The sequence below is a fragment of the Prunus avium genome, chromosome 2 (assembly GCF_965620075.1).
Source record: "Prunus avium chromosome 2, drPruAviu1.hap1.1, whole genome shotgun sequence".
Classification (NCBI taxonomy): Eukaryota; Viridiplantae; Streptophyta; class Magnoliopsida; order Rosales; family Rosaceae; genus Prunus; species Prunus avium.
Window position 1 is genome coordinate 3,478,184 of NC_142285.1, and position 144,179 is coordinate 3,622,362.

At 37.0% G+C, this 144,179-nt stretch overlaps 7 protein-coding genes, 3 long non-coding RNA genes and 1 other non-coding gene across 15 annotated transcripts; 7 read left to right on the plus strand and 4 right to left on the minus strand.

Annotated features, from left to right (window-relative positions):
* The first annotated feature begins 8,942 nt into the window (after positions 1–8,942).
* LOC110756142 (uncharacterized) lies at positions 8,943–19,081 on the plus strand. Of its 2 annotated transcripts, XR_015833666.1 has the most exons (3): positions 8,986–9,406; positions 15,186–16,803; positions 16,889–19,081. It is a non-coding gene; the product is annotated as an uncharacterized LOC110756142 (long non-coding RNA). The 2 variants fall into 2 exon arrangements; XR_015833667.1 differs by lacking the exons at positions 15,186–16,803; positions 16,889–19,081 and adding an exon at positions 10,050–10,631 and having other exon boundaries at positions 8,943–9,406.
* CKX6 (cytokinin oxidase/dehydrogenase 6) lies at positions 15,527–18,025 on the minus strand. The gene is made up of 5 exons (XM_021957534.2): positions 17,410–18,025; positions 16,881–17,008; positions 16,522–16,782; positions 16,124–16,386; positions 15,527–16,040 (listed from the first exon to the last, which is right to left on the minus strand). The coding sequence occupies exons 1-5, from the start codon at positions 18,023–18,025 to the stop codon at positions 15,719–15,721; spliced, it is 1,590 nt and encodes a 529-aa protein (XP_021813226.1). The 3' UTR covers positions 15,527–15,718.
* Positions 19,082–27,989: 8,908 nt separating the features above from the next.
* Positions 27,990–30,929, minus strand: IQD11 (IQ-domain 11). 3 transcript variants are annotated; one of them, XM_088247757.1, is made up of 7 exons: positions 30,707–30,929; positions 30,448–30,516; positions 30,187–30,302; positions 29,751–30,101; positions 29,160–29,378; positions 28,834–28,965; positions 27,990–28,740 (listed from the first exon to the last, which is right to left on the minus strand). In XM_088247757.1, exons 3-7 carry the CDS (start codon positions 30,256–30,258, stop codon positions 28,138–28,140), a joined length of 1,377 nt encoding a protein of 458 aa, XP_088103883.1. In that variant the 5' UTR covers positions 30,259–30,302; positions 30,448–30,516; positions 30,707–30,929; the 3' UTR covers positions 27,990–28,137. The 3 variants fall into 3 exon arrangements, with proteins under 3 accessions (XP_088103883.1, XP_088103881.1, XP_088103882.1); XM_088247755.1 differs by having other exon boundaries at positions 29,751–30,104; positions 30,707–30,927; XM_088247756.1 differs by having other exon boundaries at positions 29,751–30,104; positions 30,448–30,519; positions 30,707–30,927.
* A 6,185-nt stretch (positions 30,930–37,114) lies between these two features.
* LOC148296267 (protein FAR-RED IMPAIRED RESPONSE 1-like) lies at positions 37,115–37,858 on the plus strand. The gene has a single exon (XM_088248162.1). It carries the CDS (start codon positions 37,115–37,117, stop codon positions 37,856–37,858), a length of 744 nt encoding a protein of 247 aa, XP_088104288.1.
* Positions 37,859–46,683: 8,825 nt separating this feature from the next.
* LOC148296268 (uncharacterized) lies at positions 46,684–47,074 on the plus strand. The gene is made up of 2 exons (XR_015833488.1): positions 46,684–46,767; positions 46,848–47,074. It is a non-coding gene; the product is annotated as an uncharacterized LOC148296268 (long non-coding RNA).
* Positions 47,075–53,313: 6,239 nt separating this feature from the next.
* Positions 53,314–53,420, plus strand: LOC148296269 (small nucleolar RNA R71). The gene has a single exon (XR_015834234.1). It is a non-coding gene; the product is annotated as a small nucleolar RNA R71 (small nucleolar RNA).
* Positions 53,421–63,327: 9,907 nt separating this feature from the next.
* LOC110757544 (uncharacterized) lies at positions 63,328–66,511 on the minus strand. Its single transcript, XM_088248203.1, has 4 exons — positions 65,998–66,511; positions 64,309–65,104; positions 64,040–64,201; positions 63,328–63,955 (listed from the first exon to the last, which is right to left on the minus strand). The coding sequence occupies exons 2-4, from the start codon at positions 65,095–65,097 to the stop codon at positions 63,467–63,469; spliced, it is 1,440 nt and encodes a 479-aa protein (XP_088104329.1). The 5' UTR covers positions 65,098–65,104; positions 65,998–66,511; the 3' UTR covers positions 63,328–63,466.
* Positions 66,512–66,757: 246 nt separating this feature from the next.
* On the plus strand, positions 66,758–69,549 carry LOC110756147 (uncharacterized). Its single transcript, XM_021957540.2, has 2 exons — positions 66,758–66,960; positions 68,150–69,549. Exons 1-2 carry the CDS (start codon positions 66,858–66,860, stop codon positions 69,202–69,204), a joined length of 1,158 nt encoding a protein of 385 aa, XP_021813232.2. The 5' UTR covers positions 66,758–66,857; the 3' UTR covers positions 69,205–69,549.
* A 2,968-nt stretch (positions 69,550–72,517) lies between these two features.
* LOC110756134 (uncharacterized) lies at positions 72,518–72,964 on the plus strand. The gene is made up of 2 exons (XR_015834134.1): positions 72,518–72,690; positions 72,784–72,964. It is a non-coding gene; the product is annotated as an uncharacterized LOC110756134 (long non-coding RNA).
* A 7,968-nt stretch (positions 72,965–80,932) lies between these two features.
* Positions 80,933–83,818, plus strand: LOC110765030 (pentatricopeptide repeat-containing protein At4g20740). Of its 2 annotated transcripts, none has more exons than XR_002527967.2 (2): positions 80,933–83,403; positions 83,509–83,818. XR_002527967.2 is itself a non-coding variant. In XM_021968081.2 (2 exons), the coding sequence occupies exon 1, from the start codon at positions 81,094–81,096 to the stop codon at positions 83,254–83,256; it is 2,163 nt and encodes a 720-aa protein (XP_021823773.2). In that variant the 5' UTR covers positions 80,934–81,093; the 3' UTR covers positions 83,257–83,272; positions 83,509–83,818. The 2 variants fall into 2 exon arrangements, 1 of the variants encoding a protein (XP_021823773.2); XM_021968081.2 differs by having other exon boundaries at positions 80,934–83,272.
* Positions 83,819–84,172: 354 nt separating this feature from the next.
* LOC110765031 (uncharacterized) lies at positions 84,173–86,223 on the minus strand. The gene is made up of 2 exons (XM_021968082.2): positions 85,900–86,223; positions 84,173–84,692 (listed from the first exon to the last, which is right to left on the minus strand). The coding sequence occupies exons 1-2, from the start codon at positions 86,170–86,172 to the stop codon at positions 84,579–84,581; spliced, it is 387 nt and encodes a 128-aa protein (XP_021823774.1). The 5' UTR covers positions 86,173–86,223; the 3' UTR covers positions 84,173–84,578.
* Positions 86,224–144,179: the final 57,956 nt, after the last annotated feature.

A 144,179-nucleotide genomic window follows, 5' to 3' on the forward strand; every position in this document is an offset into this window, starting at 1 on the left:
CGACGAAGTTTTCGTCAAGCTGCTGGAAATCTGCTAAAGCCACTCATCCTCTCTCTCTCTCTCTCTCTCTCTCTCTCTCTCTCTCTCTCTCTCAAAAAGCTTCATCCCAAGTCTGAAACACCCATCTTCTCAAGCTAAGTTAAAACCATAGTCATTACCTTTTTGGTAAGAAAACGCAGACATCGCAAGCTCTTCGTCTAACTGTCGAAAAAACCCAAAATCTCAAGCCTTAATCCCTTTTTCATGCTCATTTTCTCTTAGCTCCCACGCCACAAGCCTCTCATGCCAAGCCTAGTAGTATCTTAATTTACCAAAGCAAACTCTCATGCCAAGTTTGTGCAACATCAATGCACCATCTCCAACTCTTTGTCTTGCTACCGGAAACGTCAACACAAAACACGCAGCCACTGGAAGAAGAACAAAGCACTCCCCTGGGACTTGCTTCTCCCTCGGGATGCTTTGGGCCTAGTTTTCGCTAACTCAGAAACAGGGGCAATGAATGCTTGATTCATCACTCTATGGCGATCCAAGAATCAACAAGTCCGGACGAGCCTTTCGACAGAAAAAGACCCCAACACATTGCAACACCGAACAACACGGTATGAGATTGGCACGGTTTTGGTTTGGTTTCGGTTTTTCGGTTTTGATGCCCAACACTACATAGAATGACTCAATTTTCTATTCTTTTTTTTTTTTGTGCAATAATTTTCCTTTTTTATTTATTCAATTTATAAATGAATTTTTAGCCGTTTTACCCCCTGAACTATGAACCTCGTATAAGTTAATCTCTTGAACTAAAAAATCAGCTAATTTACCCGTGGACTAATTTATATCCCCAATTTCACACCCGTCGTTACATTTTATGGAATTTCATCCAATACTCTGTCAAACCCAACCACATGGGGTGTCCATGTGTCCTATTTAGAGGGGTAATTTCATCCTGGTAAGAGTTTGACCCATTTCATTTAAAATCTCAAAATAAAATTAGGGCTTCAAACCATCCTTCGAAAACGATTTAGGGATTCAAGTTTTTGGCCTCTCAATTCACTCAAAATCGTTGGTATTTGGGGTTGAGATAAAGCGACAGAGGTTCGATTCTGGGTTTGGTTGAGAGATTCGACTTTGATAAAGGCAAGAATAGATGTGATGCATGTGATAGTTAGAGATGGTGTGGAAGCTCCAGTGTACAGTAAGTTATTTTTTCTCTTTTTTTTTTTCATTGTTTTGTCGGGCTTGATTGTTTACCATTTTATAGGGACAGAGAACAAAGCATGTGATAGTGAGATGCTGTGTGTAGTGAGATGCTGACATTGTTGGCATATTAGTAGATGTTAGTGTCTTTCTGGTCCCAAATGGTGAGTTTTAAGTCATTTATTGTTTGGATTTAATGTATAGATTATTATAAATAAACCCAATCCTAGACATGTATTTATAAAAAAATCCACATACTATTTAAACATAGAAACACACCCAAAATTAACCCCAAAATCAATAATTGTATATTTTTTGGGTGTGTTTATAAATGGATTTTGAGTGTGTGTAATGATGGGTTTTGGGTGTGTTTATAAAGTGTTTTGGGTGTTGGGTTTTTTTATAATTTCAGCCCCCATTTTGGGTGTTTTAGTGAAACTCCCTTTAATGTATTCAATATATGTTTTGCAGTTTCAGAACAAAAAATATATATATGTTTTGCAGTTCATCAAAAAGAGGCATGAATTATGGGTAAATTGTTGCAATGAGTTAAATATGAAAATGAAATTGAGCATAAATTGGTTTTGAAGATCACTTTTGATTTTTTTTTTATTTTTTTTTTTAACACATGTTATGAATTAAATTAATTTTTTTATTATTGTCTAAAAATTTGTAACAAAAAGATTTAATAGACTGAGACCAAAAAATAAAAAAAAGGCCCAGCCTACCAAGCCCTGCTTAATGGGCGAGCCAGGGCCAAGGCCTTTGAAAATTCTACTCGGTCCGAACCCAAACATTTTGGGCCGGGCAATGAACAACTGCGGCTTGGTCCAAAAATTTTGACCTCCAGAAGTGGTGGATGGTTGGGTAAGCTTTGCCTACCACCTGTTTGACTATGCCCTAGAGAATTTTGACGAAAGGGATTTGTGCATGTCCAACGCGATCTTGTTTTTATTTTTATTTTAACCAAAACGGCCAGGTCTACATAAATTTTTATTTATTAATTTATTTTTTGTAAATAAGGAAAATCCCATATCGTATTCCCTCTTAAGTAAAAATTCTTGAGATAAATTTTGTTTGTAAATCATATTATCAGGTAAATTTGAATAACGTTGTTTATGAATCCAAATACAATAAGAATTGTAACAAATAGTTTTGCTTTTTGGTAGATCAGAATTGTGACTTCATAGAATAATGGTGTAAAAATTAGGGATTTTTTTAAATTTTTTTTTTAAGAAGAACATAACACAAAAAAATAGAAAGATATGGTTGAGTGACATACATGTTTCACTGACTCCTAGAAATTAATTAGAATGGTTGCTAGGCATTAGGCATTAATAGAACTGATCAAAGCTATTACATAGTAAACAACGAAAATAGTAAATCTCTTAAACAGTTGAACTGATCGAAGGGCTGTGTAATGGACTCCATTTTTTTTTATAGGGGTATGCTAGCAACTTTCTCCTTTGGACCTTCTTCCTTCTCCTCATGACATGTGTCACTTTCCTTACACATAAAATAATATGATTGATGCATCAAACAAAGCTAACTTTTCTTTTCTAATTTTACCCTTATTAAATGTATTGAATTTCATGTTTCCTTTCATTTATCTAAATTTTTTAAAACTTTTTTACCATCTTGTTAAAAATTAAATATTAAAAAACTTCAATTTTTTTGAAGGAAATAAAATGTCTAGGTTTTGAAAAAAAAAACTTTAATATTTCCTTTATATGGAATATAATTGTTCAACCAGGTCATGACAATAAAAGATTCATATGGAAATATTAATCTCTACACATTTATTCAATACATCAATTCATTTTCCAACAATCAATTTTATTTTTTATTTGTCAATCAATTTTATTTTTTATTTGTCCTCCTTTACTTGGGATTGCTCCGGTATTCCAAAACGAGCCATCAATAACCAAACAACAGTGACAAGCTCACCTTTACTCTTTCGACCAAAAAAAAAAGGCTCACCTTTACTCAGCAATTCGACATGGCTATTTACTCTTAAATTTCTCCCAGACTTTACCCATTATATTCCATATAAAGGAAACCTGAAAGTTTTTTTTTTCTTTCAAACGTATGTTTTAAAAAGAATTTTTTTAATTTAATTTTTTAACAAGTTGGTAAGAAAGTTCTGAAACAATTTAGATAAATGTAATAAAACATGAAAGTATACATTTAATAAGGGTTAGTTTGGAAAAGAAAAGCAAGTTTTTCGATGCATTAATGATATTGTTTTAAGTGTAAGAAAAATGACACTTGTCATGAGGAGAAGGGAAAATGTCCAAAAGAGAAGATTAGAGAGAAGGGTTGGGGCTTAGGATTTGAGGGAGGGTGTTAAACTAATTTGGGAAATGGTAATGCTAGGGAGACCATCTATCTGTACCATATTTGTATACCAACCGATGTGGCTGTTGAGTTGTCTATGCCACATCATTAAATGAGTTTTTAATTTTTAATTTGTAATTTTTTTACCTTTTACTTTACAAACTCATTATAATCATATTAAAATCATTAAATTTAAAAAAAAAAAAAAAAAAACACTCCGGTCTCTTCTCCTACCTAGCCAACCCTCTCTCCCTACTCAACCCCACCTTTCAGCCACCCCTCTCCCATCGCCCATCCTTCCCTCAACCATACACCAGTCATTGAGTTTGTCAGATTCTCATTATAGGTCCCAGATCTTGAAATGGGCATCTTTGATTGGATATTTTTAATTTATTTTTGCCATTATTTCACACATTCCTAGAAATCATTCAAGTGCTGTCAAGTTTTGAGTTTTATTGATAGTCTGAGTATGTAACCCAGATCCTGAAATGGGGTTTTGATATCTGATCTTGGACATTCTGCAAATTTGGAAACAAACAAACTGAAGTTGGGTTTTGTCTTTTTTTGTTGTTGGTGGGAAATAGATGGCTCATCCGACAGACCATGGGTTTTGTACTAATGGTGCTATGAGGCTGGTTTTTGTTTAGTGGCAGTGTGTTTGGTTGGGTACACTATCGTCCATCTTTGCACTGGAGCTTTAAGGAGAAAGGTTCCTGCCCTCAGTGTCCTTGTGATTGTTCAAAACATTTCGACCTTATACCTGTGGGCGAGATTCACTTTTCAATGTTTGTTTGGGAAATCTGGTGTATGGTTGAGGGTAGGTACATGTACAAGAGTATGGCTGAGGGAAGGATGGGTAACGGGAGAGGGGTGGCTGAAAGGTGGGGTTGAGTAAGGAGGGAGAGAGGGTTGGCTAGGTAGGAGGTAGAAGAAGAGAGCGAAGATATTTTTTTTAAAATTTTAATGATTTTAATATGATTTAAATGAGTATGTAAAGTGAAAGGTGAAAATAATAAATAAAATAAAATAAATATTAAAAACTCACTTAATGATGTGGCATAGCCAACTCAACAAGCACATCAGTTGGTACACAAATTTGGTATAAATAGATGGTCTCCCTAGCATTACCCTTTGGGAAATAAGTTTTGGGGGTGAGTTCTATTCTTTTATTATTATTTTTTTAAAGTTTGGCTCAAAACAAGGCCAGGTCATTGAAAAAGTTTGCGTGGGCCAAACGACATCATTTTGCCTTGACTATTTTAAAAAAAGGCTTATTTATTGTAGTGCCCCTTGAAACTATAGTCAAATCTCACTTTGCCATTGAAAGTCTAAGCGACCCACTTTGCCCCTTGACCAAGGTTTGGTGTTCTAAGTTGCCCCATACTGTTAACTCCATCCAAAATACCGTCAAGGATTACGTGGCAGGGGCTTTTTGGTAATTTCATACACGTGTCAAAAATCCAAACCTAGTCATTTAAAATAATAAAAAATCATAAAATAAAAATATAATATAATATGAAAAAAAAAATCAACTACTCCCCAACCTCCTCCCATTGATAAGGGCTACTTTTTTTTCCATTATGCCGCTCTGCACCACCCTTCCTCTCACCCCATCGCCCTACCCTATTATTCTCGGTGTTGAGGCCCAAAAAAGTCACGGGAAGCCCAAAGACGTTAAGGCCCGATATAACATATAATCTTGGTCATGCGTTAATCCAAGATGTATTTTGGGAATTAATTCATTAAATAAATAATAGTGTACATGCCATGCGAAGCCAATAATACATTTTTCATATGTCAATCACCTATTAAGCTCACATGAACCCAAGTCATGTGGTTAAGGGGCTTGCATGAGGGATTGTGGTGTGGAAGGTTACGGAGGTCCACAAGGCACACGGAAGCTCTTAGATAATGGAGACTTTGGGCTAGCTACTTGGGAGCACCAAAGTCCAAGCCCATTACTTAGAGTTCTCCAATGTGGGTAAGCAAATGAGATATTTTCCAAGCATTTCCTTTTATCCATAGGAAATAGTCATTTTCCAAATACCTAGCTTTATCCATTGGAAACAAGCCTTTTCCAGCACTCCCAATTACCCGCTGGAAACAAGCCAATTTGAACACTCCCTTTTACCCATAAGAAATAGTCATTTTCCAACGCCTAGTTTTACCTACTAGAAAATAGCATGCCCCAATACTCCTTGTCAACCATTGGAAATAAGCTGGTTCCAGCACCTCCCTTTACCTATTGGAGGTTAAGGAAAACCCTCACTCTCTATAAATTGGGAGGCATTTGCCCAGCCAAAATCAATTTCTTTTGGTGGCTGCAAGCTTCTCAGTAACCATGAGAACTCATCTTCCTTCCTCCTTTCAGTTGTTGCAAGCGTTCCAGCGGCCATCCCAGCTATCAACCTTCATCCTTTGGCTGCTGCAAGCATCCTAGCAGCCATCAATCAACACCTCTTGGTTGCTCAAGCACCCTAGCAACCATCAAACCACGTTCCTTCCTTCCAAGCCATAAACACCATAGCCGTCAAACCTCAAGCTTTTCCTCCCATTATCCTTCTCTTGAAACTCTTAAATCCATAAAGCCTCACCAAGCATAACTCCAAGCTTTCCCTTCCTTCCAAGCTATAAACACCATAGCCACAAACAACAAATTATCAACACCCAAACTCAAGCATATCCAACACCAAGCCATGCACATGCATTCTCATTTGCTAAACTTGTGGATCTTTAGCTCCCACAATCCAAGCTCTCATGCCAAGCTCATATAATTTCATATCAACATCAGCAAGTCATCTTCAACTTTTCGTCAAGCTGCCAGAAACGTCAGCACCAAACACGCAGCCGCTAGAAGAAGAACAGAGTACTCCCCTGGGACATGCTTCTCCCTCGGGATGCTTTGGGCCTAGTCCTCGCTAACTCAGAAAAAGGGGCAACGAAGGCTTGATCCACCACTCTATGGCGGTCCGAGAATCAACAAGTCCGAACGAGCCTTCCGACGGAAAAAGACCCCAACACTTGGCATCTTCCCTCCACCAACCTTACAATCCGACATCTCTCCCTGTCTCCATAGCCCCTACCCTTTACCAGATAATCCAAATCTGACCCGCCCCACTACCATAACCCAAATATTCCAGTCCCTTTTTTATCAAAGTAATTTAAAAAAAAAATTCTAGTCCCCAATCTTCCAGTCCCTGAGCGACATGACCTGTAATCTTCCACTTCCAACAGCAACATGGCTAAGAGCACTTGATTTCAAATTTCAATTTCCACTAAAAATTAGAAACACCAGAACTCTAGCTATTGAGTAATCCATTTAAGAGGACTGAGGTGTTGGGTGTGTTGATTAATTTCATTGACTGGGTGGGTTTGTGCTTTAGGGACAAGAGAGAGAGAGAGAGAGAGAGAGAGAGAGAGAGAGAGAGAGAGAGGTGACTGGGTTTTGGTGACAAAGAGAGAGATAGAGAGAGAGAGAGACAAGAGGAATAGAGGCACAGAGACAAAGAAGGGCTACTGGGGAAGAGTGGGGAAAGTGGCTGGGGTTGGTGTGGTTGAGGGAGAGTAAGGGATGATAGTGGCTTGGATGTAGGATCGATGAAGGGAGCATTTCTACCCATTTGCCATGGCAAAGGGCAAGGGCTATTACTATTCATGTGAATAGTACCAGCCTTTGCAAAAGGCAAGTTGTGTTTCCACCCATTGCCATGACAAAGGGCAATTTACTATTCCCTTACAAAAAAATTTCATATACTTAGACGATTAATTTGGATAAGATTTTTGGTTGCCACGTGTCAATATTTATTATAAAATTCACATCCAATGCGTCCATGGCTATTTCCAAACAAAGACCCAATTCAATGAGCTCTCATATTTCAGATAAGATTCTTGGTTTCCACGTGTCGATATTTATTATAAAATACAAATCTCATATTTCAGATTAGATTTTCACCCTCTAAAATTGTGCCACGTGTCATCTATATCTTCTAAATCCCGCTATAAAACCATAGCCTCAACTCAGACCTTTTACACCATATCCTCTCAATCCTTTCATTTCTTAGATTTAAGAAAACACATTCTACTTTCAATGTCTTACATGAGGAGGTTGTTGGAGAGGCAAGAGCGAGAAAATGAAGAAAGAATGCGCAAACGAGCTGAAGAAGGGAGGAGGAAGAAGATGATGATCAAGTTGTCATGGCAGTGGGTATGCTCCATCAATCAAGCCAAGGCCAGCGTGGTTCACAAGTTGCCCGTGGCCTGAACGTGGACAGACGTAGGCACTCTCGGGTAAGAATCTCTTGGAAGATTACTTTATCCCAAATTCGTGTACTCTAGTTATGATTTTCGAGAGTCGATAGAGAATGCATCCTCATTTGTTTAATAAAATCATGCATGCTATTTGCAATTATGACGCATACTTCGTTCAGAAGTATGATGCTACTGCGGTTTTGGGTCTTCTTCCAGAGCAAAAACTTACAGCTTCTTTACGGATTTTGGCGTTTGGTGCATCTGCAGATCAGGTGGATGAGATTGGTAGGATGAGGAAATCCACTATCTTAGAGAGCTTGGTCAGATTCTGTGATGCAATCGAAACTCTTTATAAGAAGGATTACCTCCGCAAACCTACGCCTAGAGACCTCTAAAGGCTTCTACAAAAAGCTGAGGCTCAAGGTCTCCCAAGCATGATTGGAAGCATTGACTGCATGCACTGGCAATGGAAGAATTGCCCAACTACTTGGCAAGGAGATTATGGGAATAAGAAGGGCCAAAAAAGTATCATTTTGGAAGTCGTTGCATCATTCAATACTTGGGTTTGATATGCCTTTTACGGAGTTACAGGATCTCAAAACATTGGCTTGAAGCTGCTAAGGAGGAATTCTCTGAACTAGCTATTAAGGTTTCTTGTAGTCAATCTATGCAAAAGAGAGAGAGAGAGAGAGTGGGTTGGGGGAAGGGATAATGGATTTCAAATTTGGGGTGCGATGGAAGCAATCGCCGTTGTTACGGGTGTGGTATAAGGAGGTCGGGTAAAGGAGGGTGACTGGAAGGGACGTTGGGTTAGAGATGGGTTGTGTTGTTGGTGGGTGTTGGGAGGTTGGGTTTTGGGTTAGGGTGGGGGAGGATGAGATGGGGTGCGGGTGGTGTTTGGGTGATATTTGTTTTTTGTTATTCTTTTTTTAATTTTTGTTATTTAATTCTTGTGTTTATCTGATTTTAATTTTTTAAATTAATTTAAACAGTAGAGAAATTGTAATTTTGGACCAAAATACCCCTCAATAACTAACTGAAGTTACTCTATTTTAACAAAAATTGTAATTTGTCATTGAATTGCTTAAATTGAAAACTACATGCACAAAATTGATCAAATTGAAACAGCAGAGACCAAAATGGTAAAAATAACAAACTACAGAGCCCAAAAACAACTTTTTGCCTTATTTAAATGTAAATAATATTTTATTTAATTTTTCCAAAGGTGGGCTCTACTTTATCATACTACCCACTTGATTGTGGGTAATAACACATGTATAACAAAATTACCAAAAAGCCCCTATCACGTCATCAAATTTGACAGCCTTTTGGATTGAGTTAACGGTAGGAGGCAACTTGGACTTGCAGCTTCTTCTTTTCCATGGGTCAAACCAGGGGTACCTACAAGCATTTCCAGGTCATGGGGCCGTCTGACCCCATTGACCCATGGTGGCTCCGCCACTATCAATTTGTAATTTTTGGTCAGAAAAGGCGCGCTAGAGGGTTCGACGCGCCGATCGCATTCCGCCCTCCACCCCCGAGAAAAAAGCCCAACAATTGATGAAGGTCTTGAACGATGGGCGGTGCAAGTGAAAGTGGTGAAGGGTCAGCGACCTCAGTTATTTTCCTGGTACAGTTGCTTTTGCTCTGTCTCCGTCTTTCTGCTCTAAAATGTGGCAATCATGTATACATTTGCATTGTTGTAGAGGCTTTTTGTGTTCGTTGCAAGACACTTGCTAGAGCATATAAAAGCTTTGCCAATTTCTTGACTCTCTGATACTTGATTTTAATGGGTTATGGCTAAATTGTGTGCTTTATGATGTTTGGGCAAATACCATATTGAACAATGTGAAATTCATAGGCCAAAGAGTGAAATTGAAATTTTGATATTAAGACAGTGGGAAAAAAAAAAGAAAAAAAAAAGATTTATATCAATCTGTTCAAAGAATATGCACCTTCTTGCAGCAGATTATGTGCATTGTCATGCAGGATAGGGGCATAGTAGGGCCTTGCTCCTGATCTCTTGGCTTTGTCTTCCTTGGAATTAAAATGGGTTGATGGTATTTCTTCCATATGCCTTTTGTGTTGACAATGTTTACATGGACTTTTTTGACGTATCTGGTGCTGAAATCCGTTTTGAAAGGGATGGTTGGTTGGTTGTTACGTCTGGTGCTAGAATAGATGTTCGGAGCAATATCACTATCCCCACTAGCATTTATTGTCTGGGTGGATAAAATCTGTCCAAATTGATTGGTTTTTTCTTTGTCCCCAAGGTGATGGTTCTTGGAGTATTCTACACTATACAACAAGGGAATTGCTGTTCCATGGAATCAAGGACGTGAGAACATCTTAGTGTGTTGGCTGGTTTTCAGTCCATAGATTTTACAAGAAAAAGGACGTTATGGAAGCTCAAATATGGTTTGATTATTGTGTTGTGTCTCTTTGTGAAGGCACCGACGAAACTCATACATGTGAACATGCTCTTTTTTCTTGAATTCAGAGGTGTGCTATTTGTTCTGTGGTGTTTGCAGAAGGCTACTTTCTGTTGAATACATTGTATTTCGCCATTATTCTAGCTGCATCTTACTATTCATATGCACCAAACAAAGAATAAAAGCCAGTGGTATTTTCCGAAGTTCACTGGTGAATGAAGTGTCTTCTATTGGAAGTGGTAGTTAGGACTTTTCTGGGAGCAACTTTTATATTTGGATATTAAGAGAATGAAGTACTGTTCCATTCTGCTTATGAACCGCCAACCCAGGTGGTTTGTCCTGGTGCCTGAGAGTTGAATTGTTGTAGGTGTATTTATTTAATTCATGAAATGTGAGTTTTATAAAACCGTAATTTGAGTGCTATCTTCTCCTTAAAGTTTTCGTTTTTCTTCTTGGTTTCTGTCGACTCATATCTTTAATGCTTTTGAACCATTCTTTATACATGCATAGACAAAAAGAATATTATTTTTTTGGCCTTTTTTTTTTCTCTCTGTCTGTATATATGTTCAAATTTAAGTCTTCAGAGCCCAAAAGCTTTTAAAGACCAATTTTACACAATGTTATGCGTTAGGGTTCATATTTTGGCAGTGTAGTGAAATTTCATGTTCCTTTTGTAGCTGGATTAAGTTTTTTAAAAAAAGTAACAACATTTACTATGTGATTTAGTGGAATAGTTTTCACACTAACAGACAGAGTGCTGTTGCAGCTTGAACTTGATTTTGTTTGTTTGTACCTGATCATAAATATTTATGGCAATGTCAAGTGATTGTTCCCTGGCTCTGCTGTATTTTACATTCCCATGTTAGCAAATATGCCATCTTTAATGCCCATGAGGCATATGTTAACATATTGTATATTTAATGTTTATCCATGTTATCATTGTAAATATTTTGCTGATCCATTTTATAGCAACTTAGATAAAAAATATAAAGGTCAAGTATCTATGTATATTTTTTATGGAATAGTCTGGACAATTATAGATTTCAAATCTCAATTGTAGCACTTGAGTGGTAGCCTACAGTAATTTCCTAGGATATCTTACATGGGATGCAAAGCTGATGAGTTCTAGTAATTGTTGTGAATCTAGGTGAAATTTATTCCAATAATATACTTCTCACTGTTATACTGGGTACTAATTATAGCACAAATTTGAGTAGTTTGCTCAACTGAAATCTGCAGTTTAAGTCTAAGTTTTGTGCTTAGGCTCACTACAAGACAAAATTTATTGCATCAAATATTGTTTTGCCTCTTTCTTTTATTCAACTTTCAACTTAACGAAGCTTTTACTCTTCTAGGTTTTATCTTTCTTTTTAATTTATTATCCCTTTAGATTTCTACTTGGCTAAGCTTTATTTTACAATTTACTTTTTATTGAATTTCACTCTTATTATTCCACTAAAAAATTTCCAATGTTGCGGGTGCAACAATCAGATCCTGAACCATTGGCTGAATCGTCTAGGCATGCAATCCAAACATGAAAATCTCAATCAGTTGTGAGACAAAAGTCACAAAACTGTACTGAATCTGTGTGAACTTTAGTAGACCACATTTGAAGTTCTGTGCTTTTCTCCCTTTATTGGCTTAAATCATATAAACTTGGAGAAGTTTCTGGTATTCACAAACTCTGGGTTGTCATAGCTTCTGACTTGAGAAAAGAAAGAAGAAGAACGAAAAGTCCTGGTTCCATCTTCATTCACAAGGAAGAACTTTGTTGTTTTCATTACAATTCAAATTTGTGCGTTTTCTTATTTAGGCATACTCCTGTCCTCCTATCTCTAGTTTATAACCTTTACATCTTTTAATTGATGGAGTAAGTTTTCCTCCTCTACCATATGAAAATAAGAATTGTACTATTATATTATATTTCATTATTTTGATGAGTAATTCTTGAGTCTGGATTTGGTTCATTGAGCAATTGTATATCACAATTGAAGATAGAGTGACAAAGGACTGTACTGAAAAATTTAGTATGTTTTGCTGTCGCTTCATATAAATTTCACTACTTTACCTGATATTATATGCAGTTATATATGTGTGTCACCTTACCCCTTCATTGTTATGAATTTTTTTATCTTCAAGTTATAAACTTTAGCCTTTACATCCTTATCCCAGAATGGAAGGCATGAACAGTTTCTTTCTAACAAGATTATTGTATATTATGTTAAAGGGGCTGAATTCAGTTAATTGTACGTACTTCGCCTTCCCCCAGTCATTGTTACTTTCCAACATAATAATGTTTTGATGATAGAGTAAAAACACTGCAATGTGCTTGAATATGCTCTATTATCTATATTGCTATTGATGTATCTCTTTCTATGTGTACCACTTTTGACTCCTCAAAATTTTACTACTTGCTTGAAGAATTCCACAGTATATATTTTTGTGCATTTGTTAAATGCCTTTCAAATCAACACCACTGCTTTTTCAGAACTTGTGAATACCTTAGAAATAAGTGGTTGCCTCATGGTTGTCATTGTATAGATTTTCTGTCAGATGTAGATCTTTAATGCGAAATTCTTTGCAAGCCAAAAACATCTTTAAATTTCAATTTAATATAAAAGTTGTCAGTGTTTTGGTAAATTTGGAATTGTGAGAAATTCCACCTCAGTAAGAGATATACCGATACTTTGGTTAGAATGTGGCTAAACACCATGAATGACTTGATGTATTTTATTTTCTTCTTTTGATAAATCATGGGGTTTGCTCCTGTTATCTGCTTGAAACACAGTAATGCTGGTAAATTGTGCTTAATTTCTTGTTTATAAAACTATTTGAATATTTAACCCTTGGCTTCTTTTTCAGGGAGGATGGACAGATTTTATGGGTGTATTCCTAATTAATTTTCTGTTTACTTTATCTCCGAGGAGGAGTTTTATGGCATTTTAAACTTATTGCTGTTAAGTATATTGATTTATATAAAGGTATCATCCAAATGGGAATCAGGACCAGACAGAACACTGTGTAGCACAAATTCAATTTGGTGCACTGAGCAGCCTACCCACTCACATTTCATTGACTTATTATGTGCACTTCATGGGGCAATAATTGCCCTCTGACCATAATTTTTGGGGTCTGAAATGCATATCTCAGTGTTGCTTTTGTATGTAAGATTCTTTTCATGTGTAATTATTTTTTTATACTTATGGTACCATCTGGTCAATCAGCACTGAATGAATTGCTTGAAGTTCGGTGGTTTTGACAGAAAATGGACCTTTTTGTTGTGTCAGACTTTCCAACAGCTTTTGCTATGTTCACTGGCGAAGCAACATTAGAGTTATCACTGTTTTTAAGTGAGGCATAGATATTCTATTTAAGGTAAGTGAAGTACTTAGGCTTTTTTTATTTTTTGAGATTCTGTGATTTTTACAAATCATTGAAAAGTAGATTCAATGATATTGTGAATATTTGAGTACTCTTAGAGGAATGTGTACTCTGTGTTCATAACTCAGTTGTTCTCTTTATTTTACAAGTATTGAATAGTTATAGAAAATTGTCGGAAGTTTGAATGACTTAAATGTGTCTTCAAAACTCAACCCCTATCACCACAACTAATTGGAGTGATGACCCCTTCTTGTGAATATTCTCAAGCAAAGGTCCTTAGCATCCTAAGAAAAGTGGAAGCTTCCATTTATATTGTGGTGATTTTAGTCTTCTGAGACTGACTAGTGTTTTGAGTGGTTTCTGAAACAGAGGAAACCATTCTGAACCAATGCATTCTGTAATTATGAAAGTACACATGCTGTCGACAACTTTCCAACCAGTGTATTGTACAGTGATTAAACAGTTACCTGAATTGTTTGAACAACAGAATGCCTGTTCTAACTTTCTGACATAGAGATAGAAGAATCTCTTAAAGAGCAAAAGTTCTCTCCTATTTGAGTTCACTTTCTTGATAGATCCTTCTTTTTGCTGACGTTGGATGTATATGAAGGTGGATGAAGATGTAGAAATTCATTTACTTTGATATTTTATGGTTGAAATGAAAGGTACAGAAACTCATGGATATTATATGATTAGCCAGAGCATTAAACTGGAAATCCTCACTTTGTACTTTGTAGAGAAAAAAAGGAACAAATGAAGTGATTTTAGTGTGAGATCTGTGCCAGCCTGCTATGTTGTGTGAGTCTTCTAAATTAAGAGAAGAACAAGAAAACCAAAACAATAAATAAATAAATAAAGTAACAAAGGATACAATTAACCATCTTTGTTTCTGATTAGTTGGATGAATGCCAGTAAATTTGTTTGTTCAATTTGTTCAATTTAGTTTGTCATTCTGTTATTTTTCATTTTCAATTTCAGGTTTTGTCACGATACACTACTACTCTAGTAGTAACCTTTATCAATTTCTATTTGCGGCTACTACTAGACACACACACACACACATGTATATTCATGTTCTGAGAATTTCCTACCTGCCCATTTCAGTGAAGTTGATGACTTTGCAAATATATTTATGGCCAACAATATTGTCCATACCCTTGTTTTCTGAGATCATGTTTTTGTTTATGTTATTCACAATAAGCATATCTTCTGTACTTACACACACACACACACACACACACACACACATCAACATTATAATGAATTAATATTATGATGAATTTCTAGGTTCAGACAATTGTTGATGTAAAATTGTAATCTCTACTGGAGCTGAATTATTGTGTAACTGAGTTTAAAAATTATTAAATGGAACGTAACTGAAGGGATTGCTTTAATGTCATTTTATATTCTGCATGATCATTTTAGAAGCTAAGATGAATGCTCTGTAGGTCTGAGCCCCTTCACTCACATTGCAGTTGCCAGCTCTTTCCCATTTAGCTATTGCCAAAATTTGGTACAAATTAGTGCTGACCTAGATTAGCCAATAAGTGAAACTATCATCATCTCATCATCTAATATACCCAGTTGTTTTAGCAGTTCATGGCAGCAACATATGATATTAATATGGCAAGGTGACAGAGGCAACAAGTTGAACATTGCAACTACAGGTTAACTGTCCTTTTGGTTCCCCTTTCTCCTTTTTCTTTCTTTATGTTTTCTATTTGATCTGAATCTATATTGATGTTTTACATGCTAGTGCCGCTTTGTTCTGAGTATTTTGTTTCTTTCATTGGAGATATAATATTTTTTTGATAACACATCAGAGATATGATATTGGATCTTGTTTTTGAAACTGGATTCATGAAATAGATTATTCAGCCATATTTTACAAAAATTAGTATTTACATCCTCTGTAGGGCTGGTTTTTCTCCAGTCCCCTTACACCTATGATTTACAGTTTGTATTAAAATATTTTACCCTTTCTCTTAACGCCCTTTCAGTCTTCCTGGGACACATAATTTATATGAGAAGGCTCGTGAATATAAAAGTAGCTCATAACCTTTTTGGTTAAGGTAAATTCCCACATGACTTTAGGGCCTCTTCTTTTGTAATATAGCACGTGGCAACTGTTATGAGAAGGGTATTGCCTTTTGAAATATTCTTTGTCCAGGAGCAAGTATTGCCAGAGGGTCATAAGCAGATTTTCTCTGCACAAAAGCTTCCCAGCGTGGGCCAAAGTGGGCCTGCCATTCTTTCTTTGTAGTGTAATGGGGTAGATATTGCTTGACCCCAAGATGGGCTGTTTCACAGAATTCTAGAATTCTTTTGTTCTGAGTTAAGATGTGTTCTAATCCGTCAGTTCCAGTTGAAGAGGGAACAGCAGATGTAAGGAATGCCACTAAGTAGAAAATATGTTCCTCCGGTATAACTACGGAAGTTCTGTTGTCCCACCTGAAATGAGAATTAATAGATCAATCGTTAAGACAAGCAATAGGGACTTTTGGAGATAATGACACATTTGTTTTAACTGTTACTTTGATCTGTTAACTGGATAGATGAGGATGGGGCCGTTGCTTGTTGCTGTAAGGATACTGCCAAAGACTTCGTCAGCAAAAGTGTGAATTTTGCTTTTTGGTATTAGAAGATTGAGCCATGGGTGTGGAACGTCCCACAAATCTTTTGATCGTAATTTGATCTCAGACACATGTACCCTGTCCAAGAAATCTATGTATGCAACTTCTGACATGAATAGCGTTGAACGGATATAGCTTAACTGAGACAACAAGTTCTCAACTTCCTACATGCCAGAAAGAAATGTATGAGTGCGATGTTAGTTATATAGTTACTCATATATACAAATTTAACAACTACTTTCTTGTCAATTTAGGCATTTTAAAGTACTAGGCTTCTGGTGGGCCATTGCAAGCCTCACCTCATTTATCAAGTCAGTCTTGTCCAGGTTGAAGTATTTCGCCAATTCTAGGCAGAAGAGGGTTCTTCCATCTGACTTGAACTGGCTGGCCTGAACTGGGTCCTTTGAATTGAAGGATGATCTCCAGTTGTTTAGCAGACCGGTCCGGTTTATTATCACAAATCCCTCAACGTAGTCAAATGTATTTTCTGCAGATATTAGATGCTCCTGATCTTGGGTAAATGCTGCAAAATCTGAATACAGGACTCTAATCCATTTTACCTGTTCAAAATGGAGAATTGGGTTAGCAACTGGCACTTTCTACTCCACCTGGAAGCTTAACTTTTGACACATTAGCCTCAATGATGTATAGTTTTTACCCTTGCAGGTGCTGCTTCCAACGATATTCTCGCCCGGGTTATGATGCCAAACTGACCAAGCCCTCCAAGAACACTATGAAATAGGTCTTCATTCTGCTCCTCTGAACAATTTATAACTTCCCCTTTTCCTGCACTCATGTTTGGTTCATCTATTAGTAAGAATTGATGCTTTGCACGCAATAAACTAATTACTTAGAAATTTTTCATGAGCTATAGCCAGAGGATCTTTCATGAGACCAAAGGTCAAAGTAATGACATGCTTAATGAGCAAGCCTGGCGACTCACAATTCAGTTTGAAATTAAAAATTCAGACAAGACAAAATACAAGTTAGAATACTATAATTTTCCCATGGCATTGCCACGTCTGATCATTGACGTTGGTCTTTTCTTCCGTGGTGTAATATATACAAATATATATGTATATATATATATATATATATATATATATATATATATCACCACGGAATAGTTTCGCCACCCCACCGCCCCTGCCCGCTCCCTCCCTCCCCTCTGTTTTAGTTTAACAAACCTGTGACAACTTCCAGCTGGTGGACATTGCTGATCTGGGGACCATGCCGGAATGCCTGCCCACTGATCCCAGCATTAGACAGAGTACCACCAATAGTTAGATGTAGGTAGTCTGTCCATGATTTTGGCGCTAACCCATATTTCAAGCTTTCATGCAGGATATTTATCCACAACTCACCACCAGAGACATCCACATATGGAGAACTTCCAGTGTAAACTTGGATTTCAGGGCCCTTGAGTGATTCCATATTGATGACAACTCCTCTGTGGGTTTGTGCCTGGCCCTGGAGTGAGTGGCCATGGCCTCTAGCTGCAACGGTGAGCTCTGAACGAGGACCCATATCCCAAATATGCTTAATTGTAGTGGCTATATCAGAAACTGTTTTTGGATGTAGTACTGCCATAGGGAGGAACTGATATCTGTTGCCAAAATCTCTGGCTGCATGGTGAACTTCATGAAAGTTGAAATGCCCATCGAGGGGAAGTGTATTGAATGAGGGAGTGTTTGGAGAACAAAGGTTCAATTTGATGGTTACACAGCTCACGAACAAGATCATGAAGCCTTTTATGATAAAAGTGTTCATTTGTTTAAGGAAGTAAACTGGTGGATACCTCATTTTTTCTGTTAGAAGAGATGAAGGTAGCTGAAGGTGAAGGAGTTTAATCTTTTAGTTGTTTCTTAGTAAGGAAAGGGTAAAAGGCAAAAGAAGAGGTGTAGAAGAGCCAAGAAAATAAATGGTTGAGGAGGGAATTTAAAGGGGAAAGGTTTGGGTGGCTGAGTCAACCCATCTTCATGTTATGAGAATCCGTATGAAGACTGCCTACTTGGGTGGAAGAGTTTTAGGATTTTCTTTTAGTTCTCTTTTTGGGGATCTTTTGTTTATAAGAGAAGGCATCACACATATGCCAAGTTGAATGGAAAAAGTCACAAGAAAGAAAGATTTCACAAATCTTTGCACTTTTTCTAACAGTTGCAACCACAATCTCACCTTTTCCATTCTTTAAATTTTTCTTACTTAATGTTAATGATTTCTTCCCAATTATGGTATAAAATTAATGCCTCTGCAGCTCTGCCCGAATTCATATTGCTCCTCATCTGATGACAGGTATCCGGTATGCCCATATTCGTGTCTTGCTCACACGAATGATCAGATATGGTGCTGTCCTTTGAATCCATTGTTATCATAGTGTTAACATCCCGTATCTACTTGCAGATCGGATGAGAGAGACTGAGGCCTGCCCTTGATTCATTTGAGAGGGAGAAAGAGATGGAGCTGGTAGGGTTGTGATAGGGTCCATGTGACATGTGAAGTTGAAATGGTTTGTGTGCTTTTGTGGGGTGAAGTGGTATGATTGGTTTACATTGGGACCCCTTTTGGCTCACTTTGATAGGAGAAGGAAGTAGGGCAAACTTGGGGATGGCAACTTGTAGGAAGCACTGAAAGACTAGCCCTTCTGCCCATCATCTGCTACTGCTGCTGCTATGAAGCCTTAGTTCCCAGCAAATGGACAAGTTTGAAAGATTCTCTTGTTTATATGTTTTTTTTCTCCTTTTTCAAGTGCAATTAAATTTGTCTAGTTATCACTTTTCTTCTGCAACTTGTGTTTTTAAGCACCAATTAAAAATTTGCATCTCTATGGGGAGCATCTCATCTCCCCCTTTCCCCTTTTCATGGGCATATTAGTCACTCTTTGCATTATGCCTTCTTCAAAGTGTGATATGCCCTCTACATAATTTGTTTTGGAATTGTCTCTAATTCCCTATACTAACAAAAACAGTGGTCTTTTAACCTTTAACCTGTCTCCAAAGATTACAGAAGATCTTCTGAATTATAGCTGGCATCATAATTTTGTTCTATAATAGGACAATAATAGTGATGGATGGCAAGAAACTAATAACAAATCGGGAAAATGGTATCTAATATCAACAAGCGAGACTAGATGATGTCGGATGTTCTGTGTCCTGGACCGGACATAGGTGATCATCCATGCTAAATCAGAAGATTTCCCTTCTTTGGCTTGGAAGATTCTGACACCACAACCAACCAAATTCTATTTAGCGTTTGGAATTTTCTTTATTCAAAGACTCTTGTGTGTCTGGCGCATTGCGTCAACTTCTACGACAGGAAATTTGAAATTTGAAATTTTTAGGCCCGTTTGATAACCATTTCAATTTTAGTTTTTTGTTTTTATTTTCTGTACTTGAGTATATAGAGTAAAAGAGGGAGAATTGAAGTGAGAATGAGAGTGGAGATGGGATTGAGAGGGATGAATAACGAAGTGAAAAAAAGGTTTAAAAACCAAAATATATTTGAAATTATTTTTACTTTAATAGATTTCAGTTTTTTTTTTTTTTTTTTTTTTTTTTTTTTTTCACTTTTGCTACTCATTCCTTCCATCCTCCCATCTCATCATCCCTCTCAATTTCATCCTCACACTCATTTTTCTTTACTCTAGCACAAAAAAATGAAAACTAAAACCTAAAAACTGCCCGTTTGAGAACCATTTCAATTTTAGTTTTTCATTTTCATTTTTTTGTGCTAGTGTATAGAGCAAAATGAGAGTAAGAATGAAAGTGAGGATGAGATTGAGAGAGAGTATTGGAGGGGAGGATGAGAGGGATAGGTAACAAAAGTGAAACAAAAACTTGAAAGTGAAAACAATTTCAAATATATTTCAGTTTTTAGTTTTTGTTTTCACTTTTATTACTCCTCCCCTTTCATCTTCCCTCTCAATCTCATCTCCACTTTCATTATCACTTCTATTCTCCCTCTTTTTCCTCTATATTCTAACACAAAAATGAAAATTAAAAACTAAAATTGAAATGGTTATCAAATGGGCCCTAAAATTAAAATAATTATCAAACGGCGGAAGAAACTTTTAACAACAGTTTCAAGTATGCTAAAAATATTTAAGGATAGATTAGATAAATATATCCTTTCGGTTGCTAGAAGTTTACAGGCAAAGAAGATACCAACAGAGAATCCGCTAAAGGGTATGCAGTGGACAAATGAAAACGACATAATTATGACCTCAAGGCCAACAACATGATTATTTTTAATAAAAAAAACCACATTTTTTGGATGGCATGGGTGGGTGACTTAGATTGGTCTGGTACAAGTGTCTTAATCTGCATACATAAATCTTTTGTTAGGATTATAAAATTAAAGATTGCTATAATTTGATATAGATATTGCTCATCACTATAGTTCCTCCAAGTGTGAACTCTAGTATTTAGTTTTTAGTCCTCTCTCATTTGTGGCACTTGTGGTGAAAAACCTAATCCTTTTTTATTGCATTCTTTCTGGAAGGAAACCGAACCCACCAATAAAAGAAATCAAGACTTGCATTAACTTGAGCATTTATGTTGTGGGAACTCCCCAAATACTTATGTCCTGAAAACGAGAGAAACTCTCATGCAATGAGGATAACACTTTTTGTTATTCTTGGTCAATAACACAATGACACGTAGGATAATTTTTTCATGTATCATTGTGTTATTGGCCGAGAATAATAAAACAGTGTTATCCCCATTATAAATAAGTTTTTTTTCCTGAGAACCCATTGTGGGCCTTTCTTGTCCATCTGATGCTCTTGGGTTTGCAGAGTACTTTAGCAGTGAAAAATATGTTGAATATAATCACCGCACATGTGTCATGGCTGAGATCGAAGGGCGGCTAAAGAGGGCCCCTTTGCAGTTTCCATGGTCAATTTGGTCATGTTCATGAAAGATCATCTATTAGATAATCGAGCAACATTGTTAGAGCCAAGACACTTTTAGATCACATTAGTGAATCACACTATTAAATATGTAAATAAGAATTTTTAGGTGTAACTGATATACTGATATATGTGTTACGATTCACGTATCATAATGTACGTAAATTACATATGCTAACATATCAAACTCATGTTATGAGGTGATAAGTTGATTAATAGTATCACATAACACTGTTATGATCATACGGAACATAATTGTTAGATGATTACACCACAAGTCTTATTATAAACAAAATCTCGAGCATGAGATTGGCTAATCGGAAATTAGAATCCTCGAATCATAACTTGGCAAGTGGGTGACGTGTCCACTAGGCCCGAGGAGATAGGTGGGATTGCCACATAAGGTTTGTAGCCGTCCTCATCATCAAGCATGCCATTGAGGTTAAATAAATTATTGATGTGCTTAGAGGGCGAGTAAGACTGTAGGACACACAAAATTGGCGTTGGATGATTAAACCTATGAGATTATAAATTATTCTTATCATGTTCCCTAACCCACTTTTATTCCACTTTAATCAATGTCTTCCTGTCCCTTCAAATCCCTGCGGTAAATTAATCTAGGAAATAGAATCTCTTTGTTTTGCTTGTTTTGTCGCGACTATCAAACTTTTCCATGAGGGTAAAAGTGAATGTATAGATTTTATTCATCTCTCAATCTCTCATGCACACGTAAAAGGTAAAAGATGAGGGGAATAAAAAAGTGGAAGGAAGGTAGAAAATAAGTTGAAAGGTGATGTTTACTTTCAACTAAGATGTAGGTGAAAAAGTGAGTGTTGAAGGTGAAAACTTTTGAAAGTTTTAATTCTTGAAAAATAATCAAGAATTAATTCATATTAAACTAACAATAAGTTTCTTACGTGCAACTTCATCTTGTATATGTTAATAAATAAATGGGGGATGGGCGTTGGAGGTTTCAATCCCAAAAGCTCCTCAAATATGAGTTCTTATATTAGGTAATTAAGCAATCGCTAAACCTCATTAGAGAATGGATGGCCAAAGGCCAAAACTACAATATATGCTAGTTCTACATTTAAGTATAAGGATAATTAGATTGTCATCCTTGAATACGATATATTATACAAGAGATAGTCTAAATTATTCTAAAATTGGGTCTTAATTTTGATTCTTTGACTTTATATATTCATAGCTAGGTATATTATTACTAAGTTACAAACATATATATACCTTTCTAGACATGACGTTAGTTTTCATTTAAAAATTTAGCCAAAAGGCTAAAACATTATGATACGTTTAGCATCAAATAAGGTAAAAGATATCATTCTATGACAAAATAAGTTCATATCTCAACAATAGTTTCACAAAAAGGTAAATCCATATCTTCAAAAAATCTTCAATCATAATCTCAACTTTTATCATGCTCACCAAAAAAAAAGTCCATAACAAAGTTGTAGGAATATAGCATTTGCATGCTTTTTGGCCAACTTTTTTTCTCAATAACCAAATTGAAATTTCGTCTAAAACTCAGTGACCAGAAAGGAGTATCTAACCCAACCACTTAACATAAACAAACCGCAAGTCTATAAATTGTAAATTCTGGATAATACAATGACCAATATGACTAAATTATTTTCTCAGTGATTAAATAAAAATTTCGTGTAAAATCCGATAAATAAATAAAAAAGCATTTTAACCTTATTAAAAATGACAGGCATCATTGCGGATGATTTGAAACATTAAAAGTGGTCATATATTGCAAAGGAAAGCCACTGCTGGCTGACAGTAAAACGGGGAAACTGTCTGCGAACATTTCTTATTATGTAGTAGTGAGTTTTCCTTTATGTCATCTGTCTCATATTATTTAATGTAAAAACCTCTTAATTTATTATGAAAAAAAACAAATCCATTTTAGAAAGCACTTTTGTGGTGTTGCAGTGAAAGATACATACACTCTGTCGACCATGAACTGCATGCCTTGTGCGCATTATAATTTTGTCACTTGTGCAGATATCCAAAATCTTCATTGTGTCACCTGGAAAGGTTATCAGATGGCATTTTAAATTGTATTTCTTTGCTTTGTTACCACCTCTCCCTCCCCTTTCTAATGGAATCTGTTGCAAGCAATTAAGGAGTTGAAGCACATTCACTTTGAATAATTAGTTTTTAAGAAAGGAAAAAAAAAACATTTGAAAGCAAAACAAAAGGTTGCAGCTGTAATGCTTAAAGATAAAGGGGATTTTTTTTGTTTTTTGTTTTTAATTTAATGTCTTTATTAATTATTTTACTTGGAAAAAGTCATCGATAGTAAATTATTTTTTAATTTATGATCATAAATCCAACTAGCTAGTGACAGATATTGAGTATAAAGTTTATATATATATTGAAAAAGAAAAATAGAAAGGGTAAATAGAGATTGACAAAAAAAGAAAAGGGAAAAAGAGAGAGAGAAGTGGGTCATTGAGTGCATACACCTCGAGTTCGGAAACTCTGTTTATATTTTTAGCCTTTTGTAAATAGGCTCATTCTAACATGATATTTTGTAATAAAAAAATCCTTCAAGTTAATACTTTAGAAAATCTCCATGATATACTTTCAAGTGAAAAAATTGTAACATATTAAGAACCAATTAGAAAATAACAAGTGGCTAGATTAGGATTTTTTTTTTCCCGAATAAGAGTTTTCTAAGAATTTATATATAAAATATCATGCTAGAATGAGCCTATTTGTGAAAAGTCCTCATATTTTCTATATCAGTATTATGTCCAAATTAAATTAAGTTGTTTTAGGATTTTATTTAATGATTTTTATAATACAAACTCGAAACACCAAACCATTAGAGCAGCATGGCAACAATCTGCCTCCTCCGTAGAGCGGGAGAGAAACTTTGGTGCCACACATGCTCTTCTACATATATTTTTCTCATTCACCATATTTATGGGGTTAAGAGTGAGCAGCGAGAGGAAAGGGTGCATTGCATTCCCCGCGGTACCCCATTCTTTAATTAAAGTGTAATTTGACTTTGAACTTTAAATTTTAAATGCAATTAGCATTTATTTAAAAAAAGATCGATAAACACTCTTGTAAGTTGTAGCTCACTCATCTCCTTGTAGATGGAATCTTGGTTAACGATACGAATATAAAAAATTAGTTGCCAAACCCTAGATATATATATATATATATATATATTTTTTTTCACCATATTGCAAACTTTACATATTACAGTCACAAAAATATGTATATATTGCAGAACTCACGCACTATGAAGGTGGTTTAGAAAGAAAATTTGAAAAATAGAATTGGGATCAAAACTCTATAAAATCATAGCACGCCTCCTCACTTGTAGCGTCTTTGGTACCTAATAACAAGCATGCTCTGATATCATATTAGAAAGTGAGCATCCAACTCAAAACCAATTGGTAATGAACGTAGAAGTCCAAAATCTTTTAAACTCTTCAGCTAAGATTTTATCCTATATATGATCGATGTGGGATATCCTCAACAATATAAAGCTAAGGAAACTAACACGCACGCATGTAATTTCCACCTCTCCAAGTGTTCTTGAAAGCGATATCCAACGAAAGGATGAAATTCACATGCAAACTTATAAAGAGTACATATCCATCTAGTTGCCAAACCTTAAAAAGAAATGTTTTGACAAAAAAAAAAAAACCCTAATAGAAATGTTTTTTTTTCCTATAAAAAAAAAAGCAAAAAGAAAAGGAAAGCAAAAAAGGATCTGACCCCTAGTATAGCATATATAGAGTGATCCTTTTTCTAAAACCGTGTACTAGCTCATGCTCATGATCACTACTTCTTATCTGATGCTACCTACGGCTACCATCAAATCAATTAATACGTTATGAATTCATTCATTATTGGCAGAGATATAGATCTTCTCCTTTTCAGGAAAACTACTGCATGCATAATTGACAATTAATACTCAATCTAAAATATATATTTGCGTGCACGTGTGAAATTACTACATGAATTTTTAATTTTTACTATTAACTACCTGAACTTTGTATATAAAATGTTGCAATTCACCACCTACGTCTAAGTCCGTTAAAATTTTCCGTTTCTATAACATGATGTGCTTGCATCCTTTGAAGAGTTTGTAAACTGAACCTAATTTTCTACTCTCTTTTTTTCTCTTTTACTATTCCTTGAAGTAGCTGCTCAGGCAACGTAGATGATAACCTTTATCCCATTGACTTCAACTCATGAAAGGCGTGTGATTTGAGCATTTGTGAAAAGAAATAAGGGAAGCCAGCCAGAGCCAAATTGATTTTTTTCCTTGACTTGAGCATCCTGAAACAGACTGGGGAAAAAGGTTGCCTAATTCAACAGCACTTATGCAGTTCAAACTTTGAACGTCCTTTTCTAAAAACTAATAATATAAGAAGTTTCCCACAAGTCTCGACTGGAAGACTAAAAGTTGCCTCAAACCTCTGGACAATTTCTAGCCTAAGAAATTCAGTGGTGGGTGGAGAGGGAGCCACATTGATGGTTTATCTAATTTAATTTAATTTAATTTTTTTTGTGCATAGAACATAAGCATATTATCATAATATTTTCATTAGTTTTATTTGAAGTTACTGCTGTTTGAATGAAGAAAATAAGAGTTACCTATTACTTATATATACGAAAAATAGAATAGAACCAGCAGACGTAAAAGCTAGACATGATAATTTTTTTATAGTCAAGATAGCAATTAATTAAGGACTTGAAATAATATATTTGGATTTGAGTAGTTTTGTTGTAAATTGCTTCATTGGTATTAATAATGGACAAACAATATATATTTTGTATAGAAAATTTGTAGTTTTGCCCTTTAGAGCCAAAAATGTTGGTTAAAGAATTTAAGGAAGTTGAGGTTCCACCTCAAAATCAATTGCCAATCCCAACATCTTATAAGTCCATATAGTTGGTATCAGAACCGGGTTTACCACACAATTGGGCCCAAATCCAAGGAAAGGCCGACCTATAGGCTAGATTAAGATGATTGGTGTTATGTATGGGCATAATATCAAGTCATTGAATACTGGTAGTTGAGTGAAGCCGCCTCAAAGGAAGGAAATGACTACCACTAGGACAGTGTCAATAGAGTGGGCCGATGAGAACGTTTAGTACGGAAGCTTGGTGGAATGTTAGGACTTAAGATCCCACATTAGAAAAATAGCATATCCTAGAGTGGTTTAAGAGCTTTTGGCCACCCTTTCCTAACAAGCTGATTTTTAGGGGCAAGTTATCCATGGATTCTTACCAATTGGTATACTACAGTCTCATAGTATAAGGGAAGTTGAAATTTCTCCCTGAAATCAATTGGTAATGTTGGGAAAATACTCTCAACACGAACAACGTCTAGATTTGTGAATGACTTGTTTTTTAATAGTATCTCCACTTTGAAACGTTCTCTTTGACCTTAATATCAAAATCTAGCTCTCCAACACGCAATTATTCGTTCGTTAATTAATAATTGAATTTGTCGGCCGCATATCTCATATAGTTCTCATGAAATCCACGTGGTGCATCTAATATAAGATTGGTTAGGTCGAACTCCAATGTCCAATGTTGGGAGTGCATGCCTGAAAGGTCCAACTCCAATGGCCAAATGGTGGAAGACAGATTCATTATAATTCCTTTGAAGCAAGAAAGTAGTGCAGTGTCTAGAAAGGTTGAATGTATGGGAGGAGGGGCTTTGGAAGTCTTGACCTTCTTATTTATTATTATTGTGTGCAGCTCTCTCTTTGCCTCTTGGTGAAAATGACTTTGGAAAAATATGGTCCAATGTACGTGACTAGATTAAAAGAAGAGAAATCAAACACATATATGATGTCTTTTCATGTTAATATAGAATTGAGCCTGCCGTAATTTTGGAATTACAATTTACAAAACAGCTTCCTTGTCTAGAATGATTGCTTACAAGCGATTCTTATTTTAGTGGAATTTGATGGGCTTCGTTTTCTTTCCCTATTACATAATTAAAGTTACTTTGTCTTTTGGTGTCTTGTAGTTCTAGAAACGATGTCAAATTAATGGTTCACCAAAATAATGAGGTCATGTCAAATACGAGTATTTAATCGATGTAAACGCACCAATTCAATAATATATTTTATAGTAATATAAACTCGTCGCTCACCACGTATTATAGTTTTGTGTTAACTTGTAACTTTATGTTCGGTCACACTAAAAAAATTAGTCCCAAACTTAAGTTGAAATTTGTAAGTATTCATATTTCATAGGATGATTTTAGTTCCTTTTCCATTGGGTTTGGGGTGAGAGTTTGGCATATAAGCTACCATCCTTCCTCGGCTTTGGGCTTAGAATTGTTAGCCATTCCTTTAGGCTTCATTCTTTTTAGGTCAGGTCCCTTTCCTTTGGGCAGCATTCTTTGAGTTTGAGTGGCTCTTGGGCCTTTGGGGACATTAGCCAGCACCCTCTAAAATATGTAAATTGCAAGTTTTAAATACGGATGTTAGAATGAGGGGTTTTTGTGAGGGGTTATAATGAGGGGCCGTTCGATCCAGTGCAGAGTTATTATTGGACTATTGGATTGAACCTCTTATTGTAACCCCTCAACATAGCCCTCATTATAGAAGCTTCCTCTTATTCTGAGATGTGGTGTTGTTCTTCTTGTTATATATGACTTGAAGAAAGCGGCTTAAACATAATACAGGTAGCTTCCATTTTGAAGCTATTCTAACAATCATTTCTCCAACTGAGTGAGGTTGCAAAGTTCAAATGAAGTTACATGGCATTCAAGCTCACAACTAGCGAATTAATAATAATACTGTGATCAGGTTGCTTAAGTCAGTATGAATAAGTAGAGTTTAAGGGAAGGTGTTATTTATCTATGCAGTAATGAACCTATATATGGTTAAAGGACTGAAAATGTTCATCCACTTAGTTAATTTGTAATTACAAATTAACTTCTGCAATCCAAACCAAATACACTAACCAAACTAATCTGTCTTTAATTCCACTGAAATCATCATCTAAAAGCACTTTGTCTATCCCAATCGAAGCTTCGATCCTTTGTCGTCTGTTTTAATCTTAAAGGGCTTGGAAGGCCCTTCATGCTTGGAGATCTTTGCTGGATACTACTAGACTTGCCCAATATTTTTCCAGTGCTGCTAATTGGGACTTCACTGGTGATAGAAGATATAAGAGAGATGTTGTTCTTGCATGGTGAATAGCTCTCAGAGTAAGTATCTAAACTGCCTGCCCTTAACTTAGGGGAGCTTAGAGACCTTGCTTTTGCCTTGGCAGATTTTGTTGCAGCCATGTAAGTTGGAACAACAGGAGAGGTTGTGAAGGAATTCTCATCTCCCAATGAACACTGCTTTCTGTGGTATGAAGATCTTCTTGGTACAAACACCGGAGAATCCATTCCTTCAATCTGAATGTTTTGTCTTTGAAAGTTTCTCAGCCTAAGTTGTTTTCCTCCAAATTCTTCTTTTCGCTTTGCATTCAAATCCAAAACCGTGTCCAAGTCCTCAAGTTCTTTGCTTTTAGAAAGTTGTGTATCTACCCATTGGTCCAACCAGTATCTCCATCTTCCCTTTACTTTATTTCTCTCTGATTCTGCTGACTTCTACAAAATGTTTTTGCTGACAACTTAGTGGGAGAAGCTATTTTTGAACAGAGATAAAGAATGAACCAAAGATTTTAAAGTAGAGGAACTTACCCGATGGGTATATGAGTATTCCCTTATTCGTTCTCTCTTAAGCATAGCTTCTTTCTTGCTTAGAAACAAGGCCTCTGCATCTTCCTTTGAAATGAGGCTGCCGTCCCACCTTCTTTGACTGTTTGAGTCCATCTAAAAGTTTTAAAGGTTTCATCATATGTCACATTGTGCAAAGAAAATTGTACTTAAAAGACACTGGTTATGTAAATTTTTGAAATAGAAGCCTGCAGCCTATAATTTTCCACAAGAAAGATTGTCCTAAATGGAGAAAAGGTGTTCCTTTTCTTTTGTATGTTTCCATCATAAGAACCTCTCTCCAAACTTACCCTTATTATCTTGTCTCTCAAATTTTGGAACTGATTATGTTCATCGCAATGGTAAGCATCTTCGATCGTCTGGAATCTCCTAGCGCAGGCATGTGATTGGATATTTATTATGGATTGCAAGCACTTGAGTGTTGTCATTGCTTGACGTCTCACAGCTCGTCCTCGAATAATCGCTTGAAGCTTCACTATTCCCTTTAGTGCTCTCAAAGCTTTCTTTGCCTGCAATTTTCTCCCACAAAACATGTAACAATGATAAGTCTAATAAACTGATCTTAGCAGGATATGATAAATAACTTACAATAATATAGTTTCTTGCATACTTCATCTAGTTATTTTACTTTCATGTGAGTAATGGTAGCTTTCTGAGAATAAATGAGTAATTAAGGGGAAAAAAACCACAAAAGTTCTCAGATAATCAAAAACATAGCCATGCTGACAGGGTTGTCAATATGTACATATTGTTTCATGGAATTTTGTAACAATTCAAGTCACCCCAGTGAAGATCATTCAGAAAAAATTGATTAAAATTTTGAAATTTTGGCATGAGAGAGAGGGGGAGAGAGAGAGAGAGAACAGCCTGAATAAACTCACAAGGTAGCCTCTGAAGGCAGTTTGTATTTTCACAGCTGCAGATTCTTGTGCTTGTCTCTCACATTGATGTGCCAATTTAGTGGCCTCATTTTGAGCAATAATGATTGACAATGATTTTTCCTCCTCCAAACATTGCTCAGAAGACTGGGGGGTGCCAGTGATCCTCACAACCTCAGCAGCAGCATGAGCTGCAGCAGTGCTGGCAATAGCCACAGTCAGAGCATGCCTGCTCTGTTCTTCCTCTGCCTCATTTTGTGTCCTTTGTTTTAATGGTGATAGTGGTGATGGTGCAGTTAATGAGGCTAGTCTTTTGATCTTAAGCTTTCCAAAAATCCATTTCCTTCTCTTCTCCTTCTAAAAATAATGGATCAAATTAGGATAGGGACTTCAAAGTGAAATGAACAAAATAGCAGAAGAAGAAGAATGATTTGCTTACATTTTTTTGCTTTGACTGTGTCTCTGAAACAAAGAACCTCTTCACTATATTGAACCAGCTCCTCTTTGCCATTGCAGAACCAAGAAATCACATCATGCTAAGGGCAACACATGAAGCTGGTTTTGCAAAACCAATTTGCCCAAAATAGTCAAGAAAACAATAGTAAATTAAGTTAATGAAATTTTACATCATTACTTAAAACAGCTATCAAAAATCTTAAATTCAATGCAGATATTTTGTAAGATCTAAACAACATCTTACCCATCTCCTGAAATCGATAAAACCCGAATTCACAGCATCAGCAACTTTCAGCTCTTGGGAATTTGGATGCTACTTTTATAAAGTTCAGGAAAGAAGATCACTTAGACTTCACTCAAGTTAATAATCTCATATAGAAAAGAACAGTTTATTGGGAAACTGAATCACAAACTCTAAGAAGGTTGTTAAGTTTCCAAATTTGATAACAATCCTGAGGGGGTATGTTTGTTGTTTGCCAATTCAGCTATTCACTTTTTTTTACCTCTTGTTCATGATGAGTTCTTCTGTTCATATGTGTGGGTGGGTCTAAGCATAGCAATTGTACTGGAAAAAGTTAGAGCTGCTTTGTGTTCAGGGAAGGAGCCTCAAAATGAATTATGAGAAATACTTTTGATGGGGCCTTCTCATCTTTCTGCAACCCCCAATCTTTCTTTAACTGCAGCAGACATGTTCAAATGTCTGATGGGAATCAAATTACTCAACTATCCCCTTCCTTCAGTTGAATAAGTAATAATACCATGCAACAGCAGCCCATCATGCATGATGAGGACATTGCTTGCTGATGTTGATTTACTCCAATAAGATTGCATAAGTTTTCTGCTGATGAATTCTCTATCCTTGATTGGATATATATTGTTCATCTATGGTTAAGATTCAATGGTGCTGAAATTATGCATGCTGTATTTTTTTTGAAGTGGTAAAAAATGACAGCTCATTTGCAGAACTGGAGACCTTGGATATTTATTTTTCATTGTTGACTGGAAACCTTGATCCATACTTTTTATGTTGGCATGAGTAAATCCTAGTCAGTGACACAGTGTTCTGTTGTGCTGTGACAATTAGTTCAACAATCTGGGACCTCTAGGTTAAAGAGATATTGTACCATAGGCAACTACTCTGATGTTGTACATTTGTGACTAGAGTTAAAGTCTTCAATAAAATAATGTATAGATATAGACTGTTTCCCATAATCCACACACCACTGTAGAGAGAGAGAGAGAGAGAGATTAATTATTGAGGGAAGTGGGGGAGTCACAATGTGCAAGAGAAGAGGGAATGTAGGGAAGAAGACAAAAGAAACAAAAGCAAGCCTGGGGTTGTGAGAGGGAAGACAGCTGTTGAAGGGCCCAAAGAGAGGAATTGTCATATTTATATTCTCATCTCATGCATCTTTTACAAAAGAAGTCATAAAGATAAATGATTTTTCTTTCCCATCTAGAAAACCAATTAATATTCCTTTAAAAAAAGAAATAAATAAAACAAATTAATATATCACTTACTATTTTTTTATTTGTTATGTGTAGTTTTTTTCTCAATAGTACATGAAAAATACGAATAAAATACATAAATAATATGTATATTATTGTGAAATATGTAAAAATACGTGTATTATTAGTGAAAATACACATATATATTTGCATAATAAATGAATAATATGTTTAGTTCTATATTTGATTCTTACACGAAAAACAAAAGTACAAATATATAATACATTTCTTGACCTCCTCCTCCTATGATCCTATCCACTTTTCGCAAGTCATAGGTTTTAATTACTTTGTATAACTGTGTCTTTCATTATGAGCTCCCTCTTTTCTTTTTCGGCTTAAAGTAAGATGGACAGACGAAAGTCACATAATCACACATGGATAATTTAATGTAGGAGATGAAGCAAGAAAAAAACCAGCTCTTTCATTTTAATTTTTTTATTTATTGAATTATGAGAACAGGATGATCAAAAATCTATACATGCGTTGATCCTTAATCAATATTTTTTTCGAGCACTAAATGAAGATATTTTGCAGTGTGACTGTCACATCTTAGCATTTTTTTTTTTACGAAGAAATTCCAGAAAAGTAAACAATAACTTGAAGCCTTCATTTATTTCCATGTTTTCAGATCTATAGAAATGATTGAATTTGTAGGTGAGGTTAAAGATCTTGTCTTAACCCAATCTTTTCGTATTTGGTCACAACACCGGGAAACACGAAAGGTAATGTGGTGGGATGAGAAAGAACAAATTAATGCGAAAAGAAAAAAAAAAACTCATGAAAAGAAATGGTCCAATGATACCTTCCTAAAAAAAGTTCCAACCATACCTTTGAAGAAAAAAAAAGAAAAGGGTCCAATGAAAGACACGACTGCAATTTAATCATCTAAATTCTTCGTTATTTAGTGCACATAAATAAAACATGACATCAATCACTTTCAAAACCCATACGCTCCTTTTTGAACCAGAAGAAAAAATTTTCTTCTAGAGCGTAGTTTGAAGTCTAAGCCACAGGTGGGACTACTTGAAAGGTACAAGGACAGGGCCGACATAGCCTAAATGTTGTTTACCACATTTACAAGGTTCTTGTAGTTTCCATTTGATCAATTTCATCTTTGTAATTTGAATTCCAAGCAATTCAAGGACAATTCTCTCTCTCAACATACATTAAGACTGAAAAGTCACACTATTTTTTATTTAAGATTTGAGGTAATGGACTTCGAGACTTGAAAACATAAGAAAAGCTACATAAGGGGCTGTTGGGGTGGTTATAGGAGTAGTTGGGGAGGGGCTGCACGAATGGACCAAAATTTCCCTCTATGTGATCATAAATTAGAATAATTTAATAGAAATTGGGGATTGTCCTTAAATTGCTTGGAATTCAAAACTTCAAGGACAAAATTTATCAAAGGGACCTTGATCGTAAAAATGATAAACTATGAGCCCGTTTGATAATCATTTCAATTTTAGTTTTTAGTTTTTATTTTGTGTGCTAGAGTATAGAGGAAAAAGATAGGGAATGGAAGTGAGAATGAGAGTGGAGATGAGAGAGGGAAGATGAGAGGAGATGATGGGAGGGAGGAGTAACCAAAGTGAACACAAAAACAAAAAACTGAAATCTATTTCAAATTGTTTTCACTTTTGTTACTCATTCCTCTCATCCTCTCTCTCAATCTCATCCTCACTCTCATTTTCCTCTAAACTCTAGCACAAAATCGAAAACTAAAAACTAAAATTGAAATGATTATCAAACGAGCCTTACATAAACCAAAAATTATTTTTTACAATAAAGATTAATTATCTCACAATTCAAACTCAATATATTTTTAAATAAACATTGTCCCACATTCGACACGGCTTGATGAATTGAGCCACATTAGACTCAAATGGACCAGCTCATCGGTGAGCTTGGTTTATAAACATTGTCCCAAGCCCTACCTGATAAAAAAAAAAGGGAGATTCACTATTATACCCAATATAGGAGCCTAAATTATATATATTAAAAAAAACCTATATGAAATGGACTTTAGAAACACACCCAAAGCCCATTTACAACATAACAAAAAGACTTTTAACTTCTTTTAAATTACAAAACTGCCATTGATTTCTTAAAACAAACTCAACCCCAAAACCTCATAAAAAAGCCCAAAATACTCAATAGGGCATCAAAGTAATTTAATAATCAAAATTAAATTCAATAGGGCTAGTTGTTATTTTTTGGGTTTTTTTATTATTTGTTTATAGAAATTAAATGGTGTATGGTTTATTTATAGTTTTAGTGCTAAGAATGGGTATATGACTAAATATCCCTTTAAAAAAATGGGGTCAAACTATATTAGGTTTTGGCTCATTGGATTGGACTAACCTTCTTTAACTTGTGAGCCGTGGCCCGTAGGCCTACTGATAATCCCTTCCTATCACAAACTTACAAGAATTTTATAGTGAGGGCATTATCTAAGATCCTTAGATGAGACCCTATCTCTTAATCGTTGGATCAAATTAGTTAGTCGTTAGATCGAATTAGTTAGATTGATCCAAATGTTAAGAGATAAGACCTCATCTAATGCCCCATAGAATGACTCCACGAACTTACATACTTAGAGCATCCACAGTGGGGGGTGTAAATTTGGGGGTATAAAGTCACTTTTACATCCCATTTACACCTTTGCTCCAATGGGAAAAGATGTAAAAGATGTAAAAATAGATGTAAAGCCACTTTTTCTTCATTTTTCTTCTCTTTTTTTGGGTGGGTCCCACCTGCAAAAGATATAAAAATAGATGTAAATGTACATTTTATTTTACATCTCCATAGTGATGAGGTATATTTACAACCCTTTACATCTCCCCATTAGAGACGATTCCGGTGACAAAGGGTGTATATTTAACATACACCCCCATATACACCCTCCCATTGTGATGCTCTTATATAGTATAGGCTCTAGCAAGAACCTCTAAATGAGGACTTAATATGAGAACACCGTTGGATATAATCCAACGGTTCTCTGAAAAGCAATTCTAGCTGTGAATATTGCACTTGAACACTCCCTGTTATGCGCATGCTCTCTCCTCTCTCCCTCCAAAAATATCCCTCCCTCCAAAAACAATACTCTCTTGAACAACACAATTTCTTTTCTGGTTTGGTATTCTCTTCCCTCCCTCCCTACGATCTACCACTGTAATTCTCTTTCTTTTTTTCTTCTTGCGCATGCTCTCTCCTCACTCCCTCCAAAAACAGAAGCTCTGTTGAAGAACACAATTTTTTTTTCCTCTTCTGGTTTGATATTCTCTTCCCTCCCTCCCTACGGTCTACCCCTCTAATTCTCTTTTCTTGTTTGGTCATTCATACCTACAAAGCAAGTTTCATCTACCTCTGTAATTCATTTCTCTCTTTTCATTTGTCTAGTTTGGTGATTCATACCATACCATACAAAGCAAGTTTCATCTACTTGTGTAATATTTTTTTTCCTTGAGTTCATTACTTGATGATTGGAGACCACAAAATGAGTACTTGGCTCTGGTTCTATACTGTTGGTTTTAAAATCTCTGAGTTGGAATCCATATTTGTAGAAGCTGTGTTGTTGCTCCATTGTGATATTTGAGGAATCTAGAAATATTTGGGGTTGAAATCGAGCTAGATTGTTGCTCCATTGTCATATTTCTACAGGAAGCTCCGAATTCTAAGGTAAGAGATATCCTATATTTGTGAAATTGAGTATTTGACCAAGTATATGGCCATTAGTTACGCAACTTTTGTTTTGGTTGAATAGTTACACTACTTTGAATTTTAGCTGTTTCATTGTTTCACTAGAGACTCAGAAAGGCTTCCTAAGGGGGGGAGGGGGTAGCACGGTGTTTGAACTGATTAAGATTGACCAGAAAAAACAGATTATGAAGAGACTATAGTATTGTTGATTAGTACAATCAATTCAGAAGAATACCACACATCAGTAGTTCAGAACTCTTTCACAGATTAAGAATAAACTATGGTAGCAAAAAGCTGTGTTAATTGGTTGATTTGCAATACATCACAAGTTGAAAAATGGTTTTCATAGATTAAGAATAAACTATGCTAAAAAGAGTCTATCTGGAAGGTATCATTTGCCATACAGCAGAGGTTCATAAATGTTTTTCACATATTAAGAATAAACTATGCTAGCAAGAATTTGTGTTCAGGTTTCATTTGCCATACATGACAAATTCATAACTGTGTCTCGTGAAAATATAACCGCATGTTTATATTTATTATGCATATAATTATGTAGTTAATATATATTTGAATGTTGGTTGGGAGCATATGCCGACATTATTATGATGTTTATGTGATATCCATGATTAAATTGAAAGAATTCTGAATTGGAGTCTGAATTGGAGGAGGTGACTCCGGAAGTAAGTGTGGAGTTCAAACCACAAGTGGGACTTGAATTTGATTTCCTTGAGGATGTGTTAAAAATGTATAATGTGTATGCAAAAAAAGTAGGATTTGGCGTTCGGTGTTATACAACCAAAACTTCCAGAGTCACAGGGGAGGTAGTAAGGAAAGAATTTGTATGTTGTATGTTGTATGTTGGTCGGAAGAAAAGAAGGCGAGGATGTGTTCGAACTGGTTGCATGGCTAAACTTGCAGTTTTGAAGCCATATGAAAAGAATAAGTACACTGTTGTAAAGTTCAAGGAGGAACACAACCATGAAATGACAGCATACGATAAAGTCCATTTGTTGAGATCTCACCGTAAACTTACAGATTCTACAAAGGTGTATAATGCACATCGGAAAACATCCCAGTACATCAACAAGTAAGCCTTCTTGAGGTGCTAGCAGGGGGATTGGAAAATATTGGGTTTAAGTTAACATCCCACAGAAGCATTTGTTTGGTTGTTTGAGGAATTTAAGAAAGCCATGCCACATGGGGCACCCAAAATGATCAGTACATATCAAGATGCAGCTATTGCAAAGGCGATTGCGATAAGCTTCCCGACAACATTCCATAGATATTGCATATGGCATATAATGAATAAATTGACAGAGAAAGTGGGCATTAGAGAGTGTTTTTTAGAACTGTGCAATTGCATATGGGATACAGACAGCAGAGAAGAATTTGATGCCAAATGGGATGAAGTTATCACAAAAAATAGGCTGAAAGAGCATATGTGGCTGAGCGCAATTCATGCCTTGCGGGAGAATTGGGTTCCATCATATGTAAAACATGTGTTTTCGGCTGGGATGTCAAGTAGTCAACGGGCCGAAAGCTGTCATTCTTTTTTCAAACAATATATTAACAAGAACAACACGTTGATGGAATTTATAGTACGTTTTGAAAGAGCTCTTGCTTCACAAAGGCATAAGGAGTTATTGGCTGATCATGTTGATCAAAATGAAAAACCTCCAACTCCATTTCTCACACCAATGCAACTTCAAATGGGAGGCATTTACACAAGAGGGATTCTTGACATCTTTGAGCGAGAGGACTTCGAAAGCCTTTTATGCTTCTTTGAAGTTGTAAAGGAAGATGAGACTCATTGCACGTACAAAGTAATTGAGAGGGTACAACCGGGGGTTACACGGATAAAAGAGCTTGTGCATAATAAAGATATCGATCTAGCTTGTTGTAGCTGTCGGGGATTTGAATTTCGTGGTATTCCGTGCCGACATATCATATCATTTTTAAGAATGAAGCAGGTTGCGTATTTACCAGAGAAGTATATATTGGAAAGATGGATGAAAAGTGCAAAGTTAGGTGTAGTTTTTGATAAGGATGGAAAAGAAGTTAAGGATAGCGTTGATGGTTGTATTTTGGTTAAGAAATCGACATTATGCAAAGTTGCAGCTGATTTGATTGATTCGGCGTTGTTGTCTGCTGAAGGTGCTGACCTACTGCAAAAAACATTTGACGACATTCGTGGGAAGCTTACTAGCTTAGTTTCATCAACCGCTGATGTTGAAGAACCCAATGAAGATGGGGAAGGTAGTTCTGCCCAAGTGAGAATAAAAGATCCTAATCGAGTTAAATCAAAAGGTCGTCCAAAAAGATTTAAAGGACAACATGAGAAGCCAGCAGGACGATATAAACGTTGGTGCACTGAGTGTAGGAAGAGTGATCATAATAGAAGGAAATGTCCAAGACTTACTAGCCTGTTGTTGCATTCCTAAAAGGACACAAATTAATGTGCAAACAACCAATTAAAAAAAACCCGCAAGTGCACGAGTCTATTGAAGTATAGATTATACAAGTACGGGGTCGATCCCACGAAGAACTTGTCGGTTTCCTATAAGTTCTAATTCGAGTACAAAGAGAACACTTATTTAACACACCACAAATGTAAAATGGAAATTAAAAATGAGTAAAGAAATGTAAAAGAAACAAACAAAACAAAAGAAGAAAATGTGCTGTGAACAGTACCAGCGACCGGTCGTTGGATGTAAAGCGACCGGTCGTTTTTTTACAGAATTGAAATTTCAGAATTATATGACTAGCGACCGGTCGTTGGCTAAAAGCGACCGGTCGTTTTTTCACAGAATCAAAATTTGAGAATTGTGTGTTGAGCGACCGGTCGTTGAGACACGAGCGACCGGTCGGTTTTTCACAGAATCGTTTTTCTCTGTTTTTCAATTCCGACCTCTGTTCAGTTTTTGACCTATAACTTTCCAAATGTAGGTCCAAAATTCATGTTCTTTATACGGTTGGATTCAGCACAGAAATTGCAAGAACACAGCGCGGACCAAAAGTCCAAAACAATTACGGAAACAAATAAAATTCAGTAACAAAGACACATAACGTGTCGAACACGCAACTCACACACACATTTGGGGGGGGGGGGGGTTTGATTTGGTTCAAGTGATCTATTTCTATTGCATGTAAGTAAATGGACTTCGAATTTAAATGAGAATGGCAGAGATGAATTATCAAGATGTGAAATCAAAATGTAACACACTAGGGTTTCGGAATCCACCCTAAACAATTCTACCTATGTTCATAAATACTCAAGTGATGAACTCTAAACGTGTTGATGAAGATGTTCGCAATCAAGACCATGGTTCGTGGCTCAAGACGCATTGATTCTCTCTAATGTATGTAAAGTGCATGGTTCGTGCTACAATACTTGTGCCCTCCCCATAACCGAACCTAGGTATGGTTCGTACTTCGATTCAATTACAAGGAAAACCCATTAAGTTCAAAGAGAATATGAACATCACAAGAATCCTAATAGCATGGTGTTTACATTAGGTATTCAAGAAACCAATTCACATGGATGATTCTTACTTCATCCATTTATTGCTTAGGATAACATGAAGATACACATAACCCCAACAATCTCAAGAAGCATGCTTTCAAAGGTGATCAATCAAAGAAAAACACACATCAAGGATAGATTAATTTGGTGAATTAGAATTCATCAACAATATCCAGAAATTCATACACTCAAGCATCAAAACAATAAGGTAATCATGTTTAGGGCTTCAACCTAAGCCCTAGCTATGGAGTTTAGTTGCTCATACTTATTTCAAAAACAAACTCAAAATGAAATTAGAAAGAGTTTACAGATTTTCAGAAAATGATGAAAGCTTCAAGATCATCAATGGTGGAAGTCTTCTTCTCCACTTTTCTTGGCTGCACCTTGGCTTTCTCCTAGCTCCAAATCTCCAAAATCTGCTCTCTAGTTGTCTGGAATGATAGAATCCTCTCTCCCGTTGCAAGCTCTCCCAAATCAGATTGCCCCTTTTGACTTCTCTTCCCTCTCTCCTCCTTTCCAGCTTTTACCTTTTAATATTAAACTACCACCTTTGATAAAGCCTTAGCCCATTGTCCCCTTGCCATGATGAAGCTTTGTCCTCAATAAGATGCCAATTGCTTCAGAAAATATCTCAAAGCTAAGGTAACTTCTTGTTACCAAGAGTTATGGTAACAAGAAAATCAAGATAACACAAAGGAGGTAAAAGCTGGCCAAATTCGGATTTCAGAGCTGTGGTAACATGCAGGATCGGTTGGATGGGCAATACTTGTCCAATGGAGCTCAAATTTGGATATGTTGTAGTTAACATCCATTGGAACAAGTCTCAAGAAGATCATGACCTCATCCGAGCACCGGAGCATGCTGATCCCAGGCCAAGAAGTTGACCTGCGAAAATGAACAAAAACAGAAATTATAACAAGTAGTGCACTTTTAGCTCATTTTCAATCTAACCAAGGTAAAATCTAAGAAAATACAAAAAGGAAGTAAAAAGCTATAAAATGTCAAAAACTAACTCAAAATAAAAGGGGAATAACATGAAAAATCATGTGTAAAAATGAACCGAACAAACTTCCCAAACTTATCTTTTGCTAGTCCTCGAGAAAAACAGAAATTAAAACAAGACTCGAAACAAATCTTTCCGAACACTTTCCGAAGAGAGAGCGACTCATGCAAATGACTCAAAAGTTTTCACAAAAAAAACTCAGTTTAAACATTAGTCACAAGGCGGCAAAGTTCAGAACACAACATGCTCAAGTGTAGTAGTGTGATGGCCAAATGAAACTCATTCTCCAATTTCAGTTTTCACACAACTTCAAAAATCATACCAAGCACAAATGTAACTTCAAATCTCACCAAAGTTGTCCTCTCACAAATGAATCACTCGGAAGAGGGTTACAATGCATCACTCAATAGTAAATATGAGAATAGAGTTAAACCATAAGGGACTTAACTCAAAATTAGCAAGATGAAAAACATGCATGAATATGATCTCAAGAAAGATGCTAAACACTTAAAAGCTGAAAAATGCGTGCAAATCAACCACATGACATTTAGGATCAATTTAGGTCTTTATTATAGGTTGTAATGGGGCTAAGGGTGCAAGGTGAGTAAGAAATGAAGGATATGGATACAACAAAGTCTAAGGAACTCACAATGTAAGAGCATACAATCGTTGACTAAAAGACTTTGAAACATCACGCTTGAGATTTTCACTCATTTTTTTGGTGATCAAATAGACCACAAAGCCTTATACCTCCACTAATTATGATTCACACTCCTTCCTTCCATTCGAACAACCAAGAAACATGGAATTGAATTTGAAACCATTGCCACTTAACCACAACTTTTCTCTTTTCTTTCACCCTTTTAGTGAAGTACATTTTTTTTTTTTTTTTTTTTTGAAAGTAATAACCCTTCCCAAACTTAGCATGAAAAACACATCTAAATTAAAGGTCACGAGTTCCTTAGAAAGGTAAATTCTTGTTTTTCAGGCTAAGGCTAGAAGTAATAATTGGTTACTTGAAAGAAAAGGCATACATAAAGGCTCAAGGTGGTTAACAATGGAAAATCATGCTTAAGCATGCATAGGGTTAGCTTGAAAGGCACAAACGGTCCAAAGAGGGCCTTAATATCATTTCTCAAATGTCATGTAATCAAATTGCACAAGAATGGATGTCTTTTAAGTGCTCAACCAAGTCAATGAATAATGAGATCAAACAACAACTCGGATGACAAGAAAATAAGAATATGTGTAAAACACTCATGAATTGAAGCACAAGGCTCAAAGCTCACATTATATGGTTATACAAGTCTAATTCATGCTTGATACAATTCTTTGGATCATGCAAGTCCCTCAACTAGAGAATTATGAAACAAATGGCAAGTGCGTAGAGGGTTTCAAACATATCATGCTAGAGCGATGCCATTTAGTGAATAACAAATTATTATTATTATTATTATTTTTAAAGCATTTTCAATCAAGTCATTTAAACATTCATCACAATCTCATCATATATGTTCGGAAAGTGACTTGAGAACAAAAAAAAGAAGACTCAAAACAGAAAAGAAAACAAAATAAATGAAAGTAAGAATTTAAGTGAAACGAAAAAGACTTGCTATCCCTTCCCAAACTTAGAAACAAACATTGTTCTCAATGTTAAAGAATTCAGGCATCAACAACGTTATAACAAGAATTAAAGGGAATAAAGCAAGTAAATACAAGAACAAACACGAAAAACAACTACAACACGGTTGCAAAAACAAAAACAAAAACGAAACCAAACAGAAACAAATAAAACAGTAAGCCCTAACAACAGTCTTACACATGCAGAAATCCAACCCAAAGAAACGCACAAACCAAATGAAAGCCCAACCCAAACGAAAGCCCAAAAGCGAAGAAAGTAAATAAAACAAAGAAACCAAGTCAGAAGCACAAAGAGCGAGGATTCAGTAAAATAGAAAAAGTGGGCCCTGAAGTCTCGGCACCTGTGAGTCACGGGATACAAAGTGAGAGACGTGTCGACAAGCAGAGGTCTCTCTCACGTCCCCAAGCCAGAATTATTGGCTTCATAGGAAGGTGGGACGACTTTTGTTTCTCAAAAGTGCTGAAAGGCAGAACTGTAATTAAAGGGGTTGGGGACCAGGTGAGGTGACCTAAGGGGATAGGCCGTAAGGGCCGCGCAAAACGCAGAAGCGCAGTGGCTAGGGTTACGTAAAAACTAACTCTATAAAAGAAGAAGAGAAAGAGTTGGGGAAGAACACACAAACTCAGAAACACACAAAAGAGAAAAGAAAGACAAAAGAAAGTAATAGTTGAAATGGCGTCTTCCTACCCATTCTCGTTGGATCTCAACCTAGCTCCACCGACTCAGACTCGGGGCCAAGCAGTGGCACCAATGTGGATGCCCTACTTTGCCTCTGCACGGGGGCACGTGACAGTGAATGACTCGATACTGCTGGACAACGATGTTGCCCTTGGAGTTGCTAGAAATCTAGTAACTCCCAAGGATATACGGGTGCTGGGATCAAGGGATGACAACCGGGTCGTGAGCGATGCTCTGGCACTAAGCGTGCAAAGCACCGCAACAGTCGCAAGTGTGGGTCATCGCCTACTTGCGAAGTCCCATGAGGTGGAGGTGCTAAGAGGTCAGTTGGTGGCGGAGCGAAGTATGGTGGAAGAGTGCCAGAGTATTATTAAAAGTTTAAAAAGGGAAAGGGCAAGGATAGTGGAGGTGAATCGACACCAGCTAGAGGCGTTGCGGGAAGAGAACAAAAATCTCTCAAAGATGGTAAGTGTTTACGCCCATGACATGAGAAAGCAGCTGGAGGACCTGGACCAATCGGGTAAACGCAAGAAAACAGATCGCGAGAGTAGGTACGCTCAAGCTAAGAGTACGATCTTTGGGAGCTCGAGTGATGAGCCCAAAGAGGCTGTGCGTGAAGCCCCAGAAGAGGATAGCCATAGGGCTAAACTCAAAGGTCCAATGGCCGAGACACCGAGCACTGTGAAAGAATAATTTCTAATGTATTAGTGGTGTGCCTGGTTGTCTTTGCCCTTTCCGTGTCTTTGTTTTGTTTTGTTTTTTTGTTTTGTTTTTTTTTTCGTTTCCGGAAATAAAAGAAAAGAAAGTTGCAAAAGACAAAGAAGAAAAACAAAACGCACTTCCCAAACCGGAATAAAAGGAATGCGACAAACGAAAAAGACACAAATCACACTTCCCCAACTGAAATAAAACAAAAACGACAAACTAAAAAGAAATCAAAACATAATGCACCAGAAAAAACACAAAACACCAGAAAACACTGAGGTAAAAAGAAAATTAAAGTGAAAGTAGAAATGCTCCCTTCTAAATGCATGCGACCGCAAAATCCTCGTGAAGCGTAGGTATCGAGAGAAAATGGCAAACAGCTGGACCACAAATCTCTCATCAGCAGACGTCTATTTAAACCATGCCTCTGCAAGCGGAAGAGTACCTTGCATTTCTTTCTGCAAACTCAAGGAAAACCATCAAAAACATCCAAAAACAAAACAATGGCATCCTCATGCACTCACCTTGATGATCTCAACCTTGAGCTGTCACTAGCACCACCAAATTCCCAGATAAGGGCTCCTCCAACCCCTATCTTCCCAAACTCCTCATACCATCATGGTTCGGCCTCAAATTTCTCTGAGGTGGTGCCATGCAGGGCAGTATTGCCGGAAGGCATGTCTGTCAGCAGACTTACAGTTGCAGATCATCTGCATGTGGCGCAGAGGTCTGACCAGATGGCAGTGGACGAGTCCCACAATCTAACCGTGCTCAACGCGGTCTCGGCCACAAATTTGGGCATGCGCCTACTGGCGAGAACACGAGAGTGCGAGGCACTGAGTGAGGAGGTGGCGGCCCTGAAAGCTCAGGTGGCGGACCTGCAGAAGCGGCTCCACAGTGCGAACCAGCAGGTGGAAACACTGTACAAGTGCGAGCAGAAAGAGGCAATTAGCAGAAGCTTCAGCTAGCTCAAAATGCAAAAGAAACAAGTGATTCAGAAATTTATGGTTTTTTTTTTTTTTTTTTTTTTTTTTTTCAAGTTTGTGTGTAGAATCACATGTTTTGGAATGAAATAAGCATTTGAGCCAAAATTCTGAGTTCATAATCATAAAGCAATCTACTTCCCAAACTTATATGAAACAATGTTTATAAATGATGGAGATTTAATTTTAAACAATGCCATATAGAAAAATTGGGATGGATAATCACAAAATAAAAGAAATAGTAAACAAATAAAAGTTGAACTAACAGTAAAAGTTGAAACAAACAAACTAATAACCGTCTCAAAATAAAACCCAAAAACAAAATAAATTAAAAGTTCAAAAGGGTACAAAGCTCAAAGTACTACTGATCATCATCAGTCTCATCATCATCATCACCATCAACATGTGCAGAGGTCCCGGGATGACCTGGCATCTGGAGGTGCGTCCAAATGGCGTCAATGGAAGTGCTCATATGCTGCATCTGCTGATACTGGAGCTGCATCTGCTGGTATTACATCATTTGCATGTCCCAGATGGCTTGATGACCGGGGTCCCAAGCAGAAGTGTCGATACTGGGAGCAGGTGGGAATGGCGGTGGTGGTGGCATATGGGGTGGCACCGGAGCAGGTGCAGGTGCAGGTGCATGGCGCCTCTGAGAAATGCTCTTGGACACAGAAGTGTCCGAAATGGGACCCATGGGCTCAACAAATATATCATTAGGGCGAGCCCTAACCCCTGAGCGTTCACATAACATGCTAACAAGGCAAGGATAATAGATTATGCTCTTTTTACGTGCACAAGCCTTCAAGCGTTCAAAAATAATGTCACAAATAGGTAGGGAAAAATATCCCTCATGCAAACATTTCAGGATCCTGACCCCCATTGTGGGAATTTCCGACTGTTGGCCGGAAGGGTAGATGTTGTGGCGCACAAAGCTCCACAAGATGGCAAAGTAGGGTGTCAATTTACCCTGAATGAGGACATTCTTTTTGGTTTGAGATGCAAAGGCAGTAGGATCAGCATATAAAAGTGTTTCAGAAGTGTCATGCTCAGGTATGTGAAGGATTTCAGAAATAATAGAGGGGGATAGCACAACATTTTTGCCCCGAACATTGATGGGCACATTTTCATTAGCTCTAACCTCCTCACTAGGGAAAGCAGCATAGAATTCTCGCACAACAGACTCATTGTATTTTTTATAGATGCGAGCTAGAGGTAATATGTTACGGTCCCTAAGAAGGCACTGGACTTGAAGAAGTCCAGCGGTTTGGATGTAGGGACTAAGATCGAGGTTACGCTCAGTAACCACAGTGGCTGTGAGCATGGCCTCTTCCGACTGAGGTGCACTTCCTGAAGAAGATGCACCCTTTTTCTTACCGGTTCTAGCTCTAGACATCTAAAGAAAATAAACCAATATGCACAAAGCAAGAAAACAACAAAATTCATGCCACAATTCCCAAACATGCAATATGGCAACTAGGGGTGAGCATATGGACCGAAGAACCGGACAACCGAACCAAACCGGGCCGAAAAAACTGAAAAAAAACCGTGTTGACCAAAAAGTCAACACCAGTGCAAAAAACCGAACCGGACCGGTGCTGTCCAGTTCCAGTTCCGGTTCTTCAACTCAAAAAATTGGACTGCACCGAACCGGACCGGGCATAATTAAATTTATATTTATTTATTTATATTATACACATGGTGCTATATAATTGGAGGTTGCAAAGAATTAAAATAGAACTTCTACACTTGATTTCAGCCCGTATTAAACACTTAGGGTTAGGGCTTTCTTTCTCTATCGATACATTTTTTCTCCTCCCTTTCAAACTCTGTCTCAGCCATCGACGACAGCGCCTCCAATTCTTCCTCCACTCTCCCCAGTCACTGCTCCGCCTCTCAGTCGTCGACGTCACAGCGTTCTTCTCGTCGTCGGCGCCTCTGTCTGGTGGTAAGTTAAATCTCATCTCATCTCATCTCAATTTGGGATTTTTAAAATTAGGGTTCCTTCCTTCTCCAACTTTCCCTCTGCAATTATTTTTGTTTCATTTCATTATTAGATCTGTGCAACTTAGGCTCTGTTTGTTTCCTGGGGAAAAAAAATAACGGCGAGCAAACCGTAGAACAATGGTGGGAACAAACTGTATTGGTTGAGCAAACCAGTTGTTATATCTGAGTCTATGTTTAATTTTTGTATCATGATGCATCCAGTCCTCTTAGAGCACTGACTAATCCTTGGGGCACATGCTTTTCCCATCTTCTGACATGCACTCGTTAATTGGTGTACCTTGAACTTAGGACCATTGCCTTTTACTACAATACATGAGCATTGAGCCGAACACTTGGGATAGCTATAATTAAATGCGTGCCTCTGTATGTATGCATTTGATGTTCTGGAATTGACAAGCATTCTTTTTCAAAAAGTGCCTCTGCATGTTCTGGATTTCATCTGCTGAAATCCTAATCTTTTCAAAGTGATTGATTGATGTGGTTTGTGATTGATATTTTCTAAATGATCTGTGCTCTGCATGTTGAAATTTTGGTATTTGATCTTTGTTTAGTTGCCGAGAAAATGTTTTCTGTTTTGCTGACAATGTATGATAGAAAGTATTCAAGTGTGGGTTTACATCACAAGCACATTTTGTGTTCTTCATTTTGATTTAAGCTGTGGCAGTGTCTAGTCTCTAGTTTTTCTTCTCTGCTTCTTCTTCTTATTCTTCTTTTTCTAGATCTTAGGAGGCCATGCACACCAACCAATTCAACTCATGCAACTTTCCAATGAGACTACGTGGTTGTTTGAGTGTGGTTTCTGTCTTGAGGTATGTTTTTTATCTGTCCATGGTATTATAAAACAAGAAAATAATTGTGTTAATTTAAGATTTTGTTTGAATGAATGCAGTTCATCCAACTAGAGCAAAGCTTGGTAAACCTTGTGATATGAGATTTGCTGCTCAAATTTTTGGCAACTTGATAATGGATGACATAATGGAGCCAATTGTGTATTTGTTTTGTGTAATTTAATTTGCTGCAACTTTGCCAACTTCGTGTAATTTAATTTGCTGCAACTTTGCCAACTTTGTGTAATTTGCTGCTGAACTTTGCTGTAGTTTAATTGGGCAGATTTGATTACTGCTGAACTTGCTGTAATTTAATTTGGCAGACTTGATAACTGCTGAACTTATCATTTTATGTCTTTGTTTTGTTAAAAGTTTCAGTATTTAGGCCAATTGTGGTGTAAAAATTGGGCCAATTATGATGTAAGCCCAACAATTTAAAAATTCAGGTTGTTTTAAAGTTTAAAAACTCAAAAAACTCAAATGGGCCTTCAAGTAGGCCCAAACCGTTCAGAACCGGGAACCGAACCGGACTGTAACCAGTCTGGTTTGGTTCGGTTCTACTATCATTTTTGTACAAAAACCGGACCGGACCGGACTGGACTGTATGCACAGTACAGTTCCAGTTCCAGTTTGGACTCAAAATTGGGCCGAACCGGACCGTGCCCAGGCCTAATGGCAACAATTTAACCACAATGCCAGAATTGCATTTACAAAGCCAAAATTTCAACCACAATTATGCATAAATTCAACAATTCCACAAAATTAATCACAATGCACAATTATGCCAAAATTCCAAAATGTAAACCACAATCCCAACATTCAACCACAAATGTAATGAGACAATAATAAACACAAATAACAACAATAATGATCAAGAGAAAAAAAAAAAAAAAAGAGTGAGAAAACATACCCAATTGAGCAAAATCACACCACACAACCACAAACCACAATAAATTAAAAAAAAAACAAAGAAAAACAAGTTAGAAACAATAATAAGCAATAAGAAAAGCAATTAGAGTAAGAAAATCAAAGGAAATTGAAAGAAAAAAAACGAAAATTTACCTTGAGTGAATAGTAACCCTAACTGAAAAAATTCTCCAAAATTGATGAAAACACTTGAAATTTCTAGGAATAGATGCCAAAAACGGATTCTACTCGAAAAATCAAGTGAGATAAGTGTGATTTGGGGTTAGATTAGGGTGGGTTTTTAGTGAGTTAGAGGGAGGGAGAAGTGAGAAGTCGAAGGGTGGGGGGGGGTTTGCTGGGAAGAAGAAGTGAGGAGAGAGAAGAGAGAAAAGAAAGAAAAAAAAAACGGTTTTAACTAAAATCGCGACGAGCGACCGGTCGCTTTTGCACCGAAACGAAAATATAACATTTGCGCGAAGAGCGACCGGTCGCAAGTGAAACGCGACCGGTCGTTTTTGCACAGAAACGACATTTTATTTTTTCACGAAAAGCGACCGGTCGTTTTTACACAGAAACGAAAAAATTTATTTTGCCGACTCGCGACCGGTCGCAGAACATGTACGACCGGTCGTTCGTGATTTTTTTTTAATTTTTTTATTTATAATTATTATTATTTTTTTATTTAATTTTTTATTTAAATTTAATTAAGAACTTACCTTCCCAACTCAGTTTCTCACCACAGCAGGTGCATCAATGAAGTGGAGCACTTCATCCTCTCGATTCAGAGCATTTTCATGGTAGATTTTCAACCTATGCCCATTTACTTTGAATTCCTTTCCTATGCCTATTGGTCGGATTTCAACTGCACCATAGGAAAAGACATTAGTAACTACAAATGGGCCAGCCCAGTGGGAACGAAGCTTACCTGGAAAGAGTTTGAACCTAGAGTTAAAGAGTAATACTCTTTGCCCTACTTCAAACGACTTTCTAATGATATGCTTATCATGAAACGCCTTTGTTTTTTCTTTGTAAATTTTTGCGTTCTCATAAGCATCATTGCGAAGCTCATCCAGTTCGCTCAATTGTAACCTTCTGTGATCTCCTGCTTCCTTCATGTCGAAGTTGTACTTCTTGATTGCCCAAAGGGCCCTGTGTTCAAGCTCGACAGGTAGATGACAAGGTTTTCCAAAAATTAAGCGAAAAGGAGACATACCGATTGGAGTTTTGTAAGCAGTTCGGTATGCCCATAGAGCATCGTCAAGTCGCATAGACCAATCCTTTCTAGTAGGACCAACAGTTTTCTCCAATATATGCTTCACCTCTCTATTGGAAATCTCTACTTGCCCACTAGTTTGAGGGTGATAGGGGGTGGAAACCTTGTGGGTTATGCCATACTTCTTGAGTAGGGTCTCAAATGATCGATTGCAAAAATGGGATCCTCCATCACTAATGATGGCCCTTGGTGTTCCAAACCTACAAAAGATATTAGCTCGAAGAAAGCTAAGAACAACTTTCGAATCATTAGATTTGGTTGGAATTGCTTCCACCCATTTTGAAACATAATCAACCGCAAGTAGAATAAAAAGATTTCCAAAAGATGAAGGAAATGGTCCCATGAAATCTATGCCCCAAACATCAAATATTTCAACAACTAGAATTGGGTTTAAAGGCATTTGATTTCGAGATGAAATGTTACCCATTCGTTGACACCTATCACAAGATAGACAGAATTGTGAGGCATCTTTGAACAAGCTTGGCCAATAGAATCCACTTTGTAAAACTTTCAATGCTGTCTTCTTGGCTCCAAAGTGGCCACCACATGCGTTCAAGTGACAGAATGTGAGTATAGACTGAAATTCGGTCTCGGGAACACATCGCCTAATCACGGAGTCCGAACAATACTTCCACAAATATGGGTCATCCCACACATAGGACTTGGTGGTTTTCAGTAATTTGTCCTTTTGACCTCTTGACAAGTCCCTTGGTATATTTCCTGTAGCAAGAAAATTGATAATGTCAGCATACCATGGGTCAGAAACTTGTAATGCAAAAAGTTGCTCATCAGGAAAGGATTCACGAAGAGGAAGAGTGTCTTCTTCGGTATTGGAGTTAGTGATCAATCGGCTAAGGTGGTCAGCTACCACATTCTCCGATCCCTTCTTATCTCTGATTTCTATATCAAACTCTTGGAGCAACAAAACCCATCGTATCAATCTTGGTTTTGCTTCCTTCTTTGCCAAGAGATATTTCAAAGCTGCATGATCAGTAAAAACAATTACTTTAGAGCCTATCAAATACAAACGAAATTTCTCTAAAGCAAAAATTACAGCTAAAAGCTCTTTCTCAGTAGTTGAATAGTTCAACTGAGCATCATTAAGGGTACGGCTTGCATAATATATGGCATGCAATCTCTTCTCAACTCTTTGTCCCAATACAGCTCCAACTGCAAAATCAGATGCATCACACATTAATTCGAAAGGTAAATTCCAATTTGGAGGCATAATGATAGGTGCAGTTGTGAGAAGAGTTTTGAGCTTTTGAAAAGCTGCCAAACATTCATCATTAAAATCAAAATTTGCATCTTTGGCAAGCAAGCTACACAATGGTCGAGAGATCTTAGAAAAATCTTTTATGAATCTTCTATAGAACCCGGCATGTCCTAAGAAGGATCGGATCTCTTTCACTGATGTGGGAGGTGGCAAACCGCTTATCACATCTACTTTGGCTCTATCAACCTCAATGCCTTGACTGGAAATCACATGACCTAAAACAATTCCCTGTTGTACCATGAAATGACACTTTTCCCAATTGAGAACTAAGTTGCATTCCCGGCATCTTTGCAAAACTAAAGACAAGTTGTTAAGGCATGAATCAAATGAATGACCAAACACACTAAAATCATCCATGAATACTTCAATAAATTTTTCTACCATATCGGAGAAAATACTCATCATGCATCGTTGGAAGGTGGCCGGGGCATTACACAATCCAAATGGCATACGCCGGTAGGCGAAGGTACCATAAGGACATGTGAATGTCGTCTTGTGTTGGTCTTCAGGAGCGATGGCAATTTGGTTGTATCCTGAATAGCCATCCAAGAAGCAGTAGTAACTGTGACCTGCAAGACGTTCAAGCATTTGGTCAATAAATGGTAATGGAAAATGATCTTTTCGGGTGGCGGTATTTAATTTTCTATAATCAATACAAACACGCCATCCCGTTTTGACACGAGAAGGAATAAGTTCATTTTCCTCATTTCTTACAACAGTTATTCCTGACTTTTTAGGAACCACTTGGACCGGGCTTACCCACTTGCTATCGGAAATAGGATAAATTATACCCACATCCAATAGCTTCAGAATTTCTTTTCGGACTACCTCTGTCATGATTGGATTTAACCTGTGTTGAGCATCCTTTGTGGGTTTGGAATCAATTTCCAGTAAAATTCTATGCATGCATCTTGTTGGGCTTATTCCCTTGATGTCCGTAATACTCCAACCAATTGCTCCCTTGTGTTCTCTTAACACTTGCATCAACTTCTGTTCATTTTCGACATTGAGATTGCTAGCAATAATCACGGGCAATGTCTCTGTTTTACCTAAATAAACATACTTCAAGTGGGATGGCAATGGTTTGAGCTCTAACTCAGGTGCCCTGTCAAGAGAAGGAACAAGCTTTTCAGTATTGACTGGTAAAGGTATAAAATTTGGAGTGTACTTACGTGGTATGGCTGGACATGCATCAAGGAATTTCACAGCCTCAAGTAACTCATTATCAACAATTTCAGCAACTTGAGGATTTTGTGTCAACACCTTTTTTAATGAATCTGTACCATGAGTACTATTAAATGTATTTTGCACAATATGACACAATGTATCAATACGAAAACATTCATGTTCATCATTGGGGAGTTTGAAGGCATCATATACTTTGAACTTTATTGTTTCCCCTTGAACTGTCATTGTCAATGTTCCTTGTCGAACATTGATCACAGTATCTGCAGTGGCCATGAAAGGGCGGCCAAGAATCAATGGAAGATCCGCACCCAGAATAGGAGCTTCTTCCATTTCTAGCACCAAAAAGTCAGCTGGTAAAATGAGATCATTTACTTTCACAAGTACATCTTCCAAAATTCCTCTTGGATATCTCACTGATCGGTCCGCCAATTGAATGCTGACAGAAGTTGGTTTAAGATCACCTAAGTTAAGGGCTTCAAAAACAGAATAAGGCATCAGATTAATTGAAGCACCTAAATCAAGTAAAGCTTTGTCAAACAATTTATCTCCAATAATGCAAGGAATTGTAAAACTTCCTGGATCTTTTAATTTGGGAGGGAGCTTCCTTAGCAAAACAGCAGAAGCTCCTTCCGTTAGTGCAACCGTTTCATGATCTTGGAATCTCCTCTTGTTGGTGCAAAGGTCCTTCAAAAACTTTGCATAACTCGGAATTTGCTTGATTGCATCCAAGAGAGGAATATTGACTTGCACTTTTCTGAAGGTTTCCAATATTTCCTTGGCTTGTTGAATTTTTTTGGAACTCATCAGCCTGTGAGGAAAAGGAGCACGTAAGATTTCTTCATCAGTAGGTTCACGACTTACCTTCTCCTTTCTTGCCCTTCTTGCAAGTTCATGCTTTGGGATCCACTCGGATGAAGAAGCTGCTTGCTTATCTTTCTCTTTGTTGCTTTCATCCTTTTCTTTAGGTTCAGCCACTTGTTCAACCTGCATGTCATCAACATTTTGAATCAAATCTTTAGAACCATCAATTTCACCAATTACCTTACCAGTTCTCAAGGTAACTGCTTGAACATGCTCACGCCCAGTTGGATTAATCTCTGGTTGGCTAGGCATCATAACAGGTTCCCTTTGACTCAAAGCTTGAGCAATTTGCCCCACTTGATTTTCTAGATTGGCAATGGCCTTATCCGTTTTCTGCATGTGGGTGTCATTCCTCTGCATGTAGCTTTTTGTCTCAGTGATGAAACTATATGTGTTTCTAGCCATGGAAGCAACAAGTTCTTCCAAAGATTTTCCTGTAGATTGTGGTTGAGGTGGTGGTTGTGGTGGATTGTAGTAGTGCATTTGACCATGAGGTGGGCGAGTATGTTGTTGACCTTGAGGTGGGGGAGTTGGCCCTTGAGGTGGTTGAGTTGGCCCTTGTTGAACATTCGAATTGTCACTCCACCTGAAATTTGGATGATTTCTCCACCCCGGATTGTATGTTTGTGAGAAAGGATCATTCTTAGGCCACTGATTTCTCTGAAATGAGCCCACTGCATTTGCTTCCTCATGTGCCAAGGGACAATCCTCAGTGTCATGACCAATTGTGGAGCAAAATGCACAAACCTTGGATGATCCCGGTGCCAATTTCTTCACCATGTTGGTTAGGTTTGCAATCTGAGCTTCCATACTAGAAAGGGTACTTACATCATAGGATTCCCCTTTTCTGACTGGTTTTTGCCTTGAATTATATTGGCGAGCATTTGCAGCAATAAGATCAAATATTTCTCGCACTTGTGTTGGAGTCTTGGTCATTATAGTTCCTCCGGCAGCTGCATTCACATTATTTTGATCCGCTTCAAAAAGTCCTTCATAGAAGTGTTGCATTAGAAGCCAAGCTTGTACATTATGATGCGGACAAATGATTAGAAGTTTCTTGAAACGGTCCCAATAATCCTGGAAGCTTTCTCCCGGCCTTTGCAGAATTCCTGTAATCTGACTTCGGAGTTCATTTGTCCTTTGTGCTGGAAAAAAATGTTGCAAGAACTTTGTAGCAAGATCCGTCCACGTTGTGATGGAATTTGGAGGTAGATAGTGAAGCCATTCCTTTGCTGTATCCTTCAAACTAAATGAGAAAAGTCTCATTCTTATCTCATCACTACTCATGCCTTTGATCTTTATTGTGGAACACACTTCCTCAAAGTCTAGGATATGTGCATTAGGATTTTCTCCAGGATTTCCCAAGAACTTAGGCAATATGTGTATCATGCCCGATCTCAACTCAAAGTTTTCCAAAGTGGATGTGGGATATACTATGCAAGATGGTTGTCCAGTTGTTGGCGGAGAAGAGTATTCTTGCATAGTAAGTTCCACAATTCCAGCTGCGGCTGCCATTGGTGACGGTGGAGGTGACTCGACTTTTGGTGAGCTTGGTGATGATGAAAACGGTGAGAATGACAAAGGCAATGGAGTAGACACAGCTAGTTGGATGTTCCTTTCTCTCAAAGCTTGAGCTTGGATATCTTCTATTGTGCAATCTAATGAAATATCCAAATTCAAAAGGGACATAAACAGAGTGTTCCTGCAATAAGAAGAAACAAAAACAAACTCAAATAAAATGAAACGACAAACAAAGAAAAATGAAAATAAAATTAAGTACTCTAAATATACTCAAACAAAACATATAAGCAACCGTGCCAATTCCCCGGCAACGGCGCCAAAAATTGTTGCATTCCTAAAAGGACACAAATTAATGTGCAAACAACCAATTAAAAAAAAACCCGCAAGTGCACGAGTCTATTGAAGTATAGATTATACAAGTACGGGGTCGATCCCACGAAGAACTTGTCGGTTTCCTATAAGTTCTAATTCGAGTACAAAGAGAACACTTATTTAACACACCACAAATGTAAAATGGAAATTAAAAACGAGTAAAGAAATGTAAAAGAAACAAACAAAACAAAAGAAGAAAATGTGCTGTGAACAGTACCAGCGACCGGTCGTTGGATGTAAAGCGACCGGTCGTTTTTTTACAGAATCGAAATTTCAGAATTATATGACTAGCGACCGGTCGTTGGCTAAAAGCGACCGGTCGTTTTTTCACATAATCGAAATTTGAGAATTGTGTGTTGAGCGACCGGTCGGTTTTTCACAGAATCGTTTTTCTCTGTTTTTCAATTCCGACCTCTGTTCAGTTTTTGACCTATAACTTTCCAACCGTACGTCCAAAATTCACGTTCTTTATACGGTTGGATTCAGCACAGAAAATTCAAGAACACAACGCGGACTAAAAGTCCAAAACAATTACGGAAACAAATAAAATTCAGTAACAAAGACACATAACGTGTCGAACACGCAACTCACACACACATTTTGGGGGGGGGGGGGGGTGTTTGATTTGGTTCAAGTGATCTATTTCTATTGCATGTAAGTAAATGGACTTCGAATTTAAATGAGAATGGCAGAGATGAATTATCAAGATGTGAAATCAAAATGTAACACACTAGGGTTTCGGAATCCACCCTAAACAATTCTACCTATGTTCATAAATACTCAAGTGATGAACTCTAAACGTGTTGATGAAGATGTTCGCAATCAAGACCATGGTTCGTGGCTCAAGACGCATTGATTCTCTCTAATGTATGTAAAGTGCATGGTTCGTGCTACAATACTTGTGCCCTCCCCATAACCGAACCTAGGTATGGTTCGTACTTCGATTCAATTACAAGGAAAACCCATTAAGTTCAAAGAGAATATGAACATCACAAGAATCCTAATAGCATGGTGTTTACATTAGGTATTCAAGAAACCAATTCACATGGATGATTCTTACTTCATCCATTTATTGCTTAGGATAACATGAAGATACACATAACCCCAACAATCTCAAGAAGCATGCTTTCAAAGGTGATCAATCAAAGAAAAACACACATCAAGGATAGATTAATTTGGTGAATTGGAATTCATCAACAATATCCAGAAATTCATACACTCAAGCATCAAAACAATAAGGTAATCATGTTTAGGGCTTCAACCTAAGCCCTAGCTATGGAGTTTAGTTGCTCATACTTATTTCAAAAACAAACTCAAAATGAAATTAGAAAGAGTTTACAGATTTTCAGAAAATGATGAAAGCTTCAAGATCATCAATGGTGGAAGTCTTCTTCTCCACTTTTCTTGGCTGCACCTTGGCTTTCTCCTAGCTCCAAATCTCCAAAATCTGCTCTCTAGTTGTCTGGAATGATAGAATCCTCTCTCCCGTTGCAAGCTCTCCCAAATCAGATTGCCCCTTTTGACTTCTCTTCCCTCTCTCCTCCTTTCCAGCTTTTACCTTTTAATATTAAACTACCACCTTTGATAAAGCCTTAGCCCATTGTCCCCTTGCCATGATGAAGCTTTGTCCTCAATAAGATGCCAATTGCTTCAGAAAATATCTCAAAGCTAAGGTAACTTCTTGTTACCAAGAGTTATGGTAACAAGAAAATCAAGATAACACAAAGGAGGTAAAAGCTGGCCAAATTCGGATTTCAGAGCTGTGGTAACATGCAGGATCGGTTGGATGGGCAATACTTGTCCAATGGAGCTCAAATTTGGATATGTTGTAGTTAACATCCATTGGAACAAGTCTCAAGAAGATCATGACCTCATCCGAGCACCGGAGCATGCTGATCCCAGGCCAAGAAGTTGACCTGCGAAAATGAACAAAAACAGAAATTATAACAAGTAGTGCACTTTTAGCTCATTTTCAATCTAACCAAGGTAAAATCTAAGAAAATACAAAAAGGAAGTAAAAAGCTATAAAATGTCAAAAACTAACTCAAAATAAAAGGGGAATAACATGAAAAATCATGTGTAAAAATGAACTGAACACCTGTAAGCAAATATAACGTATATATTAGTTCAATATATTTACTTGTAATGATTTGTAATTATGTATGAATTTTGAATTGCAGTTCTTCATGTCCTGACGCCGATATTGCTGCTCCAGTTGCTGAGAATATGCAGCCCAATCAGAGTGCGCAGAACAGTGAAGGAACTCAGCCAAGTATGACCCAGGCATTTATGCAGGAGTTTGATTTAATGCACGGACCCAGCGTTTGAGTATTTACTGATACCTATTGGCGTTGGTTTTTATTGTATGGAAAGCTTTTGTGACACTTATGTAATCGGTTCATGTCTGATTGGTTTTTTTTTGCAAACCCTGAGTTTGAGTATGTAGTGATACGTATTTACGTTTCCTGTGAATGCTCGGCAAGTATTTATGACACTTATCTGATCGGTATCTCAATGCTTGCGATCGGTATCTCAATGCTTGCAATCGGTCTCCCAGAATTGTTGTTTCAACGGATTTATGGCGCACACAAGTGCTTTGATACTGTACTCTCACTTAGCTCAATTTTCTCTCACGAAGCTCAATGCACGGACCCCGATTTTGAGTATCTAGTGATACATATATATGTTGGTTTTGAATGCACGACAAGCGTTTTTGATACTCTTGTAATAGGTTCATGTCTAATACCAAAGCATTTTTTCCTTTGTTGTTGAATATTATCGCTAATGATACCATAGATTTATTGATTTGTGACATTATGTGAGTGGAAGCCAAGCCATTCTATTTCAATAAACTCCAAAAATGTGATGTTCATGTTGGGGTGAAATATTTTGCATGCATCATTTTTCTGCAGAAGTTTTATGAAAGTGAATGTTCAAAATTTAGGAGCCCAACCCCTTGGAAATGCACATAACACCTTTTCCAAGACATGAACAAAAAATTCAGCAGTACAAAAGCATGACCCCAGGATACCCCCACTCGTATTAGTAGAAAAGTACTGAATAGAAAAACGACTGAATACATTTAATCAAGGATTCATAAAGAGATCACTACTCATGCATTCTCATTCGCTGTTAAAGATGTGTATTCACCACTTGGTTGGTGGCTGTGTTGGATGGGGTCCACACTGCCATAGGTGAATTCTTGGGCAGCAGATACTGTTATGACGTCCCAGTCAATATTTTTGTGAGCATCAGCAGCGATGCGTCTAAATTTTTCGAAACCTTCTTTGAAAGCCGCATGCATGGCCTGACGATGCATGTTGCCTCCTTTGTGGATGGTTGTGGTTTCAAACATGAGATCCTCCTCTGTCATCTGCAAATCCTCAGCTAACCACTTTCTTCTTTGAGCTCGAAGTCTGTGCTTCTCTCTTCTGTAATGAGCCTTGTTAACTTGCCTAGTCACATAAGCTAACTTTCGCTAAGCTCTGACACACTTTTCTGTCCAATAATGGACCATTGAGGAATTGTGGGCCAATTTGTTGTTTATATCATTTATTTCCACAGCGGCATCATCGGAGTCCCCCTCGCTTACTGAGGAAGTTGGAAATGGAAGTGGTGGTGGAGGAGACTTTGGAAATTTGGGGACATGCTCGAAGGACCCATCAGAGTCCCACTCGGTCGCATGTCCACTCGAACTAGCCATGGATATTCAAAATGGAAACGAAGAGTTTTCTGCACACAAAGTTTCTGTTTTTAAGCTTGTTGATTACAATTATAAATAGCCAGATTGTAAATCTCATGTTCCCAAGATTTTGAGAGACCCAAAGCGAATGGAGACACGACACCCAACTTAAACATGAAAACATATTAGAGTAATCAACAAGCTTAATTGAAATTTGACCCTATATTAATTGAAATTTTGTGAGCTTAATTACAAGTTTACCAAACGTCACTCATTTTGTAAGATGAAAGCAACTATAATTTTCCTTTCTGAGAAGCATCCCCTCCTGTTAATGACCCCATTCAGAAACATTTATGATATATTTAGACATGGGTAGTTAACGTTATCATACACATTATACAACTAAAACCATATTCAGATCTGACATCACTAACACACGTACGACTTTATAGTGACTCCAAACCAACCATTTGTACATTGCAAAACAAAGATATTAAAATAAAGCAAAACATATTACAATTTTGGATTTAGTTTATGGTAATGGCATCCCAATTATACTCCGGCACAACCCTTTTTGCATACTTGCGGAATAGATCAAAACCTTTACGTGCTTCAGCTTCCCTCATCTGCATTGCCTCATTGGAAGCACAAAACTTTTTAAACCATTCTCTTTCGCAAGCCTAACCCTTACTTTCAGTGTTTTTACGGTGCCTAGGTAGAATTTCGCTTTTTTTTTCTTTCTCCGATGTCAAGGTTTCTTGATGGCCAGCATCAACGCCTCATACCTAGATTGCCCGATACCAGTTCCATCCTCAATGTCATAAGAAAAACGCTGGCACTTGGCAACACGTTGAACATCATCTTCAGCTTCATTCTTCCTTCGTGACAATGCTTCCGTACATTTTTGTGGTGGAGTATTTATAAGTATTATGGGAACTTTGGTAGGTGAAGAAGACATTATCAGTGTTGGGAATTTTGTAGTAATTGCTTGCTGTGGGAGGGGGTATAAATATCCTCAGTCGTCACTTTTTTCCCGCCAAAATGAACGTCCTATTACTACTGATGGATATGGATCTCTTTCAGATTTGTCGAATATTATAAACTACTTCATCCACTCAATCTCCTTCAACATCTTAATCAGATATATGGTACATTTATTTAAGGTGTATATATCCCAATCTATGCCTAATCTACGTATGTATGGTAGCCTTTGAATGAGGTGGATACACATGAAAAAAGGCGCCATATCCGTATGTTATATTTACGGATTGTTCTGACGATGAAACTTTTGTTTAATTACACCATTGCACCGTTATCCTCCATCACTGCATTCTTGTAACTTGCTGCTATATGAAGGACAAATCATAACAACTTTACAGTATAGATGGTGTATGCAGATTATTTCATGAACTCGTCAACATTGCAAAGGTTTGCCAAACGTTGTCAATGGGGGAGTTCCTATTCCAAAACCAAGAACACATGCATGCAGGGTAAGGATTTTGTAGTGCAACAACAACTACAAAACATAAATATTAGTCTGATATTTATGTACGACTGGACCATGCTCAATTTTATATATATTTCAAACTCACTAATTCGGACTACGCTCAATTTTATATATATTTAAAACTCACTCATTCAGACAAATCCAAATAACATTTTCTCGATTTTGCTGCTATTTAATTTTTTTGTTCCCCTCTATGTTAAATGCTCAATATTATATGTAGTTTCCAACAAAAACTAATTTATATTGTATATCCACTTCGGCTGGGTGTTAAGTGGAGGGCCAACCCCGATGTTGTTTCAACTCCTAAGGGATTAAATCACTGTTTCTGATAACTTTACGATGCCTTGGGGGAAGTATTTTAAAAAGAGAGTTTCTAATTATTATTTACCAATTAGACTGGGAATACGATGTATGTATTGTTGTGACAAGTACGTATATATTGTTGTGTTATTGTATTTTTCCTATGCAATGAATTATTTCATTTTACTTAGAACTTATTCAAAAATCGATCATAATTAAAAAAAATGCCCAAATTCTATTTGTCGGGATTGGTACGACATTTCCTTCGATCACATACTTCAAATCTCGTCATTGTCATCAAATTTTGATCCCGTCCTTATGTGATCAAACAAACAATAGCTTAGGGTTTACACAATTGTGGTTATGTTATCATTTGCTTTGCATAATTCACATTTATGGTTGTCCCCCAAATTGTACTTCAAAATTTATTTAGGTTTTAGAGGTTTGGGGTTAAGAGTTAGGGTTTAGGTTTTAGGTTGTAGGGGTTAGGGTTTAGAGGTTTGGAGTTAAGAGTTAGGGTATAGGTTTGGTATTAAAGGGGTTAGGTTTTAGAGGTTTGGGGTTAAGAGTTAGGGTATATATCCGAGGTTGTAGGGGTTAGGGTTTAGAGGTTTGGGGTTAAGAGTTAGGGTTTAGGGTTTAGGTTGTAGGGGTTTAGGGTTTAGGGTTTAGGGTTTAGGGGTTTGGGGTTAAGAGTTAGGGTTTAGGGTTTAGGATCATTAAACTATTTCTTTTTCATTGGATCATTATAAGGAGTTTGTAGTTTAGATGTATGGCAAGATTTAAGACTAAAAGGAAATAGGGTCTTGATCTGAATACCGTCTATTTAGAAAATTGAAATAAAAGTATACTGACTATATTGTTAGCTATTATAACATGAAATTAACCAAAACCAAAGCTGACCACTTATGAAAAAGAGCATAAGAGAGACAACAATCGAGAGAAGGGAGAGACAGAGAGACAACAATCATTTGCGTATCCACATGTCTACCAAGTAATGGGATTCTGAATAGCATTCCTTTGGTCAGGAATTAGGGTACTAAAGAATAACTTGAGATGAGTGCTATCAACAAACAATAACTTGGGCTTGGTACCAAGGTAATGTATTTGCCTCTTGCGATTATGTTTGTGAAGATATATTTTCCTTTTTTTTTTGTACAAATGAACTTTCATAAATAAAGACCAAAGAGAGGTCAAAGAACCACAAACAGGACAAAACCAGTCAAACAACATGAAACAGGAAAAATACCAAAGCAACAATATGTTGATCAAACCTGTCATCTTGAGTATCACGCTTAAAGGATAAAGAAACCGAAACCAACTCCAATCCCACCACTGAGATACGTACGGATTCTCTTTCATGTTTACCAGTCAATGAACACGTGCACCATCACCCAATGACAAGTTTCCTTTTCAAGGGCACACGTTGTCCTATGTTGTATTCTGATTTTGTTTATGTTTAAAATTAAAATTTATTTTATTTTATTTGCTCAGTGTTCTATGAATATAGTCAAGACATCCACGCATTTCATTTTATGCAATGTCGACTTCCTCAGCCAACACTCAACGAAAGAGGTGTCCACACTGCAGTGCTGAGATGGTCATGTTCATTTCCAAATCCGAAAGGAATCTGGACAAGCCATATTGGAAGTGCTTCACCTCATATGTAAGTGTTTAGTTTCCACAAATATTTTCTTCCCAATCTAAAAATTGTAATGTATTATATTCGGTTATTTTGTAGGGAGCTACTAGGTGTAGTGGATATGATTGGGTGACTACAGCCAACATGCCAAGTGAATCTCACCTTCAGCAGCCTACCGCTATGCCTAATGCCTAGGAACTGAAAACATCTGCTGACATAATCCAAATACTGAAAGCCATTCAAGATATGTTTGTAGTGCTGTTAGTTGTATCCATTGTGAATTTAGCTGTGAATTACATGAAAATGTAATCACTGTTTTGACTTCCTTGTAATATGAATATCTTTTAAAGTTTCCATTTTGTAATAGGAATTTTTGGTTTCAATATTCTGTTTGTAAACTGATCAACCAGTAAGGGGTAAAACCCAAGCGACTGGGAAGTGCTGTCATGGTTATTGTATGAGAATATGATTTTTTTTTCTTTCCCAAATTTCCTCTTTTTGCATACGTAAAAGCATTTTGTTTGTAAAGTGCTCAATGGGAAATGGGTAAAGAAACCGAACGCATTACTCCACCAACTTTTTTGATACAGTCATGCTTATTCAATACATGGTCATAATACAGTCATTTGAATTCCATTAAGTACCAACGCAGGGAGAACTTACTTATCTCCTCCCCAATATTTGGAATCTCCTGTCTTTGCCAAGAAGTCTCCCTTCCCACAGATCTTAGCCGCTTCATGGAAGGCTCAGCAATTATACTCTTTGCTCGACCCGCTTTTTCTGGACCTTACTCACACCTATAGCATGAACAACATCATTATCATCATCGGCATCACCCTCTTCCATTTGCACTTTCCATTTTCGACAGGGTTTTTTAAGAAAGTTAAAAAGGGTCACACAAACCAATGCAGGATCATTCCATTTGCACTTTCTCGATTTCTTAGTTTAAAATATTTTCTCTTTCTTCTCTCAATTGGCTCTCTCTTTCTCTTTTTTAATTCTTTTTTCTCCATCAGTTTCTCTCTCTCTCTCTCTCGTTCCTTATCTTCTTTCCATCTCTATAAATTTTCCATCGCCCTCCGTCTCTTATCTCCTCCTTATTTCTTCTTATTCATAAAAAAATGCCCATTGACATACCAAAAATACACAAACCGATCCATAACACACAAAAGGCACAGATTTCAAACACCAAAGGTGACCACTTTATGAACATGAGCATAACAAAGAGGAGTCACGAAAAATAAAAAGCAAATTTGAACCCAAAACCAGTAATGAATGAATAAGAAAACTAAAAACTAAAAACTAGAGCTACCCAGATGATAAAACAAGGGAAAAAACAGAGGAGGACGAGGCTAAGGATGTGAGAAGGAGAAGAAAAAGAGAGAGAGAGAGAAAAGAATAAAAAAATAAAGAGAGTGGCGACCGAGAGAAGGTACTAAATAGCATTCCTCTGTTGAGGAATTTAGGTACTAAATAATTTCTTGGGATGGGTATGTTTTTATGCTATCAACAAATAATAACTTTGGGATGGGTATTAAATGATATTATGCATGTGCCGTCTTCAAAAACCAAGTTAATGCTAATACTATATGTGGTTAAACCAAAGCAACAAGAGGACAAAAAACCACCAAGAGGACAAAACTAGTCAAAAAGCAAGGACAAAAAAATAAACCAAAGCAACAAGAAGATATGGTGAAATCAACCCTATCGTCTTGAGTCTCACGATTAAAGGACAAAGAAACCGAAACCGACCCCAAACCCACCACTGGGATACATGGGGAATCGCTTTCAATATTCTGTTTGTAAACTGATCAACTAGTAAGGGGCAAAACCCAAACAACTACTACATTTTGTTTTCACATATGTACATTGGGAAGTGCTTTCACGGTTATTGTATGACAATATGGCATAACATTATCCACCCTTCTCATATTGTATCACGGTTATTGTATGACAATATTTTCTTCGGCTTCTGAAGTTAAAAAAAAACCTTTCTAATTAAACAACATGCACCTCTATGTTCAGAGTGAATTGCTAATATATTCACATCACCGTAATCAAAACAAAATAGTGTTGCATGTGTGTTCACACGGTTGGTAATACCTCTCAAGTTCAAAACTAAGGCAGTTAAACATTCAGCCATAATCATACAACTATATATTGTAGCATCCCTGCAACAAGTCTACGTCATGTACCTTCTCTCCACCCTTCTCATCTTCATCCTCTCTCTCCTCTTCGTCATCCAGCTTTTCATCTTTCATTTCACTGTCTTCAACCTGTGCCTCACATACACTCTCTTCCCTTTGTACTCGTTTCACCTTTACAACAGATGGCACAACCACAGTTCCACCTCCATGACCTATCATTTTTCTCAATGCAGTCAATTCTAACCTCATAACTTCCATCCCATGATTGGTTGCGTTCTTGAAATCTACAAAATTTGCCCATTGCTCACTCTTTTCACGATGCAAAATTTCAATCTCATCCCCCAATCGCTGCACAAGAGAGCTTACTTCAGTAAGGTCCGTACATACTCCAGGACCCATACTAGGTGCATCCTCTTCATGAAAATTAGTTCCCCAAGTCCAGTACTTTTGCCTCAGCTCGAGTGCACTTGGTCGTAGGAGGCGTAACGAAGCATGCTGTCACAAAAACACAGTTCACATGTCATATACAATACACTTAACAACTTGAGTCATGAAATAAACATATTATTTACTGAATACCTGTTTGCTTTGAAAAATATACGCATTCAACTTTCTAAACTCAGGGGTTTTATCAGTAGATTCCCACCGGCAAATATGAGGAACTAATTCAGTTTTGTCCTTCCTCTTACAATATCTCAGAGGCGCCATTTCCAATTCAGGAATCAATTCATACGCCCAAACCTGCTCCAAGTTAATTTCAAAGTCAATAATTATTTATGAACATGACTTTACAAAACAGAAATTATGAACTCAACTTTACAAAGCAGAAATTATGAATTAAACATTACCTGGAAAGCAAAGCTCAATCCCTTTATAGTCCACGCCGGTCTGTTAATTCTTTTACGCTTTTTATCCTCCAACTTCTTCTTCCTTTTCACCTCTTCTTTTCCTTTTCTCTGTCGTTTCTCTTTCTCATCATCGTTCTCATCACTCTCTCTTTTTCCAGGACTAAACAACAAAGAATCCTGGAGCTGCTCAAATGATATCGAACCCCACGGAAAGTTGTTTAATTCCTCCATATTATGTACCAAGTGTAAATACTCCTCGTTTATCCTAACATTGGGGGCTTTCCCCAATATCACAAACTCTATAAAGCATAGCATTCCCAATTTGAACACGTCCTCACTTCCAAATTTGGCGCTTAAGAATGCTTTTTCTATGTCTTGTAATGTAATGTGATTCTTATTGCTAATATGAGCATCAAGTAGCCGATTTACACCTTCATCCTCAGCCGTTATGTGAGGCTCTACTCCAAATTTCAGACCACTAACTAGACAAAATACTTTTGCACTGAACTGCACCACATTGGACCCTATTGCATAACTAAGCCCGTGTATGTCCTTCACACCAAGTCCAGCCACGCGCCGAAGGGCCAGACCATGCACCATTTGACCACTAAATGAAATATTATCCAGCTCCATCAAGTGCCCAAAGCAGGTCTCTCTAAATCTTCTCATTTGTTCATCATTAAACTTCAATGCAAAATTAGAGAGTACTGTACTCGGCACACATAGATTATTCACCCTCGCCGAATACACCTCTAATTCAGGAAAACAAAGCTCAAACCCAGATTCCATTTTTGACCTGCAACATACACCATTTACCCAACTTAATATATACTCATATTTATACTACTCACATTACAATAAACACATTATAATACAAAAAGGATACCTAAATCCATACGAATGACATATAATCAACACATTCAGATACAGACTATGATACCAGTATCCATACACTATAATGAACACATTAAGAAACTCATATGATACTGATATCCAAACTACTCACAGTATTATCGTGTTGGTTCTGATACACATCCACACTATTATCGATGATAAAGGAAGACTGGATTGTTTATGTGGCCAGTTCAGACTTAAGAGTATTCTTTCCATTAAACATAAATGACATTATCCTAGCCATTGTAATAGTTTCCTACTGCATCTTTCTAAAAAATATACTCATATGATACCCAAATCCATATTATTCACACTGTTATCAAGACATTCAGATACACAATCGAATACCTCTTTCTTAAAAAAAAGATACATAATAAGATACCCAAATCCATATTACCCACTTATTTGCAAGATACAAAACAGACACTCATACCCATACCCATACTACACACGTTATTATTAACATATTCAGATACAGAATCTAACTCCGATAGAAATTCAATATGTCTTGTCAGATCACCCATATTCAAGACTAAAAGATAATCACTTAGCATTTACCCCTATGAAATAATCACCTAAATCATTCAAAATCAAATTTTTCGTCTTTGTTTTCTATACAACCAAAAACAATTAAATACTAAAGATATCATCATCAGCAACATCAGAATCATCCTTACTTTCATCCTAATCAAATTGGGGCAGCAACGTGAATGGCTATCTTTCAAGTTTCTCGATACAAAGTATCTTCTACAGCAAAGAGTGAGGAAGACAAAGAGGAAGAGAGAGAAACAGTACCTCTGGATCTTGCCTTTCACGTTGTCGATGGTCTCAACCTCAAGAGTGATGGACTTTCCAGTTAGGGTTTTCACCCAAATAAAAAAGCGTCTTTCTGGTTTCTGTCTGAGAGAGAGAGAGAGAGAGAGAGAGAGTGTGTGTGTGTGTTTTGGTGTATCTAAAACGCGTGATGTGGATGACCAACGTGCTGTTTTTGCTTTCTATTCTACTACCCTTGCCTCAAAATCCATATGGAAAACGGAATGAGATTTTGGGTTGTAAGATTTTGCACAAATGAAAACAATTTTTTCTTTAATCTGGATTTTGGGTGGCGTTATGAGCTCCTGGGTGTTTGGGTTTTCAGATTTTGGGGTTTGTAGTCATAATTCACAAAACAATTAAATGCAGAAATGAAGGAAGAAGAAAAGGCGCGAATGCCAAAGGAGGGAAATTGTAGCGTACACACTTACATAGTAAGCTTGTTTTTTCTCTACAGCCGTTGAGATTAGATTGGATGGCTGAAATTGATCCTCACATAGTGTTCTCATTTCGGAGTCCTCGTTAGAGCCCAGCCATATTATCAAATTGTTGGGTTCATTTAGAAACTCCTAGGTTAAGCTGAAGGCTAGGCCCAATGGACACCATCAACCTAAAACTTGGGCCTGAATAGTGGATCGAGTTGAGCACGAGTTCCGCCATTTACGCTGTCTAAACCTCAGTCAGTCTGCCGCCCGCCAACTTCAACAGTATTTGACTCTCACTCTCTCTCTCTGGTAAAAGTAAAGCTTTGTTTTTTATCTCACAAAATCTTAGATCCTGTAGTAGTTTCGAAAGCTTCATTCTCTCTCTTTATCTCTCTATGCAGTGTTGGAATTGCGCAAATGGGCAATTGGAGACATCGTCCCCCTCGTAGAATCTACCGTCAGGAAAAGCTTCCAAGCGTATCCCCTCTACCATATCACCCCGAACCTCCTCCCCCTTCAGGTAATTTTCAGTATTTCTTTGTTTTTTGAACTTGTTTACTATCAATTTGAATTGGGTTCTTCTTGAATTGTTGGTTTGTAGGTTTTTCTTGATGTGTTTTATCTGAATTCTTTATATGGCACATGTTCTAATTGTTCCAATTTTCCCCCTTTTATCAAATCCTTTTTACGTTTTTAGTAAATGGTTCCTAAGAAAATACCAAAGCTTATAAAAACTTAGATATTTTAGATTGTTTATTTGTTCAGCAGAGAAACTTACTGAGAATTCAAGGCGGGTATTATAACAGTCTGGGAAGCAATGCTAGAAAGCACCTATTTATAAGACACTCGTTAGGATTGAAGACTGATAATTGGATATAGATACCTTATTATGGTCTACTTTGATTGGCTTATCGTGAAATAGAACTACATTTGTTTGTGCCCATCATTTATTATTTCTTCTTGTGCTTTGGTGCATTCAAAATGCACAGAGTTTGCATGCTTTAATTGGTCAGGTTACTTCCTTCGTGTATGTTAAACCCATTAGCCTATTTGTTCACCCATTTCACTCTCTTGAGTGCGCTACTTTGTCTTCGGAATGCCTTTCCTATTGACAGCAGATTTACATGTGAGAAAATAGTGCCCGAAGCCATGTATAATACCCTTTTCATATTGTAGATTACTAAATTTAAATTGGTCTCCTAAAGTTAAACTCTGCAGAAGAGGATTAATTTTTTTTTTTTCTGTGTAGTTTTGTGTGTTATGTACATTTTACAGAGCCAGCTAATTCGTTTTCTTTGTTACCTATGGAAATTTTTTTCGTTATTTCAATTTACGGTAGGCTTTCAGTTCCATTTATAATTCGTTTTGAACAAAATAAGAAACCTTAACATAACTAATTTTGTCTCAAGCATTGTGAGGTTTCTGTAATAATTGCTTAGACTCTGGAAATTGTTCAAATAGAAGTCTCTTATCATCTGCATCATATCATTAGTCCAAGGTTGTTAAAGATATGAGTTCTGTACTTTCCTATTTCCTTTTCGTATTATTCTGGTTGGTCATGTGGCTTATCTCTTATTATTATTATTATTAGTTTTTTATGTTCACATGACGTGTGGGGCATTAATTCCGTGTCTTGATAATCTCATAATTGTTGAAAGAGTCATTCTAGTGGAAACTTACTTACTTTTTTGTCTTTTTTTCATTTGTAGGGTTTTGTAAGGATGGTATACCTTATTGGGAAAAGCAATTCTGCACTTTGGTTGGGTCCATACCATGGTGGAAGGTAGTAGATGCCAAGAGGTATATGTATGGAAATAGTAATGTACTCAATTGGAACGACTCAGCTGGTGAGGAGGCATTTCAAAATGCAAAACAGCGCTTTTGGGCAGACATCAATGGCCTCTCCTGTGACATCTCTCTGCCTGATCCAAGTATTTATATTGATGAAATAGATTGGTACCCTATTATTGATCCCAAACTCATAAAGGAAGTGGATTGTGAGTACTTTGCTCCTGATGAGGAAGAAGGCAAGTTCGGGCGAAGAAACAAGAATACAAAAGATTCAGCTTTTATTCCTCCAGATGGACATAACAGGGTCCCAAATAACAGCAGAAATCCTTGGGAATGTGACAACATTCAGGGTAGTGGAGATTTGAAAAACACAGTTCAGGGCAGGAACCAGTGGAATGCTAATGGTGACAACCCTTGGGAAAGTGGAAGTACTCAGGGCAATGGAAGTATGGAGAAGAAGGCATGGGAAGATAGCAGGGATAAGTCATGGGGATGGAACCAGATGGGAGATAATATCACTCTGTCAAAGGGTTGGGATAATGATGTTAATCCTTGGGAAGGTGGCTGTCAGGGTGTTGCGTCTGTGGAAGGTAATAGATGGGGTGATCCAATATGTAAGTCTTGGGGCTACTACCAGCAGGAGTCAAAGAATGTGGATCATAGTGAGAATCATTGGGGGGGCGGTCCTAGTCAAAACAATAAATCTCTAAAAGATAGAGGGTGGAGAGATCGTGGAGGAGATGAGTGGGGTTGGAAACAGTGGGGGAGCCAGAATAACCAGAAAAATAATTTGGATTTTAGGATAGTAAACAGTGGTTCGGGAGCTAGGAACGAGGGTGGCCATAAGAGGGAACGTCCTCACGAGTATATATCAGGCTATAAAAGCTCAAGATTTCAAGGGAGTGATTATCAAACAGGTAATTGCTGGAGTAGGGGAAATAATAGAAAGAGGGTCAGTTTTGCCCGAGTGTGATAGAGAATGGAGCATCAGTATTTGTGATGGCCTCGAAACCGTCTATTGTTGGAGTCAATAGAAGCAGAGTTGCAGGCATGATCTACATATCATATCATTTCTGTTATCTATCTCCTATAGGCAGTGTGTAATTTTGTTCTTCCAGAGTGCAATTTGATTGATATAGTTTGGGGCCTTTAATTTTAATGGACACACTCAACGTTTGCGGCATGTATCATTGTAGAATTACTTGAACTGAATGTAATGTTACCCCTGCTTTCCAGAAAGAAGTGAGACTTGTAGTGTTGACTGGATAAGCTCGCAATATTAAATTGAATGCCGAAGTTAATAAAAAAAATTGTGTCATATTGGTGTGTCCAGTTTTCTGTTTATAACTTCACATAAGTGGTGTATGTTTGTGCTTGTGCCATTGTGTGTTTCTTTCCCATATTTTATCGTTCAAGTGAAAGTGAGAGTGAGATTTTGAGGAAGACAAGGGTGGAATGAAATCTTGAGATTGATCGATTGTTTGAGATCGAGAGAGGAAGGGTTGCTTGGAAGAAGGGAAATGCTGAGGTTGATTGAGGCAAAGACACTGAAAAGAAGAGAAAATTTGAAAGAGCGGCTGGTCTGAGAGAGATGGAATGAAAAGAGGCAACAAACGGAAGAGGAAAAGATGCCTACTCAATCCATAGCTTCATTAGCTCATTTTTTCCTCTTCTTCTACACTGGTTTTCTTGCAAAGTATTCACACAAATAAATAAATATTTTAGAGTTGCTGTGACAACAATTGTTTCCCATATGTTGAGATCCAATTATTGCCAATATTTTGGAGCAGGTCGAATTGTTGTCTGACAAATATGTTGATGAATAGAATATTATCAACTTATAACTAATCCATTCTAATCCCCACAAAATTAAAAAAGAAATATCCGTCAACATAGTGGGTTTGGAAATGATAAGTTTCCTTCACGATTATTTCATCTTCTACCTTTTTTTTTTTAGATAAATCGATCAATTGCATTAAAGATTAGAAGTGGGTACAATCTTGAGTGAGGAGATCCTGAACAAGCTCAGGAGCCTCTCCAAACCAAAAACAATCTTGAAGCAAATGAAAAGCAAACAAGGCAAGCCTGTTAGCAACTCGATTACAAAGCTTAGGCACATGGGCCACAGAAGCTGACTGGAACTGTGAGAGGAGCACACAGCAATCATCAATCAAAACCCCCCTACCAGAACCAAAGGGGATACCTTGCGAAACAGCCGCAACAATCTTGAACGAACCGCACTCGAAACGAACCAGTTGGAGATTACACTCCGCAGCCAAACGCATGCCCGCCAGCAAAGCTGCAGCGTGTAAATGATCAAGAGACCCAATATTCCAAAGTTTTTTAGAACAGGCCGCAAGAACGCTCCCGGACTCGTTACGGATCACCACTCCAATACCCCCACAACGGTCAGCAGCCTGCTACACACCCGCCAACGTTGACTTTGACAAATTCATTCCTAGGGGCAACCTGTTGTGCGGAAGCGTCAACCAAGTGCGAGTGAAAATAAACACAACTAGCAGGAGATAAAATAATGAACACAAAACAACACCAACAAGAACACAAAGATTTATACTGATTCGGCAATGCCTACATCCAGTTTGGAGACGACGGAGTATTCCACTATAATCAATGAGAACATACAACAGTGTTTATCACTCAATTTCCCAAAGACCCAAATAACCCAAGCTCACACATTTACAATAGGAAGAGAAACTGAAAATACAAAGCAAAGACAACTTGAGAGAATTTTCTTCTCTCTGGCCAAACGGCTTCTTGCTGTTTCTCTTCCTCTACTCCTCTACTTCAGTTGCTGCCATGCTTCTCAATTTATTGAGAAGCCAACGGGTGAAGGCCAGCTAGTCAAATTATGAGACCAACTATGAAGTCAGAAAGCCAACCAAGTTTGCATGGCTTTTGTCTCCCACGTGCTCCCATCTTCTGCCAAAGCTTCAATATTCCTCTGCAAAGGCTCTGCAAGGTTGTTATTCTCCTGCAAAGCTGCTGCCACCACTTGACAGCAACCTCCCACAATATTTGGTCGGCTGACACAAGTCTTCCTTTGGCCATGTGATGGCTAGTGTGGCAGCCATCATGAAGAAACTATCAACACACGTGGGTGCAATTTGAGCCAATAATCAACACAACCCATCTATGACCAAACTGATGGGAGACAAGACAGGATTGACTCAAATTCAAACCCTGGAACTCTTGCAACCACGAAGAGGCTTGTAACACTAAGCCAGTGGGACAAGTCCCCACACTCTCCCAAATACGAGAATTCCGATCCTTCCAAAGAGCCCAAAGGAGCATAAGAACTAGAGCAAAAGACTACTTAGAAAGAAGGACAGATGCAGCCCTTAGCCACTCAGACATGCTAGACACACGGAGCCGAGACAACTTAGAGCCTAGAGGAGAGGCCGACCAGACTGCGGAAGCGAAAGGGCATTGGACAAATAGATGCAGAGAAGATTCCTCCGCTAAGATACACCTCACACAATCTGTATCAATATCCACTTTTCGATGATGCAACCTCACTCGAGTAGGAATAATGTCCCAAGCAACTTTCCAAGCACAAATTTTAACTTTATGAGGGATCTTGGCATGCCAAATTGCTGACCAAAACTTCTTATCATTCTCAACAACAATAGGAAAATGGGAGGGCATCCTCCCCACCTTGAAGCCAATCACGAGCCACCCCGTAAGCACTACGAACAGTGAAACAGCCTTTTGGATCATGGTGCCAAATACGACGATCCTAAGGTTTACGAAAACTCAAGGGGATCGAACTAATTGCCTCCACCTCACCCATCGGGAAAAGCTCTTGAAGAAGTCGAAGGTTCCAATTTCCATCTGCCTCAATGAAGGCATCCACTCTAAGATCACGGAAGGAGTCGTGGGGAGTAGGGGAGAGAACTTGGAAGGAGGAAGGCCTAGGGATCCACTTGTCATACCACACCCTAATTGAAGACCCATTGCCGACAAGCCAACGCATGCAGCGAACATGTGAAGTTTCCTCTAATATACTACAAAACAAGTTAAGTTTTTCAAATGAACCTTTTTATCATAGATCGCTTCACAAATATACATATATACTTTTCTCCACCAACGACTAGTGCATGCCCGTCTGGTTCACCAAACACACAAACTGGTGGCGACAAAGTGAAGAAATCACAAGACAATATTATTATATTTTAATTTATTTATATTCTTTTGTTCCATATTCACGGAAACTTGGCCAATATTTCAACATTCCTGATCTCGACCTTGGCTTCACGGTTCACATGTGGTCCTTTCATGTCAGATCAGGAAGGGGACCAAAAGGCGACGTTTTTTCATCTCGAAAACATGGCTTTCGGTGAAGTTGTGTTTCATCATTCTCTTATTCCAAGCCGTGACTTTCCCAGCCGCTGCTGCACAAAATATCACAGGCCTGCAGTTGCATATCCGTGAACAAGATGTAAGCATTTTTGGTACACTTTTGACTGACGATACGACGTCGTTTTTGTTAGTGTCATAATATGATAGCTTAATTTATGAATTATTCGGGCAGGTGGTGATGGATAATGGGATTCTCCAGGTGACGTTATCAAAACCAGCAGGGATGGTCACCGGAATTCAATATAACGGCGTCAACAATTTGCTTGAAATTCTTAATGAAGATTCCGATAGAGGGTAAGGCCTCTTCCTTCAAATAATGAAGATTTCTTTATATGGATCAGTATTGGCTATAGTTGTTGACTTGGAAGAGAAAAACTTAGGATGGGCACGGGTCGGGTTGGGTCGGTTATGAGCCCAAACCGTACGCCTAAATGGACCATGTCGATAGGCCCAAATGTAAACTTTGCACCTGTTCTATAACTTCAAGTTTCTCCAGCTTTGCATATCTAAAGTTTATCATCATTCAAATACTAAAAAAATACCTTAAAATAAAACCTAAGAAAGAAAATCAACATCCACCACAAGTCCAATTATTACAGACCATTGCAGATTGTGAGAGTAATCTCAATCCCAATCTGCATATTTGCAAAGTTCAAAAGCAAATCCAAATCAAAACAAATAAATTTTCATTACATATACACATACAATTGAACAATTCCATGAGTTTCAATTCAACTCCTCAAATCAAATTTGCACCTCTGCACATAGAAAAAAAAACAGTTAGTAAACATATGAAATGAATTAATAACACAAAGAAACTTCAAATTTTGATTAATGTAGAAATGAAAGAAAACCTTTTTCCAATTGTTCCAAAGCTTGATAGAAATCCAACTCATCCAATGCGGGTTCTTTGTAGTAGTTAAACTCCTCCGCCCTTAACCAATCACTACAACAAATCAATGCCTCCACGGTTTTTGGAGTTAATAAACTCCTAAAAGGATCTACAACTCTCTTTCCCGTGCTAAAAGAACATTCCGAAGCCACGGTTGATGCTTGGACAGCAAATACATCTTTTGCAACATTAGAAAGTATTGGAAATTTTGTACCATTCTCCTTCCACCAATCAAGCAATTTGAACTCATCATTGGTAAGATTAACGGGAGGTTCCAATAGGTATTTATCAATCTCATTTCTTATCTCAACAACATCCTTATCTCTCCTTGACTTCAAGAACTTTTGTAACCTTGATGATTTAGTAACATCATTGTTCACATGCATGACTTCACTCTCTACATTACTATGAAATACTTGGGCAGCAGTTGGATTTTGCTTTCTATAATAATCATACAAATTGTGTAGAAGTGTCTTGATCTTCAATAACATGTCATTAACCCCATTTTCATCGGACACCAAGTCACCCAAGCAAAATTCCACATATTCCATCTTGTATCGAGGATCTAGAATAACCGCAACAAAGAATAACTTGTTGATGTTATTAATATTACCCCAATATTTATCAAACTTTCTCTTCATCATTGTAGCTATTTTGCACATAACAACATCATCAACATTCATCATTGTGTCTATCTCCTCCAAAATAGAACACATCTCATGGAGTGGGGCATTAGAAGACACTTGTTTTGAGGCACTAAATCTCAAAGTAGCATCATAAAACTTCTTCAAAAATTTGACAAATACCTTGGTATTATCCCAATCCAACAAAGTTGGAGGCCCCACTCTTTTCTTCTTTTCCTTACCATGAGCTTCATACTCCTCAAAGTAACCCAAAAAGTTTGGGTCATCCTCCTCCATCCTCTCAAAACCTTTTTGGAGCTTCAAAGCACTCTCCAACATCATGTAAGTTGAATTCCATCTTGTGCACACATCTAAAGGAACCATGGTTTTGGTATCAACCTTCTCCATCTCCAAACAAGCCCTAAACTTCTCTAACCGTTGAGATGACCCTCTAATGTACTTAGCACAATTACGAATACTCTCAATAGATTGATGAATTTCTTTCATTCCATCGGTTACAATCAAGTTAGTAATATGTGCACAACACCTCACATGCAACAAACTACCATCACCTATGAGTGAATTCCACTTTTCTAACCTCTTCTTCATGTAGCTAATACATCCATCGTTGGAGGAAGCATTATCAACCGATATGGTGAAGACTTTGTCTATCCCCCATCCATTCAAACATGTCTCCACAAGCCTACCAATTGTATCCCCCTTATGATTAGGAATCACACAAAAATTAAGGATTCTCTTATGCAACACCCAATCATCATCAATGAAGTGGGCTGTGAGAACCATGTAATTGATATTTTGAATGGACGTCCAAGTGTCGGTGGTAAGAGACACTCTTTGTGCCTTATGTGTTAAGACACTCTTGATTTTACCTTTCTCCTCTTGATAGAGATCCCACACATCTCTAGCAATTGTCCTACGAGATGGCAAATCAAATCTAGGTTGTGCCTCCTTCAAAAATTCACGAAACCCAATACCCTCCACATGACTAAATGGAAGCTCATCCCGAATAATCATCTTGACACATGCAATTCTACATCTCTCTTTACTAAATGCATGTGCTACTAGGTTACCCCCTTTCTCTTGGCCCTCAAATGAAAGGACTTTTTGTTTTTTCTCATGTCTCAATGGAGAATTCTTACATTGACTTCTCAAATGGTGCCACAAAGTGAATGTGCCATTCCTTTTACCATCACATGCATAGTCCTTTTTACAGTACTTGCATATGCATCTAGGCTCACTAGTATCATTCTCACACTTTATCTTTGTGAAATGATCCCAAACCCCAGAAGCACTCTTACAAGGCTTTCTTTTTCTTAAAGTGCTAGGGGCTGATTGTGGAGGGGCTGGTGGTGGTGGTGGTGGTGGTGGTGGGTTAGTTGAAACAGGGGTTTCAGATTCTCCTTCCATGAAATTAATAATACCCTACGAAAATGAAATGCAGAGGTACAACAATCAAAAATAAATATAACAACCGAAACAACCACCAATCATAAAAATTAAATTATTAATCAATATCTGCCAAATCACGTTATTGAATTATGCAATTATTTCCAAAAATAACAAATATACAGCAAAAATAGCAAATAAAACAGCAACAATTCCATACCAGAAAATATGCACAGCCAGCAAGCCAATTTGAAAAAAAATTTGCCTTCAAATCAATTCTGCGCAGAAAAAAATTATATAAACATAAAAAGGATTTGATAGTAAACATAAGAAAAAACAGTTAGTAAACATATTAATAGTTGAAACAGGGTTTCAGCCAGTTAATTAGTAATTAATTAATCCATTTTCATCCCCCACTTGTTCACATGCTAATCCTCGGTTTTCAACCAGTTAATTAGTAATTAATTCAGTTCATTAATGCATACCCTCCACATGACTATAGATTCTTGTTGCAGACAAACTTGAAGGGCTGGCTGCAGCTATTTTTTCATGGAAAAGAAGAAGCAAAATAGAATCTGGGAAAGCTAGAAATAGAACAACCTTTTTGTTTCCTCAAGGTTCTTATATGCTCATAATTCATGATTCTTATAGCAACTGAAACAACAACAAAAATAAAAGTACAAAACAGCAACAAATACAAGTATAAACCAACAACAATTTTCAACGGGTTCAAAAGTTAAGCCTGGAAAAAGTTGATTCTTATATGCTCATAATTCATGATTCTTATAGCAACTGAAACAACAACAAAAATAAAAGTACAAAACAGCAACAAATACAATTATAAACCAACAACAATTTTCAACGGTAATACAGCTCTTATTCAAACAGCAACCAAAACAACAACCAATCATACAAATTAAATTATTACTCAATATCTGCAACAATTCCATACCAGAAATAAACACAGCCAGCAAGCCAATTTGGAAAAACTTTGCCTTCAAATCAATTCTGTCCAGAAAAAATATATATACAAAGTCAGAATATATAAATAGAATTAACAGAAATCAACAAAAATCCCTAAATTTTGAATTAGGGTTTCAAAATATTATTACCTCAGACCAACAAAAATCGAGAGAGGGAGACCTTTGATGACTATGAGAGAGCGGGTGAAAGAGAGCGATAGTGGCTGAGCGAGAGACAGAGAGAGCGAGAGAGGCAGAGGGGAGCGAGAGCGATTGAGAGTGAGACTGAGTCACTTAGAGAGAGTGGGTGAGAGAGAGAGAGAGAGAGAGAGAGAGAGAGAGTGATAGTGGTTGAGATCGTGATTCGTGTGAAATCTGGAGAGAGTCTGAGAGAGTGAGAGGCTCAGAGGCTAGAGAGTGAGAGGCGCAGAGGCTAGAGACAGAGAGGAAGAACGAAGAAGAAACAGGAAAGCAAGAGGCGGATTGAAAATTTTTTTGAAACCCTTGAAAATGTTTAGGGTTTCTCTACGGATCCGGTGTAGCAAGGAGTATGGAATGGCTTAGAATCGACGAATAATATGCTGACAAGTGTATTTTTTTAATAAAATAAATACTAATAGGCTTAAATGCAAAAAAGGTCCTTGTGTTTTATTACGTTGGCCAATTTAGTCCCTGTGTTTTCAATTTGGCCAATTCGGTCCATGTGTTTAGGACCGTTAGCCAATGTTATCCATTCCGTTAAATTTTTGTTAAAAAAATTAAAAACTACTTAAATATTAATTTAAAAAATTACTATTTGAATACAATTTAAAGTTAAATAAATAAGAGCAAAACCAAAAAAAACTAAAACAAAAAAATCAAAAAGAGAAAGACGCCAACTCTAATCCCAACCGCCACCACCACCTTGCTTCAATCCCACCCACCAGCCACAATTCACCACCCTTCTCTCTTCTCTCTTTCTCCCAACAACAACCCACCACCCCAACTCCGATCCACCTCACTATCTCTCTCAAGAACAATCCTTACCTTCACGTTTTCGAATGTTTCAGTAGGTAGTGCCTTGTGGGGTTTTCCTTGTATTAGTGTTCACCCCTTTTTGTGTACCTGTGATGGTAGGGTAAAGTTCCTCATTAATTTAAAGACCATGGTTGGTCAATAAATTAACTTTCTTTGTGTGTCGAGCGTGCCACCGTTAGCAATTTTTCAATTCTAACAGATTTGAGAGTAAAAATAACTTGCGCCCCAAGCTACTGACTTTGAACAAGCGATTGTGAATTTGGGTGAGGAATATCTCCCAAGTAAGTTCTTTTCTATGCCTTAGACTGGTAAGGACTTTTACAATTTTCCTCAGTACAAAAACTGGCAGTTCTGGCCAGAATGAAAGATGACAGATTGAACCAATTTCAGGCAGAACTCCCTTTTACAAGACTCAAAAAGGGAAAAACTGACTATACAAGGACAAGAAGAGGGTTGTGCTTCCATTTCTGTCTGAATAGTTGCCTCTGTTCTGGGCTGGACTGGATATGCCCGTGCTGGGCAGGATCTTTAACAACTTCAACTGCTAGGCTTCAGCTGCAAATCGATACCAAAGCTTAAGTTTGGCAGAGCTTTAATCTATTTCGAACCCTGGAAGGCTTTTGGATGGGCAGAACTGGGACTTCTCCAGTCTGAAAGGGGCAGAAGTGGCTGGACTCGAGCTGGAAATGGGATGTAATACCTGTGCTGCTTAGTCAGGGCTCTTCATAAATTTGTTGAGGTTTTCATATTTGAGAAAACTCAAAACTCTGCTTGCCTTAGCTCTGCTGAATCAAATTTGTAACGAGAGAGAGACCTCGTTATTGTTGATTTGTGGACTGGAATTCAAATCAGAAACAGTGGTTCAGCTGTCTTTGCTGGGAGAAAAACAGGATGATTCTGCAAGCTTGTTGAAAAGCTTTTGAAATTAAGATGCTTCAGACTCTGGGTCTGTTTGGACTTAGCTTGGAGTTCTTGTGATCAAGTGATCATTTTGAGTGTTTGTCTTTTGACTGGGTTTTGGTTGAGTTGGTTGGTTGTCCTTTTTTCCGTTCACCCCCTCTTATATATATATGAAATGTTCTTTTGAAAGTGGATGGCAAGTAATCAAAAGATCTTTTTAATTTTTAATTTGAAATAAGCAGGGGTTCCATCCATTTTCTGGGGTGCGAGCATTTATCAATTAGTTTCTTGAAGTGATCATTTCCCTGCGTTTTGATGGGGTGCCATACTGTTCTTCCATTTCAACTGCTTTTGCCCAGTTTTTGAACAACTCCCTGTTTCCCGCTTTATCTCCTTTTCATAGAAACAGCGTGTGCTTATCCTTTGAAAATGGCGCCTTCTTTGGTGCAGAAGGATATCTTTCGAATAAACAAAACGGGGCTTGGTCTTCTGGCAACAGAGTTTTTCAGAAACGTCCTTCTTTTATACCTGCTCCTGTTCAATCTTGATTTCAGCCGATTTTGTTGACTTTTCTTAGTCATGGGTCACGTGGGACTGTTTTTAAAAGATCAGTTGGGTTTAGTTTGTGTTTTGAGCCCCATTCTAGTTCTTCCAAGGCCCAAGTTGCTTTCTGATTTTCACTGTTTCCAGGCCTCTTAACGTCTTGGGCCAGGTTTATTGTTCTTGGCCTGTCCACTTGTTTAATGGGCTGGGTCGTGCTGATGGGCTTGAGGTCGTCTGAAACAGGCGGCCTAGGAGATGGTGTGGGCTTTTGTTTTCGGCGTGCCAAATTTGGGCCCAAACAATTAGTTTCTGGTTTCGTTTGTTTCTCTCCCTCTTGGTCTTGCCCCTCTGCTCATCACTCTCCTTCCCACCTCTCCATTCGTTGGGCAAATCATCCCCTCCCCGACAACATTTTTTTTCTTCAAGTTTCTTCTTTTCTCGTGTTATGATTTACTTTTAATGAATTTTTAATATTTTTATATTAATTTAAAAAAGTTTATAGGTTTTTAAAAGACACAAAAATGTTTATTATGTGTATTTAACAACAAATTTAAGGGAATGGACAACATTGACTAACGGTCCTAAACACAGGGACCGAATTGGCTAAATTGAAAACACAGGGACTAAATTAGCTAACGTAGTAAAACACAGGGATCATTTTTGCATTTAAGCCATAATAATAATAATAGGCGGTCCAGTCCGGTTTTTAGCAGTTTGAAGGGAAAAAAACCAATCCAACCCGGTTCAGCGCCGGTTCGATCGGTTTTTTGTTGATTCTATGATTTTTAAATATAAAAACCGAACCAAACCACCTAAAGCGGTCTGGTTCGGGCGGTTCGGTCGGATTTTCGGTAATAATGCCCATCCCTGGAAAAACTTAGATACGGCTGAAAATACGTAAACAATAATGTTACTTCTATTTTCGTATTTGTATAACTGTTGAGAGTATCCCATGTCGAATGATGGAAACTTAGCTTAAGAGCTTAGGCTTCTTCGTCTATTGCTAATCTCGGTTTAGGCTTCTTCGTCTCTCCAAAACCTGTCTGGCAGCGAACATGCTACGCCAACAAAAGGAAGGGTTATTCTCTTCGGGGGCAAACATAAAGTCAGACCCGGGGTAGTACTTAGCCCGAAATAAACGAGCCACCAAAGAGTTAGGCTGTTGACTTAGCCGCCATCCCTGTTTGGCCAAGAGGGCTAAATTGAAAGCACAAAGTTTGCGAAAATTCAAACCACCTTCCAACTTATAGTTGCACAACTTCTTCCAAGGCAACCAATGAATCTTCCGTTTGTCTTTATCCCCACTCCACCAAAATTTAGCAACAACACTGTTTAATTCATCACAGAAGCCTTTAGGTAGCAAAAAGCAGTTCATAGTGTAAGTTGGTAGAGATTGAGCCACTGCCTTAATCAAAATCTCCCTACCAGCCCCACTCAAAAGCTTACCTTTCCACCCTTCAAGCTTTTTCCACAACTTTTCTTTTAGGGAAGCAAAGACCATGCGTTTAGCCCGACCCACAAAAGTAGGCAAACCAAGATACTTTTCATGGACCGAGACACAGAGCACCCCCAGAATGCTAGAGAGCACAGCATGTTATCTTTCACGTTTTTGCTGAAGACCACGCTGCTTTTTTTGGAGATTGACTGCCTTTCATCTTCTACCTTAAACTTTGACAAAATGTGGAAGTTTTTCTCAATTTCTTTCTTTAACATACCTTAAATTTAGCACTAAACATAGTCATAGTGATGGGTAGAGGTGAAAGCGAGTAGGAAGGATGTGAGAAAGCTTGAAAATTTAGTCTTGGAGTGTTAAGAAAACAAAATCTCGTGTTGTGCTCGTTCGGTCCAGTTTAGTTTGCTTTAATACTCAAATTAACTCCGAAACTGAAACTTACACACGGTTTGATTTGGTTTGATTTTCATATTAATAGACACCCAAAAATTACTCCTGGTCTCTGACTAGTCCCGAAAATGCTCGTTAAAGTTGGGGGCGGTAACCGATTCCGATCAATGCAGTTAAATTTTTTAGCGAAAGTTCACTCATTTTCCATTCTTCTTTCCAGTCTTTCTATTTTATCAAGTGGAAGGAATTTTAGAAAGACTGAAAGAGAGTAATAGGGGCAGACACAAGTTGTAAAATGCCACCTCAGTCCCCACCCTCTAAACCCCAAAACTTCACCTTCTTCCACGGCCACCGCAAGCCCTCACAAAACCGCCTTACAGTCCGCGGCGGCCTCTTCTCCAACCGCGTCTCCCTCCCAAACCGCAAATACCCCACCGCCGCCCCCCAATCTCACCCCTTCGAACTCTCCAAATGGGACCCACACCTCCCCCAATCCTCGCCGTCCACTTCATCATCCAACCCTGCCGACACGACACTCCTCTCATTTCTCTCCCCTATCGCGCGCTTCATTCTCGACGCGTTCCGCAAGAACCAGAACCACTGGGGCCCACCAGTCGTCTCGGAGCTCCGAAAGCTCCGCCGGGTTACGCCCGACCTCGTCGCCGAGGTGCTCAAGGTCCAAAACGACCCCGTCTCCGCTTCCAAGTTCTTCCACTGGGCAGGTAAGCAAAAGGGTTTCAAGCACACTTATGCTTCCTACAATGCCTTGACCTATTGTCTGAACCGGTCCAACCGGTTCCGGTCCGCGGACCAAGTCCCAGAGTTGATGGACTCGCAGGGCAAACCGCCCAGCGAGAAACAGTTTGAGATTCTCATCAGAATGCACTCCGATGCCAATAGAGGTCTTAGGGTTTATTACGTGTATGAAAAAATGAAAAAATTTGGGGTTAAACCCAGGGTTTTCTTGTACAATAGGATCATGGATGCATTAGTGAAGTCGGGTTATTTGGATTTGGCGTTATCGGTTTACGAAGACTTTAGGGGTGATGGGTTGGTCGAGGAGAGTGTTACTTTTATGATCTTGATAAAGGGTCTTTGTAAAATGGGAAGAATTGATGAAATGTTGCAGCTTTTGGAAAGAATGAGGGTGAATTTGTGTAAACCTGACGTGTTTGCATACACGGCAATGATTAAGGTTTTGATTTCAGAGGGGAACTTGGACGGCTGTTTGAGGGTTTGGGAGGAAATGAAGAGAGATGGGGTAGAGGCGGACGTTATGGCATATGCAACTCTGGTTACGGGTCTGTGTAAGGGAGGGAGGGTGGAGAAAGGATACGAGTTGTTTAGGGAGATGAAGGTTAAGGGTTTCCTGATTGATAGAGCGATTTATGGGGTGTTGACTGAGGGGTTCGTGGCAGACAGGAAGGTTGGAGCGGCATGTGATTTGTTGAAGGATTTGATGGATTCAGGGTATAGGGCAGATTTGGGGATATATAATTCTCTTATTGAGGGTTTATGTAATGCGAAGCGGGTTGACAAAGCTTATAAGATTTTCCGAGTTACAGTTCAAGAGGGTCTTCAGCCAGATTTTGCTACGGTGAATCCCATTTTGGTGTCTTATGCTGAGACGAGAAGAATGGATAACTTTTACGATATGCTTGCAGAGATGGAGAAATTTGGTTTTCCTGTTATTGATGATCTTTCAAAATTCTTTTCCTTTATGGTAGGAAAGGAGGATGGAGTACCTTTAGCTTTGGAAGTGTTTGGGGAGTTGAAAGTTAAAGGTTATTATAGTGTTGGAATCTACAATATCCTTATGGGGGCCCTCCAGAAATCTGGGAAAGTGAAGAAAGCATTGTCTCTCTTTAATGAAATGAAGGATGTGGATTTGCAGCCCGACGCGTCTACTTATAGCATTGCAATTATGTGTTTTGTTGAAGATGAGGACATCCATGATGCTTGTGCCTCTCATAATAAGATAATTGAGATGTCTTGTGTTCCTTCTATCTCTGCTTATTGTTCTCTTGCAAGAGGTCTTTGCAAAGTTGGCGAGATTGATACAGTTATGCTGCTTGTTCGTGACTGCTTGGCCAGTGTGACAAGTGGGCCCATGGAATTTAAGTATTCTCTTACCATTCTCCAAGCATGTAAATCTAATAATGCTGAGAAGGTGATTGAAGTACTAAACGAGATGATGCAGCAGGGTTGCCCTCCGGATGATGTTATATACTCTGCTATAATCTCTGGGATGTGTAAGCATGGAACAATAGAGGAGGCAAGGAAGATATTTTCTAATTTGAAAGAGCGCAAACTTTTAACAGAAGCCAATATGATTGTGTATGATGAAGTATTAATTGAACACATGAAGAAGAAGACGGCGGATCTGGTGGTGTCAGGATTGAAGTTTTTCGGTTTAGAATCCAAGTTGAAAGCAAAGGGTTGTAAACTGCTGTCGTGATGAATTATGAAGCCAGGTACTGAATTCACTGGTTACTTGGCTTTTAACATGTTTAATATGTATAAGATAGTCCATAACCCATTGGGGAGTACGCACCTTCTGTTGCAATTTGCTTTTAATGCATGAACTCATAAATTTCTCCAACAGGTCAGTTTACTTCTCTAAAACCTTGTGTTAAACCTAGTGAGATCCTTTATTGTCAATTAATGTGCTTTAGCAAGCTGATTCTTGCTTCTTCTTTTTTCTTTCTAGATTGTGCTTTAGCTCGGCATATTTTGGAAAAGAATCAAGAATATTTTGTTTATCAGAGATTAAGCGCAAAGAGGTGTTAAAATTATCTTCAAGTTATCTTCAAGAATCAAGAATATTTTGTTTATCAGAGATTAAGCACAAATGGAAGGCTCAAACGGGGGAGATGATGGGTTGAAAAAGTTGCAGAGAGGCCCGCATATGGATGTGGATGGGGCAGACTGATTCTTGATATATGTGGAGAAGAAAACCTAGTTCAGAACTTCCATTCTGTGTACAGGTCTAAGCCGTTTACATGGTTATTTGTCTTCCAGTAACCAAGTCTACCAATCAAATTATTGTTGTTTTTGTAAGAAAGTCTATGAGGGTTGATATTCCATTTATAGCAGGGGTAGATATTAGGGTTTAGGGGAAATGTTCATAAGTTGATGTTTCCTAAGTTTTTTGCAATAGGTCAAAGAACACAGATCTGAAATGTTCATAATTTGTGAGACAAATTGTGACCGCAATCGTAATGCCAATTTCATGTAATGCGCAATATTCAAGGCGACTTTTGACTTTTGGCATAGCAGGTTTATTTAATGAACCTTTCCAACTTTGTATTCTGCATCTTGAAATAAATTATCATCTCAGAATTGACAATAACTTCACTTACAACGATTCGAAATTTAAAGAAGAAATCATTCTATTCATCTATATGAATACTCTGTAAAATCCTTCAGATTGTACGCACTTCTGCTAGCAACCAAGAACATGCTTATCGGAACACTAACAGCAAAACCTCCCCTGCCTATTATACAAACTGTATATTTTCATTCCATATTTCTTTTTACAAACAATAGAAACACAATGCAAGCACTCTAATTCTCAAGGAACGAAGAGAAGGTGCCATTAGGCTCAAAGGCTATCGGCACAACATTCTAATGTCAATACTCATTTGACATACAAAATTGTCAAAGCGTATAAGTTTCCCTGCATCCCCTTCTTTCCCTTACATTCAAAGAATCACCATTCATGACGGCACGCTGATCTGAAATATAAAACTAAACCTTACCAAGCAGCAAAAAGAAAGTTTAGACTTCCCTTTTCGGTCGGTTGCGTGTTCGTGGAAGGGCAGGTTTTTCTTCTATAGACATGTCAACTTCATCATCCTCATCAGTTTCCCTGATCGCTTGGTTAATTGCAATCTACATCAACAATACAAACAACACTACTTACTTACAAAAATATGGAGAGAAAAAAAAACGACACATGCACGCATACAAAAATATAAGCAGTCAGGATAATGACAATTGCAGCAGGTTTTCCATATTTCTTGTGGTATAATTTTCTTCAAAGGCTAATCATAATGTGAGACCAACAAAAGTTAAGCTGTGAAGAAGAGACGTGTTATCCCATGAATTAACAGTTACTATAATCGCAAATGAAATAAATAATTTGCTTGGCAGACCACAAGTATCTCGGACAATGCTTTGTTGATTGAGTTTCCAGAATCTGGTAGTTCATAAACAAAACAACTAATTGGAGAAGGAGAAAAAGAACATCACAAACAAACAGATTATGAAATTACTCTATTTGCAAAACTCTCACTTTCCGGCCCCTCCTGTTCACCTAGGGGTTCCAAAGATAGTTTTTTACATTAACGAAAAGAGGAAAACATATGATTGTTCCCATTACAATATGGAATCAATACTCAAAGATTTGAATCATGTCATCATGGGATGGCTTCAAAGAAATATTTAGAAAACAAAGATAAAAGCTTCTGTCAAAACAGCAGCAGAAGATATATTGTCCCTAATTTTAAACCGAGTATTCTTTTTAATGCACATGTCTAAGAACATTCCATTGGAGTTGCATAACATGTCTCTAAGAGCATGCCATTGGAGTTGCATAACATGTCTAAGAACATGCCATCAGACAATACCAGATATAACCGAAATCATGATTAAAAACAAAATTGAGATTATATGTGAATATGCATTTTACATTTCACAGGAACATGTCGATAAAAGCTCCTAATTTTCGTTATTGTTCCATTTCGGGGTGATTACGACATCAAAATTTAAACATAATGAGAAAACTACTATAGAACATTTACATACACTTCATATTGTGCGCTGTTACAAAACAGGGTACATAAGAGGAAAAAAAAAACATCTTGACAGAGCAGAATGATGGGAAAACATTGAAGGCTTGCCTAACAGTTCAATTGCCACATTTTATATTCCATATGAAAGAAATCATTGGCAATCTTGTTCATTCCAATCACCACAAAAACGAAAAGAAAAATAAAAACACTTGCAATTTCAACAAAACCCAAAACCCACATGAACTTTAACATCTCAGACCGCATGCAAATAAAGACAAAAACCCAGTTGCAGAAATTTCACAAACCTCTTCAAGAAAGTCTTCGTCGAGCTTATCGGCGATTCTCATAGAGGTGAAGACAGTGACAGCGATCAGAGAGAGTGGCATAACGAATGCGAACACGTACTGGTTCGTGGTGGGACCGGCACGTGTCACCACCGTTAGGCCTCTGGGTTGCCGGCCGGAAAATCGAGTCGCCGGCGATATGGGCACGTGCGGGGGGTTGAGTAGAGCACGTGAGGACGGGGCTGGTGGAGAGAGAGTGAGAGAGGCTGTGTTGGAGATGAGAAGCCTTGCCATGGTAGCAGCTTAGCTTTTCCGCTCGGAGTGGATAACGTTATCATTTCGCTTTTATAAAATCACTGCGGGTCACGTTAACATTGTCTTTCTTGTTTTCTTTTTCAAAATTTATAATTTTTTTTTAATTTTTAGAGAAAGACAATAGATTGTATTTATATGCACAAACGTCAATCACAAACATCATACGGAGGCCACCGGCAACAATAAGTGCACAAGGATACCTCTATTGATACACACATAGGACCAAAGAAACTCCGGTGTAAAAGCGTCAAGGTTAGTGTTAGGACTCAAGATCCCACGTTGTCAAAATAAGCATATCTTAAAGTGGTTTAAGGGCTCATGGGCACTCTTCCCTTACAAGCCGTTTTTTAGGGACAGGTTCTATCTAAGAGTTCATAACATTTGGTATCAGAGCCTCGTTTCACCACACAACTGGGCCCAATTCCACGACAAGGGTGACCTATAGGCTGAATTAAGATGATCAGTGTTATGTATGGGCATGATATCAAGTCATGGGCATGGGGCAGGTGCAACTTTTCCCTCTCGTCTTTCTTGTTTTTTGTGGTATTTAAAGAAGAAATCCTATTTTTTATTTGTATAAGTAGTTTTTTGTTTTTAAATTTTATTTATTGATAGAGAATGTGATCCCAACACAAGAACGACACAATTAGATTTATAACTACTTAGTTCCACTAGGTTTTAATTGAGTCTATGCACTTAACCATCAAACTGAAGTAGTAATCATATCTCCATTTTTACAACAATAATGTTTGACACTTTGTATTTTCAACTATAACCCATCTCTTTAGCTTAACCTCTTGAAAGTCAATTTTCCTCAACTATAACTCATCTCTTTATTGTTGTTTGAATAAAATTATGTTTTTTTTCTAAATAAAACCCGATGACTATGATCCAACTCAGCAAATTATCTAATCAAGCGCAAAATCGAATTTCTTATACTTTTTGGAGAATTCAGTACCTTCCATGTCCTCATTGACCATCATGTTTCTCAATAAGTTTTTCATGAACTAATTTCTTTTACTAGGACTACGACGTAACCTAGCTATAAATACTCAAATTCTTTGATATTGTTAATTTTATTTATCTATTCATGTTGAGTGCTTGTTACCATTCTTAAGGCTTTCAATTAATTGGCCATTAATTGTATGATGGGAAGAATTGAGTTGAGACCGAAAGGAGATGCCTAATAAATAGTTTCTTGTAACAAGTATCATAAATTACGTAGCCAACTCGGAAGATTAGGTTATGGTTTGTGTAGTCTTTAATATTTTCCACAAATCTTAATGGGTTATTAACCATCTAAATCCACAACTGGGAATAGAGTGGGTTGACGGTACGAAAAACAACCAATATAACTCGGAAGAGAGTATTGGTGAGGTAAGGGAAAACGATTATCAACATGTTAGGTAATTAAGATTGACAAGTTAGAAGGATTTTGGTGGGATTAAACTAGGTGAAATCGGTGTCCTAGTGCTTTATCATCTTTATTTTCATCTTTTACATTGTTTACTTATTCTTATTTTACTTGCTTAATTACATTTTCGTCATTTTAATCATCTTATCGTTTAATTCAGATATAATTAGAAATAAATCACTCTAGTATTTACTAGATTAAACTTGATCCTTATTGGAACGATACTCTATTTACCACTATATTAATTTTAGCGATATTATCCATTTGCAATTAATCACATCATCTACCCATTACTCTATAAAAAATAAAAATAAATAAATGAAGAAAAATTGCTACCTTTTCTCTTTCACGCCAATAACTTGCCCTTTTTTCCCTTTCACTTTATTGTCTTGTTTTGCACAATTTGCCTCTTTTTTTCGACACCTCTCACATTTGTCAACATCTACTACCAACCTATCCTCACAGACATTCTCTCTTTATCATTGTTTTCCTTTTCTGATCTTTATTCCCTCTCCACTACCCCGTGTTCACTCCTCTCTTTCGGTGGTCTCCCTTACTTCTGTGCTATCTTCTCATCTCCTTCTCTCTTTTATTTATCTGCCCTTCAATCTCACAGCATTATTTTATCTCCTTTTTCGGTTCCGCACTTCCTTTTCTTCCACTAGTCTCATTTTAAAATTGGCCACATGCCTTTCCCATGCTTTACCTTTTTTGATGAAGAGAAATACTGCTAAATGCCACCCACAATTAAATTTAATTTGCAAATATCACCCTTAGCCATTTTTCAAATACAATCTATAAATCACACATGAAAAACAATGAAAAGAAATAAAACATAAATTAAACTAAATGACTATGAATATACCGATAGCGAGTGTAATTGTTGTGGTGCAAACCATGGAAAGGGCACCAGACGGGTTTGATGACATTTTTTCATTTTGGATGATGAAATGGTGTTTGTGTGCTGAAATGAGAAACAGTTCCATTGAAACAGACTGAAAGATTTGGACTGGAGATTCTGAAATGACCAAAATGCAGAGGTGGAAAGTTTTGTTCACTCATAATTTCATCTTGATCTCCCTCAGCTTTCTCTGTTGTAACCATCAATCAACTCACTAAGAGAAATTTTTATATGTTCCGGGTACACCACGTGGCTGGTATACCATTCAATAAACATAGAACATATGGATACTTTTCACAATGAGAAATTTTTATATATTCTGGATACACCACGTGACTGGTGTACCATCTGGGTACTTTTCACACATGGGCTGACCACACTTTTTATTTTTGGCAAAAAGTTATTTTTATCCTTATAATTTGTCACTTTTACTATTTTGATCTATGTCATTTTAATTTGATCAATTTTGTGCTGTAGTTTTCAATTTAAACAATTTAAGGACAAATTCTAATTTATGTTCAAATAGAGTAATTGCCCTTAGTGGTTGAGGGGCATTTCTGTCCAAAAACAAAGGTAACAAAAAACATAACCAAAACCCAGAAGAAAAAAAACAATTTTTTTTAAAAATAGTAACCAAAAAACAAAAGAAATCCAGATTACACAAACTCCACCCCATCCCGAGTTCAATTTTCCTGTGCCCAATTTCCCTGTGGCCTCCTGTTTCTTTCTTAATATTCCGCCACCTGTCCCATACTGAACATAGAGATAACACCCGTTAACTCATGGTTCAAATTTCAAAACAACAAATATTAAAAATAAAAATAAAAAAAGTTTTTTTTAAAAACTCTCTGTAGTTTCACGGGCTTATCGATCTTGTTTGGGTCTTCATTCACATTAACAATTTCCTTGGAAGTTAGGTCTGTTTCTTTTCTTCCCTTTCTCCCAAATTCTAATTATCTTTGACTTGTTTTGTTATCGAGAAACATGAGGAACATAACAGAATTGATTAATATTTTTTGGATTGATTTATGAAGAATATGTTATGCGTTTCTTCAGCAACTAAAAGAATTACTAATTTATTTTGGAAATTAGTTTAGGGATTGAGAGGGAGGGAGAGAGTTGTTTTGTTTATGATGTTTGTGTGTTTGTTTGACTTCAAGCCAAAACCAGAGATAGCTAAGGGTTTAAGTGCTGAATTAACCCTTGAACCAGATGCGTAGGCTACAATCCCCTGGAGGTGGAGGCGAAGACATCGATATGGCGAGGGATCAAGACGGTGGAAGAGTGCCCATTTGGGCTTTATTATTGTTTCAACTTCTGAAAGGATTGGGAGGGGTTTGAACTTTGATCCGTGGGTTTTTCTCATTGGGTGGTTAGATAGCCAGAGGAAGAAGATGAAGAGTACATTAAAAACAAAGTTTTCTTTTCAATATTTGTTTTATTATTCAATATCAATTCTAATTAACCCGTCGTTATCTCTCTGTGGAAAATGGGCACAGGAAAATTGAACTCCCCCATCCCAACCCCTCAACCTCCCCCAACCCATCCCCCAGCCACATCCTCCAAATCATTGTCACTCAAAATGTGCGTTTTGGAACCCCAACACCTAATATGAGAAACAAGCTTCAAAATCTCCTCATCACGCTCATCAAAACCCTCGCACTCCCTCACATCCAGAAGCAGTTTCATGACAGCCCGAAGCACAGGTACTTCATTTTGGATTGTTTATTTTTAAAATGAATTTATTTTTTAATAATTTAACCGAAATGCCCCTCAACAACTATAGGCAGTTACTCTATTTTGATAGAAATTAAATTTTGTTCTTGAATTACTTAAATTGAAAACTACAGGACAAAATTAATCAAATTGAAATGATAAGGAATAAAATGTTAAAAGTGGCAAACTACTTGTGCTTGCTTTTTATTCTTCTTCTGCTACTTTTTTCTTTTTTGGGTCAATTCTGCCGACACTTGCTTTTTATTCTTCTTCTGCTCCTTTTCTCTTTCATTTTCCTATCACCACCAACGTTCATCTTTTTCTTCTTCTTCTTCTTCTTCATAAAACCCAAACTCGTGGGTACTATTCATCACTCTAGAAGTCCAATTTCGAAAGCTCAAATAAAAAAACTTCATTCATCAAAGTTATTCATCTATTCGAATACTATAACATACCCAAACATGAGCATCATTAGACCGATCTAGCTACCTCGAACCTGCTATGACATTTCTATGTTTATGCATGGCTGGTGAGTTTTCTGCAGCTCGGTTTTCAACAGTTTTCTTTAATCTCCATTGCTTGTTTGACAAAACGTCATTCTCTAAGGTTGTTCCTTAGTTGGAGAACTATGACATCCAAAAATCAGAGCAATCCAACTACTCTGCCTATGTCTGTGGTAAGCATGTTCGTCACTTCCTCGGATTCTGCTGTTATCACTGTACAGTACCTTATTCACTCTTGTATGTCACTTTTCCCTTGCTCAGATGACAATACTTCCTTCATGAAGCTTGTTCAGAATTCTTTTCTCTACAATATATCCAAAAATAGTGGCAGTCCAACAAGTGTAGCTTTCTCGGCAGTGGTACACCTGAAACAAGCTTTTGTTAGTTTTCAAGTGTTGTTTGAATTGGTTATTTCTCTTTGGGAGCTTCACGTTGGATTTCGGACCAATATTAAGGTAAATTTTTAAGATGCTTTGATTTCTGGAAATTTGTGTATGAGTTGTTGGCCGAAGCCGAATTTGAAAGTGGAAGAACCAAAAGATAATTTAAAATAAGTATATGTAAAGTGAAAATAAAGGAAAATGTAAGGACCAAAGTGAAATTATGGATAAGTCTGAAGACTGAAATGTATTGGAAAAAGTACAGGGGCCAAAGTGAAAATAAAGGAAAGTATAAGGACAAAAGTGAAATTATTGACAAGTATGAGGACTAAAGTGCAATTAAAGCTAGTTATAATGACTAAATTGAAAATAAGGGTTTTTAGTAACATTTTTGAAATGTTGGCCTAGGAATCAGTTGCCCAAGCAAGAACAATTTGAGTTCAAAGGTGTAGAATTCAAGTGAGGCATAAGCTTTGGATTCCAGGTAGGGGGACTCACTTCCAGACTTGTATTTTTGTGTATGTATGACATTGTATATATTGTTATGTGCGAAAACGAAAACTGTAATGTTTGTGATTGCCTAATTAACACTTTAGTTTTCTTTATTTTCTTTACTTTTTTTTTTGTTCGGTGAGCAAAACACATGTGGTTCCTCCTTTACACTTTAGTAGGAAAACTCTTGTTCGTAATAACGTGTTGTAAAACTTATATAAATATTAAAGGAAGATAGAAGTTGGGATATGGAAGAAACGGATCTTTGATACTCAAAGTTCTCTCTTGGTATTGTGTATCATTTTATTCATCTTTGAAGCCTATTTATAGGCATATGGAATACATAGAATATTACCATAGTGGTAGGCTTTACATTACTAAATATGGAGAATGGGATGAGCTATTGAAGCACATATGAGTGTGGTCGGCATCCATCCATTGCCCTATAATATTATAACACTCCCCCTTGGATGCTACCATACAGAGAATATGCCTCATTAAAAACCTTGCCAGTAAAAACCCAATGGGAAAAAAAATATGGACGAAGGGAAAAAGAGTACACATTCAAATAGCTCTGTGTCATGCAAGAGGGGATCCTGATAAGCGTGCAACATTGCCTCATTAAAACCTTGCCAGGAAAAACCCAGTGGGATAAAAACCTGGACGAAGGAAAAAGAGTACAGTGTATAGAAACTTTGTTGAAAGCACCCTCCCTGTTCCTAATGAATATCTCCCCCTGATAAGTATACATCCATTTTACTGATTGTAAAGTCGGCGTAATCCAATCCCATGCACCAGTTTTTGAAATGTATGTTTCGGCAGAGATTTGGTGAAAAGGTCTGCCAGATTATCATTTGAATGTATCTGTTTGACTTCAATTTCTTGCTTCTCCTGAAGTTCGTGTGTGTGGAAAAACTTTGGTGATATGTGTTTGGTCATGTCTCCCTTGATGTATCCTGCTTTGATTTGAGTGATACAAGTAGCATTATCTTCATAGATGGTTGTTGGAGTATTTGTCACCAAAGGTAGATCGCATGTGCCCCATATGTGATGGATCATTGATCTTAACCAAACGCATTCACGACTGGCTTCATGCAGTGCAAGTATTTCTGAGTGATTAGATTATGTAGCCACTAATGATTGCTTTATGGAACGCCATGAGATTGTTGTCCCTCCACAGGTAAATACATATCCAGTTTGGGAACGACCCTTATGTGGATCAGAGAGATACCCTGCATCTGCATATCCAATAATACTATGCCCATTATTAGGTTCATATAATAAGCCCATACCTATTGTTCCACTAAGATATCGTAGAATATGCTTGATTCCGGTCCAATGTCGAATGGTTGGAGCAATACTATATCGTGCCAACAAATTTACTGAAAAGGCGATATCTGGTCTCGTACATTGTGCTAAATATAATAAAGCACCAATGACACTAAGATATGGCACTTCTGGACCAAGGATGGGTTCATTTTCGTCTCTTGGACGAAATGGATCTTTCTTAGTGTCAAGAGATCTAACGACCATTGGGGTGCTAAGAGGATAGGCTTTGTCCATTCCAAATCCCTTCAATACCCTTTCAGTGTAAGTTGATTGATGGACAAGGATTCCTCTATTAGTATGCTCTATTTGCAACCCTAGACAATAATGTGTCTTCCCAAGGTCTTTCATTTCGAATTCTTGTTTCAAATATTCAGCAGTCCTTTGAATCTCTGCTGGAGTTCCAACAAGATTCATGTCAAACATCATAATGTTGCAGCAAATGATTCATCAATTGCACGTCAGAAACGTGGCAGGCCATTAGGCTCAAAGGATTCAGCCCCTCGAAAAAGAAAGGCAATGGCAAAAATGAATCCAAAGGAAATTGATTATGAAAAAGAAACAAATATGGAACCCACAGTTCATGATCTAAATGCCATTGAAAAGGCACAAGTATTTCCTGAAAAGGACAATGTCGTAGATCTGAAAAATGTCCCGGAGGAGAAAATGGTACCTAAAAATCAAGAGATCTCCATAAATTATGCATGCAATAACGAATTGTGGGATCGAAATGAAATAACCATCGATGAAATGTTTTCATTCTCAGTGGCTAATGAGATCACAGAAAATGATGACGTTGAGCCTCGCTCCGTCGATGAATGTAAACAAAGAAATGATTGGCATAAATGGAAAAATGCAATCCAGGCAGAACTAAGTTCTTTGGAAAAACGGAGTGTTTTTGGATCAATTGTTCTGACCCCACCCAATGTTAAACCTGTGGGTTATAAGTGGGTATTTGTGAGAAAACGTAATGAGAAAAATGAGATTTCAAGGTATAAAGCGCGCCTCATTGCACAAGAGTTTTCACAAAGGCCTGGGATTGACTATGAGGAAACATACTCTCCAGTAATGGACACAATTACGTTTCGTCACCTCATAAGTTTAGCGGTTTCAGAAAAACTTGACATGAGACTCATGGATGTCATTACTGCATATTTATATGTTGATTTGGATACTGATATATACATGAAAATCCCAGAAGGACTCAAGTTGCCTGAAGCAACTAATACTAAGACACGGGGCATGTTGTCAATAAAATTGAGGCGATCATTGTATGGTTCAAAACAATTTGGTCAAATGTGGTACAATCACCTCAGCAAATATTTACTAAAAGAAGGATATACCAACAATCCTATTTGCCCTTGTGTGTTTATTAAGAAATCAGACTACAACAAACGTGACATCCTCCAACAATTTTCATTTTGCAGTTTATGTATATTAATATAATGAATTAAGTATACTATCTCCACTTGATGTTGAAGAACCCACCGAAAAAGGGGTGGAAAAAGTTGCACAAAGCCAAACTTTGTATACCTTGATTGGTAATATATTGGTATATGGATATCAGTGAAACCATGATTGCCAGAAGCAACCACTGTCACCTTATTATATATGGTTCACATTTATAAGGAAAAATAATATTGGCTAAACTCCATGTGCGTTATGACGGAGCTGAAAAAAAAGGACTTAAGACCCGAAGATCTTGATCCTTATCATACAACTACATCAGGACATGAAAGATCCTTGATGATGATAATGATATGAGGGCTGGCAATCTCTCCGGTACTGTATTTGTAAATAAGTGATCGGACTTGAAAGATCCTTGATCCTCGACATGTAAATAAGGACTTGAAGTTCCTTGATAATGTAACAGTACCGTATGCATGAATAGTAATCATTTTGGGTAAACTATCGCTATATACAAAAAGGGGACCTACAGTTCCTTAGACTCATAAAGGGCAATTAAATGAAAAACCAGAAGTTTTGTGCACATTTACTCAAATGTAAATTTGGAATTCAAAGCACAATTATTATTTCATTATTGAATCCACATGTTTGAACTTGAAGCTTCAAATATTTGAAATTAAATTTTCATGAATATCAAGAACTTGAAGTTTCTTAGTCATCCATATTATTTCAAAGATGGACTTGAAGCTCATATGATTTAAAGGTTTAAGTGGATACTATGAAAATTGGAACTTGCAGTTCTATATTACAAAGGAGAAAAATTACATAATCAGAGTTGCTAAAATATTTAATGCCTCAGAATTTGGGCATCCGTAGGAGAATCTTTGTGTTCCTCATATGTATTCTCCTCGTGAACTTGCAACACAGAAACAAGTTCCTCCAATTCTTTATTACTTTTCTCCAGTCTTCTAAGGTTTTGATTAGCATCATTCAGCCTTCTCCGCAGTATTATGACTTGAGATCTAAGTGCTTGCACTTCTTGTGATCTGGCCAGCAGCCGTTGTCCCAAATTGGTAACTGATGTAGCATACTGTATGCTAGCAACCAGAGAATCATTGACAACACCACTGTCTGATCTCAGTGCTAACAATATTTGCTCATGGGGAGCAATATTCAAATCCAAAATATTTTGGAGACATGAAGACATTTCTTTTGAATAAGGGTGTGGCAATGAAGAAGTGTGGCAAAGAACCCCTTAAATACTGGCAAACAGTAAGGAATTTATTCTACTGATATGAATGAACCGTGCTTTGGAAGCTTTGTATGTTAAAAGGGTGAAAACCCCTAATATACGAGTCTTTGTTTTCAGAATTTCATTCCCCCCACTCGAGATTGTTGGCCATTTTCAAATATTGGATTCGACATCTGTGATATTTGTCAAAAGCATTATGACAAATTTGAGGCTAACGTGTGGTTATACGTGGGAGCATATATTCCTACTTTTGCTATATTACCCCCTTATCTTGAGTATTTTATCATACCTCTTGTTATTGCCTTCCAATGATAGATGAGGTATATATCTGATTCCTTCCAAACAATGCTTGACATGCTTAGAAATCCTGCAGATTTCCTTGGAAGCAAGATTATCCTTGATCAAGATCTTTAGAAGCAAGATTATCTTTGATCATGATCCACTACTTTGTTTGAGTAATTGTTTGATCATGTATCAGCCTCGTTCACTGAGCTTCTGGGTCCATTTATGGTAAGAAAGAGAGGACATTGTTCATCCGAACATATACGCCTCTCTCACAAATGATAAGAGAGAAAGATCCATATACTTCATGGATCAGAATATGGTTGATATATCATTAGAACATGGAGCATGGTACGTTTCCATCAAAATATGTATCTTTCCAGTATATTTCATGTTCTTCATGTAACCTCTCTACATCCTAATGATCAAAGAAAGGTTGTAAGCCTCACACTTTTTATAGATTGTTGTGAGTTTGCTCTTATATTATAAGCATTTTCCCTATCACTTGTTGGTGAGAACCAGAGATTCTCTGATATACTGTATCTTTGTGATTCTATTAAGGGAAACTGAGGTTTCTGTTCTTTGTTGTCTCCAAAAGACTATGATTATAATACTTTTGGAATCGTTTAGATGAGATAATTTTCCCTTCGTTAGGGGGAGAATTGGGTTGTTTCTGCAAAAGGACGTGAATTATTATGGAATATATTGTCTCATCAACACATGATTGTACTATCTGATATGTATGAACAATGTAACAAGTATGAAAGATTAATGCAAAATTTGAAAATTGCAAAACACTGCATATATTAAAGGCTCCAAAAGAGTTACTCATGGGTATGACAGTGTGAATGAAATGCCAACGAGATTCTTGGCTACCAATCAGCTTATACTAAGCATGCCAAGCATTGTTTGGGAGGAATCAGATATGTACCTCATCCATCATTGGAAAGCAATAACAAGATGTATGATAAAATACTCAAGATAAAGGGGGTAATATAGCAAAAGTAGGAATATATGCTCCCACGTATAACCACACGTTAGCCTCAAATTTGTCATAATGCTTTTGACAAATATCACAGATGTCGAATCCAATATTTGAAAATGGCCGACAATCTCGAGTGGAGGGAATGAAATTCTGGAAACAAAGACTCATATATTAGGGGTTTTCACCCTTTTAACATACAAAGCTTCCAAAGCACGATTCATTCATATCAGTAGAATAAATTCCTTACTGTTTGCTAGTATTTAAGGGGTTCTTTGCCACATTTGTTCATTGCCACACCCTTATTCAAAAGAAATGTCTTCATATCCCCAAAATGTTTTGGATTTGAATATTGCTCCCCATGAGCAAAAAATTGTTAGCACTTAGATCATACAGTGGTGTTGTCAATGATTCTCTGGTTGCTAGCATGCAGTATGCTGCATCAGTTACCAATTTGGGACAACGGCTGCTGGCCAGATCACAAGAAGTGCAAGCACTTAGATCTCAAGTCATAATGCTGCGGAGAAGGCTGAATGATGCTAATCAAAACCTTAGAAGACTGGAGAAAAGTAATAAAGAGTTGGAGGAACTTGTTTCTGTGTTGCAAGTTCACGAGGAGAATACATATGAGGAACACAAAGATTCTCCTACGGATGCCCAAATTCTGAGGCATTAAATATTTTAGCAACTCTGATTATGTAATTTTTCTCCTTTGTAATATAGAACTGCAAGTTTCAATTTTCATAGTATCCACTTAAACCTTTAAATCATATGAGCTTCAAGTCCATCTTTGAAATAATATGGATGACCAAGAAACTTCAGGTTCTTGATATTCATGAAAATTTAATTTCATATATTTGAAGCTTCAAGTTCAAACATGTGGATTCAATAATGAAATAATAATTGTGCTTTGAATTCCAAATTTACATTTGAGTAAATGTGCACAAAACTTCTGGTTATTCATTTAATTGCCCTTTATGAGTCTAAGGAACTGCAGGTCCCCTTTTTGTATATAGCGATAGTTTACCCAAAATGATTACTATTCAACCATACGGTACTGTTACATTATCAAGGAACTTCAAGTCATTATTTACATGTCGATGATCAAAGATCTTTCAAGTCCGATCACTTATTTACAAATATAGTACCGGAGAGATTGCCAGCTCTCATATGATTATTATCATCAAGGATCTTTCAAGTCCTGATGTAGTTATATGATGAGGATCAAAGGACTTCAGGTCCTGATCAAAGGACTTCACACAATTAAATCATAAAATAAATTACTTGTAAATAGATTGTTGGTAAATAAATTGCTGGTATGGACGATAAACCCGCGCCATACTTAAAATAAATGTGCAGTAAAAGAAATTCATAAAGTAAATTGTTTGCTATATGGCGATAAATCCGCACCATACTTTGAATAAAATTAAATGTGCGGTAAAATAAATTGCTTGCTGTATGAGGGTTAATTACGCACCATACAATAATAAAGTAAATGTGCTTGTATGGGCACTAATTCTGGTCCATTCTTTTAAATAAAAGTAAATAAATGTGGGGATAAAACCGCCACTGAAAAGGATCTTTTGGCCCTTTTTAGATATACATGAATTTAGGAACTTCTAGTCCTTCATTATTTATATTAAGGATCAAGATCTTCGGGTCTTAAGTCCTTTTTTTTCAGCTCTGTCATAACGCACATGGAGTTTAGCCAATATTATCTTTCCTTATAAATGTGAACCATATATAATAAGGTGAAAGTGGTTGCTTCTGGCAATCATGGTTTCACTAATATCCATCTACCAATATATTACCAATATAAGGTATATAAAGTTTGGCTTTGTGCAACTTTTTCCACCCCTTTTTCGGTGGGTTCTTCAACATCAAGTGGAGATAGTATAATGAATTCATTATATTAATATACATAAACTGCAAAATGGAAATTGTTGGAGGATGTCACGTTTGCTTGTCTCCCTAAATCAATTTCTCTTCTCCTGAAAACAATACAGCTAAACATGTAGTGACATAAAATATTATTGTACTAATCTATAGGAGTATATTCTATATACATCAATATATTATATTATCTCCAAAATAGCTTTGACATATTAATATTATATTATATCATTATACTAAAAATAGAGAAAGTAGTTAGTGCAAGTGGATATCACGCATGCTTCCAAGTTTCCAAGTTCCCAACTTAATTGTTTTCACTTGCCCCAACATGCCCGTACTGCTTTTGAATCGGAATGAGGCAGTGATATTGAATAGTGTAGAATATCAATAAAATATATGAAGAAGATAAAAAGACAGAGAGCTTATCATGTTGAGGAATGCTATTCAGACTCGCTCAAAAGCGATTCTCACCATACTTGCCAGACACATGCACACACGTTCCCAATGTATTCTCCTTTTTATTTTTTTATTCTTCTCTCTTTCTTTCTCTCGGTTGCCTCGCGCTCTCTCCTCTCTCTTCTTCTTCTCTCCGTCTCCCTCCCTCTCTTTCTTTTTTTAATTTTCTTTCTCTTTCTTCTTCTACTTCTGTCTCTATCTCTCTCCCTCTCTTCTCTCCTCCTCTTGCTTCATCAACATATACTACAACAATTGCGAAACCAGAGTCTGATTTCTTAATAAACACACAAGGGCAAATAGGATTGTTGGTATATCCTTCTTTTAGTAAATATTTGGTGAGGCGATTGTACCACATTCGACCAGATTATTTTAAACCATACAATGTCTTCCTCTTCGGTCTTACTGGTTGGAGCTTGGAGAACTTGCACGAATTGGCTCGGAGCCCAGCGCAAGCCATCGCAGCCCCGGTCGAACCACCAAGCTCCGACCAGCAAGACCGAAGAATTATCCAAGTGTATCAGTGGTCGAAATCGCCACTGCAAGAGGAACTGGGAGGTCAAGAGCTATGGACCTACTCACAGTCAGAGGCTACCGGAGTGCCGCTTACATCGCCTTCATCCTCTTCGCTCCATATGCCACAGTGAAGCCCTCCTTCAAGGCACCACACTCGTCTGCGGCATGGAAAAAAGATAAGAACATATTTGTCGTTAATAATTCAAGTTACTGTTGTGTGGTTAAAAACATTATCCGATAGTATATTAAATTATAATTTATTAGCATGTTGCCATAAAGTAACTAGACCTTAGTTAAACTCACCACATTCTTTGGTCGTCACCTCACAGCGATCCCCCACAATAGGCCTGTAAAATGGGCCGGGCCGGGCCAGCCCTGTCCTAAGAGGTGTGAGCCCAAGCCCTAACTAGTAACGGGCCTTTTCAGCCCTAAGGAGTTATCGGGCCGGGCCGGGCCAGCCCTATATCAAATATACAAAGCCCATGCCCTACATATGGGCCTAACATTTTCGGGCTTATGATCGGGCCAATGAGTCGGGCCTATTTAGCCCTATAAAATGGGCCATTATTTTATGCTTTATTAAACTCCATTTGTTTTTTATGTTTGAAAACTTCATCCATAATTATATAATAACAACAATACATTGAAATTTTAAAATAAAGTTGAAACAAAATTGAAATATACTATAAAACAATAAAAATGAAAATATTTATTCTGCATCTTGGACAAACCACTCCGGCCATTCTTGTTCATCTTGTACAATCATTTTCTTCTTGACTTTCTTCATTTCTACATAAGAAACACAACCACAGATTTAGTTTCAACATAATAAACACACAAGTTATAGAAAACATCTTACTTTACTTACAGATATGCTAGTTTAATATTTAAAAGACTTGAGAGCCTTCAACCCCTTCTGCAGCTTGTGAGTTTGAGAGCTGATGGATTATTAGAAGCAAAACCTATATAAAAAACACAATCACAGATTTTTCATCAAAATATCAACAAACATCAAAACGTAAAGATATTAAGAAAAAAAATGAATAATCTTTTATATTGATCAAATATCTCATCTTCTCTTTTAACTTTCTGCAAATCCCACCCACACATCACCATGGCAAAACCCACCTCTCTCCGTCTCCCAATCATTTTATTCATCACAGCACAGTTAGCACCCAAATAAATTTTGATGAGCTAATCTAATAGAAGACCCACTAATTTCCCCAGAAAAAAGACAAAATGAAGACTCATATATATCTAACTAATGAGAAGATCCAGTAAACATGAGAGATATGAAGTTATGAGCCCATTAAAGTCAAAAGCCATGAGAGATATGAACCCAAATCAGAAACTTGAACAAGAAAACCATCAAATCTACAGAGTGAGAGAGAGAGAGAGAGAGAGAGAGAGAGAGAGAGAGAGAGAGGTTACACTGGGGAGACGAAGAGGACAAAGGTGATGACATTGTCTACCAAAGGTGATGAAGATGGAGATGAATGATGCGATGAGATGAGAGTAGTGAGTGTTGTGTGCGGCTAGGGTTAGGAAACGAAGGAGAGACTGAGAGAACTGTGAGGGAGACGTAAAGAGAGATTAGATCCGTGAGTTTTAGCTTTGGATGAGTTTTTGGAGTCCAATCATGTGCGGAATGGTGCATGATAACACTTACATATAATATAATTATAATTAATCTAATTAATTAATTATAATCGGGCTGGGCTGGGCTTTTAAAGGGCTTAGAAATGAGGCCGAAGCCCTACATATTAGACTTCGGGCCGTACTAAGCCCACCCATTACTTCGGGCCGGGTAAGCCCACACATCAAAAAATCGGGCCAAGTTCAGGATAGCCCATCGGGCCTGGGCTTTATTTACAGGCCTACCCCACAACAATATTATAACTTTGCTCATCTCTGATTGTAGTGATATGCATGTGATATTGTCAATATCCTATACAACATTCACATCAATATTAATATATGGATTATTATACACCATGCCATGTGAAGCAACCTAGTCAGACTCTTCTTTGCATGTAAGGGGTCAATCATTATGTCTCACCACCACCCCCACCAAATATTATTATATGATTAATAATGTTATACTTGGAATACCACACTAGGATTTGGCTTTAGTCGCCACAGCACCAATATTATCATGTTCGCCATACCTGCCTTTTTGGGAACTGGCTGTAACATCATCCCATCTTGTGCTCAGCTTTACCCATGCGCCTACTAAAGAGAATAAATCTCTTCCTGCCATGCTATGCTTCGTGTTAACCCGCTTTTCTTAACGGGTTGACACGACATGACACGATAAGAAAACGGGTTGAAAATGCTCAACACGAACACGACCCGTTACAATTCTCGAATCACACGACACGACATGATTTACACGATAAGAAAAATAAACAGTTTTTTAAAAATATATTTTAAAATCTTCAAATAAAATATCAATTACTGACAATACATTATAGATGCATAAAAAAATTCCCAAAAAAATCTTAAAATGTATTAAACATTTACACCAAAATATAGACCTGGCATTCATGCCGATCCAAACAACACATTGTATTATACATGCCCAAAAAGATCATTAACATTCCCCAAAAAAATCTAAAAATATATTAAACATTTACACCAAACTTGAGATAACAAAAAAAAAAAAAAAACAACATGTATAGCATCCATGAATGTGATCCAGACTTCAACATTTCACTTGCAATGTTCCTGGAAGAAAAAAAAAAAACACAGACAACTATGAGAAAGTATACAATTATTGAGAAATATTATATTGATAAAATATCAATTACTCATCCATACCTCACATCAATCATCAAGAGAAATACTATTGGAGCATTGTCCTGATCTAGTATCTTCACAATTAAGTTTGAAGACATCTTCAATAAGGATTTCTATCTCTTCCTCCATGGCTAAGCATTGAAAACCCAAAAATTACAAATCATTATTAATTCACATAATGAAAAAAAAAACAGAAAAAAAACATACTAGTTTTTAGTTATATAATTAATACCTCCTTTGCCAAAAAGCCAATCTCGTGTACACAACAAAGCTTGAACAATTTCAGGCAATAACGAACTACGATATTGATCTAATACTCTCCCTCCAACACTAAAAGCAGATTCCGATGCAACCATAGAAATAGGAATTGTTAACACATCACGAGCTAGATGTGAAAGTATTGGATAATGAAAACGCTCCATTTGCCACCAAGAAAGAACATCTATGTCTTGCTTTCTATTTAGTCTTTCCTCATCCAAATACTTATACAATTCATTTTTCCTACTTGAACTTGGACCATTTTTGTAACTAATATCAAAATCCTACATCATACAAAATGAAACATACAAAAATTAAGGAGACATACAATATGCAACAATACATGATATATATATATATATATATATATATAAGTAGTTATGTTACCTCAAAAATGGTATCTCCACCTTCCGTGTGATTACTCGTCTCATTCATTCCATAATTCAAACTAAAGAGATGAGATAAACTTTCTGAGTACACATCAAAAAGAGAAGCCAATGTGTCTCTAACACACTTAAATTCTTCAGAATCCTTACCATGAAGTTTGGTATAAGCCCACTCTACAAAATGTAACTTATAACGAGGATCCAAAATAATTGCAATTGCTTTATGTTCATATTAGTTCCCATCTTGTTCATGAAACCATCAATATCTTCTATGGCTGCCTTAATTTGGTGCTGGATTATAAACACCTTAGGGAAGAATAAATTTGATATGGGGTACTTTGTCCCAGAAAAGAAGCATGTAACATCATAAAAGTACCCCAAAAACTTGGAAATCTTCTCTATTTTAATCCACTCTTGGGGAGAAGGACAATTACTGAAATTTGAATCAATCAACCCTAAATTAATAAATGCACGATGAAAAAACAGTGCACTCTCAAGCATGACATAAGTTGAGTTCCATCTAGTAGGGACATCTTGTCTCAATCCTCTCTTATTACCCATTATTCCAACTTGTGAAACACATTCATAGAACTTTTGTTTCCTCCCCTCAGAACCCTTTATATATTTGATGCACTCACGGATCTTTATCACTGAAGAATCAATTTCCTTAAGTCCATCTTGGACTATCAAGTTTAAAATGTGAGCACAACAACGCACATGAAAAAACTTGCCACTCATCAACAAAAGACCTCTAAAGTTCAATTGATTCGTTAAAATATCAACAAAAGAAGTATTTGCAGAAGCATTATCCAAAGTAATAGAAAACAACTTCTTCTCAATCCCTCACTCAGTTATCAATGTATTGATGATTTTTTCAGATAATGCAATACCAGAATGTGGAGGAGGCATATGACAAAAATTTATAACTCTTTTGTTCAATCTCCAATCTTGGTCAACAAAGTGAGCAGTAAGAGCAAGATACCCATTAGTACATACAGAGGTCCATAAATCTGAAGTTAAACAAATTCTTCCCTGAACTGAGCTTAACAAACTAAGAAGTTTCTGTTTTTCACTTTTAAACATCCTCAACACACATGCCTTAATGGTGTTTCTACATGGCAACTTAATATCATGAGAGATATATGCAAATAAAGCCCTAATGGCGTCATATTCAACAAAGCTAAAAGGAAAATTATGCTTGATGATCGCCTCTATTATTAAATCACGAAATTTCACATGATCAAATTGCGGGGAACGCAGTCCTGAAGATGACATAAGTAATTGTTTCACATCACCATGTGACTTCTTAAGGCAATTTTTAGCATGATTCAACAAATTTCCTGTACCATACCTACTATCACATGCATATATAATCCCACAACTTTTACATTTAGCACGCTTTTTTTTATCTTCACCCATAGGCAATAAATCAAATGATTCCCAAGCAGGAGATCTTAGTTTACGCCTACCCACATTGACTCTAACCTTTTTCTTTGTAGGGCTTAACTCTTTATCTTTTGTATTTTTAGTAGTTGTATCAATACCCATTGAAATCTCAACAGACTCCTCATCATTAATCTCAAAAACATTGGCAGTGCTATTTTCTGTAACATCCATCACATCCCCTTCAAAAAGAAAACAAGAGACATATTAAAATATCATTAGAAATAATAATAGAAAGACACCAAGACCTTTAAAATATTAAAATGTCAACAGACTTCTCAACTAAACCATATGAAATAACAATTCAAAAGATGGCCAACGATTTGCAAGACATCATTCATTGGACCTGAAAAGGTAACCAATGGAAAAGGTAATTCTTTACTTCATTCATAAAAAAACAAAGTAGCCTTTGTCAATTTAATAATATTGCAGCCATCATTAGTATTTATTACCACTTACATAAAGTAAACACCAAAAATCACTCACATTTGCAGATTTTCTCAGTTTCTTCAACCAGACATCAGAAAAGCTTTGTAGAGACAGAATACTTAGCAAACTCGAAAAAAACATATCTTCAGTTAGATTAACTCATTTATCCAGACCAAGATTATGAGAATTTCAAGCAAAATGGATTATAAATCCTTAAACCACAGACCCATAAAAAGCTATGAATCTATGATAGCAGCAACATAAGTAGACATGAACCAGAACAGAGGAATCATATACTGTTTACCAAACATGATAATGTCAATTAATGATGCTAAATCAGAAAAGAAAGAAGATGCCACACAAATATGAAATATCTGAAGAGAAGATTGTTGTACCTGCTTGACTTGAGAGAGTATTTCAGTCTCATAAGAGAAATGATGATTGACAGAGAGAAAGTTTGAGAGAGATCGCAGAAAGAAGAAGATGATGAGATTTTGAGAGAGAGAGAGAGAGAGAGAGAGAGAGAGAGAGAAAGTGAACTGTGGCTTAGGGTGTTCATGTTTGACTCGATAAGGAATACATGCATTGCTGGCGGAGTGGTAATTTCTAACATGTATGGGCATTTACTACCGAGTCAAACATGAACACCCTAAGCCATATTGAATATGAGATGAAGGTGGTGTGGCGCCACAAATATGCACAATAATAAAATCAGCATGTGCATCTCACTTGTCAAATATATAAAAATATACATTATGTGCCTTCACGTGGTTGGCTTTATAAAGGGTCATGGCTAGACCTGGCAATATCATACGAAACACGATAACACGACACGAATTCGCAAAAAAATTTCAGTATTCGTGTTCGTGTTATCGTGTCGTGTTAACTCGTTAGCCACACGATAAGCTAACGGGTCGTTTCAGTGTCCATTCGCGCGAAAACACGAACCAACCCGTTAAGCAAGGGTGGTTTTGTAATTGTCTATTCTAAAATCCTTACCAATCCTAGCAATAGCATTTTGCTGCATTCATTCCGCCGCACACTCACAGTCACAGTTCACTTTCTCTCTCTCTCAAAACCTCATCTTCTTCTTCTTCCTGCGGTCTCTCTCAAACTTTCTCTCTGTCAATCATCATTTCTCTTCTGAGACTGAAATACTCTCTCAAGTCAAGCAGGTACAACAATCTTCTCTTCAGATATTTCATATTTGTGTGGCATCTTCTTTCTTTTCTGATTTAGCATCATTAATTGACATTATCATGTTTGGTAAACAGTATATGATTCCTCTGTTCTGGTTCATGTCTACTTATGTTGCTGCTATCATAGATTCATAGCTTTTTATGGGTCTGTGGTTTAAGGATTTATAATCCATTTTGCTTGAAATTCTCATAATCTTGGTCTGGATAAATGAGTTAATCTAACTGAAGATATGTTTTTTTCGAGTTTGCTAAGTATTCTGTCTCTACAAAGCTTTTCTGATGTCTGGTTGAAGAAACTGAGAAAATCTGCAAATGTGAGTGATTTTTGGTGTTTACTTTATGTAAGTGGTAATAAATACTAATGATGGCTGCAATATTATTAAATTGACAAAGGCTACTTTGTTTTTTTTGCATGAAGTAAAGAATTACCTTTTCCATTGGTTACCTTTTCAGGTCCAATGAATAATGTCTTGCAAAACGTTGGCCATCTTTTGAATTGTTATTTCATATGGTTTAGTTGAGAAGTCTGTTGACATTTTAATATTTTAAAGGTCTTGGTGTCTTTCTATTATTATTTCTAATGATATTTTAATATGTCTCTCGTTTTCTTTTTGAAGGGGATGTGATGGATGTTACAGAAAATAGCACTGCCAATGTTTTTGAGATTAATGATGAGGAGTCTGTTGAGATTTCAATGGGTATTGATACAACTACTGAAAATACAAAAGATAAAGAGTTAAGCCCTACAAAGAAAAAGGTTAGAGTCAATGTGGGTAGGCGTAAACTAAGATCTCCTGCTTGGGAATCATTTGATTTATTGCCTATGGGTGAAGATAAAAAAAAGCGTGCTAAATGTAAAAGTTGTGGGATTATATATGCATGTGATAGTAGGTATGGTACAGGAAATTTGTTGAATCATGCTAAAAATTGCCTTAAGAAGTCACATGGTGATGTGAAACAATTACTTATGTCATCTTCAGGACTGCGTTCCTCGCAATTTGATCATGTGAAATTTCGGGATTTGTTAATAGAGGCGATCATCAAGCATAATTTGCCTTTTAGCTTTGTTTAATATGACGCCATTAGGGCTTTATTTGCATATATCTCTCATGATATTAAGTTGCCATGTAGAAACACCGTTAAGGCATGCGTGTTGAGGATGTTTAAAAGTGAAAAACAGAAACTTCAGAGTTTGTTAAGCTCAGTTCAGGGAAGAATTTGTTTAACATCAGATTTATGGACCTCTGTATGTACTGATGGGTATCTTGCTCTTACTGCTCACTTTGTTGACCAAGATTGGAGATTGAACAAAAGAGTTATAAATTTTTGTCATATGCCTCCTCCACATTCTGGTATTGCATTATCTGAAAAAAATCAATACATTGATAACTGAGTGGGGGATTGAGAAGAAGTTGTTTTCTATTACTTTGGATAATGCTTCTGCAAATACTTCTTTTGTTGATATTTTAACGAATTAATTGAACTTTAGAGGTCTTTTGTTGATGAGTGGCAAGTTTTTTCATGTGCGTTGTTGTGCTCACATTTTAAACTTGATAGTCCAAGATGGACTTAAGGAAATTGATTCTTCAGTGATAAAGATCCGTGAGTGCATCAAATATATAAAGGGTTTTGAGGGGAGGAAACAAAAGTTCTATGAACGTGTTTCACAAGTTGGAATAATGGGTAATAAGAGAGGATTGAGACAAGATGTCCCTACTAGATGGAACTCAACTTATGTCATGCTTGAGAGTGCACTGTTTTTTCATCGTGCTTTTATTAATTTAGGGTTGACTGATTCAAATTTCAGTAATTGTCCTTCTCCCCAAGAGTGGATTAAAATAGAGAAGATTTCCAAATTTTTGGGTTACTTTTATGATGTTACATGCTTCTTTTCTGGGACAAAGTACCCCACATCAAATTTATTCTTCCCTAAGGTGTTTATAATCCAGCACCAAATTAAGGCAGCCATAGAGGATATTGATGGTTACATGAACAAGATGGGAACTAATATGAACATAAAGTTTGAGAAGTATTGGTCAGAGTACAGCTTGATTCTTGCAATTGCAATTATTTTGGATCCTCGTTATAAGTTACATTTTGTAGAGTGGGCTTATACCAAGCTTCATGGTAAGGATTCTGAAGAATTTAAGTGTGTTAGAGACACATTGGCTTCTCTTTTTGATGTGTACTCAGAAAGTTTATCTCATCTTGTTAATTTGAATTATGGAATGAATGAGATGACTAATCACACGGAAGGTGGAGATACCATTTTTGAGGTAACATAACTACTTATATATATATATATATATATATATATATATATATATATATATATAGTATTGTTGCATATTGTATGTCTCCTTAATTTTTGTATGTTTCATTTTGTATGATGTAGGATTTTGATATTAGTTACAAAAATGGTCCAAGTTCAAGTAGGAAAAATGTATTGTATAAGTATTTGGATGAGGAAAGACTAGATAGAAAGCAAGACATAGATGTTCTTTCTTGGTGGCAAATGGAGCGTTTTCATTATCCAATACTTTCACATCTAGCTCGTGATGTGTTAACAATTCCTATTTCTACGGTTGCATCGGAATCAGCTTTTAGTGTTGGAGGGAGAGTATTAGATCAATATCGTAGTTCGTTATTGCCTGAAATTGTTCAAGCTTTGTTGTGTACACGAGATTGGCTTTTTGGCAAAGGAGGTATTAATTATATAACTAAAAACTAGTATGTTTTTTTTTCTGTTTTTTTTTTCATTATGTGAATTAATAATGATTTGTAATTTTTGGGTTTTCAATGCTTAGCCATGGAGGAAGAGATAGAAATCCTTACTGAAGATGTCTTCAAACTTAATTGTGAAGATACTAGATCGGGACAATGCTCCAATAGTATTTCTCTTGATGATTGATGTGAGGTATGGATGAGTAATTGATATTTTATCAATATAATATTTCTCAATAATTGTATACTTTCTCATAGTTGTCTGTGTTTTTTTTTTTCGTCCAGGAACATTGCAAGTGAAATGTTGAAGTCTGGATCACATTCATGGATGCTATACATGTTTTTTTTTTGTTATCTCAAGTTTGGTGTAAATGTTTAATATATTTTTAGCTTTTTTTGGGGAATGTTAATGATCTTTTTGGGCATGTATAATATAATGTGTTGTTTGGATCGGCATGAATGCCAGGTCTATATTTTGGTGTAAATGTTTAATACATTTTAAGCTTTTTTTGGGAATTTTTTTATGCATCTATAATGTATTGTCAGTAATTGATATTTTATTTGAAGATTTTAAAATATATTTTAAAAAAACTGTTTATTTTTCTTATCGTGTAAATCATGTCGTGTCGTGTGATTCGAGAATTGTAACGGGTCGTGTTCGTGTTGAGCATTTTCAACCCGTTTTCTTATCGTGTCGTGTCGTGTCAACCCGTTAAGAAAAGCGGGTTGACACTAACACGACCCGAATACTGATAACACGACACGAATGCTAGGCCTAGTCATGGCAATGGCCACAAGGCATCTTAATAATATATTATTTTAGCATAGCATGGCAGGAAGAGATTTATTCTCTCTTTAGTAGGCGCATGGGGAAAGCTGAGCACAAGATGGGATGATGTTACAGCCAGTTCCCAAAAAGGCAGGTATGGCGAACATGATAATATTGGTGCCGTGGCGACTAAAGCCAAATCCTAGTGTGGTATTCCAGGTATAACATTATTAATCATATAATAATATTTGGTGGGGGTGGTGGTGAGACATAATGATTGACCCCTTACATGCAAAGAAGAGTCTGACTAGGTTGCTTCACATGGCACGGTGTATAATAATCCATATATTAATATTGATGTGAATGTTGTATAGGATATTGACAATATCACATGCATATCACTACAATCAGAGATGAGCAAAGTTATAATATTGTTGTGGGGTAGGCCTGTAAATAAAGCCCAGGCCCGATGGGCTAGCCTGAACTCGGCCCAATTTTTTGATGTGTAGGCTTACCCGGTCCGAAGTAATGGGCAGGCTTAGCCCGGCCCGAAGTCTAATATGTAGGGCTTGGGCCTCATTTCTAAGCCCTTTAAAAGCCCAGCCCGGCCCGATTATAATTAATTAATTAATTAGATTAATTATAATTATATTATATGTAAGTGTTATCATGCACCATTCCGCACATGATTGGACTCCAAAAACTCATCCAAAGCTAAAACTCAAGGATCTAATCTCTCTTTACCTCTCCCTCACAGTTCTCTCAATCTCTCCTTCGTTTCCTAACCCTAGCCGCACACAACACTCACTACTCTCATCTCATTGCATCATTCATCTCCATCTTCATCACCTTTGGTAGACAATGTCATCACCTTTGTCCTCTTCGTCTCCCCAGTGTAACCTCTCTCTCTCTCTCTCTCTCTCTCTCTCTCTCTCTCTCTCTCTCTCTCTGTAGATTTGATGGTTTTCTTATTCAAGTTTCTGATTTGGGTTCTTATCTCTCATGGCTTTTGACTTTAATGGGTTCATAACTTCATATCTCTCATGTTTACTGGATCTTCTCATTAGTTAGATATATATGAGTCTTCATTTTGTCTTTTTTCTGGGGAAATTAGTGGGTCTTCTATTAGATTAGCTCATCAAAATTTATTTGGGTGTTAACTGTGCTGTGATGAAGAAAATGATTGGGAGACGGAGAGAGGTGGGTTTTGCGATGGTGATGTCTGGGTGGGATTTGCAGAAAGTTAAAAGAGAAGATGAGATATTTGATTAATATAAAAGATTATTCATTTTTTTTCTTATATCTTTATGTTTTGATGTTTGTTGATATTTTGATGAAAAATCTGTGATTGTGTTTTTTATATAGATTTTGCTTCTAATAATCCATCAGCTCTCAAACTCACAAGCTGTAGAAGGGGTTGAAGGCTCTCAAGTCTTTTAAATATTAAACTAGCATATCTGTAAGTAAAGTAAGATGTTTTCTATAACTTGTGTGTTTATTATGTTGAAACTAAATATGTGGTTGTGTTTCTTATGTAGAAATGAAGAAAGTCAAGAAGAAAATGATTGTACAAGATGAACAAGAATGGCCGGAGTGGTTTGTCCAAGATGCAGAATAAATATTTTCATTTTTATTGTTTTGTAGTATATTTCAATTTTGTTTCAACTTTATTTTAAAATTTCAATGTATTGTTGTTATTATATAATTATGGATGAAGTTTTCAAACATAAAAAACAAATGGAGTTTAATAAAGCATAAAATAATGGCCCATTTTATAGGGCTAAATAGGCCCGATTGTGAGATCCCACATCGACCAACAGAGAGTGGGTGATGTGCCTTATATGTACACACCCGCATCCATATAGCACGAGGCATTTTAGGAGCTCACTGGCTTCGGAGTAGTAGGAACTCCGAAGTTAAGCGAGTTGGGGGCCAGAGCAATCCCAGAATGGGGGACCCACTGGGAAGTTGGTCCCAAAAACAAAACCGTGAGGGCCAGAGAGGGGGGGCCCAAAGCGGACAATATGGTGCTACGGCAGAGCCGATCCGGGATGTGACATTTTGGTATCAGAGCCACTCTGTCGTGTGGTGCGAGTGTGCCGACGAGGACGTCGGGCCCTTAAGGGGGGTGGATTGTGAGATCCCACATCGACCAACAGAGAGTGGGTGATGTGCCTTATATGTACACACCCGCATCCATATCGCACGTGGCCTTTTGGGAGCTCACTGGCTTCGGAGTAGTAGGAACTCCGAAGTTAAGCGAGTTGGGGGCCAGAGCAATCCCAGGATGGGTGACCCACTGGGAAGTTGGTCGTGAGCTCCCAAAAACAAAACCGTGAGGGCCAGAGAGGGGGGGCCCAAAGCGGACAATATCGTGCTACGGCAGAGCCGATTCGGGATGTGACACCGACTCATTGGCCCGATCATAAGCCCGAAAATGTTAGGCTCATAGGTAGGGCCTGGGCTTTGTATATTTGATATAGGGCTGGCCCGGCCCGGCCCGATAACTCCTTAGGGCTGAAAAGGCCCGTTACTAGTTAGGGCTTGGGCTCACACCTCTTAAGGCTGGGCTGGCCCGGCTCGGCCCGTTTTACAGGCCTATTGTGGGGGATCGCTGTGAGGTGACGACCAAAGAATGTGGTGAGTTTAACTAAGGTCTTGTTACTTTATGGCAACATGCTAATAAATTATAATTTAATATACTATCGGATAATGTTTTTAACCAACAACAGTAACATGAATTATTAACGAAAAATATGTTCTTATCTTTTTTCCATGCCGCAGACGAGTGTGGTGCCTGGAAGGAGGGCTTCACAGTGGCATATGGAGCAAAGAGGATGAAGGCGATGTAAGCGGCGCTCCGGCAGCCTCTGACTGTGAGTAGGTCCATAGCTCTTGACCTCCCAGTTCCTCTTGCAGTGGCGATTTCGACCACCGATACACTTGGATACTTCTTCGGTCTTGCTGGTCGGAGCTTGGTGGTTCGACCGAGGCTGCGATGGCTTGCGCTGGGCTCCGAGCCAATTCGTGCAAGTTCTCCAAGCTCCAACCAGTAAGACCGAAGAGGAATACATTGTATGGTTTAAAACAATCTGGTCGAATGTGGTACAATCGCCTCACCAAATATTTACTAAAAGAAGATATACCAACAATCCTATTTGCCCTTGTGTGTTTATTAAGAAATCAGACTCTGGTTTCGCAATTGTGGTAGTATATGTTGATGAAGCAAGAGGAGGAGAGAAGAGAGGGAGAGAGATAGAGACAGAAGTAGAAGAAGAAAGAGAAAGAAAATTAAAAAAAGAAAGAGAGGGTGGGAGACGGAGAGAAGAAGAAGAGAGAGAAGAGAGAGCGCGAGGCAACCGAGAGAAAGAAAGAGAGAAGAATAAAAAAATAAAAAGGAGAATACATTGGGAACGTGTGTACATGTGTCTGGCAAGTATGGTGAGAATCGCTTTTGAGCGAGTCTGAATAGCATTCCTCAACATGATAAGCTCTCTGTCTTTTTATCTTCTTCATATATTTTATTGATATTCTACACTATTCAATATCACTGCCTCATTCCGATTCAAAAGCAGTACAGGCATGTTGGGGCAAGTGAAAACAATTAAGTTGGGAACTTGGAAACTTGGAAGCATGCGTGTGATATCCACTTGCACTAACTACTTTCTCTATTTTTAGTATAATGATATAATATAATATTAATATGTCAAAGCTATTTTGGAGATAATATAATATATTGATGTATATAGAATATACTCCTATAGATTAGTACAATAATATTTTATGTCACTACATGTTTAGCTGTATTGTTTTCAGGAGAAGAGAAATTGATTTAGGGAGACAAGCAAACGTGACATCCTCCAACAATTTCCATTTTGCAGTTTATGTATATTAATATAATGAATTCATTATACTATCTCCACTTGATGTTGAAGAACCCACCGAAAAAGGGGTGGAAAAAGTTGCACAAAGCCAAACTTTATATACCTTATATTGGTAATATATTGGTAGATGGATATTAGTGAAACCATGATTGCCAGAAGCAACCACTTTCACCTTATTATATATGGTTCACATTTATAAGGAAATATAATATTGGCTAAACTCCATGGGCGTTATGACGGAGTTGAAAAAAAAGGGCTTAAGACCCAAAGATCTTGATCCTTAATATAAATAATGAAGGACCAGAAGTTCATAAATTCATGTATATCTAAAAAGGGCCAGAAGATCCTTTTCAGTGGCGGTTTTATCCCCACATTTATTTACTTTTCTTTAAAAGAATGGACCAGAATTAGTGCCCATACAAGCACATTTACTTTATTATTGTATGGTGCGTAATTAACCCTCATACAGCAATTTATTTTACCGCACATTTAATTTTATTCAAAGTATGGTGCGGATTTATCGCCATACAACAAGCAATTTACTTTATGAATTTCTTTTACTGCACATTTGGCGCGAGCGAGTTTATCGTCAATACTAGCAATTTATTTACCAACAATCTATTTACAAGTAATTTATTTTATGAATTAATTGTGTGATATGATGAGTTTTACAGCATACGGAGATCAGGACCTGAAGTCCTTTGATCCTCATCATACAACTACATCAGGACTTGAAAGATCCTTGATGATGATAATGATATGAGGGCTGGCAATCTCTCAGGTACTGTAATTGTAAATAAGTTATCGGACTTGAAAGATCCTTGATCCTCGACATGTAAATAAGGACTTGAAGTTCCTTGATAATGTAACAGTACCGTATGCATGAATAGTAATCATTTTGGGTAAACTATCGCTATATACAAAAAGGGGACCTGCAGTTCCTTAGACTCATAAAGGGCAATTAAATGAAAAACAAGAAGTTTTGTGCACATTTACTCAAATGTAAATTTGGAATTCAAAGCACAATTATTATTTTATTATTGAATCCACATGTTTGAACTTGAAGCTTCAAATATATGAAATTAAATTTTCATGAATATCAAGAACCTGAAGTTTCTTGGTCATCCATATTATTTTAAAGATGGACTTGAAGCTCATATGATTTAAAGGTTTAAGTGGATACTATGAAAATTGGAACTTGCAGTTCTATATTACAAAGGAGAAAAATTACATAATCAGAGTTGCTAAAATATTTAATGCCTCAGAATTTGGGCATCCATAGGAGAATCTTTGTGTTCCTCATATGTATTCTCTTTGTGAACTTGCAACACAGAAACAAGTTCCTCCAACTCTTTATTACTTTTCTCAAGTCTTCTAAGGTTTTGAGTAGCATCATTCAGCCTTCTCCACAGTATTGTGACTCGAGATCTAAGTGCTTGCATTTCTTGTGATCTGGCCAGCAGCCGTTGTCCCAAATTGGTAACTGATACAGCATACTGCATGCTAGCAACCAGAGAATCATTGACAACACCACTGTCTGATCTAAGTACTAACAATATTTGCTCATGGGGAGCAATATTCAAATCCAAAACATTTTGGGGATATGAAGATATTTCTTTTGAATAAGGGTGTGGCAATGAACAAGTGTGGCAAAGAACCCCTTAAATACTGGCAAACAGTAAGGAATTTATTCTACTGATATGAATGAATCGTGCTTTGGAAGCTTTGTATGTTAAAAGGGTGAAAACCCCTAATATACAAGTCTTTGTTTCCAGAATTTCATTCCCTCCACTCGAGATTGTCGGCCATTTTCAAATATTGGAATCGAAATCTGTGATATTTGTCAAAAGCATTATGACAAATTTGAGGCTAACGTGTGGTTATACGTGGGAGCATATATTCCTACTTTTGCTATATTACCCCATTCTCTAGGGGTGGCAATTTCCGACTCGACCCGTTACACGACTCGAAACCCGCACGGGAAAACACAATACGAACACGCACGATTAATAAACAGGTAATTTTTGGGTCAACCCGCCACAAACCCATTTATAAACAGGTGGGTTTCGGGTCAACCCGCCAACCCGTTTAATTACATGTTTAACCCGTTTATTAAACCGGTCGTGTCATGGGTCGTGTCAACCCGTTTACTACCTGCCAACCCGCGAAAAAAATTAAGGCAATTGAACCTTCAGCACACCCAATGGGTTTCGAACCCCCAACCAATTCCAACCCTCTCCTTGCTCCTTATCCATCTTGGTGTTGATAACTTTGTGATTATATGTTACAACATTTGATATTTATAATGTCTATACAAACTGATGAGCACTTAATTATTACATTTTTATCCCTAAATTATATTTGTTAGTAATTGTTCCTTATTATTTGAGTTAATTATGTATCTAGGGTTTAGGGTTTAACGTTTTAATCCCTAACCCCTAAACCCTAAACCCTCCCTAACCCTAAACCATAAACTCTAAACTCTAAACCCTAAACCCTAAACTCTAAACCCTAATCCATAATCCCTAATCCCTAATCCCTAAACTCTAATCCCTAATCCCTAATCCCTAAACCCTAAACCCTAAACCCTAAACCCTAAACTCTAAACTCTAAACTCTAAACACTAATCCCTAATCCCTAAACCCTAACCCTAAACTCTAAACCCTAAACCCTAATCCCTAAACTCTAAATGTATGTCTAGACTCTAGAGGACCGAATTGTTTATTTGATTTCAGGTTACAAAAGAAATTTCATATAACTTATAAAATTTGTATCATGTCACTTGTTTATAAATAATTATTCATTATTTGTGATTATAAACTACATAATTTCACATTTATAATGTTTCTTTTATTTTTTCTTTAACATTTCAATTGCGACTGGACACATTTTATTTTCTTCTTAAGATTCTTTTATCTACTATACTACTATTTCCTTTAAAATGTTCCTTTAAAATATATAAACTACTATCTATATAACATTTCTAACAAAAACAGAAAAACAAAAGGTTTAATATGCCAGCAGCCCAAATGCCAAATAACCTAATTAATAACCCAAATCCAATTAATAATAATAACCCTACTTTCTTTTTCATTTTTTGATGAGAAAAGGGGGTTAAAGAACCCAAAAGAAAAACCTAACCCTACTTTCTTAACTCAGCCGCCACTCCCATCTTTCCTTCATCTCTCTTTTTTTTTCCTTTTTTTTTTCTTCTTGCCTCTCTTCTTTGTGCCAACACTCTCTTATCCTTTTTTCTTCTTCTTCTTTCCTCTCTAACCCATCCTTTCTTCTTTTGTGATTAACAATATCAAATCAGATTTACTGATTGCCTTTTTGTTTTAGTTGTACTATATATTTTTTTTATTAACATAAAATTATTATGTTTTATACATATGGATGTTTTTTAAGATGGGAGTGACAGTGTTGACGGTGGAGCAGCTACAAGTGATGTGCAAGAATCAGATCCAGCTAATAATAACAATGCAATTGAAATTAATCAGTTTAGTAAACGGGTTACAAATGGGTCGTGTTTGGGTTGGGGTTTTGATCAATGCATAATTCTGTATCATTTTGTTACACTCTACCCTATTGTTTGGTTATGTTTTTAGGTAAAACTTGTGCTTTTAATCCATTTTGTGTTTGTTATTCAGTTCATTGAACTCTAGGTACCACTTGGGGCATTTGAAGCAAATTGGTGCAAAAACGTGCAATAACTGGAGACTGAGTTAGAAATTCATTTCGGACCTATCTTCTTCATACGAGCTTGGATTGGGCCAATTCTTGTGTGGTTGGATCAGAGACATTCTGAACTTCAAAATGGACATCTCAAAGTCATCATTTGATTCAGCCAAGCCCAATTCGTAAGCCCAAGAAGTTGTTCATCATGCTGACAGGAGGATGACCTAATTGTTGCTTGGTCATGATGAGCTAGGCATGAGCTATTGTTTCTGGTTGGAAGCTTGGTCATGCTAACATGAAGATGAGCTATAGTTGCTGGTGGGATTTGTTGGTGGATTAGTGCAGCAACCAATTCTGATTTTCTAATACAAGTGTTGTATGCATTAGCCATAATTAATTCAGACTTATCACTCCCTTCTCTCTATAGATACCTCTTCAATTTCAGATTCAAGGTGTGCAAATCCTGGGATTCACAACCTCACAACCATTTTTCACTCCAGCCTTTCTCAAACACCTCTCCCTAAACACATTCAGAAGTCATCCTCCACCATCCCATCATTTCCCAAACACAATCCATACAATCCACACCATCTACACCACTCTTCATCTCTGGCTGCAGCATACAAGGTGGAAGCTGTGAGAAGCTCTACAACAACAGAATTCGTTCTTCACGGGTTTTTCTTACTCTCTCCATGTTTATTATGATTCAAATGCATTTTCCATTAATGGAGTGTAACTAATTACCATAGCTAGGGTTTCAATGTAACATGACAAGACAATTTCATGTTTTCAAGTTAATGTTACCCTTGTTGATTACTTCTAATTTTCTGGTCTCATTCACTTGTTCTTAGTTGAATCTCTATGCATGTTTAAATAACTGGCCACTATGAACACATGCATGTTGATTATCTAGTTCAAGTTTACATAAACACCATATGACTCTTGAACCGATTAGTGAATGAGTGGGTAATGCATTTAGGACAAACACCATGTTTAAATGTTTACTTGGTTCCTTTGTGTTCTTCTTAAGCTTAATGGATTTAGATTCATAGCTTAGACTAAACACCATAGCTAAGTTGTGTTTTCTGAGTACTTGATTAAAACCAAACACCATATGGATAATCATACATAAGAAAGAACGAACTCCAGAAACTGAATTGATCAACTTAAATGCTTGTTAACTTGTTGCTTGAAATTGGATTGTCACGGTGAAGTTGAAACCCTAGTGCTTGTCTCCTTTGTCTCTAAATTTTCTAAAACATCTACTTGCTGGTCACTTGCTATTTTGCATTCCCTTTTAGTAGTTTTCAGTCACTTGCTATTTGCTTTCCCTTTTTGTAGTTTTTACTCCAAACAAACTCAACACAGCCTCATTTAAATTCTGTTTAGCCTAAGGATACTTGTGAGTCTAAGTAGTAGTAATAAGTGTCTTTCATCCAAGTCTCTGTGGAACGACCTCGTTCTTGCATTCCTATACAATAATTGGTTCGTGCACTTGCGAGAAATAGATAGAGTAAAAGGTTTCTTGACACGTTTAAAAGTTTGGCACGACACGAACACGACACAACACGACCCATTGATAGCCCTACCCTTATCTTGAGTATTTTATCATACCTCTTGTTATTGCTTTCCAATGATGGATGAGGTACATATCTGATTCCTCCCAAACAATGCTTGGCATGCTTAGTATAAGCTGATTGGAAGAATCTCATTGGCATTTCATTCACACTGTCATACCCATGAGTTACTCTTTTGGAGCCTTTAATATATGCAGTGTTTTGCAATTTTCAGGTTTTGCATTAATCTTTCATACATATCAGAGAGTACAATCATGTGTTGATGAGACAATATATTCCATAATAATTCACGTTGTTTTGCAGAAACAACCCAATTCTCCCCCTAACGACGGGAAAATAGTCTCATCTAAACGATTCCAAAAGTATTATAATCATAGTCTTTTGGAGACAACAAAGAACAGAAACCTCAGTTTCCCTGAATAGAATCACAAAGATACAGTATATCAGAGAATCTCTGGTTCTCAACAACAAGTGATAGGGAAAATGTTTATAATATAAGAGCAAACTCACAACAATCTATAAAAAGTGTGAGGCTTACAACCTTTCTTTGATCATTAGGATGTAGAGAGGTTACATAAAGAACATGAAATATACTGGAGAGATACATGTTTTGATGGAAACGTACCATGCTCCATGTTCTAATGATATATCAACCATATTCTGATCCATGAAGTATATGGATCTTTCTCTCTTATCATCTGTGAGAGAGGCGTATATGTTCGGATGAACAATGTCCTCTCTTTCGTACCATAAATGGACCTAGAAGCTCAGTGAACGAGGCTGATCCATGATCAAACAATTACTCAAACAGATTAGTGGATCATGATCAAAGATAATCTTGCTTCTGAAGGTCTTGATCAAAGATAATCTTGCTTCCAAGGAAATCTGCAGGATTTCTAAGCATGCCAAGCATTGTTTGGGAGGAATCAGATATGTACCTCATCCATCATTAAAAGGCAATAACAAAAGGTATGATAAAATACTCAAGATAAGGGGGTAATATAGCAAAAGTAGGAATATATGCTCCCACGTATAACCACACGTTAGCCTCAAATTTTTCATAATGCTTTTGACAAATATCACAGATGTCGAATCCAATATTTGAAAATGGCCGACAATCTCGAGTGGAGGGAATGAAATTCTGGAAACAAAGACTCGTATATTAGGGGTTTTCATCCTTTTAACATACAAAGCTTCCAAATCACGGTTCATTCATATCAGTAGAATAAATTCCTTACTGTTTGCCAGTATTTAAGGGGTTCTTTGCCACACTTGTTCATTGCCACACCCTTATTCAAAAGAAATGTCTTCATATCCCCAAAATGTTTTGGATTTGAATATTGCTCCCCATGAGCAAATATTGTTAGCACTGAGATCAAACAGTGGTGTTGTCAATGATTCTCTGGTTGCTAGCATGCAGTATGCTGCATCAGTTACCAATTTGGGACAACGACTGCTGGCCAGATCGCAAGAAATGCAAGCACTTAGATCTCAAGTCATAATACTGCGGAGAAGGCTGAATGATGCTAATCAAAACCTTAGAAGACTGGAGAAAAGTAATAAAGAGTTGGAGGAACTTGTTTCTATGTTGCAAGTTCACGAGGAGAATACATATGAGGAACCCAAAGATTCTCCTACGGAAGCCCAAATTTTGAGGCATTAAATATTTTAGCAACTCTGATTATGTAATTTTTCTCCTTTGTAATGTAGAACTGCAAGTTTCAATTTTCATAGTATCCACTTAAACCTTTAAATCATATGAGCTTCAAGTCCATCTTTGAAATAATATGGATGACCAAGAAACTTCAGGTTCTTGATATTCATGAAAATTTAATTTCATATATTTGAAGCTTCAAGTTCAAACATGTGGATTCAATAATGAAATAATAATTGTGCTTTGAATTCCAAATTTACATTTGAGTAAATGTGCACAAAACTTCTTGTTTTTCATTTAATTGCCCTTTATGAGTCTAAGGAACTGCAGGTCCCCTTTTTGTATATAGCGATATTTTACCCAAAATAATTACTATTCATGCATACGGTACTGTTACATTATCAAGGAACTTCAAGTCCTTATTTACATGTCGAGGATCAAGGATCTTTCAAGTCCGATCACTTATTTACAAATACAGTACCGGAGAGATTGCCAGCTCTCATATCATTTCATCATCAAGGATCTTTCAAGTCCTGATGTAGTTGTATGATAAGGATCAAGATCTTCGGGTCTTAAGTCTTTTTTTTCAGCTCCGTCATAACGCACATGGAGTTTAGCCAATATTATTTTTCCTTATAAATGTGAACCATATATAATAAGGTGACAGTGGTTGCTTCTGGCAATCATGGTTTCACTAATATCCATATACCAATATATTACCAATCAAGGTATACAAAGTTTGGCTTTGTGCAACCTTTTCCATCCCTTTTTCGGTGGGTTCTTCAACATCAAGTGGAGATAGTATAATTAATTCATTATATTAATATACATAAACTGCAAAATGGAAATTATTGGAGGATGTCACGTTTGTTGTAGTCTGATTTCTTAATAAACACACAAGGGCAAATAGGATTGTTGGTATATCCTTCTTTTAGTAAATATTTACTGTGGCGATTGTACCACATTTGACCAGATTGTTTTAAACCATACAATGATCGCCTCAATTTTATTGAGAACATGCCCCGTGCCTTAGTATTAGTTGCTTCAGGCAACTTGAGTCCTTCTGGGATTTTCATGTATATATCAGTATCCAAATCTCCATATAAATATGCGGTAATGACATCCATGAGTCTCATGTCAAGTTTTTCTGAAACCGCTAAACTTATGAGGTAACGAAACGTAATTGTGTCCATTACTGGAGAGTATGTTTCCTCATAGTCAATCCCAAGCCTTTGTGAAAACTCTTGTGCAACGAGGCGTGCTTTATATCTTGAAATCTCATTTTTCTCATTGCGTTTTCTCACAAATACCCACTTATAACCCACAGGTTTAACATTGGGTGGGAATGCTTTCTTCATACAAGTTGTTCCAATAGGTGTCTATTATGACATATCCAAATTTTAGCCCCATTGGATACATAATGAAACCTCAGGCCTTCCTACACCAGGCCTAGTTCAGAAGAATCTTTTATTTCCAGCAATGGGTTAGCAGCAAAAGGCATCCACAATTGAGCACCTTTGAAAACCCATGTGAAGAAAGCTTGAGGTGCAGCAAAAGAAGTATGTGATGGAATTGATTCCAACCACACTAACATAGACAAGATGAAGTGGGAGTTATGGATTGTATTAAAAGATGAATGGTGGTGTTGGAATTCATCATGATGTTCCTCCCTCTTAGCCCTATAAATAGAGAAGTCTTCAAGCTTCATAAAAAACCCCAAGGGGGGAGCTCTCAAACACTTCTCTAGAGCTCCCTTCCCTTCTCTCCCTCAAATTCTCTTAGTTTCTCTTTCTAGTTTTCAATTGTTGTAATGAAATCTTTGTGCTGAAATTCTCCTTAAGTTTTTCTTAGTTGTAATTTATTTTTCTTGTAATGTACATTCTTTCTTAAGTATTCAAGTTTAATTAGTTTCCAAGTTTCAATTATGGGTTTTGTTCTTATTCATTATGCTTATAAGTTAATATGCTAGTTTGAATGATTGATCACCATTTAGGCTTGCATGTTAGCTATCTTGGTTTGAATTAAGAGTAGACACCATGCTTTAATTCGAATTGAACTATGAATAGGAAGAGTATGTATGGACATCCGACAACAGGGATTAGATACATACTTGGTTGTTTAAAATGTTCTTCTATGCTTAATGGATTCCTAATGCTTAATTTTAGGTTAGACAACAAATGATCAAATTAGGGAATTAGGAATACAAGGGTAGGACCAGACACCATGGCTTAATCATACTTTAGCTAGAATCAATCCATTAATCTAATTGAACTTGGGAACTTATTTGCTTGAGTTATTTTCTTTTCTTTCTTTCTTGTTTTATTTACTTTCTTTCTTGTTTTTCTGTTTTGTGTAGGAAAACTGAATTGGATTATTCAATCACCAATCCCTGTGGAATCAACCTCGCACTTACATGTACTATACTACCGAACGGCTTGTGCACTTGTGAGTATCACAAGTTGAGGATGCAGCTGAATCCATTTTGGTGCAGCTGAATCGACGCAACACAATTCTCCAGGGGAGTCTTCTTCTTCAGTCCCTGTTCGCTCTATTTGCCAGATTTGCAACAAGCCTGGCCATCAAGCTTTGGATTGCTTTAACAGAATGAATACTGCATATGAAGGCCGAATTCCAGCAAGTCGTCTCTCTGCAATGGCCACCCAGTCTCACACTGCAAATCGATCTCCCTCAAATGCTTGGCTCGTTGACATAGGTGCCAATGCCCATATCACACAAGAAATTGGTAATCTCAATCATGCTCAGGAATATGTTGGTAATGAACATGTTGGCGGTATAGGTACTGATTCTGATTTACGAATAACTCATACTGGAAATGCTAATATTGTCACGACATCAACAAATTTTTCTCTTAAAAATGTCTTGCGCTGTCCTAATGCTTCATCCAATTTGTTATCTGTTCACCGTTTCACTGTTGATAACCATTGCTATTTTCTAATTTATCCTACTTTTTTTCTCATCAAGGACCTCAAAACCCAGAGGACGCTTTTCCAAGGGAGATGTGAGAATGGCTTATATCCATTGCAGTTTAGACCCCCTTCATCAATCCAGGCATTGGCAGCTTCCATAGGTTCTAGAGTTTCTGCACAAACTTGGCACTCTCGCTTAGGACATCCTGCATCTGCCATAATAAAATATTTAATTTCGAATAAGATTGTACCCGTTTGTGGTTCTTCTAAATTTTCCTTTTGTCATTCCTGTCCATTAGCTAAGAGTTCTAAATTACCCTTTAGTGTTTCATCATCCGAGTCACAGTTTCCTTTACAACTTGTACACTCTGATGTATGGTGTTCTCCAGTTAATTCAATTAAAGGTTTTAAGTATTATTTGTTGTTCGTTGATGATTTCTCACGCTATTCTTGGATCTTTCCTATGAAAAATAAATCTGATGTCCATCAAATTTTCATTCGCTTTAAAACTCGGGTTGAAAATCTTCTATCCCATAAAATAAAAATATTGCAGTGTGATGAAGGTGGAGAATACACCAAAAAGACCTTTTCTCAATATTTGTCATCTCAAGGTATCCATCAAAGGTTCTCTTGTCCAAAACATCCAGAACAAAATGGCTTGGCCGAAAGGAAACACCGTCACATAGTTGAAACATGTTTGGCTCTTATGACTCAGTCTCACATGCCACAGAAATATTGGGAAGAAGCTTTTCAAACTGCCGTGTATCTGATAAATAGGTTACCTACTAGAGTTCTTCAACAAAAGAGTCCATATTAAATTTTGTTCAATCGTAATCCAAGTTATGAATTTCTTCGGGTCTTTGGGTGCACTTGCTTTCCTCTTCTTCGTCCGTATACCCAAAACAAACTTTAGCCACGGTCTCGTTTGTGTGTATTCATGGGTTATTCTCTTAATCATCTTGGCTATCAATGTCTGGACTTAACAACAGATAAGGTGTTTTTGTTCCGCCATGTGCTGTTTGATGAAGGTGTTAGAAATGTGCCCTAAGAGCCAATACATTTGATGTAATCTCCTTAGAATACATTTCGTATATGATAAATAAAGGGCAATATTATTTTGTTATCTTTTATGTCGCGTAAAGAAACAAAAGTCCAGGGTATACTAAATAAGAGATAAAGTAATCTAAAGAAGTTTAGATTCGGGAGACCTTTAATCTTTAACTGTAGTATCCCAAAATGTTCCTAATCATATGGTTATCAAATGGGCATTGATAAACCGTCAAGATTGGCACATACTAGTCCTTAGACCTGAGGCATCATGGTTGTCTTGTGATGCGTTATTGATCTTTGATAGCTCACAAAGGCAAGTCGTAAAAGATTTTCCTTATGTGTTATTGGGATCTCTTAATTCATCATGGAGGCATGTGAATGTACAATAAGGAATCTCTACCTCTGATAAGAAAAGGAGAATGTTTCAAGATATGAAAGGGGGACATGAGATAGAACTCAAGGAATTGTCCAAAGAGCTAGAAATCAACACTGAACTGAATGCAATCCCAGATCCATAAACTGATATGACACAAACTCCACGTAGTTCAACTAGGGTTAGAAGAATGCCTGAGAGGTATTATGGTTTCCTTCATGAAAATGAAGGAGAGTTAAATCTCCTAAGTGATTGTAAGGATATTGAAAACCCTTCGAACTACAATGAGGCAATGTGAGACATTGACTCACAGAAATGGCTTGGAGCCATGAAATCCGAAAAGGATTCTATGTATACCAACCAAGTCTGGACTCTAGTTGATCCGCCTCCTTGTATTGTACCAATAGGAAATAAATGGATCTTTAAGAGGAAGATAGGCTCAGATGGGAAAATAGAAACCTATAAGGCAAGGCTGGTAGCAAAGGGCTACAAGCAGAGAGAAGGGATTGACTACGAAGAAACCTTCTCTCCTGTTGCTATGACAAAGTCTATTCGGATTTTGCTTGCAATAGCTGCATACCATGATTATGAGATTTGACAAATGGATGTGAAGACGGCTTTTCTTAATGCCCACCTTCAGGAAAGAACTATACATGGATCAACCTGAAGGCTTCATTTCTACAGCTAATAAGCATAAGGTATGCAAGCTACATAAATCCATTTATGGGTTGAAGCAAGCTTCTAGGAGTTGGAACATCCGCTTTGATGAAGTTGTCAAATCATTTGACTTCATACAAAACATGGATGGCCAATGTGTGTACAAGAAGGTCAGTGGGAGTTCGGTAGTGTTCCTAGTGTTGTATGTAGATGACATACTGATTATTGGAAATGATATAGGAATGCTATCTTCAGTGAAGCTGTGGCTCACTAAATCATTCGCAATGAAAGATTTAGGATAAGCATCTTATATACTTGGTATAAAGATTTATCGTGATAGATCTCATAGAATAATTGGATTATCTCAATCCTTGTATATAGATAAGGTGCTAAAGAGATTTCATATGGAACAATCTAAGAAAGGGTTACTTCCAGTTAGATATGGACTTCACCTTTCTAAGAACATGTGTCCGAAAACTCCTGAAGAGATACAGTGGATGAGTAAAATCCCTTATGCATTAGCAATAGGGAGTCTCATGTATGCCATGGTTTGTACAAGACCTGATATCAGTTATGCTGTTAGTATAACAAGTAGATACTAGTCAAACCCAGGATTAGATCATTGGGGAGCTGTTAAGTGTATCCTTAAATACTTACGAAGGACTAAGGATATGTTCCTTATTTATGGAGGAACATCAGAGTTACGAGTGGAAGCGTTTACTGATTCGGATTTCGCATCTGATGTTGATGATCGTAAATCCACATCTGGGTACGTCTTCATTCTGAATGGAGGCGTTGTTAGTTGGAGAAGTTGTAAACAAAGTGTTACTGCTGACTCCACCACTGAAGCTGAGTACATTGCTGCCTTAGAAGCGGCAAAGGAAGCTGTTTGGATGAAAAAGTTCATTACCGAACTAAATGTGGTTCCAACCATAATGTCACCAGTACCTTTGTACTGTGACAATAATGGGGCGATAGCTCAAGCCAAAGAACCAAGGTCTCATCAGAGATCCAAACACATTGACAGAAAATTCCACAAGATTCGAGAACTCATTTCGAATGGTGATGTGTGCATCCTAAAGGTTGCATCAGCAGACAACGTAGCATATCCACTCACTAAGCCTATGTCACAGTCACAACTGGATAGACATACAGAGAAAATGGTATTAGATACATGCCTAAATGGCTCTAGTGCAAGTGGGAGATTGTTAGAAATGTGCCATAAGAGCCAATACATTTGATGTAATCTCCTTAGAATACATTTCGTATATGATAAATAAAGGGCAATATTATTTTGTTATCTTTTATGTTGCGTAAAGAAACAAAAGTCCAGGGTATACTAAATAAGAGATAAAGTAATCTAAAGAAGTTTAGATTCGAGAGACCTTTAATCTCTAACTGTAGTATCCCAAAATGTTCCTAACCATAGGGTTATCAAATGGGCATTGATAAACCGTCAAGATTGGCACATACTATGTATGCTTAATAATGAGGATGGTTGGTCTCAAACCATTTGTGTAGTTGACACTAATTCAAGTATGTGGGTGCTCATTAGTGAATGAGTACACTGAACGCGATCAACCGCAGTTCTCGTATGGAGTATTTATCTATATGTCAAACGAGAACTCATAGTTGCAATAATGCAAATTAGTCCTTAGACCTGAGGCATCATGGTTGTCTTGTGATGCGTTATTGATCTTTGATAGCTCACAAAGGCAAGTCGTAAAAGATTTTCCTTATGTGTTATTGGGATCTCTTAATTCATCATGGAGGCATGTGAATGTACAATAAGGAATCTCTACCTCTGATAAGAAAAGGAGAATGTTTCAAGATATGATTCAGTGAATCTTCGGCCGAAGTACTTGAACATGATTTAGAAAGCGGTTTTAATTATGTTCTATTGAATCACATGAGGTTAATCATATTAGGGGTTTGACATTATCAATCCGTACCCTAATAATATGATTGGAAACATTGTATAAGAGAAGGACCGTATTGCATTGCAATTCCAACTGAATAGGTTCTTCATCTATTCTAATTAGCTTGGGTAGCCATGATATATTGCTCGATGTCACTCTTGGCTTGTGGAAGTCCTAGGATTGATTGTGATCGATCCAAATAAGGGAAGAATTAAAAGGGGGTTTTAATTCCAGTTGGTTAGAAAGAGTTCTAATGTTTTCCCACTGCCTTGCTAAATTAGAACCTAATGGATCGCACACCTTAAATGGTTAACTTTGAGTAATACAAATGAGAATGAGGAAATCAATTTGATTGATTTGATGTGGATGATTTACTACGTGTAAAAATATATTTGGGCCTCAGTAATAGTTAATGAGAAGCCCAAATGGTTGGGTATCAAGCCGATGGACTTAAGACACCTAAATTATGGCTTAAGTGTCATAAGGCCCAATTTTGGAAGCCCAATGGGGTTTGGCCGAAAATGCTTAAGTGAAGGTGTATGGGAATTGTTTCCATAAGCTAATTAACACAACAAACACAATCCAACATCAACCAAATAGGTTTGGGAGATCAAAGAGAGATAGTTGTGAGTTTTCAAGAGTGAAACACTATCTTCTTTCAAAGGGGTTTAAATTGAAATCAATCTTGAGAATCTTGTACTAGCATCCTTGTATTCTCAAGATACTTCTTCTCATCTCAAGGTTCCATTGGTGTGGAGACTTAGATGCCATATACTTTTGTGGCTCACAAGGAGGAGAAAGATCAAGAGGAGATCAACAAAGGGAAATCATCAAGAGAAGACCAAAACACAACTTGGTTCATATTATAGTTTCAAGGGTAATTAGAACTTATCCTTTCTCTTGAATTTTCATTTTATGAAATCATATCAATGTTCATGGCTTAAGATACTTGGAAGAAGTTTGTTTTTGAATTTAAACAACCACCATAGACTTCCGCTGCGATTAATTTGATTAAATGCATGTTTAATATTCAAATGAACTTCTTAAAAATGTTTTAAATCCAACAACATGTCTTCCATGTAATAGTGTTTTTTTTTCCAAAGAAATTTTGTATGGATTTTTATCTCAGTTGAGTTTAAAGATCCTTACCAAGATATTATATGAGTTCAATTAGCTGGGCTAGAGGGTATAACTACCTAAACTAGAGGTAATTTATGGGTTTAATTACCTGCATACTGCATACGAGGTGTATGCATAGGTACCTTACCTATTGTTAAGGTATGAAGTTTTTATGAAGTCTTATTACAAATTTTGATGTCGGTATATCTTGGGAAAATTTCAGAATTCAATAAATAGATTTGCAATTAAATTCAAATCAAATATGATAATTAATATCCTACAAATCAATAACTTACCAGTTTTACGAATTCATAATTTACCTTATTTATGTTTTAGGTGCATAACTGGAACAAAAAATAAAAAATAAATAAAAGTAAATATTAATAAATTGAAAAAGGCATGTAATCTTATGTGGCACAAAAGTCAAAGGACTTGGATCAACAACAATTTCTGCGTGGATTGCACCCAAAATCTCTCTTCATAATTGGACTTATGCCAAATTTTCTATAAAAATTTCTCATAGTGAAAAGTATTCATATGTTCTATGTTTATTGGATGGCACACCAGCCACGTGGTGTACTCGGAACATATAAAAATTTCTCATAGTGAAAAGTATCCATATGTTCTATGTTTATTGGATGGTACACCAGCCACGTGGTGTACCCGGAACATATAAAAATTTCTCCTAGTGAGTTGATTGATGGTTACAACAGAGAAAGCTGAGGGAGATCAAGATGAAGTTATGAGTGAACAAAACTTTTCACCTCTGCATTTTGGTCATTTCAAAATCTCCCGTCCAAATCTTTCAGTCTGTTTCAATGGAACTGTTTCTCATTTCAGCACACAGACACCATTTCATCATCCAAAATGAAAAAATGTCATCAAACCCGTCTGGTCACTACTACAAAAAGGGCAAAAGACGACCAGTAAACAACGACGGTAGATCAAAAAACCGTCGTTGTTTTTTAAAAGACGACGGTAATATAAACCCGTCGTAGAAACATACTTTACACACCTAAAAAACCAGTACACGTATAGATATTTTTAAACCACGACGCACCAAATTAAAAAAGCGTCGTCTTATTACAAAGGTATTTTTCAGAGTTAAAATCTGAACCTAAAAACAACGACTGCATCTATGAAATCACCGTCGTAGAAAGCAAAGACAACGATATAAAAATAAGACGCCGTGTTAATTAATTAATAAACACGACCCAATTTTCTTAGTCAGCGACGCATAAATTCAAAGGAATCTATGACGGTTAATTACAAAAAAAATCGCCAATTTAAATTAAGTTACCACGACTGTAAATATAAATTTATCGACTTTTTAATTATACTATACTACGACGGTATCCGTAACTCTACTGTCACATAATTGCACTAACCACGACGGTTTGTTAAATTAACGACGTACAAATTTTTTACCATTATTCGTCTATCATTACCAGAATGAACTCTGTTCCTCATCATAATCGAACCATTATTCGTTTTTTACCATTGTACCTCATCATAATCGAACCAGAATGAACAAAGGCAATGTTTTAGAAGTGGATGATGTGCCAATTACTCTCACAAGGAGTTTGAGGGCAAGAAGCTTGTCTCAGCCGCCAAGGAAGGTCTCAAGCTTGATGAGAGTGAAGACAAGGCAAAGAAGAAGGAAGAGTTGAAGGAGAAGTTTGAGGGACTCTGCAAGGTTGTGAAGGATGTTTTGGGTGACAGAGTGGAGAAGGTTGTAGTGTCTGACCGTCTGACCGTGCTGGACTGCTAACATGGAAAGAATCATGAAGGCTCAGGCCTTGAGGGATAACAGAGCGGCTGGGTACATGTCGAGCAAGAAGACCATGGAGATCAACCCAGAGAACCCCATCATGGAGGAGCTGAGAAAGAGGGCTGATGCAGACCTTGTTCTCCTTCTGTGCAGAAAGACAATTTTTTAGATGATGTGTGCGTGTTTGTGTCTTTCAGATTGTTTGCCGCACAAATCTCACGGCCTGGAGTTCGGGGCTGAGGGGATATGCGTTGACACGCGGCTTCCTGCTTTTGGATGCGGCGCCGTTGTGCGCGAGCGTGCCAGCACGGTCTACCGTGCGTCGAGATATTGATGTGGATGGAAATGGTTAAGTGGTGCGCCTGTTTGAACTCGTCTCCTAATCAAACGATTGTAGCCGAGAGAGGAACTAATCTCGGCTGTTAGGTTCACGGCCTGAATAATCTCGGCTGTTAGGTTCACGGCCTGAACTACAAGGCCGTTTAGTGATGGTGTTGGTGGTGGGTTTTGGGCGGTGCTCCGGCGCGTGGCTCTACGAGCGACGGTCGTATGATATATGGGGTGAATGAGCGAATAACAAAGATGGTGCTCCGGCACCTTGAAATTCAAGGGTCGTATGATATATTGATGAATGGATTTTCCTTACAGTCTAACACTACTCCTAGGAAAGCAAGTAAAGATATTGAAAGTGAATTACAGGAAAATATAAGTTGCTCCGTGGGAGGCTTTGGTTTGGTGTTTGAACCCTTTGAATGTAGCTTGAGCCTTGTATTTATAGGAAAAGTTCTTGGAGGAGTACTTGAGGCTGAAAATCTGCATGGTGGAGCCTGATTAGAGCAAGTGGGTAGTCTAATCGACATTTGGGATCGTGAAGTATGGTGTTGTGACCCCATAAATCTTGGTGAATCTCGGCCGCCGCCCAGATCGTGGGTTCTACGCTTCTGGTCGTGGAGACGCATTTATTGTTCTGATAGCTGGTGACCTAATTTCTCAAGCTGCAAGAATTCTTGTGAGAATGTCTACGTCTAATCACTCTGTTTTCTGTCGCCAAACCCTGACTTTAGTCACTTCCCACCTTCTCTCATGCATTAAATGTTTATTCGTGGCCAGTGGGTTTGCTGCAATAAACAGAGGCACTACTTCATTAAATGAAGCATGAGACCCTGTTATCACGTGATGATTTGACTTTAATACCTGTGGCCGCGATTTTGCTCGGCCTCGGCCTCGGCTTACAATCGAGGCCGAGATGATCATGCCTTAGCATTTTTTCTTTTATTTTCAGGAAGGCCAAACACTTTGGCGAAACGCTGCGTTTTAGTTTCACTAGCAAGTGCGAGGACCGAGAAAAGGGGCTCCTTCGGCCAGTTTATGGCCGTGATTTATTTGGCACAAACACAGATACACACACATCAACATCCAAACTGAAAAATGAAAGCGAGGTGAGACAGAGAGGTGATGTGCCTCCAGAGAGGTGAGAAAAAGTTGAAACCCTAATTGAAAAATGAAGACGACAGAAAGACAGAAAACCCATTATTTATAAACAAATCTTATATACCACGTCGGTTTTTTTAAATTCTCGACGTTTATATGATAACATAAACGTCGTTTAAAATTAAAATAAGGTCGTATAAATAAATTAACGACGCTATATAAAAACGACGTTGTATTTTTTTGGAAAATTAATTTATTGTGTAATTAAAAAACTTACACATCGGTATGAGTAATTAAAACGACGTGGTATTAATTTTTCACGTCGTTATTATTGAATATAAGGTCGTTGGGTAAATTGGAAAATTACGATTCATCTTTTTGAAGAAAAATGCGTCGTGTAATTCGATTTAACAGCGTCGTGTAATTCGATTGAAAAATGAAGACGACAGAAAGACAGAAAACCCATTATTTATAAACAAATCTTATATACCACGTCGGTTTTTTTAAATTATCGACGTTTATATGATAACATAAACGTCGTTTAAAATTAAAATAAGGTCGTATAAATAAATTAACAACGACGCTATATAAAAACGACGTTGTATTTTTTTGGAAAATTAATTTATTGTGTAATTAAAAAACTTACACGTCGGTATGAGTAATTAAAACGACGTGGTATTAATTTTTCACGTCGTTATTATTGAATATAAGGTCGTTGGGTAAATTGGAAAATGACGATTCATCTTTTTGAAAAAAAATGCGTCGTGTAATTCGATTTAACAACGTCGTTTCATTAAAACATAGCGTCGTGTAAAGTAATATTATAGGGCAGTGTTAACATTAGCGCCGTATAATGTTTCATACTAGGGCACATACTATTAATAGCGTCGTTTTTATGAAACGGTTTTTTATTATTTTAAACTTTTCGCCTTCCTGCCCCATACTTGCACTGTTTCCAAACCCGAGAAAAACTTTCAAGCTTCTCTCATTTTTCATTTTCAAAGAACTGTTCCAAACTTTCAAGCTTATCTCCGAGAGAAAACTTTTCGTCTTCCTCTCCTCTTCGTCTTCATCTCTGAACTGAAACACCAAACTCCAGGAGAAAGCTTTCATAGCAAGCAAAGGGTAAGCATTTCTGGAAGGATTTTTGTTCCTGTTTTGCATGCGCATATCATTTTCATTTTTTTAAATCTTTTTACATTTTTTCTTTCCAAGTTTGATAAAATTTGCAGACAAAGACGGAAAGTTTCCAAGTTTGAACACTACTCTGGTTCTTTTACTTCAACTAAATAAGACGACGGTGACTTGTTATTTACATGTTTAGATTTATAGACCACAACGGTTCGTCAGTCACCCTAGCGTCGTGTGAAAGTGTTCTTCGTTGTTTTTTAAAATGATATTCTTTTTTTGTATTTGATTTTTAAGGATATATTCATCGCAGGTTTGATTTCTCTGAACAATGGTTTTTGTTTCGAAAATCTTTTTAATTATTTTTCTGTTAAAAATATTTTACGTTTTTCCTAATTTGTTTTTGTGGTATAGACGACGGTATATTAATATTTACGTCGTTTTATTTTCAATACCACGGCGAATTTTTATTATTAACGTCGTTGTAATATTTAATACTCTGTTTTTTGTGCTTATATCATAAGACGTCGGTTGTTTATTATTGACGTCGTTGTAATATTTTATCACGTCGGTGGTTAATTACCGTCGTGAAATTTATTATTACGTTGATTGTTTTGTTCTTACGTCGTTTGAAATATTATAATACGTCATAGTTTATAAATAATCATCGTGTTTTTTCTTAATTTCACTGATATATTTTCACTTGCAGGTTTGATTTGTCTGTAACCATGGTTTCTCAATCCCAAAGTAAGGAGTCTGGCTTGAAAAAAAAAATGAATGTAAGGAGCTTAGAGTTGTAAATCCTCAAGCCAAGTCCTCGAAGAAGATGAAGTTTGTTTCATCTTCTGAGACAGAACCAGCCAGCATGGCAACTATTTCTGAGGAGCCAAAGTTAGGTCGGTGTTGTTTAATTATATTAACTCGCAAGTGTACGTGCCAATTAGTAGTATAGCAAGACAAGTACGAGGTCGTACCCACGAAGACTGAGAAGTTCAAATTAGTTATGTACTTAGATTACCGAATTCAAGAAGTTAGGAAGTTAAGTCTAAAACAGAATTTAAAGTGAGAGTGATTGTGATTGTGAATGTGAAAGGAAATGAACAAACTGAGATTGCAAATGAAACAAGTAAACAAGTGCAGCAAAGGTGGTTTTGAAGATTCAAAAACAGATTTGGAGACTAGGGCATTTGATTCACCATAACAATTCAATTCCAGGTTATAAAGATTCAAGTGACAAGTCTAATTCAGATTCAAAGATTGATTCTAGCTAATATATGATTAAGCCATGGTGTCTGGTCCTAACCTTGTATTCCTAATTCCCTAATTTGATCATTTGTTGTCTAACCTAAATTAAGCATTAGGAATCCGTTAAGCATAGAAGAACATTTTAAACAACCAAGTATGTATCTAATCCAGATTGTCGAATTCTCATACACACTCTTCCTATTCATAGTTCAATTTGAATTAAAGCATGGTGTCTACTCTTAATTCAAACCAAGATATACAAATCTGAATGGTAGCTAGGCATTCCGATTAGCATATAGGCAAGTAGGCAAAATGAATAAGAACATGAATCATGAATCAAACTTGAAACTTGAAATTTATAAACCTAGAATATTCATGTTAGGTTACATCAAAGCCCTAGTTATGGATTTAGTTACTCATAATGGAAAAGAGACTTGAACAGAAATGAGAAAACATAATGAATGCAATAAGAGTAGAAAACCCCCTTTTCTGAAGTTCTTGTGGTGTCCAAGGCTTCTCCAAGTGCTTCTCCACTTCTAATGCTTCTCCAAGAGCTTCCCCACTTCTAGAAAGATGTATGAAGGATATGGAGGTGATTTGGGATGAGTTTGAGTGAGTGGTGATGGCTAAGAAAGATGAAAATCGTAGGGAAATGGAAGAGAGGTTTGCTGGAGTTGTTTTGGTGATATAAGGCTGTTTAGAGCTTTTGGTTGATTGCTGGAGTGTTTGGGATTGTGAGAGTGTTTGAGGATGGCTGGAGTGAATTGTGGGGTTGTGAATCCCAGGATTTGTTGTTGTCTTGAATGTGGAATGGATGTGGTATTTATAGGGAGAGGGGAGTGATAAATCTGAATTCATTATGGCTAAAGCATACAACACTTGTTTTATAAAATCTGAATTGGTTGATGCACTTGTATTAGAAAATCTGAATTGGTTGATGCACTTCACCAATAAATCCCACCAGCAGCCCTAGCTCATCTTCATGTCACCATGACCAAGCTTCCAACCAGAAACAATAGCTCATGCCTAGCTCACCATGACCAAGCTTCCAACCAGCTCATCCTGAGGTCAGCATGACCAGCAACTTCAAGGGCTTACAAATTGGGCTTCTCTTAAGCAAATGACGACTTTAAGATGTCCATTGTAAAGTTCAGAATGTGTCTGATCCAACCACACAAGTATTGGCCCAATCCAACCTCGGATGAAGAAGTTAAGGCCAAAACAAATTGCTAACTCGTTTTGCTCGCTGACAAAAATCCATCCTGAGCATGGCTCTGTGTTTGCTAGTTAACAGACTCCATATTTATCCAATGGGGCTGAAATTTGGATATGTTATAGCATACACCCATTGGAACAACTTTCATGAAGAATGTTGCCTCATCCGAGCTATGTAGGTTACTGAAACAAAGCTTGCAATATGACCTACAAAACTGGACTGGCAGGGGGCTGTAGCCAAAATGAGTTTGTCTTTAAGCTCTTCACCCATTCATCCAAATTAGGCCTTAATATGCTTGAATTGCATGAATTATGCTCTCTTGCTCTCTTGGCCTACAAAACACACAAAGAGAGGCAAATAACTTAGAAATCTAAGAAACTAAGCAAAAGAAGTAAGTAAATAGGGCATGTATATGTATGAAATTATGAGCTTAACAGTCAGGGTATGAGCACAATGCCCCGTGTTGTGAAGAGAAAATTTCAGAAAATCAAGCCTGTTGTTGAGTACAATGAAGAAGGGAAACCATGTGGCCTTGCACATAGTGAGATGCAGTCCTACATTGGTGTGTTGGCACGCTCCAGAGTCCCACTTGTGGACAAGAAATGAGTTCAAATATCCAAGGATATAAAAGAGCAGATTTAGGAAGCCGTTGACATGGCTTTTGTGGTTGGTCAAGGGGGCAAGAAAATGGTGCTATCTTCTGCCACCAAGAAATGGAAGGATTTCAAGTCTACACTAACGAGGGTTCATATCCTTCCATTCATCAAGGAGAAGGAGAAATTAAGGCAACCCCCTGAAACATACAAATTCATAGAGAAAGCTCAATGGGATGCCTTTGTAGCTTCAAGGTTATCTGAAAAATTTGAGGCTGTGCATGAAGAACAATCACAGAGGAGGGAGAAACTTGAGTACAATCATCGATTGTCTCGAAAAGGATATGTTCGTTTTAAGGAGCAATTGAAGGAAATCATGCCTAGGGTGGATATTGATCGATCTACCTTATGGAAAAAAGCTAGAGAAGACAAGCATGGTAACATCCCGGATCCAAAGGCTGCAGAGAAAGCAAAATTAATTGTAAGCCTACTCACTCTGTTTTAAAAATTTTATTACGTCTGCTGTTATATTTTTGCGTCGTGTGAAAAATATTACTACGTCGAAATATTTTAAAACGCGTCATTAAAGGTCTGAATCTGGAATCACTACTCTGTTTTTTGTAATTATATCGTAAGACGTCGGTGGTTTATTATTGACGTCGTGTTAATAAATTAATAACGTCGGTATTTAGGTAGCGTCGTCTGAAATATTATATTACGTCGATTGTTATGTTATTGAGTCGTGTGAAATATTATATTACGTCGATTTTTTATAAATAACCGTCGTTTGTTTTCTTATTCTGACTTTTTATTATGTCTTTTTGTTAGGATGATTTGCAAAAGCAAGTCTTTGAAGGCACTCTTTCTCTGTCAGGAACCAATGATGTTTTGACATTGGCTTTGGGTCCCGAGCATCCAGGAAGAGTTAGAGGGGTAGGGGCTGGGATTTCCCCTAAGCAATACTTCAATTTACCTAGACAACAGAAGTTAAAGTTTGCCGATCAATTGAAGGAAAGTGTAAGACTTGTCCTTCAAGAAGAGACTTTGAAAATGGAGGCTAGATCAAGGGAAGAGAGTTTAAAGATGGAGGCTAGGACCAAGCAATTGGTAGAAGCTGAGAGGGAAAATTTGCTGAGTCAGCTTTCCAAACTCATCCCGAATTTTGATCCAAGCGTGCTAAAACTGAATACAATGTCCCAAATCCAAGGGAAAAGTCCCAAAAATCCAATGTCTGACAAAGCAAGCTGCTCTGGGGCACTTGATGTTAGAGCCCTACAATTTGAGGAAGATACTGCCAAGAATGAGGAAAAGCAGGAAGAAATGGTAACGTCTTTGAACTTTGAATTCTCTATTTCTCTGTTTATATTTACCGCAGTGTTAAAGTTATACCACGATGCATTTTTATTAAACCGTCGTTTGATGTTTTTAGACGTCTGTAATTATTACATAACGTCTTCTGTTAATGTTTACCACGACGGTTTATTTACTTATTTTTAATTTTTGTACAATGTCATTTATATATTTCTTTATTTCTTAAAACAGAAATCCGGGGAAGTAGAAAAGAGAGTAGAAGGAAAGATACTTGAGATAGTTGAACAGGTAAATTCTCATAACTTGGCCTTTTTCATTTTTTTTTTCAATTCTCATTACCGTCGTAATGAATGAATTACCACGACGTTTATTATTTATCGTCGTTTAATGAATTTTACACGTCTGTAATTATTACAAACCGTCGTTTGTTATATACTACCACGACGGTTTAATTTAATTTTTTTTACTTTTGTACATGTCTTATATATATTTCTTTATTTCTTATAACAGAAATCCGGCGATGTAGAAAAGACAGTAGAAAAGATTGTAGAAAAGATAGAAGAAAAGAAAGATGAAAAGGTAAATTCTCATAACTTTGCCTTTTTCATTTGTTTTTCAATTTTCAGACGTCTATATTTTCTTTAAACCGTCGTTTGTTTAAATTTCTACGGCATTTTTTATTTAATTGAATGTTTAATTTTTTTTCATTTTTGTACAATATCTTATATATATTTCTTTATTTCTTATAACAGAAATCTGGGGATGTAGAAAAGATTGAAGAAAAGAAAGATGAAAAGGTAAATTCTCATAACTTTGCCTTTTTCATTTGTTTTTCAATTTTCAGACGTCTATATTTTTTTTCAACCTTCGTTTGTTTTAAATTTCCACAGCATTTTTTATTTAATTGAATGTTTAAATTGTTGTACAAGCCTTCTTATATATATATCTCTTTATTTATTAAAACAGCAATCCAGTGTTGGAGAAAAGCAAATTGAAAAGGTAAATTCATTAATTATGAATTTTGCATTTGAATTAGATGTCGGTTTTATTTAAACGACGTAATAAAGTATTCATTACGACGGTAGTTTTTTCCCCGTCGTGTAACTTATTTTCACACGACGGTTTGTTATTTAAACCGTCGTATTTATTTATTTACCACGTCACTTTATGTTGCTTTATTTCTTCAAACAGGATACTAAAGTACCAGATTATTCAAAGCTGGAGTTGCCATCTTCTTTACAATCCCTTTGTAGTTATGTGGAATCGACACTAAAGCCTCAGGAGAAGGCTATGACCTTTACTATTGAGAAGGAGGTGTTTGGCATAGATCGTAATACCTTCGTCTTGCATGAAGATATTACCCAATTTGTTGGCATGGAGGAAATTGGGGCTACTGTAGTTGCAATATATATGAGGTTTGTCCTTATCAAATATTCATTTGACACTCTCCTTTGTGTTGAAAAAAAAAACACTCATGGTTTCAATTCATATATTTAGGTGCCTATTTGATCATTTGAAAGCTGCAAATATGGTAAATATGGTTGGCTTTATAGACCCTGCTCTAGTTAGTGCCGACGCTGGTTCATTAACTGAAAGACCACGTATCGTATTCAGTCGACTTCAAAAAACAGATGGTGAACAGATTTTCCTGATGCCTTACAATCCAGGGTTAGTCTCCAAACAAAAAACAGTATTTTGTTTGTATGATGCTCTGCATATAAAACTATTTAACCTTTATATTTATTTTGTGCAGCCGTCATTGGATCTTGATCATTGTGAGAGCAAAGAAGGAGACCGTCTATTTTCTGGATCCACTGCTTGGCAATCAAGTTGTGGATGAGGAGGGGAAAAACATAGTGAACATTGCTTTAAAAATGTATAATTCACATATAGGCAGAGTAGGCCGTAAAGCACCTATTTGGAAAACTCTGCCCGGCACTCCAAAGCAACCAAGCAGTGTAGAATGCGGGTATTATGTCATGCGCTTTATGAGAGACATCATCTTGGATCCTTCCCTGGAATTTGAGAAGATGGTAAGAAGAAAATTTTCAGATTTATTTTTATGTGGGTTTTTATATTATCAACGACGGTAAATTAAAAATACCGTCGTTGAATATATATACTACGTCGGTAAATGAAAAATAGCGTTGTCTGTGAGATTAATCTTTGTTTATGGACTGTAGTTTGCCAAGGGAAAGGATCAAGCACCATACCCCCAAGCTGCCATTGAAGAAGTTAGGAAAGAATGGGCAGAGTTTGTTTGTGTTCATATGGAGTAGAGGAATTTTAGCATACTTAAACATTTTTATAAAATGTACAAATTTTGTTAGAATTAGACAAGTTTTTGTACAAAATTGGTTAGAATTAGACATAAACATTCTTAAACATTCTTTTTTTCCCTATGAATTTCAAATAGGTTTTCATTATTTTTAAAAAACGGAAATTGTGTGACCGACGTGTAATCACACTTGGAACGACATAATTATATAGAATACCATCGTCTTTATATCTATCCAAATTCAAAATATTCAAAATAAATTTAAAATATAACCAAAAAATGCACTGTCAACCTCCCTGTAAATTTGTTCAGGTTTTCATGTTGTGAAAAACCGTAGTTTTTTAAAAAGACATTGTACACACATAAGAACATCACAGTTTTTTAAAAAGCGACGTAAAAGGTTTTTCAAACAACGCTCTTGGTTCTATAGACGACGTTGTTTTCTTGATATTAGACGGCGAGAAGTTAAGAGTTTAGGTCGTGGAAAATAGTGTGTACGTCGTTTTCTGTGTAAAAAAGGCCATGGTTTTAACTTTAAACGACGTTTGTTTTAAAATTAAGTCGTTTATTATAATTTAAAACGTCGTTAATTTATTAACGCCGACGTGGTTTGTGGGTTTTATTAATAATATTTTATTCTATTTAATTCGAAATATTCATAATAAATTTAAAATAAATCCAAAAAATGCAACGTCAACTCCTATGAAGTCATTGAGATATTTTCTTCCCCCTTAAGCTTTAAAAAATTAAGTTTGAGTTATACAAATTTAAAATTACCACCAAAAAGAAAAATGTTTTCATGAGTTACAACATCACTTATGCTTTAATTGTTTAGGGTTTAGGGTTTAAGGGGATAAAAGTTTTTTTTTGGGGTTTAGGGTTTATGGTTAATATATATTAGGCCGTAAAACCATAAATCCTTTTCTATAATTATTTAAAAATATACATATAATTTAGGGTTTATATTTTATGGTTTAGGGTTTAGGGTTTAGGGTATAGATGTAATAAGCGTCATGTTCATTTATATTTTTAACGACGGTTGTTTTGTTTTCTGTCGATGATTTACGAATAGCGCATTTCTAAACCGTGGTTTCTTTAAAATGACGTTGTACACACATAACAACGTCATTTTAAAAAAAAAAAAGCGACGTACAATATATTTCAAACGACGCTATTGGTTATATAGACGACGTTGTTTTCTTGACATTAGACGGCGAGGTTTTAAGAGTTTAGGTCGTGGAAAATTGTTTGTACGTCGTTTTCAGTGTAAAAATGGCCATGGTTTTAACTTTAAATGACGTTTGTTTTAAAATTAAGTCGTTTATTATAATTTACAACGTCGTTAATTTATTAACGCCGACGTGGTTTGTGGGTTTTATTAATAATATTTTATTCTATTGAATTCGAAATATTCATAATAAATTTAAAATAACTCCAAAAAATGCAACGTCAACTCCTACGAAGTCATTGAGATATTTTCTTCCCCCTTAAGCTTTAAAAAATTAAGTTTGAGTTATACAAATTTTAAATTACCACCAGAAAGAGAAATGTTTTCATGAGTCACAACATCACTTATACTTTCATGGTTTAGGGTTTATATAAATTTAGAAAAGGGATTAGGGTTTAGGGTTTTATGGACGAGATATTTTAGGCCATAAAACCCTAATCCATTTTGAAAAATTATTTTTTTTAAAAAATATATATATATAATTGTGGTTTTATTTATTAGGGTTTAGGGTTTAGGGTTTAGGATATATTTGTCTATTAGGGTTTAACGATGGTAGTTTGGTTTTGCGTCGTAAGGATATTTGTCTAACTCTTATACTTGTAACCCTGAACCAAGTTGGCCATAGTCTGTGACCTAAAACATTGAGCTCCGCTCTCTCACTTCAACTCTAATTCAAAGTTGGGCTCTCCGTCGAATCCAAGTTGGCCAAGTTTACAACTCCGTTGAATCCAAGTTGTCCATAATCTGTGAGCTCTGCCTACCTGTAAGTACAAACCCTAATCTCATGCTTGTAAATTCATTGAATGATATTCAGTTCTGTGGTAAAGGGTTTTGTGATTTTTTTATGTTGTCGACGGTATGGGTTAATGGATTTAATGTTTAATGTTTTCATGAATCGGGAATGGATTTAATGTTGTCGGGTCTTTTAATCACTCTCTGTTTTTATGAATCGGGAATGGATTTAATGTTTTCATGCTTAGAATATGTTGGTTTCGTGCTTAGTATACGTGTTCTTAATACCCAACATAAAAATTAATGTATATGTTGGGTTCTTGAAAATAAACTGGGATTTCGATATCTTTTTTATGCATACGACGACGGTTTTTTTAACAAACCGTCGTCTGTAAATATATACCACGACGCATTTTTTAACTACCATCGTGGTTCAAGTTCGCTGGCGTTTTTTTCTTGCTAGCATTAGACGACGTTTTTTTAAAACCCGTCGTCTATATATGTGTAATACGTCTGTTGTTGTTTAAAAACCGTCGTCTGTATACTACAATCTGCTATAGTGATAGTCATTGCTTGTCTTTTCACCTTATTATAGATAATAGGATATAGTGTCGGAGATGGATAAGTCATGGATGCACTCGAATAGAAGATTGAAGGCATATGAGTTAGGGGTGGAAGCATTTTTGCAATTTTATGTAGAAAATCTTCTAACTACAACGCATATCCGTTGTCCATGTGTTAAATGTGCGAATTTGAAATTATTTGGGGTTGGAATTATAAGGGATCACTTATACTTTAATGGAGTTGACCAAAGCTATAAGAATTGGACATTTCACGGAGAACCTTGGGAACCAACTACTAATGCTAGTAGAAATGTTGAAGAAGATGATGACCATAGTAGGTACAGTTTTGTGTCTGAAGAAATAGAGATGGATGATAATGATTTTGGTGATTTTGGATCCGATCCTTATGAGTTTGCTAATGTGATTCGGGATGGAGATCAACCATTGTACCCTGGTTGTAGAAAGTACACCAAGTTATCGGCATTAGTGAAGTTGTATAATTTGAAGGCAAAACATGGGATGAGTGATGTGTGTTTTACAGAATTATTGATACTTCAGGGCGAGTTGCTTCCAGAAGGAAATACAATACCGGCCTCTATGTATGAGGCAAAAAAGACTTTGTGTGCATTGGGGCTGAGTTATGAGAAAATCCACGCATGCCCCAATGATTGCATCTTGCATAAGAAGGAGTATGAAGATTCAACTAATTGTCCTACTTGTGGTATCTCAAGGTGGAAGGAAACCAAAGATGGATTCTTGAAAGAGGGTGTGGCAGCGAAGGTGTTGTGGTATTTTCCTCCAATTCCAAGGTTTAAAAGGATGTTTCAATCACATGAGACAACTAAGAATTTGACTTGGCATGCTGCTAGAAAATCAATTGACGGTCAGATGTCTCATCCGGCGGATTCCCCGTCTTGGAAACTTCTTGATGATAAATGGCCCGAGTTTGGTAATGAGCCGAGAAACTTGAGATTGGCTCTTTCATCTGATGGATTCAATCCTCACAGTTCTCTAAGTAGCAGATATAGTTGCTGGCCAGTTATCTTAGTTACATATAATCTCCCACCATGGCTGTGCATGAAACGAAAGTTCATGATGTTGACTTTATTGATTTCTGGTCCTAAACAACCCGGAAATGATATAGACGTCTACTTGGAGCCTTTGATTGATGATTTAAAATCTTTGTGGGATGAGATTAGAGGAGTGTATGATGCACACATAGGAGAATACTTTACACTCAGAGCTGCATTACTGTGGACCATTAATGATTTTCCCGCCTATGGAAACTTATCTGGTTGTGTTGTTAAAGGATATAAAGCTTGTCCAATATGCGGCGAAGATACACCTAGTCACAGGTTGAAAAATGGCCACAAAATTTGTTACATTGGGCATAGAAAATGGTTACCAATCAATCATCCATATAGGAGGCAACGTGAAGCTTTTAATGGGAAACCTGAATATGGCACGCCTCTGGAGCCATTAACGGGAGAAGAAGTGCTGCATATGGTTGAAGATATTAATTACATATGGGGCTCGAAAAAAGGGGGAGGTGGAGGTGAAAATGATGGTGACAGAGTTTGTTGGAAGAAGAAGTCAAAATTCTTTGATCTTGAGTATTGGAAATACCTTCCAGTGAGGCATGTCCTAGATGTTATGCACATTGAGAAGAATGTTTGTGATAGTATCATTGGTACATTGTTGGAGATCCCTGAAAAAAATAAAGATGAGATTGCTACTCAGTTAGATTTATTGAACATGGGGGTCAAAACTGATTTGCAACCCGAGTATGGAGAAAGAAGTACTCGTTTGCCTCCAGGGCCTTGGAATTTGTCAAGAGCAGAGAAGAGAGCGGTTTGCAATTCTTTCTATGGTATGAAGGTCCCTGAAAGTTATTCTTCAAATATAAAAAATCTTGTATCTTTACAAGATTCAAGACGTCATGGCCTTAAATCACATGATTGTCATACCTTAATGCAACAATTGCTCCCTGTGGCAATTCGTTCTGTTTTGGAGAAGCCTGCAAGGTATGCAATAACTCGTTTGTGCTTCTTCTTCAATGCTATATGTGCAAAGACAGTTGATGTTTCCAAGCTAGATAAGTTGGAAGAAGATGTAGTAGTTACTTTGT

What these genes read in the sequence shown, in the direction of transcription:
- LOC110765030 (XM_021968081.2), top strand. Translation starts at nt 81,094, where the DNA reads ATGCCACCTCAGTCCCCACCCTCTAAACCCCAAAACTTCACCTTCTTC.
- IQD11 (XM_088247755.1), bottom strand. Translation starts at nt 30,258, where the DNA reads ATGGCAAAGAGGAGCTGGTTCAATATAGTGAAGAGGTTCTTTGTTTCA. An exon ending in CACAGTCAAAGCAAAAAAAT is followed by an intron (nt 30,105 to 30,186) that starts GTAAGCAAATCA and finishes CATTATTTTTAG; the next exon opens with AAGGAGAAGAGAAGGAAATG. An exon ending in CTGCCTTCAGAGGCTACCTT is followed by an intron (nt 29,379 to 29,750) that starts GTGAGTTTATTC and finishes AGAAAATTGCAG; the next exon opens with GCAAAGAAAGCTTTGAGAGC.
- LOC110756147 (XM_021957540.2), top strand. Translation starts at nt 66,858, where the DNA reads ATGGGCAATTGGAGACATCGTCCCCCTCGTAGAATCTACCGTCAGGAA. An exon ending in CGAACCTCCTCCCCCTTCAG is followed by an intron (nt 66,961 to 68,149) that starts GTAATTTTCAGT and finishes TTTCATTTGTAG; the next exon opens with GGTTTTGTAAGGATGGTATA.
- CKX6 (XM_021957534.2), bottom strand. Translation starts at nt 18,025, where the DNA reads ATGAGGTATCCACCAGTTTACTTCCTTAAACAAATGAACACTTTTATC. An exon ending in CCAGCTGGAAGTTGTCACAG is followed by an intron (nt 17,009 to 17,409) that starts GTTTGTTAAACT and finishes ACATGAGTGCAG; the next exon opens with GAAAAGGGGAAGTTATAAAT. An exon ending in TGGAAGCAGCACCTGCAAGG is followed by an intron (nt 16,783 to 16,880) that starts GTAAAAACTATA and finishes CATTTTGAACAG; the next exon opens with GTAAAATGGATTAGAGTCCT.
- LOC148296267 (XM_088248162.1), top strand. Translation starts at nt 37,115, where the DNA reads ATGCAACTTCAAATGGGAGGCATTTACACAAGAGGGATTCTTGACATC.
- LOC110757544 (XM_088248203.1), bottom strand. Translation starts at nt 65,097, where the DNA reads ATGGAATCTGGGTTTGAGCTTTGTTTTCCTGAATTAGAGGTGTATTCG. An exon ending in GATTGAGCTTTGCTTTCCAG is followed by an intron (nt 64,202 to 64,308) that starts GTAATGTTTAAT and finishes AACTTGGAGCAG; the next exon opens with GTTTGGGCGTATGAATTGAT. An exon ending in ATATTTTTCAAAGCAAACAG is followed by an intron (nt 63,956 to 64,039) that starts GTATTCAGTAAA and finishes TTTTTGTGACAG; the next exon opens with CATGCTTCGTTACGCCTCCT.
- LOC110765031 (XM_021968082.2), bottom strand. Translation starts at nt 86,172, where the DNA reads ATGGCAAGGCTTCTCATCTCCAACACAGCCTCTCTCACTCTCTCTCCA. An exon ending in ACGAAGACTTTCTTGAAGAG is followed by an intron (nt 84,693 to 85,899) that starts GTTTGTGAAATT and finishes TTGTTGATGTAG; the next exon opens with ATTGCAATTAACCAAGCGAT.